General features: G+C 46.6%; 4 protein-coding genes across 9 annotated transcripts; 2 read left to right on the top strand and 2 right to left on the bottom strand.

Annotated features, from left to right (window-relative positions):
• Positions 1–25,705: 25,705 nt before the first annotated feature.
• On the top strand, positions 25,706–79,598 carry SLC6A9 (solute carrier family 6 member 9). Of its 2 annotated transcripts, XM_035124186.2 has the most exons (14): positions 25,706–26,026; positions 36,525–36,670; positions 70,601–70,757; positions 71,572–71,703; positions 72,494–72,749; positions 73,761–73,893; positions 74,637–74,771; positions 74,928–75,031; positions 75,774–76,011; positions 76,801–76,935; positions 77,047–77,146; positions 78,515–78,615; positions 78,969–79,139; positions 79,247–79,598. In XM_035124186.2, the coding sequence occupies exons 2-14, from the start codon at positions 36,641–36,643 to the stop codon at positions 79,463–79,465; spliced, it is 1,911 nt and encodes a 636-aa protein (XP_034980077.2). In that variant the 5' UTR covers positions 25,706–26,026; positions 36,525–36,640; the 3' UTR covers positions 79,466–79,598. The 2 variants fall into 2 exon arrangements, with proteins under 2 accessions (XP_034980077.2, XP_060132944.1); XM_060276961.1 differs by lacking the exon at positions 36,525–36,670.
• Position 79,599: 1 nt separating this feature from the next.
• Positions 79,600–96,027, bottom strand: CCDC24 (coiled-coil domain containing 24). 3 transcript variants are annotated; one of them, XM_035124188.2, is made up of 9 exons: positions 95,946–96,027; positions 94,288–94,475; positions 92,384–92,568; positions 90,539–90,646; positions 85,912–85,998; positions 84,883–84,937; positions 83,051–83,120; positions 82,735–82,855; positions 79,600–82,363 (listed from the first exon to the last, which is right to left on the bottom strand). In XM_035124188.2, the coding sequence occupies exons 2-9, from the start codon at positions 94,441–94,443 to the stop codon at positions 81,994–81,996; spliced, it is 1,152 nt and encodes a 383-aa protein (XP_034980079.2). In that variant the 5' UTR covers positions 94,444–94,475; positions 95,946–96,027; the 3' UTR covers positions 79,600–81,993. The 3 variants fall into 3 exon arrangements, with proteins under 3 accessions (XP_034980079.2, XP_034980080.2, XP_034980078.2); XM_035124189.2 differs by having other exon boundaries at positions 95,920–96,027; XM_035124187.2 differs by having other exon boundaries at positions 95,849–96,027.
• A 334-nt stretch (positions 96,028–96,361) lies between these two features.
• LOC118088950 (von Willebrand factor C domain-containing protein 2-like) lies at positions 96,362–102,247 on the top strand. The gene is made up of 3 exons (XM_035123197.2): positions 96,362–97,179; positions 100,875–101,004; positions 101,567–102,247. Exons 1-3 carry the CDS (start codon positions 96,823–96,825, stop codon positions 101,749–101,751), a joined length of 672 nt encoding a protein of 223 aa, XP_034979088.2. The 5' UTR covers positions 96,362–96,822; the 3' UTR covers positions 101,752–102,247.
• A 422-nt stretch (positions 102,248–102,669) lies between these two features.
• B4GALT2 (beta-1,4-galactosyltransferase 2) lies at positions 102,670–118,724 on the bottom strand. Of its 3 annotated transcripts, XM_035123193.2 has the most exons (7): positions 118,418–118,718; positions 109,267–109,643; positions 107,977–108,212; positions 107,372–107,562; positions 105,534–105,656; positions 105,020–105,124; positions 102,670–104,002 (listed from the first exon to the last, which is right to left on the bottom strand). In XM_035123193.2, exons 2-7 carry the CDS (start codon positions 109,574–109,576, stop codon positions 103,852–103,854), a joined length of 1,116 nt encoding a protein of 371 aa, XP_034979084.1. In that variant the 5' UTR covers positions 109,577–109,643; positions 118,418–118,718; the 3' UTR covers positions 102,670–103,851. The 3 variants fall into 3 exon arrangements, with proteins under 3 accessions (XP_034979084.1, XP_034979087.1, XP_034979086.1); XM_035123196.2 differs by lacking the exon at positions 105,534–105,656 and having other exon boundaries at positions 118,418–118,724; XM_035123195.2 differs by lacking the exon at positions 105,020–105,124 and having other exon boundaries at positions 118,418–118,723.
• Between the last annotated feature and the right edge of the window lie 3,172 nt (positions 118,725–121,896).

Consider the following 121,896-nt stretch of genomic DNA (forward strand, 5'->3'; position numbering starts at 1 on the left):
ATGGTCCTTGAGGTATTGTGGTCCTGAGCTGTTTAAGTTAGGAGCTAAGCTAAAGCAGATGGACCCTTGTCCAGGGAGGCACTGTTCAAGTATCAACAGATACATACAAATACAACAATGTAAATACAAAATACAAATACAAAAAACAATACAATTTATATAAATTCAGAACATTTCAACCATACTAAAAACCAAAGACATGGCTCAATGGGAATTTGAACCCAACTCCCCTTAGTCCTAGTTCCGTGACACTCTAATCACTACACTATGCTGGCCATCTCCTGTAAAAAGGACAAGATTGCATGTAGTATGAAGCTTTACTGCCATCGTGAAGACAATGCCGAGCTAAATGGACAAGTGATCTGACCTGGTAATATGAAAGCTTCTTAAGATTCATGTCCTTTCTGATTAGTACTGCTGGATCAGGCCCACTTTTGCACAGGCAACTGCACTTGTGCTTCTCCTATTACAGAGACAAGGCATGGGAACGTGGAGACTTCAAAACTCAGAATCCCTCCCATCTCAGGGCCTGTTGTGCCAGATGATTAAAGCAGCCTCCATTTTAAAAGAAACCGGGATATTCCTAAAATTAACCTGTCTGTATTTCACAGACAGTTCTTGTATTCGCTTCTCTGTGCGAATGAAAGAGTCCTTGAGGCACCCAACTCTTCTGGCTTCCAGCCAAGTTCCTATGAGGTCTTCCTAAGCAGGCAGGTACTATGAGGGTAACCAAATGCCAAGGACAAGGCTCCTGTGCCATTAATAGATGTAACAACAAAGACTCTTATAGCAGCTTAGAGACTAGCAGATTTGTTGTGGCAAAGGTCTTGTGTACTAAACCCACTTCATCAAATGCATGGTTCCTCAGTAGTGTACACATGGGGTACATGGGGGGGGGTGATTAACAAACTGTGGAACCAAAAGGCTGCAAAATGCAAGGAACACTATAACTGCTGTTGTAAATAATCACACTGCTTATTTGAGTTTTGCATAGAAATATTACACACTACTGTATATTTTTTACATTCCATGGCCGTTTGGCTCCATGGTTTACAAGATTCTCCCCTCACCCCTATATATGTGTGAGTGTGCACACGTAGCATCTGGTGAAGTGGGCTCCTGTAGACAAAAGCTTGTGCTACAATAAATGTGTTAGTCTGAGGCACAATATTCCTGTTTTTCTTCTGACTGTAGCAGGCTAACACAGCTGCCCATCTTGGATTCAATACTAACTTAAGAGAGTGCCCTCAGTGTGCATAGTGCTTTACAGAGTGCAAGGGACCAGGTCCCTGCCCCAAAGACCTTACAGTCTAAAATCGGACACAGGTGAAGCCAACAGAGGAAGGAGAAGGAAAAGGAGGCAGGCGTACTCAGGCAAGCAGTGGTTCCAGTTGCCTGTGTAGTAGGCTGAGTTTCAGGAGGGCCTGGGAGCCTGTGGGTTATGCAAAAGGCTTCACAGCAAAGGTGGATTTTGAAGAGGAATTTGATGGAAGGGAGAGAGGTGGCATCACACAGATAATCTGGGAGGCAGTTCCAAGCATACCAGGCAGCAAGGGAGAGTTGTGTAGACTGGTAATGATTTTCTTATCCCTCCATGACAAGTTGAACATTCCAAACTTCCCCCTTCAGCTACTAAAAACACAGTCATTTTGTCCTCTTTTGCAATCTGTCATCCATTTGTTCTGCAGGGAAAGGTTTGTAGCCTGCGATCTCTGTTGCAGCGTGTGGAGATACCTCCCCCTATTGGAGAGCAGTGATACTTCAAAGATCCAGCCTGATCTGATATACAGGTGTAAGATACATGTATGTATGTATGTATGTATGTATGTATGTATGTATGTATGTATGTATATGTGTGTCTCTGTGTGAGAGAAAGAATTTGCAAGTATTTTATAAGTATTAATGATCACAAGTATATTTTGATTGCCCTTTCTGTTTGCATAATTAGAATAGTAAGACACTGGTTTTGAAGTACTGTATGTACTTAAAGGATGGGAGAGTGGTTTCGAACTGTTGCTTTCAGGACCATACTAGTGTCTTCAAGATAGTTCATGAATCCTGAACTATATAGATTCTTATAGGTTTTGGACAATTATCCCTTAACTGCTCCTTGAAGCAGTGGATTCATCTTTTTTAAAACCATCCTAACTAGATCATTCAAAACCATTCAGTGGATGTTGAATTGAGCAGGTCCTTAAATGTGTGGGTGTAATAATAAAAAGCCATGTCAGCAAGAAGAGAACCGGAGAGTGGATTTGGGTGGTGGAGACAATCCTGTTTACTCTGCATCTTGTGTTCTCCCCCTGCTGCTTTGGGCAGTGGTGTACACACATCATATTAACCACAATCTATATCTACCCTGTATCTATCCTGTCATTTCTTATGAAATTCTGTATTTTGGTGCGCTTTTCCGTGAACCACCTTCAATGCAAACTGAGGAAAGGAACAACCTAGCAGCATTTGAAACTGGCAACGTGTACACAGCCTTATTCCAGGTTGTTTATTCTGATAAAAAAGAACCGCCCAGGAGAGACCCAGGATGATCCAGCGGCAGGTGCTACCCACCGGGCCAAGGACCCCTTGCATGGGTGGAGCACCCCGCCCTATACTTAGCCCTGTGGACTCCATAAATCCTCCAAGGTAATTGGTGCCAGCTGCCAGCCCAGCTCAGATGCCTTCACCCCAGCTGCTGGGGCCCCTTTTGAGGCCCAGTCACATGATAGTGCTGCACTGGTTGGAGGTTATTTTGAGCAGCTGCAGACAGCTCAGCTGTTGAGCTTCCCCACTGCAAGCAGGGCAAGGCAATGGATACAGAGCTCTTGACTGGAAGCTCTTCATATTGTGCCCATCATAATGGGAAGGGGTTGCAAAGGATGGGGAAAGCCATCCAGGAGCAGAGGGGGGTTAGGCTCTGTGCCCTCATCCAGGGGCTCCTTGGAATTGCTATAGAAATCACAGCACTTATCCAGTACTCTAAAGCTAGTATTTTGAAGCTGCAAGGATAACAGTGCCTAGAATAATGAAGGACTGACTACCAAGAAGAAAACAATACAAGGATAAACTGTATGTATCTCAGAGAAAGGAAACTGGCAGCCCAATACAAATATTATGCAATATTTCAGTGAATGCAATTGTTCTGATAACATGGTGATTTCAGCCTCCCCAGATCTTGTATGACATAATCTCTGTAATTCTTACAGCCTTCAGATAGGCCAATATTATTTTCCTCATAACGGTGGTGGGTGACTGAAAGGAACAGGAATTTGCCTAGCAGCAGAATCCTATACATGTTTATTTAGAATCTTAGAACTATAGAGTTGGAAGGGACCCAATGGGTCATCTAGTCCAACCCCCTGCGACAAAGGATCACAACTACAAAAAAACCCAGCCTGTAAAAAAAAACCTCCAATGAAGGAGAACCCATCACCTTCCAAGATAGTCTATTCCACTCTCAAACAGCTCTGTCAGAAAAAAAAATCCCAATGTCTAGTCGGAATCTCCTTTCTTGTAATTTGAATCCATTGGTTCTGATCCTACCCTCTGGAGCAGCAGAAAGCAAGCTTGCTCCATCTTCCATGTGACAGCCCTTTAGACACTTAGAGATAAGCTTCAGCGAGTTCTCACTGAGTTACTCCCGGGTAAGCCAGTATAGAATTGCTGTGTAAGGCTCCCTAGTGATTTTGTGTCTAAAATGGAACCAAGGACACCCCAGTCATACCATCTCCTCGTGTGAATGGTGTGGATGGTGTGTATCATTGCTCTGCTCACGAGTCCCCCATATGAGCAGCAGCACCCCACACACCATATTTTTCGCTCCATAGGATGCACCTGACCATAGGACGCACCTAGTTTTTTAGAAGAGGAAAACAAGAAAAAAAATATTTTGCTTTCTTGAATTGTCCTAGGCATAGCAGCCAACTCCTAGAGGACTAAGTGCCTTTGGCCCCCCCCCCTTAAATATTTGAGGAAGCTTCTTTTGCAAAGGGGGAAAGCTCCATTTTTTAAAGGATCAGCTCAAAGTTGTGCAGCTTTTTTTGCAAATGGGAAAAGCCCCGGTTTTGGGGGGGGGGGTCAGCTCAGAGTTGTGCATCTTTTTTGCAAAGGGGGAAAGCTCCATTTTTAGGATCAGCTCAAAGTTGCTGAGTTTCCTTGCAAAGGGAAAACAATCCTGTTTTTATGGGGTTCAACTCACAGTTCTGCAGCTTCTCTAGGAAAGGGACCCATTTCTACAGTTTCCAGACAGATAATCTAATCAGCCAGTCACATGTCTCCCTCTGCAGACAACAATTGAGGGGCTGGGAGGGGCCAGGAAGGGAGCTAGCTCTCTTATCTCCCTCCCCGATCTCTTGCAATCAGCTGCTGAGCGGGTTCCTTTCAACTGGCTCATTCCCTCTTGTTAGCCTTTAGCTCTTTCTTTAAGAGAGAGAGAGAAAAGCACGATCTGCCTTTAGCCCCTGGGCAATTCGGCTCAGGGACCACGCATTTGCCCCATAAGACGCACAGACATTTCCTCCTTCAACATCCTCAACACCTTTATTGGCATATAGACAGACATTTTCTCTTACTTTTTAGGAGGAAAAAAGTGTGTCTTATGGAACAAAAATACGGTATCTCTTTCCAAATGTATGGTACATTCCTATGTGTGTTCATCTCCTTGCCCAACAAATGGCACCCATCCTTCCTGCCTCCAGAATAACTCCAGTTCACATCACACTTGAAGCTACAGCAGTTACTGCCCGGGACTCATCAAATCAGTCTACAGAAAGGCAAGAGATGGGATGCATTTCTGCTAACACAACTGCGGAACTGAAGGGGGAGGGAAATATGTGATGTGGTTGCTTCTGACCTCCGTTAGACCTGTTAGCCATTTTTCTTTCTGGCAGGTTCCTTATGCCTTTAATATAGGGCTGGAGAACCTGTGTTGGTTCTCTAGGTATTGTTGGATTTCATCCCCAATCTTACCCTACCAGCATGGCTAATGGTGATCTCCAACATCTGATAGGCCACACGTTCCCCAACCCTGTTCTAATGGTAGCTGCAGAACTGCAGGATTCAGCAGGCAAAGCTGCTCTCAATGTTGAATCGCCATAGAGAGGAACAGTTTCACTTGTCCTTACTGGGGCTGGGCATGTTCCTGGTTAAGTGCAAGATCTCTCACATTGTCTTCTTAGCCCTTGTAGGATGACAGATCTTGTCATTCACTTCACCAGAGCACACAATCATCCTGCACATGGTGTTCAATTTTTTCCTTTGTGGTAGTGTAGCTCCCTGCTTATGCTGAACACCAGCAGAACTTGCAACAGTCGGCAGGCTACCTATTCAATCCACATTTAAGAGGTGGTGCTCTACAAACCAGAGAGAATTCTGCTCGCAGTACATGAAAAAAGACAATCCATTTGATGGGAATAGAAAACTGCTACAAGCAAAAGGGGGGAAAGGGTTTCAGTTTTAAGTCTTGCTACATAAACAGAAGGCTAATACATTTTTAACAGACATAAGGCAAGCAGCTTAACAGAGCTTTCCAGGAGGTGCTGCTGCGACTGCTGAGGGAGTAGTAGCTAAGCTAGCTACACTTGCTGATTTTGTGCTTGTTGTATACCTATTAGTAGCTGCAGGACCTTGTAGAAATCTAAAAAGACAGTTCTAGACAAGACAAGGCTATCATGTGTGATACCCCTTCATAACTGTACAATCGGTGAAAAATGGACTGGCTCTGAATTATAGATTCAGGTAGGTAGCTGTGTTGCTCAGTCATAGTCATAATAAATAACAAGATGAAAGATCTTAAAGATTCTTTTAAAGATTGTCTTAAGACAAAAAGACTTGATTTTCTTAAGGGAGTTCTTTTTGGATCATCTTTTAATAATTTTTATCTTTCATCTTGTTATTTATTATGGCTCTGATTATGGCACTCTTAGCATATGGCTGCCTTGCTTGAAAATGAGGGTATGGTGGGTCCTCTTGAATGATGATTCTCAACTGGAAGCTCCCAATGGAGCCTCTCCCTATGCATTGTGCTTATCATCTGCTTTCTGAGCCAATAATTCTATTCACTTTGCCAGCAGAGGGCAGCAAAGAACATCAAGCCACAATTGAGCCTCTACCTGAGACCATGGGGTAAATAGGGTAGGTGTTAAATAGCGAATGGTGCTTACAAAAAAGCTTGTGCAAGTAATACTGGAGTAATTTTGGTTGGGATACAGATTTTGTTCAAACTTCCCATAGCCATGTGCCTTCACCCTGCTGACAAAATACAGCTATGTTTGTCCAGTGATCACATGCATATCTTGACTCTAGCACCAGGATTATACCGATAGGTGCATGTGTATCTCATCAGCTTACAAAACAGAGCCTTGTTCTGTGATGAAATAGTATACCACCAGGGCAGGCTCCTGTGCCTTTATCATAAGCCTGGCAGGAAGAAATACAGCAGGGGGCATCTCCCCTAGGCACAGAGACAGGACAGAGGGAAGAAACTGCATGTGTTAGATTTCTGCACAACATGCAGCAGTTAAAGGTCCAGAGCCCTATCAGAAAAGAGGTAGCAATCTTACTATTCAACATATGGGGAAATGCTTCGCATTTGCTGGGTTAGGAAGGGCTCCAATGACAATGAAATCAGGGAAGTCTGCTTGCCACTGGCTAATCTAGTCCTGGGACGGCCAATGTGGTGTCTTTCAACTCTTATCAGCCTCAGCCAGCAGGATTAGGGATGATGGGAGTGAATCGCCCACAATATCTGAAGGGCACCATGTTGGTTCCCTTTGTCTTCTCCAGGTGCCTATGCTAGCCATATAAACAAACTTCTCAGCTCCTTCTCACAGCTCTTCCTCCAAAGAGTCTCACTGCCTAAGAAGTGCTGCTGCTGTCCCTGTCCCTGATGAAAGGAAAGGGTTTGGGGAGAGGAAATGTACTGAGCACAGCAAAACAGTGTTCATGGGCGTACCCAGGATCAAAACTAGGGGGGGGCAAGGGGAGGGGCCAAGGCACGGAAGGGGAGGGGCCACAAAGTGGGCGGGAACGGCGAACTCGCGCTCTGCCGGGCTGTGCCCCTCCCTAGAAGCAGGGCTGGTGGGCGGAGGCGGAGCCCAGCCCAGCGGAGCGCGAGTTCGGCGTTCCCGCCCACCGCGCCGCGCTCCCTGGTTCCCCGCCGCGCTTGGCCTTGCCTGAGGGTGCGCCGGGGAGCTGGAGGGAGGGTGCGGCGCGGTGCGGCGGGAATGGCGAACTCGCGCTCCGCCGGGCTGTGCTCCGCCTCTGCCCACCAGCCCTGCTTCTAGAGTAGGGCAGCTGCCCTAACTTGCCGCATGGTGGGTACGCCCTTGACAGTGTTACTTCTTTTATTATTGGGAAATATTTGTCTGGTATACTACAAGAGTAGTAGGAGGAAACAAAGCCAATCTGCTGCTCATATATGAGCTTGAGTTGGGATTGATGTTTTCTTTGACTTAGATCTTATTGAGCCTGAGTTACACTGTTCTGGTATCTCCAGTGGGAACAGAGCTTGAATCGCTCAACAAGTCTATGTCCACTGGGGCAATGGGGTTTTCTGCTCCTCTCATGAGGCCATGCTAAGTCATGCTGCCCAGATTCCTACTCCTAGAAATTTTACACCCTAGTCACCTCACCTAAGTGACTAGTTTCATTTGGCTCGAGTCTACTGGCACCTTTGTTAGACCAGGACCCATGACTTTATCTGCATGTAGCCTAAAGAAGTCTACTTGGCTAATTCAGTTTGCAATAGCTAGACCTTGCTTGTCTCCACTTTTTCCCAGTGCTTCATGGCACAATCCTATGCACATCTACTCATAAGTAAACCTCAGTGAGATTAATCAGGCTTACTCCCTGTGTAAGTGTTTATAGGATTTTTGCCTCCATCACCCACTCTGGAGTCTGTACCTCCCTTGTACTTCTTATGATACCAAGGCTGCAATCCTAGCATCTTCACTTACCTGGAACAGGAAGTAAGTCCCACTGAACTGGATGGGACTTAGTCATGTATGGGATTGTGCTGTAAGTCTCCTGGCCATGCTCTTGAGCAGGGATGGGAAGCCCTCCAGAAGATGCTGAGCTACAATCCCCATAATTCTTGATCATTGGCCAGGCTGGCTGGAGCTGATGGGAGTTAAGAGTCCAGCAACATATGGAGGGCTGTGTTTTCCCTATCCCCAGTCTTGGGTAACTTCCTGCTCCCTGACTGATTTATAGATACTTCTGAGCCCCTGGCAGAATTAAGCAATCACTACTGGCATTCCATATTTCTGACGATGGTTAGCAGTCACAGCTGCAAGCAGAGAGAGAAGAGTGCAAAAAAAGTTACAGTAAAAAAAACAACCCTTGACATTTCTATTAAAACCAGTAGTTTAACAATCCACAATGGAGGGCTCCCAACAGAATGAAAGCTGGTAATTTAGTAGGGAAGCCGTAAAACTGTGGGGGGGGGAGCATGACTATGCCCAGTTACGAAGGGGCAGTTCTGTCCTGTTCTGCATGCCTGTACTCCAAATAAGAAAGCCTCAAGTCTCTACATGAGAGACCATTAAAAGGATTGAGTGGTCTGAGACTTTAAAAAGAACTAAAATTACGTAATTTCATTCAAACTGGCTGTTGCATCAGAAGGGATTTTGCTTTTTGTTGTAACTGTTTACTGTGGGCATGCCTGAGAGTTGCATCTTACAAAGCCTCCATTTAGGAACTAGTTCCAAAAGTAGAAATCAGCATATCTGATTTCTGATCAGGTTGGGGTGATGGGCACCAGCCACTATTGTCTCTGCACAAAGCATTTTGATTGGTGAAGCGCTAGAATTCCTGGCTTTGTGTTCACAAATATTAAGGTGGGAGGCAAACCTAGGATCTCACCTGTACAGAAACATTCCCAAAGAGCTAGGGAGGGTGGGATGCTCACACAGCTCTAGGGTGGCTAGGTTTAAAAAAGGAGACTACGGCTCCTTCACCTTTAATTGTGCAGACATTTCAGCAGATGGAAGCTTGCCGTAGAAGTTTCCTTTTGAAGGTGCAGGAACCCTGTCTGCCTTTTCACACAGATCCCATTCTGTTACAATGGAGCATTAACCATTTTCCTGGGTAACAAAAGCCAGAAGTTTCCTTTCTTTTCCTTTTTTTGCAGCGGCCACCGCAAATCAGAAAGCAGTGTGACTGAGATAGGCAGATGATGGAAATGAGCCAAGATGGATAAAGCAGGGGTGCAACTTCGGTGAGAGATCAATTTCAGAGGGACCTAAACAAGCTCAGGGAATGAGTTGTATGCTGACAAATGCAAATCAGTGTCAACTAATACAGAGTAAATGCACATTGGAGAGCATAATAAGAATTACTCATGCGCATCACTGGGTCCTAAATTAATCAAAGCCAATCAGGGGGAAAGACCTGAGCATCTTTGTTTGCAGTTCAGTAATACAGAGATGCAGATGGAAATGAGGGGAGAGAGTGGAAATACTTGCTAAGCCTACAGCAGGCTGCCTCAACCTTGGCCCTCCAGATGTTTTGAGACTACAATTCCCGTCATCCCTGACCACTGGTCCTGCTAACTTGGGATCATGGGAGTTGTAGGCCAAAAACTTCTGGAGGGCAGAGTTTGAGAAAGCCTGGCCTAGAGAGTCAGTGTCAACTGGCCCTGCATTTCAGCAAGGTAAGAGAGGAAACATGGGCGTACCCAGGATCAAAACTAGGGGGGGCAAGGGGAGGGGCCAAGGCATGGCCCTTGAGAGGAAATGGTACCCAGAGAGGCACTACCCCAATGGGGTCAGTATAAGAATCATGACTAGATGTTAACATTTCATAACGTTTTTGTTTGAACCCAAGGAAGATTGGGGTCCCCTGGCATCAACAGCCTGACTGGCGGGAATAGGGTGAGGTAGAATGAGCTTAGGTATTGAAAACATCTTCCCCCCAAATGTCAGCAGCATAAAGGAATGTATTTTCTCCTTTGATGGGAATGTGCTATGGTAGCCTCTTTTGAAGAACTGTGTTCATTGTGATTATCCAACTAACAGCATAGGCTTCGTTGCCAGTGTCCTCACTGGCCATGTTAGCCACCAGTAACAACTACCGGTAGAACAGAGCTGGGAAAAGGAAAAGATGAGCTGGATTTTTTCTTGGTGTCTGCAAGATTATTAATTTCTAGGCACTGGCAATATTTGGAGGGTCTTTCTGCAAAGGCATGGTATCAAAGACATGGTTTCTGCCAATTTTGCAGAAATTGACCACTAAATTTAGGGGCCAAATAGCTTGCAAAACTGCATATGAATCATCTTTTTAAAGGAGACATTTGCTCTAAAATGCTGCTGAATTTTTGTGATGTTTTTTAAAAAAATAAATAAATCTGAAATTGCTGCAATGTGGTGGATAACTAAATTTAAGATTGGGAAAATGGGAAACGGAGAGGACAGAAATGGACAGATCCTTCTCTTCCTTCCACCCACCATGGCAGGAAACAGATACCAAGCAGGGTTACCTTATAACATAAATCAGGTACCATATTAAAATTATTAAAAACAAACATATTAAAAACAAACATTAGCCCAAAAGCAGCCATGGCAGCTTGCAGAGAAAAGCAACACAATTATGCTTTTGCAGCTCCTTCTTGCAGACAACAACCAGCCTGGCCCCTCTTGGAAAGGACGTCTCTGAGCTCCCAGGTCTTCTCATTTTACAGCACGAAAATATCCTGGCAGGCACAAGCATATGTTTTCCAATATCTAACTGAAACACTTTTAATGAGCTCTGAATCATCTGTTATTCTACCCTAAATCTCCAACTGTAACAAACTCTGTGATTTCACGCCAATTAAAAGTGCTTCCATCTCTAGAAGGGCATGCCAATGGCTACTCTTTGGGTTCCGCTATGCATGCCTGTTGGATTGCAAGAACCGGATACAGCTGAGAGGTGCTTGTTTTGCTCTTCAGGTTGTGAATAGCTATGCATGCCTGGATATGTTTCAGTAATTCTTGGACTGGTAACTTCTCCATATCTTCCCATATGATCTTTCTCCTTCAAATGTAAGCTAGGAACAGTATGTTAGGGGAGACTCATTTCGCGTTTCCTTTATTTTCTTATAGATCTTAATTTTATGTTGTCCTCTGTTTTGAACAAACTTTCCCCTTTCAATATTGCCCAATTTTCTCCATTATTTACCCAAATAAACCTCAATCCTCTTTATTTCTCTGCTATTTAGGACCAACCTAGATGATATATGAGAGGTCTTTAACTGGATTTCAGTGTTATTTTTCAGCCGTCCTTGAATTGCCCAATTTACTCTAAGCCCCAGATAGGGTATTAACAACTTTGTGTCCATGTGTGATTTCACTTAAGGCAATGGTATGTGCCACAGTCCTGATCCAATTTGGGGTAAGGCCAGGCTGTTTTTGAAAAAAGGTGTTGAGAGATCTGACCGTGGATTTAGATTGGTCCCTACGGAACATTACAAAAGTGGAAGTTGGAGGCGCGTGTTAAGCAAAATTAGGCTCAGAGCTAGCCTGATAATGGATAAAGTGAGATGTGTGCCTCTGTTGACAGACCACAAGCAACACTCACTGTAGACTGAATCCATGGTAGTTGCTTGCCTATCAAAAGAGGAGTGCATTCTTTGATTTAAATACAATACAGTGTATATACAAGTGCAACTTTTGTAGCAACCCTTTTGTACAGTTTCATTGGTGACAGGACTGTCATGGCACCATACCAACTGCTCCCCAGGTTAGATTGTTTGCCCTGTAATCTGGGAAGGCTAGTGTTGCTAAGGTCTGCTAGAGTGAGTGGATGTAACTGTTCTCCAAATGCCTCTCTAGGAGAAGCAGAGCAGGAAAGGCAGCAGAACATTGAACCTAGTGTGGCTCGCACTCCAAATGCAATGCACATAAAGCGGGGGAAAGGCCACAGTTTCATGAAATGCATCCAGACCTTGCAGCCAACTTAACAGTGGACCAACCAGCAAACTGGTTCTTCTGCATTCAGACCCTAGCTGCTGGCAGCTAGCATGTGCGGATTGGGTTGCACTGAGAAGAGAGAACTGCTCACATGCTCAGCACGTCAGCCACTGAGCTGTGGAGTTGGGTGTGAACTCCCTGCCCAAGCTGTTTAGTGAGCTGGCAGTCAACACACAAAATCACAAGAGAAGCTGGCATGATACAGGCCCAATATGACATTCCAGTTAGAAAATTAGCTCCTCCCAGGGGGGGGGGAGCAATTCTAGTGAGGGCGGGGCAGCTCAGTGAGCACCCAGCAGCCAGGTGTTCCAGTTTGCAGTGGGCCTTCTGGGCACACATAACTGGGGCCACAGCCAGCCACCTCTTCTGTTTACAGCATGGGTGGGGGCAGGGAGGGGCAGCTGCCCCCCATCATTAAAAATCTATAAAAATGCATAGCAAACTGAGGTTCTGTCTCCGCCTAACCGCTAACAAAAATCACGGCCACGCCCATAGTTTACAGTACTCACTTTTCAGACATACACTCCAACATTCCTCATGAAATTTCATAGGCCCCAAGTCATAGGCTGTCTGCTGAAGAACAAGCGAGCACAAGACTGAGTAGGAAAATCAAAGTAACCACAAGCACAGTCTGAGGGTGGAGTCCTTCGCTCCCAATATAGTGAAAACCTTAATGTTAACCCTACAATTTCTCATCACAACTTTGCTCTCCTCTTAGGGCTCAGCAACACTTTTGCTTGACCTGTATTTTGATTATACTGAATACCCATTAATTCCACTGAGTTTGAGAGCTTTCCTCATTGTTCCATGGCTGGTTCCTCGAGAAAATTCTATCTTGCCTGCTGAATTGGATCTTATCAGATGCACAGAAAATCAGAAGAGAGGTTTGGCTTAACTGAGCAGGCCAGGGTGGTATAGTGGTTAGAATGTCAGACTAGGGGGGAGACCAGGGTTTAAATCCCCACTTGGTCATGAAACTTGGGCAAGCCACTGCCTCTCAGCCTAACCTACCTTACAGGGCTGTTGTGGGGATTAAATGAGGAGGGGGAGAACCATGTACACCACCTTGAGCTTCTTGGAGGAAAAGGTGGCATATAATGCAATCAATAAATGCAATGAATAAGATTGGGGCTTCGCAAGGCACAGTTGTGGAACAACGAGAAAAGCTTGCAGACATGGGGGAATTAATTGGTACACAATATGATCAAAATATGGACCAAGCAAAATGTGGATGAGCCTTAAATTCACAAACTGAACATATTTCCCCCCCCCAATAACTATGAGCTTTCCTTCCCCCACCCCCGAGGGTTTCTGTCCATCATAGGGCCACTGGAAACTGGTGTTTCTTTATGGCGTATTCTGCAACATGCCATTGATGCAATAATAGGGCATTAGTCGTGGATTTATACTGGACCATCCACACATCATTCTGCTTTGTTAGGTATTTGGCAATGCTTCCCCAATGTTTATATATTACTGTTGTCTGGAGGGGCACTCTTATATCACAGCACAACAGAAAGGTGGCATACAAATTTAATAAATAAACAGAAGTGGGGTAAAAAATAAACCCAAACATTTCTGGTACAAAAATTTATAGAATTTCAGCAGAAAGCTATGGGACATGCACTGACTGGAAATGAAGCAATTTTCTAATCGTGTGACACATATTTCTTCATCACTAAGTTGTTTGCTTTGTTTCTAGGCTCCCCCAAAATAACCACAGATTTGAATCAGAAAATGGAAGTAGCCACAAGAACAGTCTAAGGGTGGAACCCTGTATTTCCAACCCAATTTTGTGACAACTTAAAATGTAATTCTGTATTTTCCTTTTACTATTCGTAGTCTCTGTGTCTGTGTTGAATGGAAGTGCAAGAAGGATCAATATAGACCAGCTGGGAGGTTTGAGTGGTCGCAAGTTGTGTGGCCATGCTTGTATTTTCACATATATCAATATGACAACATTGAAGAGCTGCAGAATCTGGGAAACAAAGTGAAACAGAATGATGGGCAGAGCCCATTGGTAAAGACTTCCCTTTTTAGCAGTGAGCGTGTTCATGCTTCTAATGTGGTAAGGAGCCATGTAAATGCCCAGTCACTGTGACTTTTCAAAAAGTCTGATCAATACAAACACGAAACAGAATGTTAGCAGAATGCTTCCAATGTTTTAACTCTGCTTTATAGAGTCAACACACAAGCTTGCATTTTTGCTGTGCAGGTTTGTCAGCATTGCAACACGGATCAAAGCGACACATTTCTGGTGTTCTGAAGGGGAAGGGGGAAAGAATCCCTGCCTCTTGTTACATGTATCGTTTCAGGCACACAGCACAAAAAGGTTGCAAAGACGGGTTTGCGTCCTTATTTTGCACGCCTTATTCCGCTTGCCAGCAGACACTGTCCAAGTCTTCTAGATTGTCAGCTTCACATTGCAGCAACCGTGAAAACATCCTGAGAATGCAGCAGGTGCTGGCCACAGGTTTCCAGTTCATTCTGGCAAGTAAACAGTGTGTGAGAGAGTTTAACGGTATCAATACTACCGTAGTTACAAATCCAGGGCCACCAACCTTCTAGGTTCAGGGGCAAATTTGGATTTTTGAATAAGAGTCGTAGGTGACTCGTTGGGTCACTTCTCCATTCTGGTCCCTCCCCCAGATCAGGACCCCTGCCTGAAATATAGCAGAATGAATCTGAACCTTGACAAGCCCATAGAGCTGAAAGAAGAAATGAAAAAGAATGTCCCTATTCCAATTTCAAGGGAGAAAAAGCTAACTACCCTTCAGTGGCATAGTAGTTGCCCTGGGTGCCAAATTCTTAGGGGTGCAAAATTTCAAAAGAAAAAAAAAGAGAAAGTAGAAATAATAAATTTAAAATTGTGCACCCTCCCCCTCACACAGAACATCTCCCAGTGTTTGCTTGGGAGATGGAGGAGCGGATTTGAGCGATGGCCAGTTCCTAGGGCACCGTCTGCATGGGCTTTAGAAAGATACTCGCTCCTAACCAATCCTCTGTCTCGCTCTCTGCCGTGCTCGGCGCTCAAGGGGCACCGTGGCTGCCACTTGGTTAGGCTGCTAAGCTATTGCCCCATTGTTCCATCTTATTGGTGGGCAGTGCTGAAGATACTTACCTTGCCCTGGGTGCTGACAACCCACATGACGCCATTGCCACCCTCACGCCTCATGACAATGTGGGGCAATGAGTGGGAGAATGTAGAATAGAGATAGCCCTACTGCTGCATTATTGAGTTTAAAATTTGAGTGTTTTTGTATTTCATTTGTGAAGAAGGAAGCGGAAAAGAATGCAACGAAACTAACAGTCTGGAAAGGGAGGGAGGGAGATTAACTACTAGCATAGATGGTTGCCTGTGCTTGGGCAGAGTCAGGTGCCAATGCCAGCCCTGTGGGGCTAATCCAGCCTTGTACAAAACTATCAGAACTGCCCTGTGGTCATCAACTGGAAGCCTCCAATTTCCTCAGGTGCACTGAGAGATTTTTGAGTTTACTCATTACAGAAAATGATCTACTGCAGCTCCCTACCTCAGACATTAATCTTTCTGCCCCTTTGTTCCTTCTGAAACCTCTCCTTACAGGTGGCAACAATTGATCCATCCTAAGGACCAAATCTTCTACCTCGTTTCCTAGGCAACCTACAAGCTGCTTCTCTGGTAATATTAGAAGAGACAGCAATGACACTGCAGTAGTGACTGTTTTTCTGGGAAATGTAGTGGCTGAGTTGCATTCATCATCATCTTAGCAGCATAAAAGAAGACACATCCCCAAACAAAACAGAACAGAAATGCATGAACTAATAGACAATGAGGCAAGTAGCATGTGTGAAGGACTATGACTCAGAGGGCATCAATTCTTTCTTTGTTCCATATCCCCACGACATAATGGAGACACAAGTGGGAGTTGGCAGGGCATGCTAGCCTACCGTGTCCTTTCCTTTCAATATGCTGCCCCTCTTCACAAATGGACACATTAACAGTGGGCTTTTTTGTGCTGAATACAGCAACAAATACGTCCTGGTATATGGCAGCCACTATTTCCACACACTACATTTGTCTACAGGCAAGCATCTCCTGCCATGAAAGCACTGGCCCTGCAAAATCTCTTAGTTCTGCCAGCCAGTATGGCCTGTATCCTGAACGCTCCACAGGAGGAAATCCGTCAAGTGGAGCTGGGAGTAATGAAAGCCTCATCAGCAGGAAGTCTGCACCAGCATGGTCACCCTGCAGGCTCTGTGAAAGACAAGATTACATCTGCACCACTCCTTTAGAAATCTTACATAGCTCTGTGGGGTGTTGATCCCTAGCATCCAAATGTGTCTGGGGAGGAAGAGAGAGATGCACATGGAGAGTTTGACCAGGGTAAAACAGATATTTCCTTGTTAGACAAGCATCCAGATTTCTGTATATGTTTTTCCACTAGAGTCTGGAGCTCTGCTGTCCATGTTAGCTGGGAGCATACGGCTCCCTCAACAAGGCAGACTTCAGTAGTGTTCAGTAGAGTTTTTGTTCTATTCTACAGGATCTGAAGGGGAAATCATGCCCTGCTTAGTTGCAAACTTTTCCCCTCCTGCAGCACTCATTGCTATGGCAAGTACATGCACACCCAGTGGCAAACACGCAGCACTCAGGCTCTCTCCTGAGATATAGAGGCGCTTGTCATCCCAGGGAGGATGGGCTTGCAGTCCTTTTGCTGGGAAGGCAGACACATGGCAGTGCTCCTGGGCATTGTGCTTGCAGCAGAGAGTGTGCCATGGCTGTCTCCGCACCGGCTGTCATTTCCAGAGGGTAGCGCTCAGCTCTGTCTGTGCAGCCTCAGCAGCGGCCAGGGCGAGATGTGGCCTGGCCTGGAGATCATTGCTGTGACAGGCCTGCCGATGGAAGACGTATGGGCAATTGGTGTGGGAGAAACCTTGAGCTCTCCAGGTTTGGGCTGTTTGTGCAAGAGAGTGCCAGCCAAGGGGAGACCAGAAATGAGGGGCGGGATCCTGAGAATGCTATAATTAGAGGAGGTAAGACAAGTACTTTTATTGGGTTGAATTGCAAGAGTGTAGAAACCTCACAGTGCCCTTCCTCTGGAGGAACGGGAAGAAGAAAGGCGAAGTTCAGGCCTTCCATATGATCGTTTAGCAAACTGAGCCCTTTAATCTTATCAAGTGAATCAGGTCCTCCTTACCGCAAGATTAGAGAGCAACAAAACAAATGAAATACTTTTTATACAGTGACTTCACACTTCCACCTTACATTTTACTGCTGTTTTAATTCATATTTTATTTAAAGTGTTTTATATTATTAGTAGTATTTATTTATACTTTGCCTCCCTCCCTAACAGGGAAACTGTTTCAAACTGAGTGTCATGACTGCTGCTAGTGGATTTGGAAGTTTTCTTTTTTCCTGAAAGGTGAGATAGGAATGGTTTTTCAAACAAATAAATAAGATACCACCCACTTACAAGGAACACAGTCTAAACCAACAGGCCTGAGATAAAATACGTTCAGAACTACTCGGGGCAAATGGCATTTAGGCTACACTATTATACACACTTACCTGGGAGTAAATCCCATTGGGGAAATCAGAGAAGACATGTATACAGCTGTGAGTTCCTTCCTGCTTTATATGGCAAATGTGTTTCTTCAGTGTAAGAGTGGATAGGAGGGTTCATAGAAACTTGAACAATATTGTGATACCAGCTCAGAAAGATAGAGTTATAAATTGTAAGGCACGGGTGAAACACATCTCATTTCCTGTCTCAGCTACAGGACCCAAGTGGTACGAGTTGTTTTTTGGGCCTCTTTTTAAAGTGAGTAATTTATAGCATATAAGTGTTTGGCTGTAAACGGGAAACCCCCCCCAATTAAAATCTTAGTTTAGTCATGGTGCTCAGCTGCAGCTGTAAAGCACAGGAGCTTCCCATCCTAGTTATAATATATTGATTAGAATTTACATAATGCTTTCCCTGAATGCTCAGTGTCATATTGGTACAAGAGGCAGGCCCTTTTAAGTGGTAGCACCAATCTTTGGACCCACTGGGACCCCTCTCTTTATGCTTTAAGGTATGCAGAAAAACCTCTCTTATTACAAGAACCTTTCGATGTCTGATCACCTGCTACGTTTTGTGGGCTGCTGCTTTTATTTTGTTATGTGATTTTAGCAATGTTATGATTCTACGTATTGTTCTTGTAACTTCTTGGTTGCATTATTTTTACAGTTTTAATGCTTTTTTTAAAATAGAAAATTGGAATATGAATGACACTTAAATAATGCTTAACTCTCTGGCTGGTGCTTATAAAGAGGGGTTGAATGCAAGCAGCTTGCTATATGCAGTACATCCCTTCTCTCTGAACCTTTATTTTAATCTACCCATCGTCCTGTCTGGGTGCCCCAATGCACTTTTCCCATTTCCCCAAAGCGCTCTCTCTCTGCCCTCTTCCCTGCTGCCTGCCCTCTAGACCTTTCTGCCTTTTGTCCTTCAGTGAAACTTACTCTCCTTTCCTGCTGCAGTCTCTGCTTGTCTTGTTTGGTATCTTTGCTATTTTATCCTCATAAGATTACAGCTAGGTTTATTTCCCAGAAATGGCCATTTACCTGGTGGGAGTGGCTTGAAAGAACAATATATGAGAAGACACTTCTTAAGTATTTATGGTGGAGAGACACTGAATTACACACCCTGATAATGAAAAGCTGTTGCTGTTGCTTTTAAAAAAGAAACAATTGTTAATTCCTAGTGTACACAGGACCATAGCTATGGGAGCAGGGCCAGACACTGACAATCTTTTGTAATTTGCCATCCTGTGTTCCAGGCCCCTTCCTTAATCTGGGGGGAAAGTAAGCTTCTAGACCTTTTTATTTGTAGAGATATGCGGGAACATGTTTCAGAGAGTATTCTACCTAATTGCTCAGTATTGCACACTGAGATGTTGCAGCTGTCTCCAAGCTTAGAGAATGCCAAGAGAAATGGTTCTTCTTTCATCATCATCATAAACAGTTTAACCTTAATTTGGGAGTGTGCTGCAAAGAAAACTAAATTAATTTCACCAGTAGCAAAGACATAAAGGTCAGCCTCATTTGTATAGCAAGACCTGTCAAATAATAAGTAAAGCCCAGCCATATCAACATGCATCATCTAGTACTTTATGAGTGATCCACGATCGCTGTTCCTTGAACACCACATTAATATCTTGTCCCTGTCAATCAGCATTTTGAAATGTGGGGATAGTGAGGACAGTGCCTTAAAATAACTCTTTCCCCTGCTAGCACTGCTATTGTTGTTGTTGTTTAGTCATTTAGTCGTGTCCGACTCTTCGTAACCCCATGGACCATAGCACGCCAGGCACTCCTGTCTTGCACTGCCTCCCGCAGTTTGGTCAAACTCATGTTCGTAGCTTCGAGAACACTGTCCAACCATCTTGTCCTCTGTCGTCCCCTTCTCCTAGTGCCCTCAATCTTTCCCAACATCAGGGTCTTTTCCAAGGATTCTTCTCTTCTCATGAGGTGGCCAAAGTATTGGAGCCTCAGCTTCACGATCTGTCCTTCCAGGGAGCACTCAGGGCTGATTTCCTTAAGAATGGATAGGTTTGATCTTCTTGCAGTCCATGGGACTCTCAAGAGTCTCCTCCAGCACCATAATTCCTTCTATTAGTGTCAATGTGTGTGTGTGTGTGTGTGTGTGTGTGTGTGTGTGTGTGTGAATGGTTGAAATAAAAAACAAATTAGTGATAACATGATGCCCTTTTAACAGTACCCTAAACTGTCCTTGACCCCGCTGTCATTCAGGCATTTGTCCAGCTGCCTGTCTGACTGACCGTGTACTGTATGTCCAGTGGTGAATATGATAGCATCTGAAGGAGGGATGTGTGTATACAAATATGTATCCTTTCAAACAGTGCAGCATTCATCACAAGGCATGCAATAGATACCCAAGAAACTTGTCTGCAACCATAAGTGTGAAACAGCCCTCAATCTCCCACAGCAGAATTTAACTGATGGCAATTAACACTCCACTGGTCACCCTGCTAAATCCTATGAAGCTCTATGTACCTGCTCTGCTCACCCGGTCTACTACAAGGATTATTTTTACTGTCTGGCTATATGTATTTTGCCTTATCTTCCTAGCACTGTATTAGGGGGTAAAAGCAACAGTTCTGTGGCACTGTAAATGCTTAGCAACTTTATTTTGGCATATGCTTTTAGTGACAAGGTCCTATTTCATGAGATGTGTGGAAGTTTTAGAACTGGAACATAGAATGTCAGGAAAGAATTTACAGTACAGGTAAACTTACTGAGAATTATATTTTTTGAGAAATTGCAGCTGGACCCTGGAGAATATTTAGTGAAATCCCCTCCTCCAATTCCAGCACTCACAAATAAGGTGAAATGTTTTGCATGCAGTTTTAATATAATTTTAATATTGTTGATGGAAGCAATGGGTGTGGACTGTATTCCTTCCAATCCTTCTCTCTTATCCTATTGTTTCTTCCAACCACATGGACTAACAGTAAGTATTACCTGAGTCAAAAGTTCTTGAAATAGCATTTTCTGCAAAATGTTGTCAGTTTTATTTTTTGGGTCCTTTCCCCCCTAAACTGTTGGAGAATTCATCTTCCTCCTGTATCCAGTGAATCCTCCTTCCATTTTTCCACCTGCAAATAGGGTGGATAATTTTGGAATGCATTTTTTTGCTCTGTGTTAGAAAGTTTCCCCCTAACAGGTAGGGAGAGAGAGAGAGAGAGAGAGAGAGAGAGAGAGAGAGAGAGAGAGAGAGAGAGAGAGAGAGAGACTTCTTGGCTTGGAGCCATCTCAGGCATTTCTGACAAAGGAAATCACTGACTGCACTATTGCATTAGTCTATTGGTGGTTTATTTTGGTTGTGAAAGTATGTCGGGGATATTCTATATAATAGTTCTGTTCCTGCCTTATTTGAGGTGGGGAGGAGCATGGACTCCCAAAAAACCAGTGCAAGGTTTTCTCCCCCACCCCTCCACCTTTCCTTCTCTTAATCTTCTCATCCTGCTCTTCTTGTTTCCAGAGGAAACAGTTCCTGACTTCTCCATCTCCCTTCACAAATGTTGCCCAAACCTTGCAAGCAGCAGTATCATTCAGCTTGAACAAAGTAGTCCGGAGGAGGACCATTCTGAACAATTCTGTTCTACGGAGCAGTACAAATTCAGGTTACGATTGCTGAAATGGATCCCCTGTCTTTCCTCCAACTTGTGTACTCACTGCAGGGAAATTGGGGGAAACTGAATCTCCCTCCCAAAACGTCATGTCCTTTAAAAGAAAGCACACATTTCAGTCAACGAGCTACATTTTCCCCTCCATTAGATAAAATGCTATTCCAGCCCCATCTACCACAATCACTTTTGCATCTGTTTGGAATGTTGTGGATATGCTACGGTTATGCTACTGACATATACACCTATTAGTTGGCCTTCTGGACATCATTGATGCTCATTCATGCATGTCTCCTCCCCTGCAGGAATGCCCTGCTGTCTTGTGAAAAGACTTTCTTCTTCTCACTCTTAAATTTTTAGTTGCAGGTAGGTAGCCGTGTTTGTCTGAGGTAGTCAAAAAAAAAATAAAAAAAATCCTTCCAGCAGCACCTTAAAGACCAACTAAGTTTGTCATTGGTATGCGCTTTTGTGTGCATGCACACCTCTTCAGATACACTGAAACAGAAGTCACCAGACCCTTATATATAGTGAGAGGATGGGGAGGGGTATTACTCAGAAGGGTGGTGGGAATGGGTGATTGGCTGATAGATGTGGTAAACCTGTGGACGACTGTAACAACTGCAATTGGTCTTACAGGAAAAAACAAGGGGTGAGATGGCTAAAAATAGCTTTATCATGTATAATGAGATAATAATCCAAGTCACTCCATGGTTTTAAGTTTGGTAATAAGTTACAAATCAGCAACTTCTATTTCCAGTCTATTTCTGAGGTTTTTTTGTAATAAGACAGCTACTTTGATATCTTGTATATAATGTCCTTGGAGATTGAAGTGTTCTCCTACTGGTTTCTCTGTCTTGTGATTCCTGATGTCAGATTTTAAGGAACTTCATGCATAACCTGAAGCGCTGCAATGTTTGTTCCTATTTCTTTGCCAAATGCTTTTTATTGCCAGTCCTGCTAATATGTACCAAGCACCTGCTTCAACAGTTTCCTGAGATAAAAATCTAATCTTCAGCACTCATACAAACACTCATTATATATCCCATTAGTTGTTCAGGAGCCGGTGGGGCTCCATTATTTGTGCTGCAGTGTGAGGTGTGCAAGCTTTAAGAGCTGGATCCTTCGGGGAGAGATAGAAATCTGCCAACATGTGAGGTAAACACACTTCTTACTGGTTAAATATGATCTACTGCTATCCCAGAGGATAGCAGTAGATCATATTCAAGAAGCAGTGGATTGTAACATTCTGCTAAGAATGCAGGGGAAAGAATTATGAAATAGGCACTGATGTGGGAGCTGATCAGGAATGTGGGCTTGAAGTTGAGCAATGCAAACAGTGGGTACCACTCATGTGTGAAGGCTCCCTACCATGGGCATAGCCAGGATTTTTGTTGGGGGGGGCATAACCTCAGTTTGCTATGTATTTTTATTGAATTTTATTGATTGGGGGGCAGTTGACCCTCCCTGCCCCCCCTGGCTACGTCAATGCTCCCTACCACCATCAGGTCTGGAGGCCAAAGGACCCACACCCCCATACCCACTAAAGCTCTTTCACTTTCTGCAAATATCATAACATCTTCGGGGGGGGGAGAAGTGAGAGATAAAGATCTGCTGTGCAGAAAAAGGTCAATTGGGAAAAGTTCATCACCTCAAATACCTGCTTATGAGGGAGGGGGATTTCTGGTGGTTTCCATGATAAAATGAAATGTATGCTGCTCCCTCTTCCTTAATTTCCTCTTAGATAACGGGTAAAAAGCCTGCTTGTGTGAAAGCCCTACTCTTTTATTTATCTCAGAGATGGGAGATATGTGAATAAGCAGCTGGTACAAGTTTCTGCATGCAGTGTGTGCATGCTTATCCATTGATTCAGAAACCACAAGCTCAGTCATAACTTTTACTTTCATGCTTCTTGCCCAGAAGGGCAGGGTTAAAGGCTTTGACTGCTTAGCAGTCTCATTATCCGGGTCAACAAACACACAGAGTTTTCAAACTTGAACACGTATGTTCTCACATGCACAAACTGACTGCCAGCAGTGCCAGGGCTCCCCCAACCCCCCCGTCAGCCTGACACTCCTCTTTTTTTGCTGCCCGCGGCAGCCATTTTGTGCTGGCACCCACAGCACTTGTATCCAGGGCTGGCCCAAGACATTTTGCCGCTGGAGGTAGAACAGAAAATGGCACCTCTGCCACACCAGGCTCCTCCTCCTCCTCCGCCAGCCTCTGCTGTCATGTCCCACCTCAATTGGAGGCAATTGGAGGAGGCCCAGGTAAGCCCCGGAACACCAAAAGTGGAGAGAAAAGGAGGCCAGAGAGGAGGAGGTGGCAACAGCCCTGCTCTTCCCAGGCTGTGCATGGGAGACAAGCACAGGAGGTGCGCTCCTCAGAGGTTTGGATCTGCTGCCCCTCCTAGCTGCCCCTAGCCTGCTGCCTGATCAAGGCTAATGGGTGGGTCAGTCTTGCTTGTCTCAATATATGAGTGCCGGCACCTCGTTTTTTTAATACCAAAAAGGCACTACTTACTGCCATATCTGGCTGTTGGAACATATCCCTTAGAAAGCACGCTATCTGCCTAAACAGAGATTTGGTATCTTTCAACATTGTGTTATACTTCTGCTGTGCTGACAACTGTGTGATTAAAAAGTGGCAAAAAGGTGGATTTTCCTACTTTCCCAACACACTTACGCTGGGGTTCTAGCTTGTGGGTTCTAGCTGGGGTCCCAAGGCTTGTGAGTAGAGATGTAAAGTAGTAGATACTCTGCATAAGGTGCAAGAGACACATGCAGCATTGAACTCAAAACAGCCAATGGCTAAGCAGGAGTTGGCTACTTTGGAGTCTCCCTCTGAAGTCCATCCCTGGTACAATTGTACAGCGGAACCTTCAAACAGATTCTGCATAATAAAACAGAGGGACAGAAAGTAGTCTTCCTCCTCCCCCAATGTGCTCATGATGTATGGAAGAGATATGCTGACAGTGGTGGGGGAGGGAAGAGGCAGAGGTCAGTAGCAGGCACTCTCTTGGTCAACAGGTTGTCGCGAGGTGGAGCAGCACCAGCGACCTGTCACAGCGAGGATAGCTGGAATCCGTTGCATTATTCACTGGCACTTGTGGCATCTGCATTTGTGGTGAAGGGGGGCGGGAGAAGAAGCGTCACGAAACACTTCCTACTTGTCTTCTGGGTGACACTATCACAGCCAGTTGCACCTTATTCGGCTTAATAAGGTTGCTAGCAGGTGGGCGCCGAAATTCGACCCTGGGAACTTTCTTTGTTTGGTTTGGATCGATAAACAGACTCTTTGGCTCAAAGCTGCGATCCTTGTCCTGGGATGGAGGCAGCTTTGCTCCCTGCCCCAAGACCCCACCCGCAGGCCCAAGGGTGTGCCGGCAGGGGGCGGCAGCGCGTAAAATCCCTCGCTTCCCTGGCGCAGGAAAGAATCGCTGCCACGTAGCAACACGCAAATCTCGAGCAAAATCTGTGGACCAATTTAACCGGGGGGGGAGGGGTGTTTCATACTCTGAGGCTAGGGGGGGGCTGCTCCATCCCTTCTCAAGTGGGCTCTTAACAGCCCCTGGGGCAGTTCGTGCGTAGAAGGGAGCCCCGCGTTTGCTGAGGCGCAGACCAAGGCTGAGAAATGCGATCTCTTTGCTTGCAAGACGCAACAAGCGGAGTGCCCTTGGTCTTGGGCAGGAGAAGAAGATCGAGCACTCTCGGGAGAGCGAGCTCGAGATGATAGGGCAGGGCAGGGAAGACACGATGTTTCTAAGGCACGGCCAGCCGAGGCTGGGGAACCATCGCTGGGATCGTCAGGTAAGATGGGGCCCAAGACTAGACAATGAGGCTTTCCTAGAGAGCAACTTGAAGCCTTAACAGGTTTATTGTCGGCTTCGTCCGATGCATGACTGGAATTAGGACCTGGGACACCTACAGCCGCTGTGCGGGGTCCACCCAAAGCACTTCGGGGGCGCGCGCGCGTGTCTTCTCTGGGATGTGCCTGTCCAAGGTGCTGCTTGGTGCGTGGGAGCTTGTCAGATCTGCGAGCGGGAGCCCTAAGAAGAGGGAGGGGCGCTTGCGCGGATGTCTTCCTAGTTGCGCATCTATGTGCCAATGGCATCGCACATGTTGCCACGAGAAAATGTACGTGCCCCCAGCCGGCTCTCTGCGTCTGTGTGTGTGTCTGAAAGAGAGCGCGCGCGTTGCGCCTGTGCCCCTTCGGAGTACGCGCGTAGCCACGGCCATCTGTTTTGCTCTGCGCGATTCTTTTGTGCGTCCGCGCCCCCTGCGGCCCGTGCGCGCGCGCGCCTGCAAGTCGGAGCATGCCCTCGAGGTATATGTTTTCCCTGTCATGTGGGTGGCGACGGTATTTATTGACACTGCGAGCGCGAGGAAGGGGGCCGCCTCTGGGGTCCCGCGGAGCCGCCTCTCTCCGCCGCAACCAGGGCTCTGCGCAGCCCCCTCCCCAGAGCCCCACGGCGCAGCGAGGCGGAGGCAGGGCGGGAGCGGGTCGGGGAAACAAATCGCCCCAATCAGCGAGCGGGGCGGGATCGGGCGGGGCGGAGCCGGCGAGGGAAGGCGGGACGTGCCTGCCGCTGTTGCTGCTGCTGCTGCCGCCGCCCCCTCGGAATCCTCTCCCAGAACTTTCATTAAAGTCGGCGTCTCCCCCGAGCCCGCGGCAGAAGAGGCACCGTCGGCTGCCACGCGCGGACACGCTGCTCCCTGGACGCGCAGCAGGCGAGCTCGCAGGGTGTGCGGCGGCGGCGGCGGCGGCAGAGGAAGCGAGGCGAGGCCGAAGGAGTACGGTTCGGGCTGATGCAATTTTCTCACTAAGAGGATCCTCCACCTTGACAGCGCGCCTGAAAAGCCCGGGCGAGGCACCGGTGGGAAGCGGCAGGAGGAGACGGGAGCGGCATGGAGAGGGTAAGACGCGGGAAGAGAGAAAGTGATCCCGGGGTTGGGTTTTGAGACACACGCGCTGGTGTGCGCGAGAGAAAAGAGAAATGAAGGGGCGGGGAAAGCGTGGTAGATAGAAAAACGTGGTGCTGCCGAGGAAGCGCAAGCGAAGGTCTGGAGGAAGCGCAGCTTCCAGTGTGTTCCGTCCGCCGCTGTCACACGAGCTGCCTCGAGGCAAGACTCCCGCTTCGCAGCCCCGGAGGTGGGCAGGGCTGTCAAAGGGTGTCCCGGACCCCTGAGCTTTACGGAAACCGCCACGCGGGAAGGGAGCGGGTGTGCTCGGCCTGTCTGAACGCCGCGGGTTTCTGGCCTGGGGGAGGTGAAGTTGCCGGGCGCTCCAGGGGGCGAGGGGATCCGCGCGCTGTAATTTTCCACCCCGGCATGTGCGGGGGCGGGGCGCGGAGCAGCTCCCACGTGGCAGCTGATGTAACCCCCCGTTTTCTTGCCCCCTCCGCTGCTTTTAAAGGGATCGCGCGCCCTCTCTGGCCAGGTGTTTCGGACTTCTCTGGATTTGTTTTCACCCGCGGTGTGTGTGCCAGGGGTAGTGGTAGCGGTGCTTCCTTCAACCGATGATGTGGGGGGCTCAGTATTGTGATATCATATGGAAGGTGGAGAATGTTGTGGTTTTGGTGTTGAAGGAGGGACTTAATAGCATAGTTCGTTGCATCAGCTTGCTTGGGGGTAGTATCAGTGACAGGTTTTTGCCAGCACTTGCCAATGGTGTGGTGTGCCACCACGATATATTTCTCTCTCTCTCTCTCTCTCTCTCTCTCTCTCTCTCTCTCTCTCTCTCTCTCTCTCTCTGCCCCCCCCCCCATACCCCTGTGTCTGAGGGCTGATCATTATGCCGGAAAAGAATTTAGTGTTTTTCACTCAACTTTGGGAGCCTAAACTTGCCCCACAGTATCCTGTGTCCTTTTTCTAGCTTGGCCACATGCCGACTTGTTGAATTACAAATCTGAAAGTTAAAGGTGTTCAGGCAGTCGGAAATCAATTAATGCAACAATGTACCCAATGTACAATGGGACCCAGGTGGCGCTGTGGTTAAACCACTGAGCCTAGGGCTTGCTGATCAGAAGGTCGGCGGTTCGAATCCCTGTGACGGGGTGAGCTTCTATTGCTTGGTCCCAGCTCCTGCCAACCTAGCAGTTCGAAAGCACGTCAAAATGCAAGTAGATAAATAGGAACCGCTACAGCGGGAAGGTAAACGGCGTTTCCATGTGCTGCTCTGGTTTGCCAGAAGCGGCTTTGTCATGCTGGCCACATGACCTGGAAGCTATACGCCGGCTCCCTCGGCCAATAATGCGAGATGAGCGCGCAACCCCAGAGTCGGTCACGACTGGACCTAATGGTCAGGGGTCCCTTTACCTTTACCTTTACCAATGGTATGGTGGGGGGGGGGATCCACACATAATTTACATATTGTTAATTGCAACAGGGAGACGTGGGTGGCGCTGTGGGTTAAACCACAGAGCCGATCAGAAGGTTGGCGGTTTGAATCCCTGTGATGGGGTGAGCTCCCGTTGTTTGGTCCCAGCTCCTGCCAACCTAGCAGTTTGAAAGCATGTCAAAGTGCAAGTAGATAAATAGGTACCTCTCCGGTGGGAAGGTAAACGGTGTTTCCGTGTGCTGCTCTGGTTTCGCCAGAAGCGGCTTAGTCATGCTGGCCACTTGACCCGGAAGCTGTACGCTGTCTCCCTCGGCCTATAAAGTGAGATGAGCGCCGCAACCCCAGAGTCGTCTGCGACTGGACCTAATGGTCAGGGGTCCCTTTACCTTGAATTGCAACAGGTTTGATGGCTGCAGACAACTTTGTTGAATGTGCTGCTAGCTTGCCACAATAAAGTGCGCCCAATTAAAACAAAGAGCCTAAATAGATTCAGTCCTGAGGATGGACTGAAAGGCACAAAGCTCACTTTGCACTCAGAAATGGGGGCTGTTCAGTAACAAAGAGACTGAACAAACTTATAAAATTACTCCTCCTGAATAATCAAAACAGCAAAGACCCTTGTGGCACCTTAAAGAATTACATGTTTATTGTGGGTCTGAGCTCACTTTGTCAAATGCCTGAAGTGAAATATATGTTGACCCTCCCTAAATACAGATGAAAGAAGAAAGCAGGGAATGAATATATAATTATTTTTTGTTGTGATATTATTTTTTGTTTATGCTGCCACAAAACTAGCATGAGTTCTAATTTTTTTAAAAAGAATCTGTATCAATATTTTATTTCCAATTATGAGGAATAATGTTCTGCCAGATCTCATTGCACCCTCCATTTCAGCCCATCAGCAAGACAGTACCAACACTCATGGGCTGGGACGTGCAAGAGGCACTAGATTACATCCCAGATCAATGCTTCATTCTGAGACAATCTCATCCATCCTTGAGGAGATATAAGTGCAGGTTGCCCTGTTCCACATAACCATACTTGTGTTCATGCACGTCAGCATCAAGCTGTTTGCACCACTGAGATGTGGACAGTGCCAGTGTGGTTTGGATGCTCCTCAGTTTCCCAGCATCTGGGTTCAGCAGCTTGAATGGCCAGACACGTAATCCTAGGGCAGTGATGGGCAACCTTTTGAGCTTGGTGTGTCAAAATTCGCCAAAAAACTGAGCATAACTCGGGTAGTGTGTCACTTCGAGAAAAAAACAATAATTTCACAATATTTATAGTTAAAATAATAAATATGTATAAAAAAAGAAAAGGAAAAAAAGGAGAAAGGGGGAAAAATTATTAAAGTTTTTTTTTAAAATATATTAAAAGGGGGGGGGAATAAGGCAAAACCCAGAGGTCTTTCCCAGTGGGACTCTGGGCTCAGGCCTTCCTCCAACGGGTCTGTCGCTGGGGAGGTGGGCTCGGGTTGGGCCTGCGCCTCCTCGTGGCCCTCTTCATCCCACCTCTCCCCTCACTCGGCTATGCTTGCGTGGGGCAACAGGGAGGGGATTTCAGCTTACTTGGGTGTATCTTCTCTCTTCCTGGGATGGGGGCGAGGTGGCGGCAGTGGCAGCAGCAGCAAGGTTGGGGTCGGGGTTCTTCTCCCTCCTCCAAGGGCCCCCTCCTCTCCCTTGAGGCGGGGGTGACGGGGATGGCAACTGAGCGAGCAGACCCCTGTTCTCCTTTGCCTTGTTTTTCCTTATTTTCTCCCTCTTTGTGCGGGGGCGGCAGCAGCAGCAGCAGGGCCGGGGCTTCCTTTTTCCTCCTCCAGCCTCCAGAGTGCCTCGAGGCTGTCCGCCAGCTTTGCAGGGTGGGGGTGGGGTCCGGCAGCTCCCCGGTTGCTGCACTGGTGGCCCCCAGTGTCTGGGCAGTGGTGGTTTCGGTGGCTCAGGAGCCCATCCGGCAGCTCCTGCAGTGCTGGTCACTTTCAGGAGCTCCGCGGCTCCGTGCCGACCGCCATCTTGCCTCGCCGGAAGTCCACAAGGCCCTCAGAGATGCGTCGCCAGCGGCATTCCGCCGCCGGCCGGAAGTGAGGTCTCTGCATGCGACCGCGTGTCACCAAATATGGCTATGCGTGTCAGGGCTGACACGCGTGTCATAGGTTCGCCATCACTGTCCTAGGGCAATCTTCATTATTTTGTCGTGCTAGCCCTGAGTCACGAATCAGTGGCAAGAGTAGAGATCTGATTACTGTTAAAATAACACTTTGGCCTGAGCTAAGGCCAGGATTTTTTCATAGTATCAAGTGTGATATATTCCCGCCAGCTCTCAGAAGTTCCCTCCCACCTAAATCATTGCTGACTCTTCCAAGGCAATTGACTTTCTTGCAGGACTTCTGATCCCCTTAGAGTCGTGACGTACAGCTGCCGAAGGCTATTCAGTGAACCAAGACATGGTTGGCAGGAATGCTTCCTTCACCAGGCCAAAATGCAGTGGGGGGGGGGGAGCTCCTTGTTCGGTCCCGTGTGCAGGGTGGGTCATTCCACTTGAGAGTGTGTGTGTGTGTGTGGACAAAGTGGCTCTGAGAGAAAGTACCATCCCTGAGCACAGCTTCCCTCGTGTCCCCTTTGTGAGATGTCCCTGCTATTTTGCAGGGTTTCTTAATTGCACTTCCGTGCTTTTGGCATGGCAGAGGAGAAAAACTTTTCTGCATCCCAATTCGGTAGCCGCTTGTTGGCAGGACAAGGACTGCTCAAGTATGAAAAGGGAGCCATCATTCCGGTGTCTATCTAGAGTGGGGGCAAGTCGCTCAAGCTTAGGAACGGGGTAGATTCCCTATCACATAATGCCTTCTGTGTCGCTTCATTCCTGTGCCTCTCCATAGAACACACACACACACACCCCTTGTCTGATCCCTGACAGCTTGAGGGTGTATAATTCACGTACTTCCTCCTTATATTTAGGACACTGGAGCAGAAAGGGCCTCTGTTCCAGCTGCTCCTCAGGGTCCCTTTGGTTGCACAACGTCTCCTCTGGCCTCAAGAGTGTCCTTTGTTATGCTGCATTTTCACCTTGGGTCTTTGGCTAGTTCCTTACTGCAAGCATAAGAGTGCGATTATTATGGTGTCCTTCCTTGAAGTGAAATGAACATTTATTTGCAAGTGTGCACTGGGCAGGGTCCTGAGGGCAATTTGTTTGCTAGGCTGGTGGTTTAAGCACCTTTCTGGTTGGGAGAGCCAGGTTGTGAAGCAGCAGAGAAGATTATCACCCAGGCCTCATATTTTATGCTGGGCCTGTTTCCTGGTTATAATGTTGTGGAGACTTCACCTTTTGCCTGAAACAGGGCTGCTGAAAACTCGTGTGTAGCAGCCACATACCCAAGACTGTGCATTCTCTTGCATTTTTTTTAAGAGAGAGCTCTGCACAGAGGTTGCCTCAATTTGTAGTAGCAAACATGTAAATCAGATTTGCACCTTTTGCATATCTCCATTTCCCTGATTTCCGAAGAGATTTGCAGGGCGCTGTCATGCTTCCTCTTGAACTCATAATATCGTGTGCTTATTTCCCTTCTGGTTTTTGGGACTTGAATGTTCAAGCTTATATTTGCCTTCAAAACTGCCAGAAATTTGCTTTCCACCCACCTCTTTATCAACAACAGCTAAAATTCGCAGGATGCTGAATTTTCTGGCTGCTTCTAAACTTATGTCTGTACTTCTTATGTTGTACTTCTTCCTTCCTCCTCAGGAAATAATGATGATGATGATGATGATGATGATGATGCCAACAAATTCAAACATCAAACAAGGGCTAACCCAATACATTTTGCTGCCTAAGTTGAAGAACATGAGAGTCTCAGTGCCACCTCTATCTGAAACTAACCAGATTGGTGACACGTTAGCATCCTCCACTCTGCCTGGAGGTAGTAGTTAAAGTGGTCTGGTGTGGGCTATGTGGCACATGCAGAACTGCTGTCCAACCTTGCTGCTCTCCACATCCTAAATCTGCCACCTGAGGTGAACCCCTCTCTCTGCCTAACAGTATAGATGGCCTTGTGTCCTGCCACTGCTACCTCTCTCTCCTCTTCCTCACTTGGCAGTTGTTCCCTCCCTGTGTTCTTCAGAAGCTCACTACTCGGAAGCCTAGAGATTATAGTGCACCATTCCCCCCCCCCCTTTCCCAGAGCACAAGATCACACCCTTATCATTTGCATTCAGCTGGAGTAATGATCACTCCTTCATTTAATGCTGCCAATCTCTAATACAAAGTGAAACCCCACCTCACTGTAGCCAGCATGTTATAGTTATATGTTTAACGTACATCACATGCTGTGTTTGAATGCATTGTATTTAAAATGCTGTAAAGGGAAGTTTACCTTAGGCAAGAAGTTTCACTCCAGCAAAAGTGTCAGAGAAGGCTGATATTTTTTGAATTGGTTCTTGTTAAAGATTGTCTTGTGTTGGAATACAAACAAATAAACAAGGAAAGTCTCTGCTTTGGATTCATAGACTGTAGTCTTCTTCACATTTCATTTACATTTGGGATGAGACACTATGGTCATAGACACTGTGTGGTTAGGGGAAAAGAGAGGGAGGGAGAGAGATGGGGGGGGGGAATAACGATCTTCCGTTTTATTGCATAGTGTTTGCACAAGGTTTTTGTGTCAGCATCACGTGTGTAGGTCCTTTATTTATATATTTAATTATTTGTATTGGCATTGCGAGAGATTAGCAGCTTCAGAGCTTGGTTGGTTGCAGTCTGGAGTTTGCATCTGTGAGCAGTGGGATGTGTGTGTTGTTGGGTCAGATTAGCCATAGTAGTTTGTATGCTGTTGGGGTGGGATAGGTCGTTGTCTTGTTGTGCTTTATATGTGATAAAGAGGAGCTACACCAGGGTGAAGGTGTCCTCCTTTGCTTGTCCACATGCTAAGTCACTTACTCTCAGCAGCTAGAAATATTGTAACTAGACACTGGAACGACCTATAAGGAGTGAACATAGACCACTGGTACAAAAATGTACGGGAAGCCCCCCTAAAAAAAGACTGATATTTTTTCATTCAATAAGGTAAACTACCTGGTGATTCATCACGGAAGAGCTGCAGAGCTCTCACAACGGGAAGTTGGAGCTTGAGAAGCCAGCTGGCAGTAGCAGCAGTGGTTGCAAAGAAGCTCTCAATGGTGAACAAGCTTAGGATCTCTCTCTGGGTCCAGGGAGAGAAAAGTTTACTGAACTGCATAAAGGACCAGACCCCATTTCTTGTTTCCAATGTATTACTTTTGTTATTTTGCAATGTTTATCTTATTTTAACTAGTATTTAAGGTAGTTCTGCAGTAAAGCTTTGAAACTTATTCTTGTGGTGGAGAGAATTCATTTCTACACAAGTTCCATGGCAGGGATTTTACTGACCAACTCCTAACACAGTGCAGTGTGGTGACTAAATGACTAAGCTTTGAACCAGGAAGTCCCTTGTTAAATATCCCCTCTGCCATGCATTTGATAGGGGATATTGGACGAGACATATCCTTCTCCACTCTGCAGTACAGGGCTAATAATACAGACTACCCTAGACGGCTGTTGTAAGGGCAACTGACAGCTTTGAAAATGATACAATATTAAGTATGAACATAATCATGTCTCCAAAGAATGGCATATTTTTGGGTGCCAGGCAAAAAACATTCCTCTTCTTTCAGGCCTTTGGCTATTTAAAGCCTTTGAAACTGGGGGGGGGGAGGCTATTATTCTGGTCTGTCATTATGTTATATATTTTTGTGTTTTTATATTGTAAACCATCCTGTGATCTTTGGACGAAGGGTGGTATTTAAATTTAATTAATAAAAATAAAATATGAATATATTTCATGTTAAGCGGAAACTAATCCATGGAAAAATAGTTGATGGAAGCAATGGGATGAGAGGCAAGTTTGTGTGCACATACTCATGAAGCTTCTGTTCCAGTTTACTGTTTTTAACTATTCAGGAGCTGCACTTTCAAGTGTCCAGGAACCAAATGTGCCCCGTGGTATTGAGGTTGCCACCTCTGTCCTGGAGATTGGGGGGGGGGGATGTGGCAGTGACCACCTCCTGTTTTCCTGTAGTGAATGTGCCACCTGTTTAGTGGTTGTCTCACAATAACATATCCAGGGCCCAGTTTTGTGTTCACAGTCCTGTTCACAGGAAGTGAAGCACAAATTGTTCAGCTTTATTGCTTACTGAATACAAATAGCATCCATCGAATGTGAAGCAAAAGGATCTAGTCTTGTCCTGAAGCTGAAATGAAGCCCTGACCCCCCCACCCAACCCCATGGCTCACTGCATTTCAACCAAACTAGTCAGTCCGCCATGTTGTTAATAAACACCTCTCTCTTTCGCCCTGCTCTATATTTGCAAAAACCCAAACCACACACATTAGCTTAATTATATTGGTTTTCATAATTTACATTTGATCGCAGATCCTGTGGTCCTGATGTTTTTTTATTTAGTCGTTAGTGTTTCCGAATTTGGATTCTGAATTTTAATTCAATAATTTAGAGAGACTTAATGATAGTCTGTGTCTACTTTCTTGTTGCCGAGTTCTGCTTTCAGTGCCAGTTTACCCTGGTACTCGGAGCCAAGTATATTATGGAAGTGAAGAGAAGACCAGGACTCTGATGTTCATGCTTACATGTGCACATTGCCCTAGCTGGAGCCCAGGTGAGGAGAATGAGGTGATGTTTGCTCCCTGGTGACCAGAAATGTCTGATGCAGCTAGATCAGCCCCCTGGAGGGGAGGGGCACCTGGGGCCCACCATTGTAAGGCACAGGCAGAAGTGGATGCTCAGATAGGTCTGCTAGGAGCTGAGAAGACAGAATTGCCAGGACCCTTTCCTTACAGTAGCCGCATCCTTGCAGTGACGGCTAAGTGTGGTGTAGTGGTTAAGAGCGGTAGACTCCTAATCTGGGGAACCGGGTTCGCGTCTCCGCTCCTCCACATGCAGCTGCTGGGTGACCTTGGGCTAGTCACACTTCTCTGAAGTCTCTCAGCCCCACTCACCCCACAGAGTGTTTGTTGTGGGGGAGGAAGGGAAAGGAGATTGTTAGCCGCTTTGAGACTCCTTCGGGTAGTGATAAAGCGGGATATCAAATCCAAACTCTTCTTCTTCTTCATTCTAAATGCAGTACACTCTAATGTACTTTTTAAGTACCTTAAAAAGAATTTTTAACACTACCCATCGTTGTGCGCATTTTGGGTGGTTGGTATTCAGTCTCCATGGGGTATTTGGCCCCTGGCATTTAACATGAAGCTGGGCCATTTGAGTTGAGGGTCTGAACAAAAGTCAATTCGGGTTTACTTTCTCCAAGTCACCTTATCTGGAATTGCATCATCTCAGAAAAGAGAAAAATGACACGGAATTTGGGTCCCCTTTGTGTGAGACAGTAGAGAAGAGCTTGCACACTTCATTCAGCTCCTTATCTCACTGGCTCAGGCTCAGCCACCAGCCAGGTCCCTCAAAATACCCACCCTGTCCTCTCTCCATCCACCCTGTTCTCTATGTGCTACAGTTTATAGAGGCATCCTTTCATGCTGCCGATATCCTACAAACTATCTTGGGCCACAGACAGACACAAAGACACCATGGCTGTCCCTTTTTCGCTGCCTGGCAGTACCACCTGGTCTCTAGCACAATGGCAGAGCTGACCTGGCACGTGACTAGGTGCACCAGGGTGGAAGGCAATTGCCTCCCATCTGTGTCCTCAGCGGCAGCTGTGCCCCTGTGCGTGTTTGGTGCCCTGAAGACTTCCCCTGCCCTGAGCACTGGCTACGCTCTTTGCAGCCACGTGTGTGATTCTTGCAGCTTCTTCCCACTTCAGAGATGGGAATGGGCTGAAGGAATCAGGAATGACGGGGCAGATATAAGTGCCTGCTAACCCAAACTCTGCATCCCCTCCCAGCCCTGCTCTCATTTTACCATCTTTGGGCATATGCTGAATGTAGACTGGGAAACGGCAACGTAATTTTTCCTGTAAAAAGAGATGGTCCTTGCAAATGCACCAGTCTTGGTCACATGTGTTTGTGTGTGTGTGTTCCCCTCATTGAAGATTTAGAGCAGGAGTAACTACCCCTGGCCCAGAGGCCTGATCCAGCCACCTTCCCAAACCACCTCTCCCCCCCCCCCATTGGCAAAAAAAAGTAGTGCTGGTGGGGATGAAGTAAAGTAGACACGGAACTTGAGTGGTCAGGGAGGGTTTAAGCTTTCTGCTCAGCACCCTGATGGGGATGCAAATATCTCATTCTGTGGTCATCTGATCAATCATTTGATGAGCAGAGATGGGCAATAACCCCCCTCCTTCCACATTGATCAGCTGGAGAGGGGAGTTCTGTCTGTGCGCATGTGCATGTGAGAATGTGAGGTGACTGCAATAACGTTTGGGCATACCCACCATTAGTATGTGGCCCCTGCAGGACTGGCCAGGAGTGAATGCAGCCCTTGAACCTCCTCTCCCCCTCAAAAAAAAGTTTTGTCACCCCTAACTGTGCCCAGAATTGTGTCCAGTTCTGGGCACCACAGTTCAAGAAGGATACTGACAAGCTGGAACGTGTCCAGAAGAGAGCAACGAAAATGGTCAAAGGCCTGGAAACGATGCCTTATGAGGAACGGCTTAGGGAGCTGGGTATGTTTAGCCTGGAGAAGAGAAGGTTAAGGGGTGATATGATAGCCATGTTCAAATATATAAAAGGATGTCATACAGAGGAGGGAGAAAGGTTGTTTTCTGCTGCTCCAGAGAAGTGGACATGGAGCAATGGATTCAAACTACAAGAAAGAAGATTCCACCTAAACATTAGGAAGAACTTCCTGACATTAAGAGCTGTTCGGCAGTGGAATTTGCTGCCAAGGAGTATGGTGGAGTCTCCTTCTTTGGAGGTCTTTAAGCAGAGGCTTGACAGGCATATGCCAAGAATGCTTTGGTGGTGTTTCCTGCTTGGCAGGGGGTTGGACTGGATGGCCCTTGTGGTCTCTTCCAACTCTATGATTCTATGATTCTAATTTAGAGGACAGGAGTTTTCTTTTGTTGTTTCATTTTCTCTAACCAGAGCTCATTTTATTCTCCACAGCTTCCTGTCTCTTTGGTCTAATTTGCGCTTCTGTCTGAGCTCTCTGTGTAGCCTGGGAAGCCTAGCCATCAAGACGGACAGTGGGCAGCTGGGCGCTCACATCACGGCCCCCAACCATGGCAGAAAAATGCAGTGAGGGGTTGCTGGTGAGTTTGCGGGGAATACGTCAGGTTTGAGTTGGCATATTCTGCACCCTTGGAATGCAGGGGGGGAGGAGGATCCATGGGTCTCGGTTGTCTGGGGGGGGGTTGACAGTGAGGAATTGTTACTGTATTTGTTTGTTGCTTTTCTGCACAGATGTGCCCAAAGCGACGCACTACATGAGAATGCAGGAGTACACAGCAAAGCAGCATAGCGTAAACAGCTCAGTACCAATTCATTTAAAATCATAATATAGCAATCCCCACAAAGGAGTCCATTTCATTAATACTGTACTGTTATAACATAGTACATTCATTTCAGAATAGGTGGTACAAAGCACAGTATCAATTTATATTATTTATCAGTTGTTAAAGCACATTAAGCCAGAATTAGATAGAATAAAGCTTTCCAGTGCAGCCAGGTATTCATAAATAATATAGCCAGCAGGCAGTTCCTCAGATGTGTCAGGTGCTGGAAATCACAGCCCTATATTTTACAGCTATCGGTATAAAAAAGTGTTAGATGCAGATGCATCACAACAATCTTAAGCAGAAGGGCAGTGGATATAGAGTCTGGGAATTCCCCAAACTAAGAAAGCACTGAAAAGTCATATAATTGTTTATCTCTTTGATATCTGACGGAAGGGCATTCCACAGGGTGGGCACAACTACCAAGAAGTCCTCATGCATCTGTCCATTTCCTCTCCCCCCAAATAGCCTGGGAAGTGGAAGGCAGGATGTGCCTTCCGCAGGTGTCTTTTACCAGAGCTGGGCTCTTCTCTTCTCTCATAGGTGGAGTGATGCTGCTTCCCTTAAAGCTCCCCCCCCCCCAGTCATCAAACATTACCAGGGAAATATGTAGAGTTCAGCAGGTGGGAAATGTTAGCCCCCATCCACACCGCTGCGTTGTTTGTGTTTCTACATTTACTGAGAGCGAGGCTCCCAGGAGACGCCTGAAATAGCCTGCACCCCAGCCAGGGGGCACCGTGCCAGTTTCAGGCCTGGAACATGTGGGGGAAGGGGAGTTTGGATAGCTGCAACACACATACACCAAAGTCCCTTGTTGCATTCCATCCATAGAGATTGCAGGTCTTCTCTTCTGCAGCATTTCACAGGCACGCTCATGCGTTCCTTTACACATTTCCTCTCATGTGCTGCTTCATATTTTTCCTGCATAAAACATCATTTTGCAAACACAGAGCACTCGAACCCTGGCAATCATGCATACAGCACAGCACTTTATGGTCTGTGACCTGCGCACACTATTTCCTCCCCCAAAATTTTCAATCCACATGTCTGTGTGTGTGTTGGAATTGTTTTTAGATGTTTTAATTGTGCTTTTGCTGCTCTGCTTGCTGACCTGCTTGCTCTTTTTGGAGGAATGTCAGGATACACATGTAATAAATAATAATACATCAACGCATGCACAAACATATATTCTTGCACACAAACACATGTGTAAAGTGGTGGGCCCTTTGGATCATCTCCATTCAACTGAATGTGATTCTGCTGATTATAAACCAAGTCAGGCCAGCCAGCATTAATCAAAATAAAAGGAGATGATAAAGGGGTGAACCACCTGCCCAAGTGCTGTTCAGATTGGCTGGACCTAGACAGCAAAGGGTGTGTGTGCGAAACTACTCAGATTCCCATATTTGCCTGGTTGCGGGACATTTTGGACTCTGCATACTGTGTTAGAAAGCATCCCAGCAGGCCTGCAAATGTGTGCACATGCTTTCACCACTAAGAACGCTGCTCCTCTTTTGCTACATTGCAGTGCTCTTTGTGTGACATGGTATATAATGACTTGCACATCCTTGACATAACTTTTATACTGTTGCTCAATGCTCTGGCTGCTACTTTTGTTTATGGAGTCCTTTGTCAATGTTGTTTTGTGCCCTGGGGTGGGGAGAGGAGGGTGTGCAGCGGGGAGAGTCCAGCGTAGCTTTGGAGTATGACATATATTCCGAGTCAATCTTTAACCAATTCTGCAAGTCAATGTTGTCAAATGGGAAAGAGGATGTTTGCAGAGGCTACTAGGACAAGGGAAGGGGTTGGACTAGTAGGTGATCCTTGGGATCCCTTCCAACTTTATGATGGGAAGGTGAATCAGAAATGCCCCTGCTTTTCACCCCTCCCAGTCACTTGGCGTTGAGGTTTCCTGCTTGCTCTCATGCAGTTCGTGTAGTGTCTCTAGGTCACTGGGGCAGCCACTCGGAGCTTTCTGGCCACAGAGAAGAAGCTAATCCCCTCATTGAGCTGCCTAGACATAATTGAAATAGCGGCATAAACCCATCACCCACTAATCTCCTATCCCTAGACAGTAATAGTATCTCAGAGCCTAAAGCTTCTCTTTGAGGTCCAGGGAAAGAATGGGACAGCTCTCTCAGACACTTCTTTTTAATGGGGCTTGATTTGCTAATGTCCACATTCCCCAAAATACCAAATAAACAAGACCTTGGCACAGGATGTCCCAGTCTGGGAACCACAAGCATTTCCAAGAAGAGACAAACAAGGGGTGGTGGTGTCAATAGCACATAAAAACCCTGTTGGTCACCTCCCTCACCTCTTTGTGTCCTGTTCTCCATCCCCCAGTTTGTCCTTTTGGGTAGTTCTCTTTCATTTGACGAGCACTGGCATACTTGTGGTTGCGTAGGATTTGCCCCCAGAAGAGAATATTTCCTGGCTTTTTCAAGGGTTGTCTGTCATGAAGACATAACTTTCATATCTCACAGCATTCAGCAATTGTCATAATGCCTATTTCTGATAGGTATGGCAAAGCAAGACAATGATGCAGTTGTGGGTGGGAAAATGGTTGTGGGACACTTGCTTCTTTCTGGAGCCAGAGTAGCCAAGTCTTGTTCCCCATCTTTTTGCATGTTTACATGTGTCATGAAATTGGCTCTAGCAATAACTCTTTTTTGGGGCTCTTTGGGACTGAATCTTTGCAAAACGCCACCGATGCAGCTGCCCAGTTCCTTTGCTCTATATTGGCTGTGGATTAACATAAAGGCAGTAGAGACTGGGAAGTGTTGTTGACACACAGTGAGATCCAGAAGTGCTAGTGATAATTAGCCTTGGATGCTCCTTTCCATTCATTTGGCACTCTTTGCCGCCAACATCAGCCAGCAGTGCCTGGGGTTCTGATGTTTGGATGGATCAAATGCCCAGGTATGCCCAGAGGTGCCAACTTTGGTCTATTTACCTCTTACCCAAAGTGACATTGTGTGGATCAGTCTGACGTTGTGGAAAATTACAGTTTTTCAGACTGTTGGGGAGATGGAGCAAGCTGGGCACAAAGCCACAAGTGAGATGATTGCCTGGGCCAGCGATGTCATTCACCTATAGTGCTAGCATCTATTTTGTGGAATTGATCAGTGTTTCAAGAGCCAGGTTTACAGCTATCTGTGGTGCAATGGGGTTTCTCCATCTGGCCTCTGCCCTGTTCAATCAGCTACTAGGAAATCTGTGGGTACATAGTATTTCTGTCAATGGGGCTACAGTGTAATTCCTGCTTCTAAAGCTCTAGGACTAGGTGAAAGAAGGAACCATTCATTTTAAAACAGGGAGGAGGAGGAAGACAGGCCACTGAGGAGTATCTAGGTTAGTTCAGCCATTGAAGAACTATGTGTTCATAGTTCTGTATGTGTATGTGATGCTCCCCAAAACTGATGTGGATGTTCCTCCTCAAATTTCCTTGGTATTGGCACTCTGACTCCAGCCCTTCTGAGTACGTGACTCTTAGTCCTGGACCGGCCTTGTTTTTACTTTCCAGCACTGCTTGCCTCAAACCCAGAGTTATATACAATGGGTAAGAAAAAATGAGGAACAGGACTGCAGCCTCATTTTATTTTATTTCATTTTTTTAATTTTTAAAAAAACCTTAAAAAGCACCCATCGCTTTGTGACTTATAGTTTCCACACTCCCTGGAAAGATTGAACTTTTTCTGATAAGGAAAGTATGGGAAAATGCAAAGAAAATAAATCAGAATGAGTGCTCATTAAATAACCAATGTTGTCTGATCGCCCTACAAACATCAGGATGAATGTTCAGTGAGCAGGCTGTGTGGAAGCACCCAGCAATTACAGAAAAGAAGCAGAGATGGTAAGACAGGGAACAGTTATGTGTCAGGTGTTAACTCTACCTCTCAGTGCTGTGCTGTGCTGAAGAATTTTGTTTCGGTTCTTTATGATCAAGGGGGTTAGGGGTGGGAATCCTGATACTGTATGGCATTCCTACCTCAAAGGGGTTGCTGCAGGCTGGGAAATGCTTTCAGGTGCCTCAGGGAAAGGCAGTACTGTATCAACATTTTGGGAGTCCAATGCCAGCAGGACATTTTTAGATCACTTGGATCCTGCTCCCCCTCCACAGGTCCTGCAAATGGGGCCATCATAGTATAGCTTGCAAACACCAGGATGTGGGCAGGACTTGGACCTGAGAAAAACAGCTCTGTCCTGCTGCTTCCTGAGTCCGGATGGACAAGACCTGGGCTTCAGCCAGCTACAGCCATCCCTCCAGGCTGCCTGCAGTGGGATTGGGGCCCAGATAGTAAAGGGGGATGGCTAGTTACTAGGGTGGTGGAATCTGCAATGGTGTGTAATGGACTGCAGTACCTTTAATTCGGCTGGGAACCCTGATTCCTAGGGAGCTGTCAGGAGGCACAGGGAATCCTGGAGAGGGTACTAAGCAGAGGGGGAGAGAGGGTGCCGAGCTCTTGAGGCAGCTGCCTTTTTCACTGGAATGGGGATCCATTCACAAATCCCCTTTGCTGCCCTGACACTGCCTGATGGGTGTGTGTGTGTGTGTGTGTGTGTGTGTGTGTTTTCTCCCATTGAGGGGGTGGCATTTCCCAACCCCCCAGCAGAAGTCAGTGCCAGACACTCTCTCACTTGCTCGTTTTTAGGGACATTATGTTTTGTCCTTGGATTTGCCATTGCCTTTGTTTGCACAGCAACCCCTGCCAGCGCCTCCTGACTCTTGGGCAGATTCCCTGGCTGCCCGGGGGCTTGCAGCATCTGCTGGGGGATTTTTAGGCAGACGGGGCGGGTAAAGAGGGCAGGGGCATCCGTGGCATATACTGCAGCGATGACCCGGGCGGTTGTCTTCCACTTAGCTGCAGGGTTCAAGCCTAATGAGGAAATTTTACTTCTGGGTTTCAAGAGATTTAAGCCTGGCACATGCCTGCCGGCCTCTGGCCAAACCACCCCCGCTGTGGGTGCTGAGCCTTTACTAGGCTGCGGAAGCTCCTCTGGCTGGAATAATAAGGGGGGGAGCAGAAGGAGGGGGGTTGGTGAGGATTTTCTGCCTGAGCAGCCCTGGAGAATTGAGGCCGGGCTGTCAGCGGGGCCTGAGAAAGTCGCCTGAGGATGTATGTGTTTGGCACAGGCCTCTTTCCGCCCCCTCCTTACCCACTTCCTTGCCCCATGTTCTCCCCACACACCCATGACAGAGACGATAGCTGCCACCTGTGAATGAGGCAGCTAGATAGGACCCGGTCCCATCCTTTTGAAATGCACCTACCGTATCCTGAGGTGTTATATGTACCTGGCATGCCAGCCCTGTTGCTGATATTCACAGTGTAATCGAGGATAGATGATGCTCAACTGCATCAAGTTGTCTGTCTGCTCAGGCAAAGGCTTCTGTCACTCCAACCCCTCCAGCATGACCTGACTCACATATTGAAGCCTTACACCACTATTTTCAATGGGCTTCTAAGGGGTGCTCTGCTTGATAGAATATTTGTGGGATCACTTTTTCTCTCTCTCTCTCTTTCCCCTGATCTGCATCAACTGAGTGGAAATTTAGAGAGAGTTTATTGAAGCAAATTATCTGTGATGTGCCATAAGATTGCCCAGTCTCCCTAGTTACCTCTTATCTATCTGTACTGTTGGTCAGTGTCCCACCAATGTATCTTCATCACACTGGCATTCCTGCAAATACGCTTGGCTGTTGTCATGCCATAGAACAAAGAATAAACATTTAACATGGAACACAATAGCTAAAATCCCAAGAATCCTAGCTTGCTTAAGAACGTAACCTAAGCACACTTACTGGAAAATAAGCTCCACTGAACATAATTGGATTTACTTTTGTGTAAGCATGCATACGATTGCACTGTTGTTGTTTTTTTAAAATGGTGTTCAGGGAAGATGACCACTATATTTGAATTGCTAATAATAAAGAGTCTATGGTTTGAAATATACAGGGATTTCCACACATCTTGACTCTTAAATATTAGAAACTTTGTTAGAACTTCTTTTTTCCTTTCTTACTGGCAGCTTTTCCTCTGATAGATACCTGCTGCCATGCTGGTGGTGTCACTTTTCAGTAATGGCTTTTCAGCTTGCATGATTGCAGAGAAAAAAATTGAAAACACATGGTCCATATTTTAAAAAGCACAGAATACAGAACATACAGATGAGAACATTAGTGCTTAAGGATTCCAAAGGTCAAAACAATAATAAGCCTAACTTATCATACTACTTAGATACCGTACACCCCACACCAAACGCCTGCATATATTCTCTCTTCCTCTTGACTTTTGTCTGAATCCCAACACTTCTTTACCATAAATAATTTAAGATAAAAATCCAAGTTTTGCAAAAAACCGTAGAAAATATTTTTTAGCCAAGTATGTTAAAGTTTTTTTGTGTCACAGAACACAATTTCAATTTGTAGTCTTTCTTACAGTTCATTTACATTTGGTGAGAGACACTTTTGTCATAGACATCTTCCTTTTGGGGGAAATGGGAGAGGGGATGCCTGCATTTTCTGATGTTGCATGCTCAAGGTGTATTTAAGTGAGAAAGCCAGCATCCTCGGTGCCCCTCCTTCCTTTGACATGCCTTTAATAAGCAAATACATAATTTCCTATCCCTGCAGTTACATTGATTTGGATAATAAATGGACTGCCCTGGAATAGTTTACATTAATGTTGGCATCTCCATCCCCCTGGATAGAATACACACCCCAGCATTGAACATACACATTCTTCTTCTTTGAACTTCAGATTTTGAAGTTGTATGAAAACACTGGTAGCTTGAAGATACTACTTTCGCACTTTTTTTCACATGGGAGACCTGGAACAGAAAAAAGTGAAGCTTTCCTTCCTGATTAAAGCAAAATAATTCTTTGGGATTAAGGGGGGGAAGCACCCTGGGCTTATTGAACAACTTCAAGCTGATCAGGGTTTCTAATGGTCTGATATATGAGTGGAATATGGCTTATTTTGGCATAAGCTTCCACTGGCTGGTTTCTCCCAGAGAATTAAAAACATTAAAAAATAAATAAGGTAATTAGATCTTTTTCTATTGGTTTAGCAAGCCTCCCTTCTAATCATGCGAAAACCTTCATCTGCCTGAGAAGCGTGTTGTATTATTTCCAGTGGTTACATATTTCTTTACCGCACAAAAGTCGGTCTAATAAAAGGTTTCACCTTTGGGCTATGCTCACTTCTAACTCAACTTCAAAGAAGCTTGACTGAATATAGTTGCACATTTGTGCATTATCTAATCTCCATATATACAATTTCAAATCAGCATATTTAATCTTCCTAAGATGCTCCATAATACCATATATTGTCAACAGTATAGGATTGGATCCAGGCTCAATCCTGTTTAGAGTAGACCCATTTAAATCAATGGGACTACTGTAAATCTTCTAAAACTAACTGAATATGCAAACATCCTTCTTTGGATTTTTGCTTTAATAGGGCTATTTCTTAGTGGGAGTTTTCCAATAAAGAACCAAAGGATAAGTACAGTTTACAAAAAAACAGCCATAAGCAACTATAGCCATCCCCTGTTCTATGCCCCCAACATCTGGTAATTGGAAGCTTGCTGCCTCTAAACATGGGGGACTCAATTTTTAGTTATTTTTCTAAAAGGCACTGTATAGCTCCTATTCCAAATGAATTTTTCCAGCTCTTGGATTTTGTTTTGTTTGTTTAAAAAAACACATCTACAGATGTAGCCACAATCATATCTTGTGAAAATGGTTCTGTAAGTTAATTGTACATTAAGGCTGACATCCCATACCTCCCAATGACTAAGCCCCATTGGAACTGCGTAGAACTTACTTCTGAGTAAATATGCATAGGATTGCTCTGTAACTTGTACTTTCTGACAAGCACTGCACAAAGCAAGTCCTTCTAATACACTTTGCCAAAAATTTTGTATCTTGCAATGGCAATGAAATATCACTGAACTGAAATTGATCAAAGGTTTCTAATCTTCTAATCCTGTCTTTGTCCACAAGAGGTTACACAGACAAAAGATTCCATAGCAGCCAAACTTGTTGACCAATTTGTATTTGCTGCTTACCATTGAATTTCTATGTTGCTGTGTTGGGCGTGGGCTGAATGTTTGAGCATCTTCTGGTCTGACTTTCACAGTGGTTCAGGAAGGCTGCGATTCACAGGTTGGGAGTATGTTTGGGTTTTAAGTTTTGATCTTGCAGAGCATTGCTGGCTGCTTTACTAAAGCTACATGAGAAATGGGAAACTCTTCTTATTCTTGAAGGGAAGTGTCCCAAGACTGCTGTTGTGGGAGTTCCCGTACATTCAGAAAAGCTGTTGCATAAGTTTTTTCACTTTTTTCAGTTGGTTTCACATCCACGAAGTGGTAACACCGACTGGATGTGTTGTTAGAGAATTAGATATTTGCATGACCGGGGGGGGGGGGGTGTTACCTCACCTCAGTCGCATTGTTGCTGCTTCTTGGGAGGTAGAGGGTGAGGAATGAGGCGATGATCTTATTTTAAAATAGAAATGGCATGCCCCTCTACTGTCCCTCTCAGTGTTATAGGTGAAATTATGGGCCTACATATACAGAGTGAGGAATGTACCCATACCCCATTTGTCTGTAATGGAATATGTAGTAATCATTTGCAGCTATTGTCTTTGAAGTTATTACTACCGCTCCCCCATTCACACTGTACAACAGAAATGGCAGGACCTTTTACTGTCCCTTTTTAAGAGGATGGGTGAAATTATGGACAGATTTTCAGTTCACAGCATTCACCTGCATTCTGAGTAATTCATTGGAAGCCTGGCCATAACAAAATGTCAACTGAAGTTATATGCCCATCTGTTTACATTGTTTTACTCAGTTGTGTGACCAATTTTTATTTTATTTGTTTTAAGATTCGTACGCATATTTACCTTTTCATGAAACACGTGATGGCTAATGTATTAAAAATATAAAACATATACATTAAAAAATGTGTAAAATTACAGAAACAATTTCTGGGGTGGTGTGGGGGAAGCAAAACAAAATCTCATAATAAGCATGGTGAAGGCTTCCTAGAACAAGAAAAGTATCTAAAAGAATGGAAAATAAAAAGAGGGTGAGTGAAATATCCTAGGGAACAGCAATTCACATTGTGGGTGCCATGGCAGAAAAGGCCTTTTCTTTTGTTTCTACCTGCTGTGCTTCTGAAGATGAGAGGCCATGAGGAACAAGATCTCCCACGGAACATAGAAGCTGGGTAGGTTCTTATGGGAGGAGGCAGTCCTTTAGGTATCTATGAGTGCAGCCCAAATCCCCACCCCTCTGGCAGGGCTGTGCAGAGCCACAGCGGCATCCGCAGCCCAGCTGCTCACAGTGGTAGCAGCACACATATGGATGGGGGGGGCATGGAGGATTGAGTCTGATGCCATCAGGTGGTGGCAGCAAGACCAGCTCAAGATACAGCAGATTCTAGGCCAGTGCAACTCCTATACCTCCCTGCTCTTGGAACACCCAGGTTCTGGGGATTTCAACTGGCCACTGCTGGTGCACACACTGCCAGTGGGCAGTTACTCCAGTGGAAGGCTAAGCTCAGGCATCAGTGCTGAGTTGAAAGGTAGCTCCACTCTATCTAACCCCACCATAGCCATGCCCAAGAGGGGTATTGATTGCTGTGCAAGCTCCAAACCATCAATGGCTTTAAAGGCAATAGTCAGCCCTTTGGATTGTGCCTGGAAGCAAACTAGTACCCAGTGTACTTTGTACAAAAGAGGAGTTGCATGTCCCGAATAAACCAGCACCTGTTAAGTCTAGCTCCTGCATTTTGAAGTACCAGCAGATGTTTCCAGGTAGCTCTGTGTATGCATTACATTTATCCAGTATAGATGCAACTAAGGCTGTGGCCAGATTTATTCCCTTCCTGTTCTCATCTGGAAATCTACTTGTCCGTAGGAGCCTTTGGTCAGGGCCTGTTCTCATCCTTCATATGCTGAGCCTAAGAATAAATATGTGCCTAGGAATTTAAAACACTTCCAAAGCTTGCTCCCACTCTTCCTGGGTTCCCGCAGGGTGTATATATCCTTGTCGTGGACACAACTGAGAAACTGGGAGTAAGAAAATCTGACCTGCTTTAAGGTGATATACCAGGGGGGGTCAGGAGAAGAGATGTGCAAATCCCTTGGTATGAAGTGGGTGGGTGTGCTGTTGTGAATGGATGGAAACCAAAAGGTGCAAGCCGTATATATGTGTACACAGGGGAATTGTTCTAACAATTGAGCTAAGTCTGCAACTGAAAGAATCTTTTGTAGAGAGTTTCAGTGTATATTCATTTAGTCTTTATACATGTTCATCGGCTGATAATACACCTGAGCATACCCCATTGTACCTGTAGTAGTTGGTTACAGGTAGGTAGCCGTGTTGGTCTGGGTCGAAGTAAAATAAAAAAAATTCCTTCAGTAGCACCTTAAAGACCAACTAAGTTTTTATTTTGGTATGAGCTTTCGTGTGCATGCACACTTCAACACCCACCAACACCCCAAAGATGTCCAGAGACAGGTACGTGGCCCTGTAACACCGTTATTGTGATGTAGATTGACACAGTACATGATGTGACTTTAAGGAGATTATTGGGCCACAGAGACTAGCAAAGAACACCATTGTCCTGAGCAGTGATAGGTGACATGGACTTGTACACCATGATTCCTGTGCTGGATTTATCTCCAAGGGAAAGATGAGAAGTGACAGCAAAGGGACTCAAAGATGGAACCCCAAACCTAGTGTGAGGCTCTTCTGTGATAGGGCACAAATACTTGGGTGGTAGTTTTAAATGGAAAGTCGCTCTCTTTCTTGCTTTAAGTTTGTTGTTGTAAATGGTTTAAGGTAGAATAAAGTCTCTGTACATATTTCCAATTTAGAAGAATGACTAAGCTTCTGTTCAGCTCAAGATTTTTTAGCCAGGCTGGGTTTCCTGAGACTGACCCATCCAGGATTTATGTAGCCCTTGCAGAACACAGTTGTTCTAGTTTGAGATGTTTGAGCATGTTCCTTCTGTGTACATCTCCCATTAAAAATAAGCCATTTCCAAGAGCACAGTTTCACCCTGCAGTTTGGTGTCTGATTTCCTGAAATGTAAGACATTTTTATCTGCACAGAAAGCATTTTCATTCTGCCAACTGTATTTTTCCTTCTTTGCATTAGAATGAATGTAACTAACAAGAATCAATGTGTCTCCTTTGCCCTTTGCTTTTATATATGACATAGGATTCCTATCCTGCCTATCCTGTCTAGCTCCACCTTCTGGCTGAATTAGACTCTGTTGCTGGCATGACCCTCAATTTGCCTTTTGCAGCTGTGGTGGCAAGTAGGTTTTGCAGAGTGGGACTTACTGGTTCTAAGCTAGTATTGCATGCCGACTGCCCCCACGCATTGCAGCAAGTGGCAGCTTATCACTGGACCATGCCTTGTCCATGTGTAGCAATGGCAGCCCCCCAGACCCCATCTGGTCTCTCCCCCCCCCCTTCTCCGCACTTCCCTGTCATGTTCTGCTGTCTCATTCACGCCTCATTGGGCTCCTTGGACTTTGATGCTCAGGAAACAGCTGGGGTGCTCGAAGCCATAGTAGGGGAGGTGGTGAGGCTTAGCATTCTATCAAAAGCAGTAAAGACAACAAGAGCATCCCTAAAGAACAAGGCAGGTCAGACTGAGTCCAAAAGGGGAGACTGAGAATCAAGTTCTTGGTGCCCCTATGAGGAGCCCAAGTTGGAAGACATTTGTTGTGCCATCTTAACTTCCCCTCTTTTCCGCTGCTCATTGTTGTCACCAGATGGTCAGCTCAGTGCATGGTGACTTCATAAATGGTTACCATGGAGATGGCTTTGATGACATCAAGAGGAAGGGATAGCAGCAGCAGGATGGGGCATGTGGTTCTTGGAGGAAATGCAACCTGGGATGGCTCTGTGGGACCCCGCATGTCCCTAAAGCAGCTTTGCCAATCTGGTGCCCTCCAGCCGATGGGATTTGTAGTCCAAAACATCTGGAAGGCACCAGGCTGGTGAGGTCTGCACTATTGGATAGGCTTCCCTTTCCACTTGGATAAGTTGTTGCTCTTTTCCCTTTGCATCTCAAGATAGTGGGATAAAGGTTCAGAAAGTTAATCTAAGCATATCTGGTTCATCCACTCAAAGAGCCAGAACTGACCTTAGATGAGGCATTGTTAAAACATGGTGGGGATTAGGATATATTTAGCAGCACTGCACATTCGCAGAGAGGATTGCACCCTGTCTTCCTGCACCCTAATACCACTGTGATACAAAGTCAGAAGGTCTCAGTGAGGAGTGGAACGGTACAAGGCAATTAGTGATAGCTAGTTTTACTCAGTGTCTACTCTGAGCAAAACCCAGACTCACATATAGGAAAGTGTTTTACACCAGGTCAGTCCATCTAGCTCGGTCAACAAGGATTGGCAGAGGTTCTCTAGGGTTTCAGACAGAGATCTTTTTTTGCCTTACCTGGAGAGGCCAGGAATTGAACCTGGGACTGTCAGCATGCAAAGCATGGGCTTTGCCACTATGCTATAGCCCTTCTCTACTGGAAGGAGAACCTGCAGGAAAGAGTATTGCTGAACCCCAGGTTTTTTGCAATGGGCTCTGGCTCTCCTACTCCTTTGCCTCTTTTTTCGGGGGGGGGGGGACACTTTTTAAAAGCAAGTTTGCATATAGGACAGCTGGGCACACTGCAGAGTTCACTACTGGTGAACCCACTACCTTAGTCACCCGCTACCTTAGTTTCCCATAAATATCTATACATTTAAGTTAGCCTATGGAGATTGAATGCAAATTTATGTCATGAACCCATGTCTCCAGCAATACGCCTGCCTAAGGGTTTCCATTTATTTATTTATTTATTTATTTGAATTTGCATACTGCCCTATACCTGTAGGTCTCAGGGCAGTTCACAACACAAAGTTACAATATACAAAGCAAAAAATTCGTAAGAAAAATAAAGCACAAGATACAGGATAAAAATAATCAAAACAATAAACAATTGTGATGTATAGACACTAGTAAACAATATACTCCTCAACAAAAGCCCCTAAACAATGCTCCTGCCCACCCACAAAGACAAACAGAAAAATCCAAATTAACATATAACATTTAAAAACAATTTAAAACAACCCCACCCTCCCAATAAAACAGCTCCCATCCAAGTTAAAACCACATCCCCGTGAAAACAATAACTTTAACACAAGGGGGCTGGCTCACACCCTCGTTCCACCCCTACATTGCTACCACCAAAGGGATAACTCCCCTTTGCTGTTGCCTGCTTTGGTGTTGTGCCCCTTTTAGGGGCAGCCTTGCCGAGAGTGGCCCCACCCCCAGACAGGCAGGCTTCATAGGCCTGCCCCAGCACTGATCTTTTTTCACCTGTGACCTCAAACCTACCGTCTTGTCATAGTTCTCAGTATTCTCTGAGTGGCAGAGCTACCTGGCCAAGAACACAGATGCACACATCCAAGAGCGGCAAGGAGAAAGAGGCACCTTGGCTCTCACAATCAAGCCTTCGACACCAGTCCAGGCCCAGTGCTAGATAGCTGTATCCTAAGCAGACTGTGGTGTTATATACAGGCCCCTGCAGAGGGGCAAGCGGCTCCATACACTTGCCATTGACCTCAGAGGGCTAAGATGGCTGTGGGGCAGGACCTACAGTGTCAAGCCAAGAACTAGACTCAAGCCCGGCTACACACACACAGAGAGAGAGAGCTCTGGCTTCTTCTCAGCTCTGTGACTGGCTGGGCTTTTTGGGATGCCCTACAACAGGTGGGTGCAGGCAGAAGTCCCTATAAGGCCAGGGGTGTGTGCCAAGCCAAGACTTAAATAGCTCAGCAAGGAGTACTGTATGTGAGCACTGTGAATGAGTTGTTATGAAATCTGTTTGGGCCCAGGATGCCTGCCTCTGCAGACTCCAGCAAGACTGGAATCCTGTGCCAGGTATTACTGCCTCCAAGGAGTCGGGCCAGGCTGAAAGCACAGGCTCTGAGCCCGCACTGGGCTTGGGAGGGGCTGCCTGTGGCGGGGGGGGGGGGCAGAAGCGGGTGGAGTCTCCCCCACCGCAGGAGTATGGTAAGAAAAACCTAAGCCCTTCCTGGCTGCCTTTCCCTCTTGGCGCCCGGCTGCTTGCCCAAGCACTGTGGGGTCTGAGCCCATCTCCCCCCCTTCTAGTGCTAGCTAATTGAAAGGGAGGGGCAGCCAACAGCTGGATGCTGCTAATGAGGCCTCATTAGGCCAGGTCAGGCTGAGCTGGCTCTTTCACCACACTGAGTGCCTGCTGGGCAAATGGGGAAGGGCTGTGCCACTATTGGATGCAAAGCGGAGCAAGAGGCCCCACATGCACCTTCAGACCTGCATCCCAGAGTTCTCTCCATTTCCAAATGGAATTGGGAAGTCCGGGGGGGGGGTTATTTGCATGTCAGAGTTGGGGATGTTGGGGAGGAGCTGTAGCTCAGTGGTAGAAAATTTGCTTTGCATGCAGAAGGTCACAGGTTCAATCCCTGGGGAAGGCAGGAGGGGGGATCTAGGTGGACCCCATGGTCTGACTTGATAATAGAATTGTAGAGTTGCAAAGGACCCTAAGGATCAACGCAAGTTGATAAATAGGTACTGCTGCAGCAGTAAGGTAAATGGTGTTTCCATGCGCTCTGGCTTGTGTCACTGTGTTTCATTGCTCCAGAAGCAGTTTAGTCATGCTGGCCACATGACCTGGAAAACCAACGCCGGCTCCCTCGGCCTGAAAGCAAGATGAGCCATAGTCACCTTTGACTGGACTTAACCGTCCAAGGGTCCTGTAGTCAAGCCCCCTGCAATGCAGGAATATGCAGCTGTCCCAAACAGGGATCAAACCTGCAACCTTGGCAGTATCAGCACCATGCTCTAACAACTGAGCTATCCAGATGATGTACGGCAGCTTTCCATGTTGCTGTGCATGCAAGACTCAGATAAGCCAGATCCCTGCCCTGGAGCTGTTTGCTGCATCTCTAGCTGAAGATGCTTATAGCCCTGAGACTGCTGGCTCTGCAGACAAGTGGATATAATGAGAAGCGTTATATGGGAACCATTTGCATAGAAAAGGTACCCAGTTCAGTCCCCAGCATCTCCAGGTAGAGATGGAAAAGTGTTCTGGCTGAAACCTTAAAGAGTTGCTGCTAGTTGAGTGTAGACACTATGCAGGCCATAGATAGACCAATGGCCTGGCTTTGGTATATGTCAGCTTCCTAGGTCCTGGTTCAGTGGGATCTGAATACTGAATGCTGGGAAGGAATGAGCCACAATTGGAAGATGAAGTGCATCTGTGCCTCTCAAGAGCAATTCCACATAGGACCCTTGGAAAGCAAATGGAAATGGGCTCATTTTGCTTGGTTTAGTCATGCTGGCCAAATATATCCTGACACTGCCTTGCACCCTCCAGCTTCTTTTGTTTGTAGCCTGAAAGCATGTGGAATTTGCTGGGATTCCACACTCTTTTTTCGTTCCCTCTGAGTCTTTACCTCATTCATGTTTGTTCATCATTTACCAAATACACTTTCTGCAGCAGGGCAAATAGCCTAAGGGTGATTTAGATCAGGGGAAATGCTTTGAGCGAGAGGGGTTGCATGCTGCCTCTCACAGCAGTTCTGCCCTAATCCAAACTTAAATGAAAACCAAAGCACTGGTAGATCTGACCGCAGATCTCCCAGATAACATGATGAGCTTTCCCTGTGTAGGTTATCACTTGTTGGGAGGAGCCACCTTTTGTCCACGAGAGTGGAGACTAGGCTGCATGCAGGCCATACATTTAAAGCACATTAAAAGTAACTCATTGAGGGTGCTGGGAATCACAGCTCTGTGAATGGATAAACTATGGTTCCCAGGATTTGGTGGTGGTGGGGTGTAGTGATGTGTTTTAAATGTGTGGTGTGTATGCAGCCTTAATAGCAGAGGAAATGGGTAGTCCTAGGTCCTTCTGGGAGTGTGGGTTCCTCTGTGTGTGTGAGAGAGAGGGGGAGAGATTGCAGCAGTAGAGGAGAGCCATGTGGCTGGGTATGGAATGTTGGCGGGTGCTGGGCAGCGCGGTGCTGGGCACTGGGCAGGCGGGGGCAGCATGGTGCTGGGAGAACTGAGCTGAGAGTAATGCCAAGTTCATGAGGGAGAGGCAAGCACATTATCGCCCCAGTAGCAGCGGGGCTGGATGTGAAGGAGGCAGCAAACAGCCACAGCTCTAGCAACGCCCCAGGATACCGGGAATGAGCAGCCAAGGGGTTCCCTGCCCCCAAGAGCAGGTCAGTGGGGAATCTTCCCTAAAGCCCTAAAGTGAGGGGGAGGGGAGGGAGCCATTTTCCAATGGGGGAGGAAGGATTTGGGTGTGTGTGTGTGTGTGTGTGTGTGTGTGTGTGTTCGTTCGTTCGTGTTCCACAAAGAAGTGAGGGGGTCCTGTTGCTGCGGCTGCCACAGCAAGTTAGAAAAGGGGGTAAAGGGGAGAAGTTAATGCCGGAGACTCAATGAAAGCTAGTAACCACCCTCTCTCAAAGCCTCTTTGTGCTGGCTCCCGGGGAGACAGCGCAAAGAGGTGAGGAATTGCCAGGCTCAATGTGGCTCAGGCATCACTGCCAGGCTGTTTCTCATGAGGGTGGGGAGGCATAAAACAGTTTGGGGGCTCCAGGCCATAAACATACAGGAGAGCGGAGGGGGTGGGCTGCTGCTTGGCTGCCGTTCCATCCGCTTTATGAAGCCAGAAAGTCTGCATTAAAGGTTGGTGTGTTGTAGGTGTGAGTGAATAAACTTTCGTGGCTGCACATGTGCATTATCCCCCACCTTTCAGTAAGGTGGCCTTTTTCTTCTTGAGGGCTCTAGCTCTTGCTTTCTTGTAGTGCTCCCTTCCATCATCTTACTGTGTGTGTTGTGCAGTAGCAGGAAATGCTTTCCAGCACTGCTCAGGCCTACACCTTTGGGGTCACCATTGTAACCTCACAGCTTATATACACAATTCAAAGTGTTGGTGCTGACCTTTAAAGCCCTAAACAGCCTCGGTATTGTATACCTGAAGGAGCGTCTCCACCCCCATCGTTCAGCACGGACACTGAGATCCAGCGCCGAGGGCCTTCTGGTGGTTCCCTCACTGCGAGAAGCAAAGCTACAGGGAACCAAGCAAAGGGCCTTTTCGGTAGTGGCGCCTGCCCTGTGCAACGCCCTCCCATCGGAGGTCAAGGAGATAAACAACTACCTGACATTTAGAAAACACCTAAAGGCAGCCCTGTTTAGGGAAGTTTTTAATCTGTGATATTTTAATGTATTTTGATATTTGTTGGAAGCCACCCAGAGGGGCAGGGGAAACCCAGCCAGATGGGCGGGGTATAAATAATAATAATAATAATAATAATAATAATAATAATAATAATAAATAAATACATTTGCCAGCTGGAGGTGTAGGGAGCTGCTGTGTTTCCCCGTGGCCTCTAGAGAGAGCCAGAGAACAGCATTGACTGCATGAGGGGCTGTAAAGGCCGTGTAGCTATTGGTAACTCCACTTCCTGCTCGCTTTAGCACAGGGTTGGGGAACCTCTGGCCCACGGACCAAACTTGGCTCACCAGAGGTTCAAATAGGGCCAGCCACCCCAGCTGCCCCACACCTGATGTCATATATGATGTTAGGTGCGGGGCAGGTAAGATGCAGCTGCCAATGCATAATCAGGAATCTTTAAGTGCACTCCTTGTTGTGAATTATCAAGGGAAAACAGGCTTGCCCACCACCAATTTGTGGATCGGAAGCCTGCTGGATTGGCTGCATGTGGTGCTTTGAAGTCATAGCTTTGAGACTTCAAAGCACCGAATCCCTTGTGCAGTCAGGTGATTGACAGATGGGAAGCCTCACCCACCTGTCAAATTTGGCCTGTGAGGCTAGATCAGATCCTGCTAAGGATCTGGCCCATGGAGCCAAGAGGTTTTCCCTCACTTTTCTTAGTAACACCTGTCCAGAGCTTTTGATGCTCTGTGTGGAGTAAAGGGGAAGCTTCAAACACTGAAGCACTGATTGCTGTGCTGGGACAGTGTCTGTGGTCAGGGGTTTGGACAAGGAATTTATCTGCGCCTTTGAACAGAGGCATTCTTGAAACAGATTGCTGGATCCATGCTCTCAGTAACTTTTTAAAAGTGAAAACAACTAAATGCAAGAAGAAAAGGCGTCAACAAGGCCGACCCTACCATTAGACAGAGTGATGTGACTGTCTCAGTTACCAGGCGCTGGGGTGCAATGACAGCAGCCCCTTGGATATTCCTCCTGGTGAGTTCCCGGACCATACCATTTTGTTGAGGTCAATGCTGCATGTGCCTTGTGACTTGTCCTGCAACCACAGAACTAGTCTGCTGCCCTCAGGTATGGTGGACACTATACCATTCCTAGTATTGAAATAAGATTTAAATGCTAGTCTAATTGGCTTCTGTACATGGAATGGTGAGATGCCATTTTGCCCTTTGCCTCAGGCAGCAAGCAAACAATACATTTATATGCATGGCTTTCAACGCAAAGTATAGTATAGGTTGAATAGTCATATTTTTGGTGATTTGTCAGCAGTAAATTTAAAGGAGAGGAAATTGAACCTTTTAAAGAATGTATTAATACTGATTTGGTTATACTATCATTTTCACACGAGATATCAATACTAGCAAGAAACTTCAAATACTGGAAGCCAGCTGCAATTTGTAAGTACCGCAAACTTGGTTTGCGGTAAGGGGAACACATCATTTTTGCACTTCTAAAAGAAGTCCCACAGCCAGCAAGAATGACTTTAAAAAATGAAAATCACGTTCAGTTCCCATAGTTTTGGATGTACCAAGAAATATACCATGAAACTTTAAATGAAGTATCAGAATGACTACAAGTACAAAAGAAAAATCAACTCATTAATTAAGATTATTGGGGGTGGGACCTGTTACTGGATTTTTCTCATAGGACCTCAGAACAGGTTTCACCTTTTTAGGAATGATATCTAGGAACTGTCTCTAAAAAAACGGAACACCAACTTCACCAAATCTCAACACCTGCAAGCAAATGTATTGCTTGCATCACAACCAGAGCCATTGTGATTAGGATACTCCCTCCTCTCCCCTTCGGCAAAGACTTTTGAGTTTCCATTGCTACTTTTATGTGAATCAGTCTTGACTGCACCCTTCCGAAGGCAAGAGCCTAAACCAGGGATGGGGAACCCAGGAGTGGCTCTGCTACGAAACTAATGAAGTTTAAACTTCAGGGCCCCTAATCCCAGAGGGGCCCCAGAAGCGACTTTCATTCACTTTGCTTTTTAAAAAAATGGGTCTAGTAGACTCAATTTGAGTCACATGGCTCAAATTGATTATTTGTTTTTGTATATATTTCTCAGAGTTTTGAGAGTCAGTAGCAAGGATGTTGTTAAAAAAAAAGATGTTGTAAAGATTGTAAACAACCCAACTGAAGAAGATAACAGTGGTTATCCAGACCTAATTGCTGGTTGCAAAGGGGCTCCCATAACCATTCAAGCTTCAGGGCCCTAAAAATTAAGGTCTGACACTGGGCCCTCCAAATAATTGCTGCACTGCAACTCATCCCTAACCATTGGACACGTTGTCTGGGGTTGATGGGAGTTGTAGTCCATCATATGGACAGCCACAAATTGCCTGTACGTGGGCTAAACCTTGACTAAGTTAATCCCACCCACCCAGAATCCCTGGATGGTCACAGTGCATGTTACCGGGTACCTTCCAACCTGACTTGTGGGGCTCCAATACTGCAGTCGCTTTCCCTGCTGTCACACTGAAAGTGATGGCTACCAAAGCTGGTCTATCCCATTTAAAGGAAGTCTTAGGCCAGATGGATTGTGGTTGCAGCTTGTGGATAGGTTGGAGTGAGGAGAGTTGAGTGCTGCGTCCCCGGCTCACTCCTTTATGCCTCTTTTAAAACCTCAGTTTGCCTATTTATTTTTATCCTGCATTTGATGGGTTGATGCATAGATTTAATCAGGTCATATGTTTTACCCTCAGTTGCTTTCTGTAGCAATTTAAGGTTCAGCCTGGGTGCCAGATGGAGTCCAAACCGTTGTTATAGTCAGTGAAGCAGACAAATAATTTCCGTGATTAAAAAGAAGTTTGCTCATCAGTACATGAAGGGAGGGAGGGACATCACAATTGGTGACTGCTTTTGCAGTGTGGAGCAACATTTACTTTCAAAGGTTTATCCAAAGTGAGATTTCTGATTTGATGAACTTGCTACAGATCATACAGGTGGTTCTGTAGCTGCTTTGGGGGTCATGGGTTGCATAATGAATTCATCCTGCTCCCAGCTCAAAACTATGTTTGAATCACACTGGGCCAAATGCAATTCAATGTCACCTTGTAGAGCTGTGTGTGTATATAGAACTTGTGGTGGCATAACTCTTATTTTTGGATGCACAACCTCAGTTCCTTATTCTTTTCTACCTGTTTTGGCTATTCTTGGCATGCTGGACAGTGCTAATTTTGACACAAGCCTTTGATTTGCTGCCTCTGCCCATTCAACTGGCTCCCTTTAGTTCAACATCCATTAAACCATACAGTATTTTGAATTAAGAGGGTGGTAATATAAGCAAATAATTTATGGAGGAAATATATAGAATAGGTAAGCTTACAGAGAAGCACCAGAGTGACAAGAATCAATCTTGAGGCAAGCTGAAAGCCCCCTCACAGGGAGTGAATTTGAAGAGCAATTTAGGGGAGACAGATTTTCTCCAAAATAAGCTGCCCCTGGACCCTAACTTTAATAGCTCTAGCCCCTGAACTGGCAGGTGGAAAAGTGCCTCCAAGGTGGCACCAAGGATGTACAGGCAAGCAAGTTTGTTTTAGTAATCCATTCTAGGACAATCTTCCCCATTCTGTGGCCCTCTGGATGTTAGTACTGTAGACAATTATGCCCACTCTCCTGACCATGGACCATTCTGGCTGAGGCTTATGGGAGTTATAGTCCCACACATCTGGAGGATAGCAGGCTGAGGAAGGCTGATTGATCTATGTAATCTTTTTTCCAAAGTGCCACCACCCTATAGCAATTCCTGAGAAGGATGAGGCAGAGAAAACATCCCTCCTAGGAAAGCAGCTTGTCTCTTCCATCCCTGCAATTCATTGCTTGGCACCATTTTGGAAGTGCTGCTCCCTGCGCCAAAAGGATTCAGGTTTGGGGGCAAATGAAATGAGAAACACCACACACACACACACACACAGAGAGAGAGAGAGAGAGAGAGAGAGAGTGCTCACACTTGATATGTGTTGGAGAAGGAGAAAATCTATAGAATGATAGTGAATGCAGTCTAAAGGTTGTAGCAAAAGAAGGCAAAGAAAAGAAAAGATCAACCCTGTCCATCAAACACTGAATACTATTTAATTTGATGCTTGGATTCACTATTCTTAATGTTAACTTCTCACTGGCATAATAATCCACTCTTTCAACATCTCCTCCTGATTCAGGCATCTCCCTCCAATTAAAGATACTTTCACATATTGTGTGAATAGCATCTATTATGTTACTTTATTTTATTTTATTACACTTATATCCATCCATCCTTCTATCATGGGATCCAAGGAGGCATGCATGTAGTTCTCAGGCAATCCAGCCACAAACCTGTTTAGCATCAGCCAAGTGGTGACCTCCTATGCCTTCAGAACACACCTAGGTAGCAGCACCTCTGCTGGGTGCCCCGTGTGACTTTTACTAAAAACTGTTTGGGCTTCAAACTGAAGCATAGAACCCTCAATAAGTTAAGAAAGGACATCTCTCCTCTGTACCATTGTATATTGAGTACACCACTGATTCAGTGCAATAAAGGTGCAATATGTGAAGGTGATCATGGGAGCCCTTTGACCAGCAAGGCTGAGGAAATTGGGGAAAGCTTTTCTGGTAATATCTGCTGCTTTCTCTTTTCCTCCTGACTTTCACTAGAATATTTAGAAACACACATGTTGTGCAGCTCCTAGCCTAGGATGAACATTCTGTACCCAATCTCTATTCCAAAATGATCTTCCCTGTTCCCTTTGGTTACTGAGGGCATCATGTTGTGAACAGTTTGAATCCACAATGCTGTAGGCTTCTTGTTGTTGATATAAGCTGAGCAGCTAGTTGTCTTCTTGCCTGCACTGCCCCAGAGTGGGAGGCTTTGTGGGGTAATGAGTGGGGGTCAGGTGAGGCTCCAGTTGACTCAAGCAATGAGTGAGCTGGGATCAAAAGAGGGATTTCCCTTGGCTCCTCGCTAAGCCTTCCTTGCCACCTGGCTTCTAGCCCAGACCTGCTTCTCTTCCTTCACCACCGCAAGGGCAGCATGTCCCTTGGGAACCACTTGCCGGAAGGGGCTGTGCAGCTGACAGGAGCTTCTCTAGCATAAATCCTGATGCCTGATTGAAACCTCCTTCTGGAAGCAGCCCAGTGGCCTTACAAGCTCAGCCATGAGGCCCACCAGTTGAGCCAACAGGTGAATTAGCATAAGAAAGGTAGCTCTTGCCAGGGAGTCCTGATGGATGAGCATGAGGTGGTATAAGAACTTCCTTCCCCTTCTCATGCCTATGAAATCCTGCTGTGTCTCTGGGAGAAACTATGGGTGACTCTCTGTTCTGTGTCATCACTTGGGTCAAATTCAGTATGTATTTGTACCACATTTGCTATGCAACTGAAGGCTCGTCTACACTTCCGCACTTCCGCTTGTCCCGTGCCTGGAAAACATGGGTCTGAGTGGTTTTGCCTGTGTCCCACAACTTCCTGGAAACCTGCTGTTTAGTGCTAAATCGGAGCAAATGTCAATCTGGACAAAAACCCAACTGATGTTTGCTCCAATTCAGCAGTAAAGATTGGGTTTCCTCGAGCGCAAGCAGCAGGGCATGTGGAAGTGTGAATGAGTCCTGACTTGATGGGTGCAGGTAGGAAAATTGTAGTTTGTAGTACTTTCCCCCTTTGTGTTTGTTAGAGCAAGAAGAGAGAGAAGCAGGTTAATGGCATCCAGGGGATTCGGGGTAAATGGCTCCCCTAGTTCTGCCACCTCAAACTATTGCTCAGGATCAGTTCCAACATTGCTCTGGCTGAATAGGAAAACATTTGCAGCATTTGCTTTTGTCCATTGAGGCATTGGTATTACCGCAATAGTCACAAATAGTGAGGAAAGGTATAGTACCACACTCATACGGGGATAGTGGCAGCACCAGGAAGAAACTATATCCAGGAGCACACCAGGGATGAAGAGCCTTCCTGGGGAGGTGAACATTTAAAAATGCATTCCCCCCCCCCTCAAGTAACCACAACATTTCAGTAATGGGAGAGAGGCAAGCTAAATGTCTGGAGAATGGTGACTGTTTGCACCCACTCCTGGTGCACTGCCTATGTGTGGGGCGGAAATCCAGACCTAACAAACAGCATTTAAGGAGTGCTCACAATTCTGCCAGAGGTAGAATTTGGTAGAAACCTGTGCTTCCACAGCAGACCAAAAACTTGGTAGCTTTCAGCATGATTGTCTGGCACTTAAGGTGAACTTGGTGATACATTTTATAGTACCTACATAAAGGCAACTTGCACCAATATAGTGTGATGAAATAGCTGTACCATGTCAGTACAGGAGGCCCCAGTGCATGCATACTGAAACCAAGGACATCACAGAGCTTTAAAGAGAAATTGCAGTGTAAAACCACTGAATTCATCAAGAGGTTCAGTGCTATTATTTGTTGACTGAATTGGAAATTTGGGACAATGTTTATTTGTTTATTACACTCTGCGTGCTACCTAGTTTACAAATGTCAGGGTTTCTGTGTTATCGGCAACAACTGTTTTGTAAATTACCACTGTTAATTACACAATTTATTTACTACCTCCAGCATCAGCATTTGCAATTCTTCAAACCACCTCCCCCTGCCCCCCCAAATAACCATGTGAAGATATACCTGCAACTTTATGCACTTGATGAAATCAATTGTAGTCCACAAACGTTTATGCTGTAATTCTCTTTATTAATTTGTTGTCCTTTAAGATGCCACAAGACCCTTTTGTTATTGTTGCAAATAGGCTAAGACAGATACCACTCTAGAACTGCCAAGTACGGAGTCAGAACAGAAGCTTGGAATCATAAACTGATAAAGTGTGTGTGTGTCTGCCTACCAGCTTGTTTTAGACTTTTCATTTTTCTCCCACATGCATGTCCATATATATACAGTGGTACCTCGCTTTAAGTACACAATTGGTTCTGGAAGTCTGTACTTAACCTAAAGCGTACTTAACCTGAAGCGAACTTTCCCATTGAAAGTAATGGAAAGTGGATTAATCCGTTCCAGACGGGTCCGCAGAGTACTCAACCTGAAGCGTACTTAACCCGAAGTATGAGTGTAATTGGTTCTGGAAGTCTGTACTTAACCTGAAGCGTACTTAACCTGAAGCGAACTTTCCCATTGAAAGTAATGGAAAGTGGATTAATCCGTTCCAGATGGGTCCGCGGAGTACTTAAACTGAAAGTACTCAAACCGAAGCGTACTTAAACCGAGGTATGACTGTATTTCACTGCTAGGTCATCTTAAAAGCCAGCATTTCTCTGAGAGCGGGGATTGCTGTTTTGCTTTGAGATTCCAGCAGTGGTATTTGGGTCGGTGGGGTTTGTGTGTGCTTGTGTGCACATGTGAACTTGCATATGCATGGGTCTAGTAATTTTTCTTCCTCCTAATATTAACAAGGGCCTTTTGATGGTCTGTGATAGGCAGATTTGTGTGCCTGATGCACATTCACAGACAGAACTCTGCTTTTTGAGAATTTGGCCTTGTTCGGATATTGTAATACTGTGCTTTTCATGATTTCTCTCTCGCGCGCGTGTCTTCATGGTTGCAAAGAAAAGCATAGGAAAATATGTGCAAAATCAGGCATGCATGCATACATGCATCCAAGGATCTGTCGAGTGACCACACTCATAGTACCATAGTGCCTTTCGTGTTGATTTGATGGAGGGGACATGGCACACCAACCAGGTGGACCATGCAATATCATTTAGAAGACAATGGTTCAATTCAAATGTAAAAATCTGGGCCCAAGAAATCATCATTTGTTGGAACAAGAATCAGTCATGTGTCTGAATGCTTCCGCTTTTATTCTTCTCTTCATTCTTCCCCACCCCCCACTCATGGACTTTAATTCAGTACTACTTAAATTATTAAATTGGTGGCATCCGAAGCATGATGTCCAAACTAAGAAACTGTGGTTTGAATGATCCCTACAAACCAGGATAGCAGCCCATGGTTTGTTATCCTACTTGACAGGGATCACTCAAATGATCATTTCCTAGTTCATATATTGTTGGAAACTCATTCAGGAAACAAGGAAATGTTGAATTAAGGAAGAGAAAAGGGAATAGGCAGGAGTCTGTGTTCTCATAGCTTATTCTTTTTGTTGGACCAGGGTTGTTTTGTTGTTGTTGCTATTTTTTAATTTATTATTCACTTTCTTATGTCTGATCCAAGCCAGCAAATGGAATCCTCCTCCACAAGTATAGAAAGGTGTGTGGAGCTTTCCCCCTAGAAGCTGGTATAGCTGTTCCTTCCCTTATTGGGTTAACCTCTTGCTGCCCCTAGGAATGCCCCAGCAACTCATTCTTCCCCAGGGTCCCATTCATGGTTCTTCTCCTACCCCCCACCCAGGAGGTTCTTATCCCCTTGGATCTTGAGGATGAATGAGCTGCTGGATGCTTCCTGAGGAGGCTTGGCAGGCCTTGGATGGGAATGTGTGAGCAGGCTGTACTGCTGCATGCCCTGGCAATGTGATGAGAGCCTGTTACAGGGGAGTCCTGCTGGCAAAATGGGGGGGAAACAAAATAATGTTAAAAAACAACCACGGAGAAACAGTGCTCTTCTATACAGTAACTACCAGCCCTTGTTTCTGGAAAGTTCTGTATAAAAGTATTCAAGCAAGTGACTTTACACATATGTATAGAAAGAATGCCAAACAGAATCATGAACTTCACAATTGAAAGCTGCATAACCATATATGCTCCTAGGTAGTATAAAGCTGAGGCAGAATTTAGTATAAAATACATAGAATTTCATTTACTTTCATCTGTTTAGTATATATACTTGCTGAGTAAATACAAGAATTAGAAAGCTGGAAACTTTATTTAAAGCACTGATTTAAATCAGCCCTTGTTCTTGGAGGATATCATTATAAATCTTCCAAAACAGTGAAACATTCTGTCTGTATGGGACAGGTAAAATTGCTGCCACCAATACGTGATTTGGGCAGACCCGCCAAATACCTGTTTTCTTGGCAAGACAGTTTTCCTTTATGAAAAGTCAACTGATTTAATTTCTGACCCACTGTGGGAGCCAATTCACATGTCTTCCTCTAATAAGGGAATGTGTGGCCCATTCCTGCCCTGCTATAGCCACTGCTTGTCTTGGCTGCCCAAAAATGGCAGGGTTGGTAGTTTCTTCCAGTAGCTGACAGAAAGGCAATGGTAACAGAGGATTAGCCTTGGTACTCACTAAGAAGTAGTAGCAGAAGCAATGGAAGACCAATTCCCTGCATTTCCTCCTCAGGGAGGTGAAATGAACTGGTCCAAAGTTTGCAAAGAGTGGCTTGATTCTAACAGGCTAAGAAGCAGCAGTGTATGCTGGGAGTTGCCCAAGTCAATGGGCTACTTCCATGAGTTCCACTCCAGCCTTCTCTTTGAGCTCCTGTTGGGAGTTCTCTGCCCAACAGACCACCACGTGGCCAGAGTGAACTGAGCTCCCATTAATTAAGCAGAACAGAAGCCTCATTAGCGCTTGCTTTGCAATTCAAGTTGGATTAGGCTACTCAGAGTGAGCAGCATGCTTTAAGAAGTCAGCCATGGAGGATCTGACCTGCAGCCAACTATAGTGCTGCCCTTACTCTTGAGATGCTGCTCCTTTGGCTATGGAAAACTCTGTACCAGCTAGGACAGCTGAACTGGTAGGACAAACTATGACCCTTTTCCTTCACAGCCTGATGGTGTAGAGTCATTCTTTAATGTCAAGCTAGTACAATTAGAATATAAAGGATAGAGGCAGTTGTGTTGTGTGATACCCTGGAGCTTCATGCTACAGTACTAGAACATCATAAACTGCCACCCTATTCAGAAACCACTGGGAGGAGGAGAACACTTCAACCACCCAGATCACTGTTACTGACCTTCTTGAGCAAAGGAACTTCAGAGGGAGACTTCCAGCATGAAACTGCTGAACTGTAATTTATGAAAAGTTCAGTTCTCTCACCTGTGCCAGAATCAAGCAACAGTACGTAGCTCATCTTACCACATTGTTAATTAGTTTACTAATTATTAGTGAGAGGATTTGTGTGTTGGCCATACACACCGATTTGTGCACCGATTTGACAAAGCTTTAGTGTAGTCAACGTATTTGTGGTATATTTATTTCCGGGCAGTTGTGAACAGTAGTCAACTTTTGTTCTTGGCTTTACATTTTGGGTTTATTTCATGGATACAAATCAGAACTCCACTTCCAACAGCATTATTGTGGCATGCAGACACAGCTGATATACATGCATGCACTCAGAGAGAGACCCCCCACAGCAACGCTTCATGCATCTGATAAAGTGGACTCTATTCCACAGATCTTTGAGATGCCGCAATATTCTTGCTGTTTCTCCTGCAACAGCCTGACACAGCTACCACACCATTACGACTCTTTATGGGGAAGGCTACCAGGCTGTGTATCTAATTCCTTGCAAAGTGCTGTGTAGACAGGCTGGCAACCCCGTTAACTGCGGCGGCGAACGTGCCACGCGGTCACATGTGGCTGCCGCCTGAACATCTCGTCCCGAGCCCATGCTCAGGGAACATGAATGGCCGCAAGCGCCCGGCAAGGACTCGATCAATGCAGAAGGAATGGGGGGCAGAGCGGGAGGAGAGCTGGGAACGCACTCGTTGCTTGATTTACAGCATCTGGACTCCCTGCTTCCGCGGGTGAGAGAAAGGGAGGGGGTGCTAGCACTTCCTCTCTCTGCCCCAGATTCCCTGCTGTGCCCTGGTGAAAGGCCTATTGGTCTAAGTGGAAAAGCACTGAGGAGCCTCTGCTGTCCATTGTGTCACACGTCTTACAAAGCCAAAGAAAGAAGCTTCCTTCAGGTGGGTACAGACCCAGAACCTTAATAGGAAACTTGGCACTAAAGCCAGGAGTGGATAACCTGGTGTTGCTCCAATATCCTCAGATTGTTTTTGTAGGGACTCTTTGAGATAAAATTACGCATACACCATCATCCAAGTGGGCTGGAGCTGCTAGCCCAGGTCTGATATGGTGAGATACCTGCCCTTTTATCAGAATCCAGCGAGGCAAACATTTAATTCTCCCGACACACTCCACTGCTGACCTGGAAGCTGCTTCTCTTCAACATGGAAATGTTAAAGAGAGATGTCAGCAGATGAAAGGACTGAATCAGAACTTATTAAGAAGTTTTCTTATATCCGTTTGCGCATAAATAGACACAGTGGTTCCTGTCCCAGTACAGTTTGCTAATTAACAATGCTAGGATGGTTGTATTTTTACTAGTTACTGCTGTTGTGAATGCTGCTGCTCTCCCCATCCCCATTTAAGTTCAATTCAATCTTTGCATATACTTTTTGCATTTTATTGCCATTCCACTCCACTGTTTGTTCTTTTTCTTCTTCTTTTTGCTACGCACAGTGTGAGTGTGTGGTGTATATACAGTACCAAATGAGGATAATACTTAGTGACATAATAAATTGGTCCAGTCTTTAAGATGCCACAAGGCACTTTGTTGGTTTTGCTGCAACAGATTAACAGAACTGCCCCTCTGGAAGCTGCATTTATGCAGTAACAGCTTGCCTGTATCTGGAGGGAGAAGGCTGTTTGGTTAAGAGTAGCCACCCATATTAAAGACCCCATGTGGCAGGGCTGGTTTAGCCTTCAGCCAAAAGGCACCAAGGGAAAGTTGCTGGCAATGCTCAGGCCATCAACCTTATCCCTCTGTAAGCAAACCCTGCAAGGTTATTTGCACATACCTAGATGCATATATGCATGTATGTAGCAGTTACACACATACTTTTCTGTAAACAAGCATGCAGAGAAACCTTGGGACAAATATGCATAAATACATGTGTCTTACTGCTAGTCTTGGAACACTCTGGGGCTCTGTTCATATTCTGTTTCTCATTTCAGAATTGGTGGAGGAGAGGCGACATCTGTTAAAGGTCACTTCAAAAGGGCCAGATTCTCTGCCCCTAAAACACAAACATCCCCCATAAGAGCAGCGCTTGGAACTGCTGGGTCAAACGTTGCCATGATACTGGATTGTCTTTTGGCCTGACTCCCTTGTCTTGGGGTACATTCTGTATGTGCAAAGTTTGTTGATTTTCCCTCTTTGCATTTGCCCCTCCAAGACTCCACTTATCATGGGGAAATGGCTTCAAGCCTCTCTTATGTCATGGGGGGATGTGAAGAATACAGAAAAAGTTTGGGATAAGGACATTAGAATGTGGTCTTACTCCCTGCTTGCCACTGGCAAATGTATACCTTTGGCTGTGTACATACCATACTTTTAAAACACCCCCCTAAGGATAATGGGAAGTGTAGTTTGGCCCTCATAGAGCTACACTTCTCAGTACCCTTAACCAACTACAGCTCCCAGGATTCTTTTAGGGTGTGTGTGCTATAAATGTATTGTGTGTGTGGTCTTTTCTTTGGAGACAGGTTGTGTCCAGGGTCTCTCTGTCCCCTGCAGAGCATGGAGATCCTTTGAAGTGATCCCGCAGGTTGCCGCCGAGTCCCCATGATGCCACAATCCCCACTCCGGCTTCCACGGCCAGGGCTCACAGCAGAGGTCACTTCTAGCAGGCGTGGCTCTACCGTACCCTGCCAGTCCCCCCAGTTAGCGCAGCAGATGGCTCCTTGGCAGCTCTGTGCCAGAGCGGCTGCTGGCTCTAATTGAATGACACGGTTAGGTGCACAACTCGCCGGCTGCCAGCCCCCTCCCATCCCAGTGGCAGGAGGCAAAGCTGAAACGACGGCTTCCATTTGCTGAGTGCTCACAGCAATTGTTTGCGATCAGCGGGCAGCCACGTGCGCCTACGTGGAGTGTGCTGCGTGCACCAGGGGGAAAGCAAAGGAGGTGCATCCACAGGAGAGGCTCCTGCGAAATGCTCCTGCTGGCAGCCTGTTCATCTCGGAGCTCCCGAGAAGTAGTGGGGCTCAGGCAGCAACATCCTCCTCAGCAAAGCATCCTGGAACACGGGGCAGGGGCAGGCTGCTGGATCCTCAGCCATGAACAGGATGGCCCACATGGGCCATGTGCTCCTTTCCTAGGACACCCACTTTTTCTTTACAATACCCTCTTTTCTCCCTTCCTGTAGTAAAGCTGACCTATCTCATAAGCACCCTCTTCCTAACACACCAGCAACTGGAGGGGTCATTGGCTGGGTGTGAGGTGCAAACCACAGGAGCCAATGTGAGTTTCTCAGAAGATACTGTAAAAGGAAATGCTTTGGACCCAAATGCAGCATTTGTTTGGGGAGGTTTAAACCCAGGGTTGGGGAAACCTGTGGCTAAACTACAAACCCCAGCATCCCTGGTTGAGGGTGGTGGGAATCGTGGCCCTGCAGTGTCTGGGGGGGGGCACAAGTTTTCCTGCCCCTGGTTTAAACAGCCAAAATGCAAAAGCTGCTAGCACAGGGCTGATCATCCATCCGTATAACCAAGGGATTCTAGGATGCTCCAGCTGCATCACCTTGCTCCCAATCTTTGCTTATTGACAGATCACTCCTTCAACTGGAAAAAAACAGCTCTGTCATGGTTTATTTAATTGCTTATGAATAATAGGTGAAATATATTGGCATTTGGAATGAGATTATACAGAATATAGTAGATTATTAATAATCATACATGTACTCAGACAATAATAGTACTGATATATCTATATAATAATGAATGGTAGTGTAACTGATTATATTTAGTGTACCCTATGTCTTTTCTTATTATGTTTTGATTTTTTTATTTGTACTTCTCTCTCTCCCTTCTCTTTTATCACTTTATTTTCTCTATAACTGAAATTTTCATAATAAGATGTTAATAATTTTACGAGTGGCAGTTGAAAGAGGAGAGTCTTCGCAAATTGCTGTCCCAGCTTACTTCAAATTCTGATTTACCCCTCAAGTATGTAGCCAAGTGAACTAATGATCACTTAAGTCTCATGAAGGAGAACCGAACCCAGAAGCATCTTCGGGTGATGTCCCATCTCTCAGTAGGAGGAGGGGGCAAGGTACAAGCAGTACAGTAGCCGCCAGAGAAATATTGCTCCAGAGCACGGCCAGATGTGCCCCATCCGCTCTAAGGGGAGAGAAGCCAGGCTTTGTTGTTGACGCAGCACATCTCCTGTTCCTTTGATCTGAAGGCTGCCATTGTTATCCTTGGGCAGTACAGGGAACTGTTGGTGCCAGGATGGAGCTAGATGCACAAAAGCTCAATTTTTGTCCTGCGGGAAGCGGCTACGCTTGATGACAGCATCCTGTCCTATTTGGTGCTTGGGTTTCTTCTGTGTGGGGCTGAGTGCTTCCAGCCAGACTTGGAAGTTGTACTGTTCCAGAGGTAGCTCAGACTGTGGCTCTGTCAACGCTGCGGCAATAAGCCTGTGTTCCTTGGGGGATCGAGAAATTGGGGACATGTCTAAGGCTTGGGCTAGCATTGGACTCATTTGGAAGGGGGACTCCAGGATGATGGACCAAGATGGTTTAGTATCATTCATTTTCTCTGACAGACCTTAAAGTATGATTAAGGAGGACTGAGGCTCCCTCTCCTGGCGATGTCCTTTTACTACAGCCAATAACAGCCTTCCTGAGCCTGTCACAGATAAGACACACCGTGGGCACTTCCTTCCAGATGACCTGTTTACTAAGCATTCACCCTGATTTGTTTGCAGGGAGACAAGACAACATTGGCTATTTAATGACCATTGGTTCGGAATTGTTTTTCGGGAGATTAGATGACATTGCGTCAAAGCAAGTGTTTCTCTCCCCCCCCCCCCAGTGCATTCTCCCCACCAGTTTCCAGTCTTACAGGGAAGAAGCTGGCCTGTCACGCAAGTTATAACTGTGCAACCCAAATTTGCTGATGCACATGTTGTTTTTGGTCCCAGGTGGGGGCGGGGGTGGAACGGGCTTACATGTGACCGCTGACATGCGCAATGACACAGAACTCAATCCACATGCAAACGGGGAGTTGCCTGTACTGAAAGGTCAGATATAGTCATTTCCCCGCTTTTATTGTGAGTAGAAAAGGGAGTTAACATCTATAAAAAGGCAATTTAGTGATGCCATGTAAACATCCATAGACTGTACGCTCAGTGCGCATATTCTGAATTAGCTACCAAGAGCCAAAGAGAGGATCCAGTTTTCCTCCTGAGATTGCCAGGAACAAGCACAAGTATATTTCTGTTCCTTCTTCACACAAGACATAGTTAACATTGGGCATTCCCTGTCACAGGATACAGTAATGGTCACTGGCTGATAGGGCTTTGTAAAGGGCGATAAATAATTACAGAATGCAAAGTCTCAACAGCAGTCGGTCACAATGGCTTAAATCAGTGGTTTCTAACCAGTGTGCCGTGGCACCCAGGGGTGCCTTGAATGATGGTCAGGGGTGCTGCGGGCAACACTGGGCCCTGTCCCTCTTTCCTTCCCTCCCTCCTCTGATCCCCTCTCACATCTACCTCCCAAAGGCTTGCATAGCTGTTTGTTGAAGCCCTGACTACAAGTTCCTGGGGCAAATGGTGCCTGGAGGTGTTGGTTGCCAGGAGCTGAGCCAGCCTTGGAGTAAGCAAGCAAGTGGATGAGGGAGCCCAGGGGTGACATAACTGGGCTCCTGAGCCCCACAGGGGTGCCGCAAAAAGAACGTAGTTGGTCAAGGGAGCCATGGACTCAGGAAGGTTGAAAACCTCTGGCTTAAATGAAACCTCCACACGGAGAGTTCATTCATGTAGTAATGACATAAATCATTCAGATAAATCTGTAAATATCACGTGCCAGGGACAAAATAAAAGGTATCTTCATGAAGCCCCCCTCCCGGCTTGTTGGCTTCCCAAAGCAATTGGGCTGGCCACTGATGGAAGCAGTATGCTGGGTTAGGTGGGGCTTGGTGTGGCTTTTCTGGTGCCCTGATGGGCTTAGCTTCCCTGCCAGTGAGTAAAAGGATCTGCTTGCCTTTCCTGTGGCCTCTTGTGCTCCATCAGTAGGCAGGCAGAGGGAGCAGGCACAGAGGCTCCTTTGTGCTGACTCCTCTTATGCCTGCTTTGTATGGGCTGCAGCTGCCAGCTTCCCTACAGCCTGACCCAGGACTATTCATCTGGCCAAGCAGGGGGTAGCAGCCCCCTTAGCATAATCAAACTCTCCACCCCCTGCCTGCTTTCCCTCCAGCTGGGGAAGGGGAGTGACTTTAAACCACCAGCACCGCAAGCATCCAGAGTTGCAGAAGTGTGTGTGTGTGTGTGTCCATCCATCCATCCATATGACCTGTTTTGTTACCTGCCTGTTGCCCTTTCTAAAGCCCCTCTTTTTGTGGGAAGACCTTACAGGACTGACAATAGGAGAGACCCAGAAGGAAGGAACAGGATAACTTACCTATGCCCACCCTCTTGCCATTCCCACCCACCCCCTATCTGCAATAACTGACTGTCCTCTTCTGGCAGAATGGTGCTGTGCCTGGCGAGACGTCTAAGCGAGACGAGAACCTCAAGCGTGGCAACTGGGGCAACCAGATCGAGTTTGTTCTCACGAGTGTTGGCTACGCTGTTGGGCTTGGCAACGTATGGCGCTTCCCTTACCTCTGCTATCGCAATGGGGGAGGTGAGTATTGGCTGGGGAAGGGTGTAGGCAGCACATGGGAGATACGACCCACTCTGCATTGCATTTGCTGACAGTCCTGACCCTGGCGCTCTCTGGGGCTAGAGTGTGTGCAGTGTTGCAATTAGCAGGGTAGGAGTGATTCCCTGCCCTCAGCCTAAACCCAGTGCACTGGCATAGTACTGGTGTGTGTGTTTGTGTGTGGTGAGAATAGCAGTGCTGTGTCCTGTTAGTTCCGGGATGCAACTTTGTCCTCACAGATGAAGGTGTATCCTAGGAGCTTCATACACAACTATCTGGTGAGTATAGGGCTCCTCCTGCAGGAGAGGACTGGTATTCCGTGCCACACTCTGGGCAGCTTTCTCCCCACCCAGAATATGACACTTGGGGCAAATCTCTGCATTTCTTAAGGGTTTTGAAGCTCCTTTTCCACTGGCTTGAAGCACAGGAAGTTGCCTTGTGCTAAGTCAGACTATTCGTCAATCTAGCCCAGTGTGCCAGGTAGATAAGGTATTTCCTCGGTGTGACATTGTGGTTCAGAGCGTCAGACTAGAACATGAGGAAACCAGGGCTCAAATCCCTACTTGACCATGAAGCTCCCTGAGTGACCTTAGGCCAATCACTGCCTCTGAGCCTAACCTACCTCCCACGGGGGGGGGGGGGGGGTTAAACGAGGAAAAAGTGGGATGTAAGTACAACAGTTGAATATTACATCCCATCTTGAGATGCTGGAGATGGACCTTTTTGCCTACAAAGCATGTGTTCTTTCCCTGACCTATGGCTCCTCTCCAGTGCTCATTTCCTCTTCTGTCTCCAGGTGCTTTCATGTTCCCCTACTTCATCATGTTGGTGTTCTGCGGGATCCCCCTCTTCTTCATGGAGCTCTCGTTCGGACAGTTTGCTAGCCAGGGTTGCCTTGGTGTCTGGAGGATTAGCCCCATGTTCAAAGGTGAGTGGCAGCACATTCAGTGCATACATTCTGTCCGGTTATTGTGCTACAAACACATTTGCAGTCTGCATCCTCTGCTCCCCATGTGTGGGGAGAGACTCGTGCGCACATTTCCCCCTGAAAGGCAGGCTCCTGCACAACAGCTTTACTTTGTTGGTAAAAGGCCTGATTGAAGGGCAGCTGGCAACCAAATCCGTACGATATTTGCATTTCAACTGGAGTTGCTAGGAGCAAAATCAATTTAAAGACAAACAGATGATCAGTATTTTGGGGCAGTGGACCGTCAGCATCTCTGGGCAGGATTAGTTCAAAAGCAAAATTCAGAACATGTAATACTGCACATGTAATATCACTTCCTTTTCATCCTGCTTAGTCTCACCTGTTGTAAGTGCATGAGACCATGCAGGGTGTGGTGCAGCATCTGTGCAGCCAGTGTGCTCCCTCCACCTGCATCCCACGTGCCTTGTTGCAGTTGTGCCTTTGCTGTTAGTGATCCAGGGAGGACAGGCAGCAGCATAGTGTGTGAAAGGGGTGGGCAGGCATGCAGGCCTGAGTGCTGACTAGGCAGAAAGCTGAGATCTTGGTACGTTAAATAATAAATAAACATATTGCAAAACCAGGCACAAATTGTGCTGCAGTTTGTCTGCCTGTGCCTTATATCCACAGCCTCAGTGTATGCGTGTCCATACTTGCACAGGCCATATACTTTATTTGGCTACAAACTCCAATTCCTAGATGCCTTAGAGCTCTCCCCCTTGCAACTTGTGCTCACGCTTTGCTTTCCCTCCAGGTGTTGGCTATGGTATGATGGTTGTGTCCAGCTACATTGGAATCTACTACAACGTTGTGATCTGCATCGCCTTCTATTATTTCTTCTCATCAATGACACGGGTGCTACCCTGGACGTACTGCGGCAACTACTGGAACACACCTGATTGCGCTGGTGTGTTGGACGTTACCAATGGCTCAGCTGGGTCATCACTCAACTTCACACAACTCTTTAACCAGACAGTCAAGCGTACGAGCCCCAGTGAGGAATACTGGAGGTGATGATGATGGAGGGGGGCAAATGGGTGTGGGGTGAAGAGGGAAGCAGCTTGTCAGTCGTGAGCTGAGGGCCTGCCTCACAAGAGGACAAGCTGACCACCATGGACACATCTTAGTTCAAATATGGCAGATGGAGATCGTGGCGTTATTTTTACCTTCCCTAAGTTGTTAAGGATGTTTACTAAATCCTCCCGGCCTGGGATCACTGGGTGTTTCCAAGGGAGGTTGCATATTGGAGAGATGTTGCCCCAAATAGGGACCAAGCACAGACGTTTTGAATGCAGCTGTCCTGAAAGTTTCATGGGTCATCAGAATGAATGTGGGGAAATCTCTTATTTGTCATAAATGATGGGAGAGTGTCTAAGGATTTGCAGCCAGAGGCAAGCACATCTGGATAATTAGAAGGCAGGCTCTTTATTGCTGTGCCAAGGGATGGAGATCGTAGGTGGGGATATGAGCCTGCAGCATTTTCACTTTAAAAGTTCAAAACCATCCTGTGTATTTTCCCTCTTGAATTACAAGATTGGAACAGAATATATGTTGAGGATTATTTTTATATTCATCTTCTGATTGACCTCAGCTCCAGTCGGGCCCTGAAATGTTTCTTATATTGTGAGGAGGGTTATAAATGGACTGTTCCCATAGGAATCGGAGAGATGCTTGTGATATTTTTTTCTTTTTATAAGTCTCATGATGCAAGTGGTCTAGAAATAACCAAAACCTTGAGGCTAGTACTAAATTGTGTGCGTTCACTCGCTTTCTTTCTTGCTTGCTTACTTCTGCACAAGTTCCTATCTCCCATTTTCAACTGTTTGATCAAAGCAGCTAATGTCATAAGGCCATTACGCCAGCATGTAACATAATAGGCTGTCACTCCTGGCAATGTCAGCGGCCCTAATGTCAGGGGTTGGACCTTTGGGAGGGGGCAGGTTGGGCAAGTGCAGATAGGTTGGGGTGTGTTTTCTGGAGCACATATGAACTCTGGTTTGTGCTGCTGTCTTCTACCCCAGGCGGTATGTGCTGAAGCTGTCGGATGACATTGGGAACCTGGGCGAGGTACGGCTCCCTCTTCTGGGTTGTCTGGGCGTCTCTTGGGTCGTCGTCTTCCTCTGCCTCATCAGGGGTGTCAAGTCCTCAGGAAAAGCAAGTAGTGTTCTTTCTCTTCTAACTTCTCCATGGAAACCCAAAGCACAATGAGCTCTCTAGGCCTCCAACATGGCCTACCCAATGCCTGCGAACATTCTACCCCTCCTCTCTTATCCAGGCCTAACTAGTAGCTTGTGAGAAATGTTTACTTCAGAACTGCCCTTCTAGATCCTTAGGAAGAGGCTGAGATGTGTGCCCAGTGCTTAGACATTGACTAAGCAGGGGACAGAGATTCATGATATAGGCAGAAAAATCATGCTGCCTAACAGACTGTTGGTACTAAAGCAGTGTTTCTCAGACTTGGGTCTCCAGCTGCTGTTGGCCTACAACTCCCACCATCCCTAGCTAGCAGGACCAGTGGTCTGAGATGATGGGAACTGTAGTCCAACAACAGCTGGAGATGCAAGTTTGAGAAACGTTGTACTAAAGAAATATTCAACAATAGCAGTAGCAACAGTGGCAAGTTTTCCTTAAGAGCAGGACAGGGAGTGAAGGTTAAGTTGCAAGCCTGTTGTGACTGACACAGTGATGAAACTAAGGTTTCAGGGGAAGAAGACATCTTTGTCCAGTTGCTGGAAACCATAGGCAGATAAGAGTGCTCTTGTGCACGGGTCCTACATGAGGGTTTCCCACAAGCATCTGAGTGGCCACAGTGACAACAGAATGCTGGACAGGATGTCATTGGCCTGGTCCAGCTGACTCTTCTAATATTCTTATCCAACTTTCCTTTTGACTCCCAGGTTGTGTATTTCACGGCAACCTTCCCGTACGTGGTGCTGACAATCTTATTTGTGCGGGGGATAACCCTTGAAGGAGCCGTTACCGGGATCATGTACTATCTGACACCACAGTGGGACAAAATTCTTGATGCAAAGGTACTTGTGTGGAATGCCGGATAGGCCCTCGGGACATGATCTCTGGGATTTCATGATCACACCACCTCTTTCCCTCCCCTCCTTACCATAGGAGTTTGGGGGCTTATGTAAATTGGGCAAGCTGTGCTGGTAACGCCCTTTCCTTGTCTTTGGTAGGTATGGGGAGATGCGGCTTCCCAGATCTTCTATTCATTGGGCTGTGCCTGGGGTGGACTTATCACCATGGCATCATATAACAAGTTCCACAACAACTGCTACAGGTAAGATTCATTCTATAAGCAATCCAGAAAGGATGTTGAAACGATTTGTTAGCGTGGCATAGTTCTTGTCTTTGGAAGGTGTCTATAGGGAGGTGCAGAACCACAGTGGATCTACGGCTACTACCACTTCCATTTTGAGGTGCTCAATTTTAGATGCTGCCCATTTTCAAGTTGTTCCATGAAACCATGTTCCATGAAACCATGAAGTCTAGGGACCTGATTTCTTCACCAGAGCCTTAACAAAACATATAGGTCAAGGTGGCTAACCTGTGGTCCTCCAGAAGTTGTTGACCACCAGCTCCCATCAGCCCCAGCCAGCATGGCCAATGGTCAGGGATGATGTACTCCAAGAGCCACAGATTAGCTAGCCCTAATATAGGGCACGTGTTCAGAATTAAACACAGACTAGTTACCTCTTACATATTTCAGCCACACTTTGTTAAGGGAAATAAGAGGTGATTAAAATTTAAATTTTGTGTCTTACGCTTTTTTGTTCCTCCAAAAATCAGAGCTGCTTACTTGGGGCTCTACAGAGGGTCTCTGGTGATATTGAGAGTTAGAAGCGCTTAGCTTTAGAGAATGTGAAGTACATTAGATACCATTTGCTCGACCTTTTCCTCATTCATTCAGTGATTTTTTTTCATGGCTGAAATAATCTCTCCTCCTCTCCACCACCAAGGCTCATTCTTTGACCCTTTCCCTGGTGTCTCATAATGTGGCATGTCCTCCCACTTCCCAACAGGGACAGCATCATCATCAGCATCACCAACTGCGCCACAAGTGTCTATGCAGGCTTCGTCATCTTCTCCATCCTTGGCTTCATGGCCAATCATCTAGGTGTGGATGTTTCCAAGGTGGCTGATCATGGTCCTGGCTTGGCCTTCGTGGCATATCCAGAGGCACTAACACTACTTCCTGTCTCACCCCTTTGGGCTGTTCTCTTCTTCTTCATGCTCATCCTGCTGGGGCTGGGAACACAGGTAATCCTGGAAATCGACCCATCAGATATTGTGGGGTGGGAGAGAGAGTAAAGGCACCTATGTAGAACAGACACACTTGCAATTGGGGCACTTGAGTGCTTTAGTAATGGAGGGCTGGGTATGTGAGAGTGGGCACTGGTGCCTGAGGCATTGCAGAACTGGGTGATGGAGGGTTTGACAGAAATCACCCAGGACACTGCATCAGAAATGAATTCTCCTTTTTCCAGACTGGGTAGAGCAAGGACAAGCTGAGTCACATGCTTAGGGACTAGGGATAGGTAGCCAAGCTGGTTGCATCCAGATGTTTTGGACTACAAATTTCCCATCAGCCCCAGCTGATATCACCAATGGTCAACGATGGTAAGAATTGTAATCTAACAACATCTGAAAGGCATCTCTTTGGCTATCCCTACTGCAGAAAGAAAAGTTACATTTAAAAAAAACCTATTATTATTATTATCATCATCATCGTGTATTTATTTATATCACAGCTTTTACCCTGACAGGGACTCAATGTGGCTTACAGATAAAATAAGAACAGATAAGAATGGTGTTATATAAAATGTTATTTGTGCCCACGTTAACCCAAAGAGCAAAGAAAGCATCTTTGATCACAGGCTGTGGGCCACATCTCAAACAGTCCAGATCCTCACCCTGAAAGTGTATTAGAACTGGTTCAGGTGGAGGAGGAAGGCAGCAGGCCGTATTGCTAAAGGGGGTGGATGGAGAGGTTGGAGCCATCTCAACATTCCTCACATCCTGTTTCTCCTTGGTCAATTGTCTCCTTAGTTCTGCCTCCTGGAGACTCTGGTCACAGCCATTGTGGATGAAATAGGAAATGAGTGGATCATCCGTCGGAAAACCTTTGTGACTCTAGGTGTGGCTGTAGTGGGCTTTCTTCTAGGGGTTCCACTCACTACACAGGTATGGGGCACAGGGAGAGGGGGCATTCTTAGTCAGGGAAATCAGCCCTTACGGAGCTGAAGGCAATAGGTCTTGCCCATACTGACAGCTTTCCTTCCCTCCATTCTCCAGGCTGGCATTTACTGGCTGTTGTTAATGGACAACTATGCAGCAAGCTTTTCACTTGTCGTTATTTCGTGCATCATGTGTGTGTCTATCATGTACATCTATGGTAAGTATCCTTAGAGCTGCCTGGGTGCTTCTTCTGGGGTAGCCAGTCAAGATATGGGCCGTTTGCACTTCATCCTTTTTAGAAGCTATGTCAGGAATAAGCTGGGCAGCGATTGGCATTCCCAATCAGAATTTGGCAGGGTATTCCACAGTCCAACAAAAACTTTCACTGCTAGTCAAGACTACCAAGACATCTTCCTTCTGTCTGCAATGTGACTGACAGATAGGAACCCTAGAATTGTTAGGGAAATTGAATAAATTATATTCAACAAGAAAAAAGGACTGTGGTACCCCTGGGAGGGAAATCAGCAAACTCTTTGCTCATTCTTGGCTTGTGAAACCTTCACCATAGATTAGTTTCTCCAGACTAACGATGAAGGCAATATTTTCCCTAGTCCCCAAATCCATATAGGAGTAACGTCACTCAGGCAGGGCGATATGGATTCTGTTGAAGATAACATGTCCAACAAGGCTTGTACCAATGGTCAGTTTGGTGAGGCACTTGCTGAGGTCCAAGATGCTGGGCTGATCTACCATTCACTGGTGAGAGAAATGCTTGTTGCTAGGCAAATAAACTCTGCAAGAGCAGACCTAGTGTCAGCATCTGGAGTCTTGGACAACTGCTGAGGCCTCAGTATTATTTCTTGGCCCACCAATGCTGATGGCTGCTCTGGATCCTCTAGTCTATGCCTTTCAGCTGGGACTGTAGGCAGCAGTATATCATCATCACCACCACTCCCATCACCACAATTTATTGATCACCTTCTTAAACCACTGGTCTTAAGGCAATGTACACTTAAAATAATTAAAAGCAATTAAAAACACAATGACAATAAATACAATTAAAACCCTAAGGAGTGGACACTCTTGTAAACAATTATTTTTCCAGCTGGGAAAGTCTTTGCATTTCCCACAGTGCCCTAGAGCTACATCAGGCACCCAGGCACATTGTGGGAAATTACAAGGGTGTCTCCTAGCTGTCTGTGGAAATTGGCCCACTAGAGGGCCCAGTTCCCACCCCACCAAAGAAACACAACCCTGGAACTGGCTGTGTGCAAGGAGGGTTCAGCTCCGTTGTCTCATCCAGGTCCTTTCCCATGAAGTAGTTGGAACCTCTGGGGCAAACTCTGACTATCTGGTGCTCTGCTTCCTCTGTCAAAGCAGGGAAAGTCTGTGGAATCATGATGTGGGGTGGGGAGAGAGACCCATCACGCTGGGAGAGAGTGCACAATCTACAATGTGGAGTCCCACAGACACCCTACTACACACAACAGGGCCCATGGAAACCTGCAGCAGGCCCTAGTGCCCAGTTACAACGTCCCTGGTTCACACCACCCCTCTGACCACCCTTTGCCTCTTCTCCACACAGGGCACCGAAACTACTTCAAGGACATTGAGATGATGCTGGGCTTCCCACCACCCATGTTCTTCCAAATCTGCTGGAGATTCATCTCTCCTGTTATTATATTTGTGAGTGTGTGATGAGAACACTCCCAGTGAGAGGGAGCTAGAATGGGAGGGAGAGGACTGTGAACAGCCACTCGCATATGAGTTGGGGGAGGGGGGAGATGTTAGGTAGCGCACCAGTACAGGAGAGAACAGTGCCAAGGAAGAAGACAAGGGAAATACCAATGAGGAAGAACCACATCTGCAAAGACAAGAGGGGGTCCCAAAGATGCAGTGAGTGTAACATTGGGCATAAGCGTAACCAGTATGAAGGAGGACAGGAAGGTGTGGAATTAGGGCAGTTGCCTGATGCCACCCCCACCCCTTGCTCCCCTTGGGCTTTGTATCACTCAGTCTTCTTTCCCCTCTCTCCTCAGTTCATCCTCGTGTTCACAGTGATCCAGTACCGACCGATCTCCTACAATACCTATGTGTACCCCACCTGGGCCATCTCCATCGGTTTCCTTATGGCGCTTTCATCAGTCATCTGCATCCCTATCTATGCCGTCTTCTGCGTGATGCGCTCAGAAGGGGACTCGCTGATGCAGGTGAGGCTGTCTGTGAGCAGGCTAACCAAGTGCCCCCTGCCTTGGATCCCAATGGCCAAGGGCTTTGAAACCACTAACCTGCTCCCTTGCCTCCTGTCTCCCTGCAGCGTTTGAAAAACGCTACCCGTCCCAGCCGCGAGTGGGGCCCAGCCCTTATGGAGCACCGGACAGGCCGCTATGCGCCAGTACTCAGCTCTTCCACAGAGTCCCAGCTGGAGGTGCAGCTGCTGAACCCCGAGAAGCCCAAGAGTGACGAGGCTGGAGTGGCTGTTGCCATCACCGTGGGAACCAATGGCTCTACCCACAGCCAGGACTCCAAGATCTGAACATGAGCCTGGGAGGCAGGGCAGGGAGCCCTCCTTGCACCTCCCCTCTCCCACCTGCCCTGGTTCTCCAAACCCTACTCTGCTCAGATATACGACAGTGCCCCCCACTGGGTGGGGGAGCCCTGGCTCCCTGGCTCCCGGGCTGCGCCGGACTCTGGGGGAGGGGCTGTGAGTTCCAACCCCACCCACCTCATTAGTGCCCCCGTGCCATCTTGTAACCCTCATGTTTACAGTCACGTTCAGATGGCCCCAATTCGCAACCAGGACCAGGGTCAGGGGTGGGGAGGGTGTGCACTGGCCGAACCGTTGGGGGTGCCTTGGGAAAGGGCACCAGGAGGAGGGTCGGTTGGAGCCTCGCTGGCTCAACAACCCCTTTGGGGGTGGATTCTGGCAGCTGCACCTGGGCCCATGGGGGTCTGGTGTCTATTGGGGGTGGTATGCCCCATACTGCCCTGGATCAGGGCCCTGGGGACTGGCCCCACAGATAAGCAAATGGGGGGTTGGGGTGGGGGGAGGGCAAGAGGGTTGGTTGTAATTGTAAATGTTAATCCTGACATTCTAGGCATCGCTTGGCCATAGGCTAGGCAGCCTTCAGCTAGGCTGTTGCCCCTGCGAGGGCTCTTCCAGAGATGCACTTAAGACTGCACCTCCCCCCCCCAACCACTGCACATACCTTCCCAGCTTCCCCACCTAGGAAAGGAAAGCTAGCTTCCCCAGCACTTACCAATTTGCACTTCTCGCCATGGCCTCCCATGATACGGTAAGAAATGTTCCTGCTAAAAGCTATGTATTGAATTTGGCAGGTTAATGATTGAGGTGGGGGAGTAGGGGGCAGGAGAGCTCTCCTTAATTGCGTTGCAAGGGCATGGGAGGAGCACAGCTCCATGAACAAAAATATGCACTTGTCTCCCTCCTGATCTTAATATTGAGCCTTATTTGCACACCATCCAGAATCGCACACCTGCAGCGTGAAACGTAAGCAAACAGCATCTCTCATAAATAGAAAAAGGGACAGCTGAGAGGCTGGATGCACTGTATTACCATGATAGACATCTTGAGCAGCGCCACAGACTCTGGGCAGCCCATGCAGCCCAGTGGACAGATTTTGCCCAGGTGTGCATTCTTTGTCTAGACAGCATCTTCTGGAAGCTCCCCCAAGCCCATTATTCTGAAGCACTTTTCTACACTCTTCCCCGAAGAGGAATAAATTAATTTCAATGGAGTCTCCACAAAGGCAAGAGACCATTGGGACCTAGCCCTGCCCCATCCCACAGGGAAAGGGACAGAGCCAACCATGGTGCTAAGAGCAGATGATGTGCCAAGTCCTGCCCACACCATTGCAAGTGGGACACACACACAAAGAAAAAGCACAAGCTTCCCTAAAAGCTATCCAGGCCAGGCCTGGGTTCCACGCGGCCCACTTCTCCACTAGTGGTGGGGGCAGAAGCTGTTAGCTTCATGGTGAAGCTTTGGAGAAGTTGGCCATAGGCACCAGCCCCATCTCCAGCTGCAAGGCTTTTCTCCCTAACACAAAGCAGGGCCTGTGCTGCCTCAGATGGGTAGAAGGTACTAATGGTTCCGTCTTCCAGCCTCACCATCCTGTGTTTCCATTTCAGTGTTGCTGCCTGCACTTTACCCCCTAGAAACGTCTGGGTGGAGGAGACAGGAAACCCCAGCAGCCACAATCCTGTCTTGTACCCTGATGCCAATTCACTTAACCAATGCCAAACAGTGCATGTCGGGGGGCACCCCTCAGCTCCCAGCCGTGCACGATTGCTGCGGTGTAACCATGGTGCCAACAGCAAGGGCACACCTGGCTCCTACCCACGTGGTACCTGCTCCAGCCGGTGGCATGGGCATAGCAGCCAGCATTCAAGTGCCAAACGTCTGCATCGTGAGCAGTTAAGAGGGAGAGGGGGGGACAGATGGCTCCATGCCATGATGGTACTTTTGCCCTAAGCCTCCAGCCCCCAGACCTTCCCTCCTCTGTGCCGAGGCTGCACTATTTAATGCATGGTTCCGTGTCTGTCCTTTCCTCCTGTGTCAAAGGCGACAGCTAGCATTGCCGCCTCATCGTTCATAGCAATAATTGTGACGCGTCTCCCATACTGTGACTCTTCCAGTTGTAGATTTTTAAAGTCTGATAGATTTTAATGAAATTTATATTCCTGAACCTTGGGTGATACAGTTCTTTGGTGTGTGTGTGGAGGAATGGGAAAGGTGTAGGTTGGGTTCACAAGGCCCACTGCCCTGGCTTGTGGACAAGGATGAGAAGAAACATCTCACTGGCATGGGTCCCACTTGCAAGTAGATTATCTGCATTCATAGGTTGGGGGAGGTTGTGTGTATGCATTTCTTTGCCTTTTCACTTTCCCTGGAATCCCATTGACCCTGTTCACAAGGATGAGCAAAAGGCAACAGCAGCAACTCTTGAGGCACAGGATGCTGCAGGGTTGGGTCCTCTTAAGACTCTGCAGCATGGGAGCGGGAAATGAGGTACTTAAGGGAAGGGGGCAGCTCTCTGTTCCCTAGCTGGGTCCTTTGCATCGCAGCAGCCGAGTGCGAGGGCAGAAGCGGGGCACTGGGCATGGCTTTGAAGGAGGCATGGGGTGGAAGACATGGTCCAACCCTGCTACTGCCAGCCCACAGGCTGAAGCAATCCTGTGCCCTTTCAGAAGCACTGGCACCACAGGTCTAGGCAGCAGAACATCATTGTCCTTCCTGGCTTGGTTGGGTTCCTCACCATCTCGCTGCGGCCATCCATCAGACCATCGTGCTGAGTGGCTCCTCCGGGGTAGTGCCTGATGGCATAAAGGAGAAGTCTGGTCTCTGCGAGTTGGTGAAGAAGCAGGACTGATCTCTCCAAAGCTTGGTCCTTTTGCCGATCCTCTTAAGCCACTGTGAAAGCAAAGGAAGGGGTTACCAAGAAGCAGGAGGTGTTGCCCAAGCACCTTTCCGTGTAAAGCCTTAGTCATTACAGCAGAACTAATGGGTCCCACACAGAACAAACTCCAGAATTTTTACTTAAAATATGACAGGTATTCTAGAGACCATACAGCACAGCGAGCCAGCATGATGCCCCCTCTAGATGTTAGACTCCCAACAGCCCCACTTAGAGGGCACCACGTTGGTGACGCCTGCCATAGAATAATAAACCAACCCTGAACTATGCTTGCACCTCTCTGCTGCAGGCACCAGTTTGACAGCTACCCCTCAGTTATAATATCATGCAGCTCGTGGTATCATAGCTTTGGTGCTTGCAGGCTTACCTGAATTGCGGCTGGGAGCTGCTACTCCCAAGAAGTTTCGACATCAGGGAAGGGCTGGTGCCTGTCTTAGGCTGGCTTAGCTGCAGATCCCGTTCCATGGCACGCTTCTCCTCCTGTAATTCTGTGGAGAGAAGAGACCCTATTTCATGGGGGTTGGGGGAAGCAACAATCATGAAGAGCATTGGGGCTGGTACTCACAAAGAGACCATGCCCCATTGGCAACACCTGCCTAAAGATGATGGCTATAGGCACCATGATGCTGCATCCCTTCCCCAATTCCCAGCCTGGCCTTATCTGAGACTCGGGTTCTACATACCAGCCATGGTGGGCTCATGTGTTGCCTCCAGCAGCTCTGTAGCATGCTGATGCGCCTCCTCCAGTTGGCACTGTGGAACATGAAAAATGCTATAGGAAACACAACACAGAAGAAAGAAGCTGCTCCTTTAACTATACCACTTCTCTTAAAGATGTACATGTCTCTGCTTAAAGGTTTTCCTCACGTTGGAAAGTCTTTCTGTATTAAATACCTTACTTTTCCTCCCAGCCTTCTAGTTGCCCCAGTCACTGCAGAAAGCTAATGGATAGGCACCAGCGTATCCAGTCCCTTCAGCTGATGATGCTAGTTTCTTATTCTTCTGGAAAATAGCAATTGTCACATTGCTGACTTAGAAACTTAGTGGGCTGGCTTAATAGGCTCTCATTTGTTAGAAGTTTTTAAGCAGAGGCTAAATGGCCACTTCTCAGGGGTGCTCTTCTAGCAGTGGATAGCCTACATTGCCGGAGGCTGGAGTAGATGATCATTGGGACTAGATGATCATTCCAAGTGCAGATCTACAATTCTTTTGACCCTGATTCCACAGTCACAAGTCACTGTGATTTCATAACTTGGCAGCTCTCTGCACTATGGGTGTACTGCTGCAAAGGTGTGTTTTATAATAATAATAATAATAATAATAATAATAATAATAATAATAATAATAATACTACACTGGTGACAGCAAGTACTCTTGCAGCAGTCCTGCAACCCAATGTGATGGTGTTTTCACATCCAAATCATAATAACAGTTTTCCTGCCACTCACATCTTTCCTCAGCCCCTCCCTGTCCCCCAGATTTGGGAAGGATACAAAAAAACTAGCTATTTGGGCAGTTGTAGAACTTGGTATGGAAGAAGAAGAAGAAGAAGAAGAAGAAGAAGAAGAAGAAGAAGAAGAAGAAGAAGAAGAAGAAGAAGAAGAAGAAGAAGAAGAAGAAGAAGAAGAAGAAGAAGAAGAAGAAGAAGAAGAAGAAGAAGAAGAAGAAGAAGAAGAAGAAGAAGAAGAAGAAGAAGAAGAAGAGGGAGGGGAGGGGGAAGAGTTTGGATTTGATATCCTCGCTTTATTACTACCCTAAGGAGTCTCAAAGCGGCAAACATTCTCCTTTCCCTTCCTCCCCCACAACAAACACTCTGTGAGGTGAGTGGGGCTGAGAGACTACAGAGAAGTGTGACTAGCCCATGTTCACCCAGCAGCTGCATGTGGAGGAGCGGAGACATGAACCCGGTTCCCCAGATTACAAATCCACCAGTCTTAACCACTACACCACACTGGAAGCCAAACACCCTTGTCCTCTCTTGATGGACTCAAGAGTTCTGACCCAAGGCCTGCCCACACTCTGTTCTAACCCAGGCTGCCATAGCCATGGGAACAGCTTTGTAGATACAGCTCCTATGTATGTGGGCAGGAGGAAAGACATGGGAGTGGTAATACTAGAACTTGGGTCCATCCAGTGAAGATGGTTGCAGCATTCAGGACAAACAAAAGTAGCTATGGAATTTGCCCCCATGAGATCTAGGGATGGGTGCCAACTTAGATGACTTGCCGTGGGGATGTCCAGCATGCAAGTTTCCTATAAGGATCTGTGAGAACAGGGTGCTAGACTAGATGGGGCTTTGGTCAGATCCCACAGAGCCTTGCCTCTGTTCTTACACAATAGTCTAGAAGGGCTGAGGAAATGTTGTCGCAGACGCTCCACCCAAGCTGCAACACAAACCAGTCTCACAGACCTATTGGCCAAAACTTGAAGCAGATGCTTGGAAGCGCATGGGAGAAACACTGCTTATGAGGAACTCTAGAAACCCTCCTTGAGATGAGAAGGGTTCAGCCCTTACCTGTAAATAAGGGATGTATCTTTCCAGATCACAGCACTCATTCTCTAGCAAGGTTCTAGAAAAAATAGTACAGCCAGTGAGACCCAAAGGAGGTGACACATTTGGGACAGAAAGCAATTGCCAGCATTGCAGACTTGGTGTCTCCACATCTTCCTCACTTTTTGTTTATGTTCCCAATGTGGGGACTGGCAATTCAAATGAAAGTTAGATGTGAGGATAGCCACCATCTGCTTGCAGTGGCAGCTCATGTTGCTACCGTAGGGATGAGAAGAGAAAACCACGCTACTTTGAAGCAGTTCATAACTAGGCACAAGTATCTCTAATGCCAACAGTGTTTCTAAACCTTGTTTTGTACTCTGCTGCTCTCCTTGTTCAGAGTTCCCCAAGTTCCTGGCTGGTGAACACTGTCTGGGGTGGACTTTAGCAAGCTCCCTTCAATAACTATACATACTGCCTGGAATATGCAGGATGCCCAGTGGCACAAGATGGAAGAATCTTTACAAAGCCCTTTGTGTGTTCCCCACTGGATACTGCACTGGGAGCCAAGACTATGTATGGCTTAGACACCACACCCCTGTGTTGCTTATTGACCTTCTCTTGAGGTTCTCACCTTTTTATGCTATGCCTTTCCCACCAAGATCTGCCACAACTGTTGTTTGATCTGCTTCCTTGCAATTACACAGAGCAAAATGTGCCATAGAAATTATATCTGCACCCAGAGGAAGTTTGGAAAGGGATTCTTGCCCCTCCTTGTCTTCATGATTGTGGTATAGGCAAGACTGGGAGACAGCTGATGGGGAGGGTTAGAAGGTAGAATACAAGCTGCTTGGATCCATCTGCACACATTTTCACACAATGCCACCCCCAGCTTCCCTTCAGTCTCTGCAGTGAGTTTACTGTTCTCAGCCACAAGGTCTTCTATTATATCTGCCTTCCAGACACTTGCAATGGATACCTGTAACCCTCTTGTGCCTTCTTCCCTCTTACAACATTTGTGCAATTAAGAAACCTAATAGAGCAAAAACTTACCGAAGTTGAGAGGCTACCTCACTGATATGGGCAATATTCAGTTTATTACAGAAGGATTCCAGATTAGCGGTTCTGGAAAATAATGGCCTAAGGAAACAGAAATTGGGTGAGACTTGCATTTTCCTGTGACCAGACGGGCTTGATGCCTGCAACTGGGCATTCCTGCACTAAACAAAGCTTGAATGGGACACTGGCACAAGGATCAGGTAACAGAATTTGGTTGGGGATGTCAGTCATGTTCTTTCCAGGACCCCTAGTCTCTTTCAATAAGTTGTACTCCCATCCTCTCTGTATGGCTGTCACAGGACACAGATTCATCAAACTGAACTAGCATGCTTCTTAGAACTCAGACACAGAACATTAAAATCACACACCACACCCCAGTAGAAGCAACCCTCATAGCAGGAGAGGAAGCACAAACTACCCAATCATGGTCCTTCACCCCATCCTAACCACCAACGAACTACCTAGAGAGTCTCTTGAAAACTCTCCAAAACTACTTGTGGACCACATTACAACCCCCCTCCTACATAAAGCCTACTGAGGGCATCCCTTAAAAAACAAACTTCCTCAAAAATTGGTAAATTAGAACAAGACATTTCAACCTTGTCATCACACTACAAACAAACAGGAGAAAAAAAAATTCTGGAACAAAAAATCATAGAACAAAAAAGAAGGGAAATTGACTCTCTAGAAATCAATAAAACAATGATAAACATCCTATACTCTAAATGCTTTTACGAATATGGAGGGAAGAACTCCAGACTATTAGCAAACAGATGCAGGAAAAAAAATCACTCAAAACAAGTATACACTGTATATACACTATAAAAAACGGTAGCATTAACATCCTCCACCAAAGAAATAACCTCAGAATTTTAAACCAACCTATACATCTCCCGCAACCCACCTGAACAGGAAATCAGAAGATTCCTAACAGGGCTGACCATACCAACCTTAACTGCAAAGGAACAAAAATTCATGGAGGAACACCATCAAAAACACCCCCACAACAGCACACCCATTTCTCCAAAACAAACTAAAGAAAATCCCCACAACACTGACGCAATCAAAGAACAATGGGAGCATGACATAAGCTATGAAATTAACACCACCCAATGGACTAGAATGTGGTCTATACCTCCCTTTAAGTCCATATCAGCCAAAAGAAGGGAACTCACTCAGAAACTCACCTACAGGTGGCACTTAACACCACAGAAACAAGAGCTGATATGCCCAGGAACCTCACCAAGGTGTTTGAGAGGCTGCACCTCCGCAGGCACATACCTCCACACATGGTGGAAATGCCCTATAATCCAACCCTTCTGGACAGCAGTCCTACAAGAGATATACAAAATAACTAAACAGGTATTAGAACTCACCCTAGAACTGGCCCTACTGAACATCTTCCAAGATCTTAATGACCACTCACAGTATAGAGATCTTACAACCCACCTACTCTCAGCAGCCAGAAGCCTCATAGCCAGACACTGGAGAGACCTGTCAGGAGTTAACATGAACCAATGGTATCAAATTGTATGGGAAACGGCCTTGCTAGAAAAGCTAACCAATAAACTGAAACTGACAAAGGAAAAATAGAAGAAAACACCTTCACCCCAGTATGGTCCCCCTTTATCACAGCCCAAGAAGACAATGACAAGAATCCACCGACAGCATACGAATCAACCTGGCTTACCTGACCCAACAAGCCCTCCCCTCCTCACAAATGCAAACAAACCCCGCTGCAGCCAACCACAGACAACCAACCACACCCTGCTCCCCAATACATCTCACTACCAAGGAAATGTAATAACGAATAGAAAGAGAACCTACCCAGTTGACACTGACACAGAACCCCACAGGTACACTATACAAAAGAATATAAGCCTCACCAGACCACCCTTCCTCTCCCCCCTCTTCTTCCCCAACCTTATACTGTACTCAACACTAATGTCTCACAGCAAATGTAACTGATTTGTAAGAAAGACTTGAAAAAAGAGACAAGGCATGTACTTTTGCAAACCAAGAAAATCTTTAACAAAAATAAATTTAAAAGTAATAACTCAGACACAGCCCTGGAATTACGAGCCACAAGAACAGCATAACCAGCTTTCACACAGACACCTAAACTTGGAGTTGCTATCTTCATTTTGCCACAGATTTTGAGCAAGCATACCTCATGGATATGTACATACTAGCTGAATAAGCAAATAGACTTGAGACTGCTATTAAGTCTCTGGGATCTTAATCTATGGGACACCCAAATGCATAAACATTTTATCTAAAGCTATTATGGGGGTTTAAGCCTAAACTCTTGAATCCTCAAGATAAGTATATTCTTAAACAAAAGGAAATGTGCATTTAGGAAAACAAAAGCAAGCATAAAATCAGGCATATAAGAAAAACAACACATGCTAACAGATTACTGCCCTAGTTTTAGGTGTGATAGGGTTGGTCAAGAGCAGGCCTTCTCAACCTTGGGCCCTCCAGATGTTTTAAGACTACAATGTCCATCATCCCTGACCACTGGTCCTGCTAGCTAGGGATCATGGGAGTTGTAGGCCAAAAACATCTGGAGAGCCAAGGTTGAGGAAACCTGGTCAAGAGGATACTGCTGTGAAAAAGGTCAATTCTATGTTGTGGATCATTAGGAAATAGAAGTGCTGATATCATAAAGCCATTATACAAATTGATTGTGAGACCACACTTGGAGTACCATGTACAGTTCAGGCTGCCTCACCTCAAAAAGGATATTGCAGAGCTGGAAAAGGTTCAGAAAAGAGCTACCAAAATGGTCAAAGGGGTGGAGCAACTCCCCTATGAGGAAAGGTTAGTTAAGATAAAAGGCAAATAAAGGGATATGCAGTGGAACCTCGGTTTATGAACACCTCGGTTTACGAATTTTCCGTTTACGAATGCCACGGACCCATCTAGAACGGATTAATTCACTTTCCATTACTTTCAATGGGAAAGTTCGCTTTAGTTTATGAACAGACTTCTGGAACCAATTACACCCATGCTTCGGGTTAAGTACACTTCAGGTTAAGTACGGACTTCCAGAACCAATTACACTCATACTTCGGGTTAAGTACGCTTCAGGTTGAGTACTCCGCGGACCCATCTGGAACGGATTAATCCGCTTTCCATTACTTTCAATGGGAAAGTTCGCTTCAGTTTATGAACGCTTCAGTTTATGAACGCTTCAGTTTATGAACAGACTACTGGAACCAATTGTGTTCATAAACCGAGGTACCACTGTATGACAATAGTGTAAGATTATGCATGGTATGAAGGAAGAGGATAGGGAGAAAAAAATGCCCCTCTCAAAATACTAGAACCCAGGGCCATCCAATGAAAGAATGATGGAAGATTCAGCACAGACAAAAGAAAGTACTTCTTCACACAGCACACAGCTGAACTATAGAATTCACTCCCACAAAATGTAGTGATGGCCACCAACTAACATGGCTCTAAAATATTAATACAAATCAGAAGTGCCAGCTTGGCCCCGCAACCGTGGGTGCCCAGGGTTGTGGGTACCATGTAGTGTGCATGGCCCTGGCACCAGAATTTGTGGGTGCCTGGCCACTTCATGAGGAATTTTGTGGGTGCTCGGGCACCCAGGGCCCCAGGGAGTTGGTACCTATGATACAAATTCATGGAAGATAAGGTTATCAGTGGCTACTTGCTGTGATGGCTATGTTCTGCATCCACTGACAGAGGCAATATGCCTCTGAATACCTGTTGCTGGTAATCACAAGTGAGGAGACTGCTGTTGCAGTAGGTCCAGCTTATAGGCTTTCCATAGGCACCTGGCTGGCCATGTGAGAGCAGGATGCAGGAACAGATGGTCCTTTGGAGTGATCCAGCATAGCTCTGTTGATGTTGTTTTATGGTTAGCACAAGTTATTAGTCTATCTTTAGTAGACTGCTCTAAGTTTCTTCAAATAGATATAAAGGAAAACATACTAGGGGTGGGAATCACCTAACCATCTCTGTCAGTGGAAGCCCTGCACAAAGATTTCTGCTTGCTCAATGGGTCTCCCCACCATAGCTACCAAGTTTTCCCTTTTCTCGCGAGGAAGCCTATTTAGCATAAGGGAATTTCCCTTTAAAAAAGGGAGAACTTGGCAGCTATGCTCCCCACCCCATTGATATTGCTCCATCTTAGCGGGCTGGGTCTGTAATTTCACAGCATCTCTGACTTAACTTTAAGGTGCCATCCAAAATGGAGACTTATAATTTAAGTGGGCACACCACTGCTAATTCTACACATGCATAATATGCATATCTATATAAATAATACAAGCACATTTCTAGATTAATACCACAATGGGACTGAAACTAGCACGGAGGCCAATTCATTGCAAGTCCCCGCTCCTGGTACTTGTATGAGGATCAAATGGGATAATAGTGATCAGCCCCAAACTGCCCACAGATGCAAAAAGAACCAATTGCTGCTAGGTTTCTAAGTATATGGCACTCTGTGATGTTAGGCTTCCTACAGGCAAAACCAGTCCTGGATTCTGAGAACTCCTGTGGTGATACAGTTCCTGGTGTTCTGGGTAAGAACAAGTCACAGCCCAGAAGCTCATTGTGTGGAGGCTGCAGCTTCCTTCAGTCTTACCTGACTAGGGCACTGCTCCCAGATGAAGACTGACTATTGCCAGAATTTCCCTTCAGTGCAAAGGTGACCACATGGGGGCTGTATTTAGCAATGGCACAATCTTGGTTCCTGTGAAGCAGAAAAAAGTACAGCCATAAGGCAATTGTTAATCCCCAGTCTTTGGGCTGACAAGGACAAGAGAAGACCAGTTTGTGGCAGTGCTAGGTCACAAAACCACCCAGTAGCTGGAATGAATAGAAGCCTAAAAGGAAAAAAAAAGCTGGACTAAAGAGCCCAGCAAGGTCCAACTTTCCATACCAAATAGTCCCACAAAAGTACTTTGACACAGAACCAATAGAACAAATACTGTATTGTGTGGTGGGGAGACTGAGGCAAAAATTTGATGCCCCCCCAGTCCTTGCTCTGCCTTCCCAAAGCCAGCTAAGTGAGATAACAGGCTTTGGGAGGGTCCTAGAGCACTCCAGGGAAGCACTAATGAGGCTTTGGGCAGGAGACAGGAGACAGGAAGACCCTGTCAGAGCCTTTACACCTCCTTCGCTAAGCCTAGTGCCTTGCTTATCTGGCTTTGGGAAGGCAATATGAGGGCTGGGGAGGGTGTCAAATGTTGCCCAGGGCCAACAAAACAGGCCTCGGGGGCTACATTAGACCACACAGTTCCAGGCAGTACACAGGGAGCCATGGCCTGTGCTCATGTCAATGTGGGGAAATTCAACACAAGGGGAGCTATTTAAAAGTAAGTAAACAAATGCAGAATTTTAGGTTGTGACTGAGAGATAGTACAGTAGAAAGGTTTGAAGGGTGTGAAGGGATTCTCCGATATGGCAACATGGTACAAACAACTCCAGCATGAGGAGTTTGAGAGCTCATCCCTTACTAGCCAGCCTGTTCTATTCCATGCCTTCATTGGTTACACAGGGCTAAGGCAGGGAGCAAATCCTCAGGCAAGGGTTCCAGCAGGTGCTGATCCCAGTGCTCACTCGGATGAATGCTCACTTTGAACTTGGAGGTGGGACATAATCCCAGCCTCAGGCTATGGACTGAACACACCATAAAAAACAAACGCACTAGCAGGACTGGCATTCTTGACAGAGGCACTCAGGAATGTGATTCCTGCATGATGTAAAGGGAGTTAAGTGGGAATGACAAAGGCTATATGGCTGAGCCCCAAAGAATGGTAATGTAAGGCTGGAATTAATTCTACAGATAAAAAAGACAAGAGAGACACACAAACTGACAAGCTGCACTTGAATGGGGAGCGCAAGTTACAGATGGAGGTGTATGGTGCAAACATATGTTTGGCACAAGTTATTTTCGCTGGACATCGGCCATCTGAGTGGCAGTCATGTTGAAACTATACTGGAACTGCCAATTAAATTGCATTGGAACTGATATTTCCTACGTAGTAAGCATTTCTGAAACAGTCACCCTTAGAAGGCAAAGGGAGAAAGAATACTGCGTCAATAGTGTAAACATATAGTTTAGTCACTAGGTGGCACTGGACTTATGTATATCTGAGTGGAATCAGAGGTTTCCCCCCCATCCTGTTGCTGTTGAAGTAAGTTATTCTCTAGCCTCCTAACTGATTTGTCTCATGAAACTAAGCCTTTCATAACAAATAATGGCTTCCTCAATCTGGACTATCAAAAGATGATATAAAACTCACCCATTCCAAACACATAAATACCACCAGCCACAACAGTTGGAAACTAATGGGCTCATTCTTATATCAAATAGGCTTCAGGTCTTAAGATATTCTGCTTGCTTGTCTTCTATCCCTACTACTTGCTCCCCCTCAACTCAGCCCTTAATTCTCTCAAGTCCCTTTTCTTCTGATCTCTCCAGTACCTGCCTTCCTGCAATGCCTTCTGCTGTAGACCAATTAGAAGAAGGCGGATCTCCTCCCTCACCAGCTCCTTGAGGTTGGGGGGAGCTGCCAGCAAGGCCCAGCTGTCAGCTGCTTGCAGTGGGCTTTGTTCCACTCCAAGGGGGGCTGACTGCAACTCCTGATGGAATTCCAACAGTGTTTGCACCTGTAAATAGGGAAGGGGTTGGACTGCATTAGGAACAGTGCATAGCCACATGCAGAAATTCACACATGTGCACATTGACACAAACTGTAATAACTTTCTCAAAGTAATCTTGCCCCCAGCCTCCACCTCCCCAAATGATGAAGCACTGACACAACCTAAAAATACAAGTTGCACATCTGGAAATCAAGCCAGGTGCCTGCCTGCAAGAAAAGAAAACCAATACCTAGCCATGGGTTAACTACTCACCTGATGGTAGACAATTACATTTCATAAAGGCCACAGTCAGGGAACTGAAAACTTTTCAGAAGTATGTCATGCATCAAGGGAATAAAAGATGCCTAACATTGCATCTGCCCTAAGACTGGGAATAGACTATAAGGCTATTAGTTTATGTGAAGAGTATTTTAGGGTTAAGAGTGAAGCTTTTAGGATTTTTTTTTTTATAAAAAAAACCCTTTCGCAGAAAGTGGGCAAAGTTGCCTGCAGAAGATAAGAACAGCAGGCAGGACACTGTCATTCCAATGTAGTTGGCAAGAGGGCACTGCATTGTTGCCGTCTGTACACTCCATAAAAGGTGCAAAGCTGCAGACAGCCCACCCACAATCATTCCCTCCCTCCCCCCATGAGGAAAGTCAAGGTCATGCCGCAAAAATATCTGCAGGATATTTGTAAGGCAAGCGAGTGCCAGAACTCCCTTTCTGGCCCCACACATCCACAAGCGGAACGTTATGGTACAGCTGCTTCCCTGGGCGGCCTCTCAGATATCCAGTTAGGGAAGGGAGCAGAGACACATACAAGAACACAGCAGGGAGACAGGCAGTACCTGGGTCACATTTATCAGGCTTGTGATGAAGAGGTAATAGACAGCCAGGTGAGAGACCCCATAAAGGCTGGGAAGGGGTCACTAGTCACGAAGTTGGGGTGTGTGGGGGCTGGATCTCAAGCAAAGCTCTAACATGAAGAAGTGATAGAGAGAAAAAGGTGCCATCTGGTCAGGGTGTGCTATGCTTGCTCTTCTGGTTTCAGGAGGAGGTAAGGCAATTACCATGTGAAAAGCCTTTGGGATGTTTACTGTTCTACTCAGCTGCAGTCAGGACCATGCTGAATAAAGAAAGGGCATGAATGGCTGGAGGAGAACAAAGGGCCTGGAATAGCATGGATTAGGGGCTCTGGCCAAGCATTAGGAACCAGCTGAGCTGGGAGCTGGCAAATGGGGACCGTGTCAAACAGGGAGGGGGTGGTTGCAACATTTAATTTTTTATCCTTGACTTGCCTTCTCAGATATGCTTTCCTTTCACTGAAATTAAACAGCATTTAAATCAGGTGTAAGTGGCAAACCAGAGGCTTTCTCCATAAAAGATCATTGTACACATGAATGCCACTCTATATGAAAATGCATGTGTGCCAAAACTAGTGGCCAGTGCTCAGTGGAAGGGGGCTTAATCCAATTTATAAGCCCTCCCTTAGTTCCACTCAATTTTAGCTCTGTCCACTCCACTCAATCTATAGTCATAAAAGGTGGGCCCTTTCATCAGTCAAACCCCCTTACAAAATTAGTGCTGCCTTTTTAGGTGATGAGACTTAGATTTGATGCTTTATTCAGATATTCCTTTGTCACCAGCCACTTCTAAATTGTGTAGTAAGAGGGGTGGTTTGTTTGTTTGTTCTGCTCTTTTGTGAATCATTTTGAATAGGAGATCCAGTATTTCGGTACTTAACCTCAGCATGAAGTTCCAAGCTCCGTTCCACAAGGCCATGACCCAAGATAGCTTTCGCCTCAAGCCTCTCACTGGGTGCTAATTGTTCCTCTACCATTCTCCAGAGTGATGGTACTGACTGGAAGGGTTCCCCAGATGCACCAGGCAAGGGTGACATGGGTGCTTTATCCGATTCCACGATAAATGAAGCTTTAAAGGAAAAAAAGGTTGTGCCAATGAGACAGTGAGTAGAAGCTCCACATCACAACTACTCGGTGCCACATGCAGTGGTGCACCTAGGTAATTTTAGACACTGAACTTAATGGGCTGCTGCCCTCCCAAGATTCACAAATATTATTGAAAAGCATTGAAAGTATTCAATTCTGAGGTTCTGCCCCCCCCCAACAGAAGCCTGGTCCCCCGCAATGTCCTATTTATGAGCTATTTTCACCCATGATTTCCCAAGAAAAGCTCAACAACTTTGTCCCTCCCCAACTAAAATCCTGGCCACATCCATGGTTTTACACTCCTCTCCCATTAGACAGCCACACATATTACATTTGTCAGTTGTCAGTCGTAAGGTAAGCCATTCCCATGTTTTACAACTGCTCCTACATTCCTGATACACAATAAATAAATGGTTGTGAAATACTCTGAGCATGAACAGTTTCACATTCTAAACTCACTTAAGTCATAGCACTAGCATTACAGGAATACAATGGAATTTGCTTCTGCTGCCCTGATGTTAAACACATATTTGGGGGGAGAAAGCACCAAGGATGAAAGTAAAAGTAAAAAATTGGACTATATGGAGAAGAACTGTAGAAGTTTAAAGACACTTGCAGGACTGAAATAAATCCTACAAATTGACTTTAAGTAGAAGGAATAAAGGAACTGTGAGATAGGAATGGATAAGAAAACCGATTGGGGGGAAGGAGGGAAGTCAAAGCTTGGCAGAGCAAAGAAAATTGTAATAATTGATAAGATGCTAAGAAGAAAATTGTTTGTGTTTATTATGTTTATTATGTGTTGTTGTGTTTGTGGTTGTATGTTTTGTTTTTGTTTAAATGTGTTTAATTGGAAATTTTAATAGTCTTTAAAAAAATAAAAAATAAAGAAAGTAAAAGTAAAAAATAAAATATAGTGCCATGTACATGCCTGTCTAACCACCCTCTGACTAAAACTGTTGTAGAAAATAAGGATGTGGCTGTGAGTACCATCAGCCCCAATAGACCACAACATGCCCATCATGCCAGCCCAGGTGTTGCCACAGGTCGTTTGTTCCTGACTCCATCACCTGACACTCTCTAGATGGCCATTTGAGGCACCTCATTTTTGTGGGGCTCTGTACTTTCCCCGCGTTGCACTACTGTCTACAAATCATGTTACTTGCACTCACCTTTCTCCCACGTTGGCCACCAGAGAATAACTGCATATAATTTTTCCTGCTCCCCATATACCAAACTCATACCTTCACATTAACCCCCAGAGCCACATTAATTCCCGTTAATCGTTATAGCCTCAAATGTAACCTATTGCCCATTATCCCCCCCCCGGTAGTTGCTCCCCAGTGCTTAACTCACCTACGTCTCGGCCCACCGAGCCCACTTCCGCCCCAGGCCTTTTACTCTCCCCACACTTCCTACGGACTCACGGATATAACTCTGCGGTAGCCCTCACCTGCGACACCGGGCGGAGGGGCGGAGGGCCAGGCGTCTTGCCCTATCCGATTCCCCTCCCCCCTCTGCCCCCTCCAGCTCTCTGGAATATAAACTCGCCGTCTCCATGGAAACGCCCCGCCGCGTTCCTCTGAAGCCTCGCCTCTTAAAGGAGCCGTGCCCAGGAGGCAGTCAGGATGTCGGTCGAGCGTGGAGACGGGGATTCCGTGGGAAGGAAGCGTGTGCATTGAAGCTATTGGCGCGCCCGCGCATGCATCCAAGCAATCAGAGGTAAAGAGCAGTCACGCGTCCGCCAGTTTTGATTCGGGAGTGGTCCCAGTGGCTTTACGCTTTGGCAACAGTACAGTATTGAGAAACTTCTTTCTTTGCCCATTGATGTTCCTAGGAATAGGGGGGGGGAGGGAGAGAGAGAGAGAGATCCAGCGCCGCGCGTGTTTTGGGAGGCCACGGAGACTGGGAACTGTGGAGACGCAGCATTGGCTCCCCGGATGAGTGTTCGAGGGGTTTGGAGTGGAGCGAGCCGGGCACGAACGAAGAGGAGAGCACAGTGGACTTAGGCTTTTCCTGAGGTGCAGATAGAGGGCAAGGTCCCTCCCACCGCCCCGGTCCCGCCCGCTCCGTTGGGGAGGGGGTGCTGTGCCCCTGGGCGGGCTCGGGTTGCAAGAAGGGGCGGGCCAGGCCGGGCGGCGGCTGCACAAAGGCCGAGGCACGCCAGGGCGGTTATTAGCCGCAGCTTCAGCAGGCAACCTCCCGGCGGGACCCCGCGGGCGGCGTTGGGGCGGACTGGATGCCCACTCTCCCCGCCAGCTCTCCTCCGCTTCGCTCCCCTACTGCTGCTGCTGCTGCTGCTACTCTGCTCCTCCCTCTCGCCAACTCCCATGCCCATCACCTGTCCCTCGAGTTCAGCGATGCCCTTTCCGTTGGCACAGCTGAGCTTAGCGCCGCTGCTGCTGCTGCTGACTCTGGTGCCCATCCCAGGACTGGCAGGGCCAGTGACCACGTGCGATGCCAACGGGAGCCTGTACTACGTTGGGGAGTGGTATTTCCTGGACAGTGACCACTGCACCCAGTGCGAGTGCACAGCGGAGGGGCCCGCCTGCGCCCGCACGGACTGCACCTCTCTGCCACCTGCCTGCATTCACGTCAGCCACTACCCCAGCGACTGCTGCCCACGCTGCGAAAGGGTTGGCTGCGAGCACCGTGGACAAGTGTATGAGCTGGGGCAGCATTTCCAGGTAAGGCATACACGGGAGAATTAGGCAAAGGGGTGAGATGGGGGTGGCATGAGAAGGAATCTAGAGCGAGGTGGGCAGGGTTGGGTGGGTGATGGATGGGCAAATGAGGATATTCAAAAGCAGGAGAAAAGGCGAATGCTCCTGAAAAAGGCACTGTCTAAGAATCGCAAGCGGTCACTTCTGTTTCTTAAATCTTGTTCTTAAAGGGAGGCCTAGGCAGGAGAGTAAGGGACTGGAAGCAGGAATTCTGGGTGTCTCTTTATAGTTTGTTCATTACTGGCTGAAGGCAGCAAAATAAAATACAAACAAAACTGATAAATTGCATTTTTCCAAAGTGGGTGAGAAGCACCAAATCAAAAGTGCTCTATGAAGCTGGAGGTACTCTTAAGATGTTCCCATAAAACCAAAGCTCTTTGATAATTCAGAAGGCAATTTTATTGGCTCTAGTACCTAGCTGAGCATCCTTTGACAGGGGTGGCCGACTCCAAAGAGACTGCAATCTACTCACAGAGTTAAAAACTCGCAGTGATCTACCCCCTTTTGGGGGGTTCAGGTCAAAGTTGTTGAGATTTTCTGAGGCGGGAGGAAAGCCCTCTTTTGGGGGGGTTAAGGGCTAAAATGTTGAGCATTTTTTAGGGGAGCCAAAGTTGTTGAGCTTCTTTGGGGGGAGCCAGTGATCTACCACAGACGTCCAGTGATCTACCGGTAGATCACGATCTACCTGTTGGACGTGCCTGGACTAATTGAATTTCATTTTCATCCATTTCTTAGGCCTGACATTGACCAGTTCAGCACCTTGCTTCTGGCTATTGTCTGTCGCTGCCAAAAATGTGTGTAGTTTATTTTAGGACCTGAGTCACAGACCAAACAATCTCTAGCATGGCTGACTCGGACAATTGAGGGTGGGTGGAGAAAGGATTATTTTTGGCACTAGGCCTGCACTAGCCGAAGAGAGTCAAATTCTGGTCCCGAGGCTGCAGGTGGAAGATCAAAGCCCTCCATTCCTGGGCTCCATGGCTCTTTGGATAGCATGAATTGAGCGTTTGCAAAAATAAGTGCATTGATGAAGAAGCTACATATAGTCAAAGAATGGGCAGTGGGGTTCTTCCTAGGTGAATTGTCTATTACCTAAACACCAAATTTATCGTGTGTCTGTTCGATGCCTGGTCTCTCTTGGCCTGTCCCATTTACCCAAACACAAAATTCTATTGAAAGGCACACAGAAAGTAAATGCTTTCTGCAAAGCCATATTGAGCCATAGTCCCACCCCCCCCAAAAAAACCTACTTTAATATGGCCAACCAAAATATCATAAAATAGCAAAATAAAAAAATTCCTTCAGTAGCACCTTAAAGACCAACTAAGTTTTTATTTTGGTATGAGCTTTCGTGTGCATGCACACTTCTTCAGATACAGTGAAATGGAAGTTTCCAGGCACTTATGTAGAGAAGGGGTGGGGAGGGGTGGGGATGGGGAGGGGGGATCACTCAGAAGGGTGGTGGAAATGGGTGATTGACTGACTGATAGCTGTTGATGACCGCAAACGACTGCAAATGGTTTTGCATGAAAAAGCAAGGGTTGAGATGGCTGAAGATCGCTTATCATGTATAATGAGATAAGAACCCGATATCTCTGTTCAAACCAGGTCCCTCCATGGTTTTGAGCTTGGTGATAAGTTGCAATTCAGCAACTTCTCTTTCCAGTCTATTTCTGAAATTCTTTTGTAGTAAGACAGCTACTTTGAGATCTTGTATAGAATGTCCTGGGAGATTGAAGTGTTCTCCTACTGGTTTTTCTGTCTTCTGGTTCCTGATGTCAGATTTATGTCCATTTATCCTTTGGCGTAGGGTTTGGCCTGTTTGTCCAATATAGAGAGCTGAAGGGCACTGTTGGCATTTGATGGCATACACAATGTTAGAGGATGAGCAATTAAATAGTCCTGAGATGGTATGTTGGATGTTGTTGGGGCCAGTAATGGTGTTGTCTGGGTGTATGTGGCAGCAAAGTTGGCATCTGGGTTTATTGCAGGCTCTGGTACCAGTGTCCATGTTAAGTCTGGTGGTTGTATTATTGTGGGTGAGGAGTTGTTTAAGATTGGGTGGCTGTCTGTAGGCGCCTAACATTCAGCTGGCGCCTAACTTGCCCTAAAATACTTTGCTCAGCCAAAGCTTCTCAGTTCTTTACTAGGGGTGGCCAGATTTTGCTCTAGGTCCAGAACATCTGGGTTGTGGATACAGTAATATAGGGCTGCTTCCCAGCACCTCCTGGAACTAGGTTATCTTGTATTTGCTTATAAGCAAGACAAGTGCTGTAGATCAAGATAGAGAGAAGTTCTGTAATTAGGAAGGGTAAACACTTTCCTTTGTACTGTAGGTTTGTAGTAAAATTTGTAATAAGAACAAGATATCAACTTGCCAGTGAAGTTGTGCAATCTCCTTCCCTGGAGTTATAAAAGATGATCATGGACAATTATATCATTAAGATATGATTTTTGGGGTTAAATGTTGATGTCATCTTCCAGCTTTGTTATTAAAGTATTGTGACAAGTGACCTAGAGCAAGTGACCAATGTTTTTATTTGTGGAGCCCAGTCTTTATCATCCCACCCTGAAAGTGTGAAATCAGACAACCAACCTATTAGTTCAGGAGGGAGGGAATTTGACAGAAGAAGGTAGAATCTTGGAACTTTCCCCTTAGGGCAGAGAACAAAGGCATGTGGCTTGGCTAGAATTAGCCTCATGTTTTGCAAGTGAGAAGGCAAATAAGAGGTGAGGTGCTGAAATTGACTTCAGTATCCTTTGCTGGATATTTTAAGGAGGAGCTTGATTGGGTAACGGGTTCCAAAACACATTCAAGGGCCTTTTTAGCATATTGGGATCCCTGATGGTCCTGTGCTACTGGGGACAATCTCACACACACTCAGTTTTCTCTATTCAACATTTTCTTATGACCAGTCAGTTTCCCCAGTGGCCAGCCGCATGATTATTTGAGAGTAATCTTCAGTTGGCCAGAGCTGACAAGATATACAAAGCCAAGGGAGATTGGGACAGAAGCTTTTTCCTCCCTCGTTATCTACCATTCTTGGTTGATAGTGCCATCTGATGGTATAATCCCAGTACTGCCATGGCTATGCATTCAGTTTGGAATGCTTCTTCACACATTACAAAAAAAAGAAGACAGTGGGCCTTATATTTCTTTTGCGATCACCCCCCCCCCCCCGATACTTAAAGCACAGAGACAGGTAAGCAAAGATGCAGCCAGGAGCCTAATCCAATTAAGTATCTGAGGCATGAGTTTCTGAGGCATGTGCACATGCATATCTCTTTTAGCAAGTTACAGACAGAAGACATGACTGGATTTTGCAGTTCCAGAATGAATTAGCCAATTCTGCAACATGGTGGGGTGGGGTGGGTGGTTAACCTATTTCTCTCACCCTAATTTAATTAGGAGGGAAAGGGGGAGGGAAACAGGGGAAAGAGGGTAGCAGAGGAGATGCCCTACCCACTTTGACTCTGGACCAGCACACCACTGGCATGGAATTCTCAACACATTCCCAAGGGAATGCAATTCTCAGAAAAGAATAAGCTTCTGCACCACTGATGCAAAATAGTTCTGGAGCTGCAACATCATCCTAACCGTGTGCTCTGTGCTGCTGTAAAGCTGCCTTGCTCTATTGACCAATATTTGTCTCTCACAGCCCTCAGAGTGTGAGCAGTGTACCTGTGACCTAGATGGCATCGCCCGTTGCCTAGTGGCAGACTGCGCCCCTCCGCCCTGCGTCAATCCCGTCTACGAGAAGGGCCACTGCTGCCCCACCTGTGAGGATGGTGAGAAAGACACACCTTCACAGCAAGGGACAAATGTTCCACTTTAAGCTCTCCAGAAGGGGGAGAGAACTTTGTCTGTCTCGCTGTTCAGGGCCCCTGTCCTAATGGAGCTGGGAAGTGAGAGGAATTGGGCCAAGCTGACCAGGCACAAGCTTGCTTAACTGAACAGGAAGCCTCCTACTTAGAAATGATGGGGGGCACTTGGTAGCCCCCACCTCATCTTGAAGGATCTGGCAGGTGTTTGGCCCTAGTGTTAGAAGAGGGGCTCCCCAGAAAATGAAAAGTGTCCTCCTGGTACAAAAGCAGCCTCTAGCACAGAACCTGTGGACGAACAGGCACCAGGTGAGCTCCCAGTAGAGGATAGGGATGTAATGCTGGAGTAATAATAATAATAATTTTATTATTTACACTCTGGCCATCTGGCTGGGTTGCCCCAGCTACTAGGGACTCCCCCACCTATCACGTGTACTCTTAAACTGCTTGCCATTTCTGCTTCTAAGATTCATGATGAGACTTCTGCAAACAATGGCAGACTCTAATACATGGACATGTCTCTCCACAGGGCCCAACTGCTATGTGGATGGGAGCCAGCGACACGTAATTCCTGCTGGGGAGAGCATATGGGTGGGGCCCTGCACCCGTTGCCGCTGTCATGACGGCCAGGACGCCGGTTACTGGGAAGGAAACCGCTTAGCTAAATGTGAGCGGCTACGGGGATGCCGGGCTACAGGTGCACATCACACCTGAGCTGCTCCAAACACCAAACAATTCCTGGGCCAGCCATTCTTCAGCACCTGCAAGGCTTCTGCTTATGCAGACAAGCCCTAGTGTGCCCTTACACCCAGCCCTGGCCCAACTCCTTTAACCATACACATAAGCAATTGCCAGTTGCAGCCCCCTTTCCAGATCTACCCCCTTTCCCTTGACAATGTCTAGAGTTATTACGCAGGGGAGTAGCTCATATGAGAAAGCCTGTTTTATTTAGGATGGGTGGGCAACCTGTGGCCATTCAGATATAGTTGGACTCCCAGCTCCCATCAGCTATAGCCAGCATGGCTAAGGGTCAGGAATAATTTAGCCACATCTAGAGAGCCAGAGGTTCCCCATATGATTTAGGGAATCACCCCTCAACCACCTCCACATTCCCACTCCAGCTTCAACTAAACGTAGCATCTTTTGCTACAGAAAAACTTTGCTACAGTTTTTCTGTGTGTGAGAGCATCAATAAAAGAACCTTGTAGAATAGTTCTCTCTTGTCTTCTGGGCTGAGTAACTACGCCCAGAGTTTCCTGGGCCAGAACACCCAGTCCCTGCTTTAAACAAACATGTTGGGGAAGCACAATGAGGTGCCATTCGTTTGGAAACGAATTTAATTCTTCATTTTGTACCTTGCCAAGATGAGCACAAGGAGGGAAGGGTGCAGATTGCATAAACCTGCAGCGTTGCCCCTATCCACAGACCCCCACCTGAATCCTATAGGCAAGGAGTCTCCCAAGTTTTGAAACTTTATTGAATACAAAAGTCTGATCATAGTGACCAGTGCTGCATTCACCATAGGCTTGAAAAGGGATCAAAACATTCAAATGTACAAAAGTCACCAACACCTGGGCTTCGCAACACGCTGATGCCTAGCTTCAAGCCTGGCCCAGCTGCCACCCCAAAGTGTACCAGTGCAGGAGATTCTACCTGCCAGGCACCATAACCAGAGATGAGGGACACCAGCAGCTTCCTAGCTCCAGGAATTAGGCACACGGCCACCATGTGTCATGAGCAGACGGACCCAGGGGCCTGGCCTCAGGTGGTGGCAGGGCATGATGAGTGGTCAACGGCAGGTTGCCTGGCAGATGGCGGGAAGGTTTATTGGTGAGTGGGGGTTGGTATGGGGTAAGTGGGTTGGAGGTGAGAGGTAGGGGACAGGCAGCAAGAAGCCAACTTCACCTTCCTCTGTTCTGTAGCCATGGCCATAGGCCCATCGGTGCCTGTAAAAAAAGAGAAGCCAGCCCACACCAGAGAGTAGGCTGAACCATGCCATTTTGATTCCACCCTTGCTGCCCAACCAACATTCCCCATTCACAGACAGAAGAGCAAACACTGCTAGGAAGAGTGACCTGTTGTCCCTTGACAGACAGGCTACCTGTCACACTAACCCAGGAAGCACTCAAGTATTCTAATGAGGGTTTTGTATAAAACGCCCCTGTGTTACTGGAGCCAGAAGTGACACCCAGGGCCCAGCAGGGGGACAGCACCAAGCCATGAATGGAGGTGGGCAGTGGCCAGGCCCATTAGAGCTTCTCCTTTGGAAGAGCTTCTCCTCAGCTGGGCACGAGTGAACCACCTGGACACCTTGCGAGCTGGCATTTGTCGCAATGCCAGGCCATCCCCTGGAAGGAAGGCTCAAACGGCACTCTTGCACACGGAGAGGAAAGGTAAACAACTACCTGTACTGTACTTCCGGGATCCTTAAGGGATGCCGCTCTGTGAAAAGTTCTGGGAGAGGATAGGGAGGTTCAAGAACCTGCACAAGGTTTCTCTGCTCTCAGTGCCTTCCAACCAGGAGTGGGGCTTGGCTGTGCCCAGGACCCCTAAGTGCTGCACCAGGCACCATGACACACACACACTTCCTCCCCAACCTGTGAAGGGCACTGTGGGGAACTGACTAGTGATCAGGAGATGGGCTTCAGCCAAAGGCTGGGGAAAGGCGAAGATGTATTCTTGGCCTTTCCCGCATCCCCACAAAGGAGGCAGACAGCTCCTCCAAGCCAGGACACAGTCCTCTGAGCCAGTCAGGGCTGGGATCCGCACAGCTCCTCATGCATGGGGCCATGGGCAGAGCCAGGCAGCAAAGAGTCAGCCCCGAGGGGGGCGTGGTGGTGGGCGGCCAATCTCCACGGTTACATTGGTGTACATGGGACGACGAACCACCTCCACCAGGCGGTACTGTAGCGAGCCAATGCCGTCGCGTTTCATGGTCACCTTGGTATTCTGGATTTTGGTGAACCTGCCGGGAGAACCAGAGAGAAACTCATCTTACACATGTAAGTAGGCAGTTAGATTAACTCAAGTTAAACCTACAAGCCATTCCTTGATGAATGGAATAGAGAGTCTAATGACAGCTCAGGCCACTTGGAAGGATTTTGGGTAGAGCCTTACGTTACATTATCCACGCACAATAAAGCAATTTCTTATGTCACATTTCCAGCATACAAAGCACTGCGTGGGACTTCCAAAAGGAAATTGTGTCTTCTGAACACATGAACGGACAGTCACTGTACACAGCCCTTCCAGGCTGAAAGTTCCAAGTAACAGAGTGAGCTTAGCTGTAAAACAACAGTCCCTATCAAATGATATAGCAAGGTTGCAAGGTGTGATGGCATCATAGGATCCTGGAAGGCCATGGATGGTGACTGCATTTAGTTCTCATGATAGGTGATTATCACTACTACCACACAACCTTCTCAAGTCGAATGTCAGGGTCTCATGAAAGAAGTTTAGTATTTTGCTCTGAAACCATGCCAGCTGTGGCTTTTCTCTGGTTCCAGACAATAAATGTTAGGGCACAGGACAGGAGTCCCTTTCTTTTTCGTTGCCTAGCACTAGCAGAACATAGATTTAACCAATCACACCTGGTGCATGGTTGGGATTCTGATTCATGTCTGTGTCTCTTAGAAATAAGAGGCAGAGAGTGGAATTAAAATGGGGGATGGGGTCAGAAAGAGAGGAATGCACACACAGTAATAGAAAACACTCAGGGGGAAGGCTAAGGACTTGTAGGCTACCTTGGTTTGTCTCATGGAAATCCTACGGGGACGCAAACAAATGTGGCCCTTCTCTCCTCATACTGAGTAGTATGCTATAAAAGGGAAGAGGCATCTGGAAGATTATTTTCCATTGAAAATCAGGCTTGAAAGCCATTATGTGCCCTGGAAAACGGTGCAGAAATTTTGTGGGAGCTTTCTATCTCCTTATGTAGCTTGCAAATGGACTAGGTAGGGAGCTAGCAAGCACATTGTCTCACCGCTGGGGATTGGGCTCGTTGTGTCGGTCACGCTCGTGCTTGATCATGCGGTAGCGCCCAATGCGGGCATCAGGACGTGACACTTTCATGCCATTAAGCGAGATCCTGTGCAAAGAAACAGCGCAGCTCAAAGATCAGCAGACAGGTTGGGGGCAAACTCTAAATAAAGCAGGAGTTAGTCCTCACCCTCCAGTCCTCAGCAACCCCAACCCCTTCTGGCTTTCAGAGTATTGGCTCCCCAGGCCTTCTATTTGGCCCTGCCTGTTATGTGCTATGGGATACCTACCTGCCTGTGTCCTCCTCTCTCAGATTTGGGAGCATTGTTATAGAAAAGGCAGGTGTTGCATACTGCCACCTGCCATTTGCACAGCTACCCCACCCCAGAAGAGAATGCTGTTCCCTGCCACTCAGCACATTCCCAGGAGACGCCACATGGAAAAACAGACTACATGCCTACTACAACAAACTTGCAGAGAACAAGTTCTGGCTAGGCTTGGCCCAGCCTCTCACGCACCGGTTAAAGATGTCGTCATCTTCCCCACCCCAGCCCCAGTACTCGTTAGGGAAGCCATTGATCTTCAGAAACTGTGTCTTGCTCAGGCCAGAGACACCTCCGAAGTAGCCAGAGTATGGCAGCCTGCAGAGGACAAGCAGGAGAGATGGGAATCAGTCAAGCCACGAATGAGTTCAGGAGCACAGAACCTGGGTGGTCCAAGCTACACCTGACACAGTCTAAATCCCAGTTTCCAAATCAGCCATGTGATGTCACCCATTGCTCCCACTGCATCAGGTCTCTCCTAAATCCTTCCCATTTCCCTTCTCCTTAGCTGGAATGCAGGATTCCATTTTATACACACTGTACCTCCTCCGTCTCCTTTTGCCTAGTTTGGCAGGTAAGGATATAGGCAACACAGAACATTCACGTGGGGATCCTCTCTGCTTGTTTACATCACCTTCATATAGGTTTTGCAAGCGCCCATTCCATAATGTGGTATCACAAGGACTTCCCTGGAGTATTTCATCTAGTCATATAAGATGCAGCAAAGTTTAAATTAGGGGTGTGCACCAAACAGAAGATTCAGTTTGGACCTTGAGTCAGTACTTCAGAAAACAACATGCCTCAGTCCCAAGTGCTTCAGTGTCTGAGTTGGGAAAAACAAGGTTTCATTTCCCCTCATTCACTATTAGGTTGTTGTTGTTTTTAAGCTATACCGTTCCCCCTTTTTACAGTGGATAAAATTTTGAGGCACATTAGCCACTCCACAGTGGATTCAGCCAGCCAAATAGTTCCAGGGTGGGGCTTTTTTCTGTCAGGTACCTTTGAAATTCGATGGTTATTTTTTAAAGGAAACTTTCCCCCCTCCCCCACTATTGGATGAAAGTTGCAGACATCAGAGCCTCCAAGGAAGATGAGTCCTGTCAAATTTCTGAATGATAGCTTCATTGGTTTTCCCACAAGGACAGCCTTCACAGTTTGGGGATGGATAAAAAGGTGTCCACTTAAACTTCCCATGTCTTTGGAGGGCAATTGTTCGGAAAGCAGACATGAAAGAGGTTTTCCTAGGTATGAAACTTGCCAATGGCAGACAAATTGGTTCAATTTTTGTGAACTAGGTACCTTTAAAGTTAATCTTGGGGGTCAGGGGACAAAACTAAAAGGGATTCCCTTTCCTCCCCACAAAGCACTGGGTTGAAGACTCCAGGTGAACTCATTCCCTCTGTTTACAAGCTTGACTTGTCGGTCACAACAGAATCCTCACCCCACTTACCCTGGCATTTGTTCTACTTCAGCCATTCCACCACCCTTGTGTTTTCCTTATACACGAAGGTTAGCTACATTCGTTTTGCTTTCAGCAGACAATTGTCAGAGTTGTCACAGCGCCATGAGGCACTTTGGGAAATCCCCACTTTGTCTCTAGATCCCTGAAAAGCTTCCACTTTTTCTCAGACAATCCCAGAATCCCTGTAAAGCACCCTGCTTTGGCTTGGGATTCATCCAAAGCTGTTGTATACCCCCATTTTTAAGTACAAAAACTGCAAATGATGAAGAAACGTGACATGGTGGTCTTAAGAATGGGGGAGGTTCCTGTACAGCAATCTAGATAAGAAACACATTTCACAGCTTGCAGGTCCCCACAAGGTCCAAGCCACACAGAATGAGAGCACACACTGCAGGAGGGATATTTCTCCCCATACGGTCTCCAACAAGGCAGTTTCAATTATGCTACATTGGCAAGGTAAGTTATGTGTGCAATAAAGTCATACATTCCTCCTTCCATTTTGCCTCTGACACTCTGAACAATTTCAAGGGGCCACTGGCATCTCAAAAAAGATCAAAGTGCACAAACTCACCGGAAGCCAAACTTATCCATGGCAACAGCAAAGTGCCGGGGTTGGTCATAACAGCGATAGAGATTCCGGTCATCCATGGGCACCAGGTCAACGTCGCTGAAGATGAAGCAGTCATAGCTCTCATCATCTCGAAGGGCTTCTAGGAAGCCCACATTCAACAGCTTAGCTCGGTTAAAGGTGTCTTCACCATACTGTATGGAAAGATAATGAAGGAACGGGGTCACATCAACTGTCACGACCCTCTTACTGTTACCTGATGCAGCTGGCCGACCTCTCTCTTGTTACATTTCATTGTGAATAACATTCTATTTCCCCTCCCCCCATTTTTTCCAGAACTGTCTATTTCCCTTTATAGATCCTGCAAAGTCCCACTACCTGTATTTCAGGTTTATTGTCATGTCAGAGAGCAGGCCTGATTTTTTAAATCAAGAAGCAAGTGAGAAGCATCTACGTCACATTCCACACCATAGGTGCAAAGTTCATGGTGCACTTATTTTGAAGTAATGCACAGTACCACCTGAAGGGGATGCCCATGAGACCATTCAGTCCAGAATGCACAATGACCCAACTGCACCACTGCCCCCACATTATCATTCTCTACGCACCTGGTTAATTATATAGATGCCATAAGACACCTTCTGGCGCCGTAGAATTGGGTGCAGGTAGTGCAGCCAGTACTTGAGGTGGTGCTCCCGGTGCCGGAACGGAATGAGGATGGCCACCTTCTGGCGAGGCACACAGTCTGGGGGAGAGTACTTGCCGCCCTCCCGCACATCTGGGTTTTCCCGTTGCACCCTCTCCATGCTCATGGGAGTGCTGAACTCGATAAGGAGCCGGCCCACTGCAGGAGAAAGGACTCCATTATCTATGCATCAGCCACAGCCTCATGACTTACACAAACAGCTCATGTCCCTTTCATTAGCTAAGTTGGCAGGGCACTGCCCAGAAAAAAATCAGCAAAGAAACCTAAAAACTGAAACATGTATCAACCACAGAGACAGCAAACAGTCAAAGCAGAGTTAACTTGAATATCCAGCTAAGTGATTCAGAGTTAACAGGAAAGGTTGTTGCTTGTTTCAGATTGCATTGTTTAATAAAAGTTTTAGCCCCAGTTAAATATCAATACCAAAGCTTGTACTTCAATTCTTTATTCACCTGTCAGGAATAAGGGTATTAAGTTATCTATGCCTTAAATGTTTTGCCCCAAAGGGTCAGGAGATAGTCTACTTTGGTCTTCACTAACCAGGTGCTCTCCAGATGTTTTTGCGCTACAGGTTTCATCAGCTGCAGCTATATTGTAGTCCAATACATCTGGAGGGCATCAGGTGAGTGAAAGCTGGTCTACTTCGTGCATTAATTAGAAGAGATCAGCATAAGAAGGAGCTAACCCTTGTAGCCCCTACTAAGCCATGTCTGTGCAGGATCTAAGCCCTTTCCCCAATTACTTGTAGCCACCTGCAGAAAGGCACTAGCTAGGTACAGTGGAACTGGGAAAGAGACAAGGAGTTGCCATGGCTAAAAGGAAATAAAAAGTCCGCTACCTGATCACTGTAAATATACTAAGAACACTATTCAGTTTGCCAGCTTTCAACAAATACTGTCCACATATTCCCAACTGTTTTTCCACTGCAGGATTGGCTCCAATGTTAGAGGCCATTGGAGCCCATGATTTGCAATACCATGCCTGTTCTGCAGATTCCTAGATCTTCTAGTTCCTATTATCAGGAGCCAAAGGCCAGTTTAGAACACTGTTGCATTGACAGGCAGCAGAGACAGGGAAACAGCAGGTGGCAAGCAGTGCACAAATAAACCCAATAACTGCAATACAGTTTCACCACTAACGGGCCTTTTGTAGGACACGGCATGAGGCAGACAGAGCTCATCTGTAAACTTACCTAGGCCAGGAGGCATCTCTGGGCAAGGTGGTAAGGGCTTCTCGGTGACAGTGCTGTTGATACTGACAGACTTCGTACTCGGGGCCAGGAGCTCAGGGCCCAGAGGCCCGGTGGTCCCATTAGGCCGAGAGACATTGGCATAGGGCAGAGTGCGGGAGGAGTTGCGCATATTGAAGCGGCTGAAAAAGTCCAGGCGCTGGGCGTAGACATCGAAGTAGAGGATCATGATGATGAGGAAGTGCAGTAAACATAAGAGCAGCACAGCTTTGCAGATCCTCTCCAGGGTCACTCCCACCAGCAATCTGCTCATCTTCTGGGCACAGGCCAGCCAGCATCAGGGGGGCACAGTGTAGGGGGCTCTGGCCCAGGCACCAAGCCTGTTTGGGAAAGATGGAGGGGTCAGAAATACACCTTCCCTACCAGCAGCACCCACCAATCACTCTCATAAGAGTACAGTGTGTTAAAGGCAAGCAAGTACTACCCTTTCTGTCTTCCCCACTAATTTTGGGCATGTTTCATGGGGAAAGGGTGGCCATCCTATCACTACCATCACCCACAACCTGCAGAATGACTATGCATGCTTGCACTATGGCACTGCTTCCAGTCTAAGTAGATGAGCTTTTTCAGTCTTATAAATCTTCTGACATTCTATCTCCCCCTATAAAGAAATGTTGGCAAATGGGCAAGAAGCAACCCAGCCAAAGAAACATAAACAAAAGAGATGAAGGGCTGGCACTCAGCAAGGGGTTATTAAGAAGGAAGGAGAGGGCTTCCCACTTGCCAGCACTGATATGCTCCTGCCTTAACATCAGAAATGAAAGAAGGGCAGGTGTCCCTTGAGCTTTGGGGAGGGCAGGCATAGGAATCAAGAGGTGAATGATCCAAGTTAGGCACTGCATCCCTTTCCAGGGATCAGGGCCTGTCTTATCTCTCCAACAGCAACTGGATACCAGCTCTGGAAACAAGACCTTTACCACACCAGACCAGCACACACACCCCACCTCCTTTTTTGTATTCAATTATCCTTTGCTCCCTCAAAGATCTACAGCCTGCACACACAGACATGACAGGTAACACAGATCAATCACCCCTCATCACACCTCTTATCAGATAAAGGCACCAGTTCCACAGCATTTGGAAGGGAATAATTCTCAAAAGGAGCTTTATTTAAAAGGGGCTGTTCCACTTTTACTTTGAAATCCTGCTGTCCCATGCTGGAGTCCCTTTTTATTGCGGAGGGCATTTTAAAAAAAGGCAAGCTGGATCTAAGGCACAATTGCACACATGTGGAGAGTATCTGATCTTACCCTTATCAGCAGGATCCCCCCTCATCTATGACAATGGATTTGTAGGATAATAGCAGAAAGCAGGCAGAAAGAACAGAAAGCAGAGCAGGGCTGTATTCCTAGCTCCACTTATCTGGAAATAAGCCCCACTGTGTTTAATAGGACTTACTTCTGAATAGGAATGGTTAGGATGGCACTCTTAGGATTCCCAAGGAGTCTGAAGTCTAACTAGAGAAGTAAATTTTCTGGAAATATTGAAGCCATGATGAAAAAATCCAGGGTTTTTTTCACCACTACCTCAAAACAGACATTTCTGGGGACACTGAAACATTCGCAATACTCTTTAAATGCACTATGCAGATTGATGGGTGTTAGGGGAGGAGAAGTACCTCTGGTGGGGGACTCATAATGCTCTTTCTGGAAAAGTTTGTCCACCTTTGGACAGCCAAAGCACTCAACTCTCATCTGTGGATCATATAGGCTGTCAGAATGTGACAGTGGCACACTCTGGGAAATGGCTTCAACTGGCCAGCTAAACCAGGTAAGGGTGGCCAATGGACCTCAAATCCTTGGTAAGTTAAGGACTTCCACTGTATGCAAAGTCAGGCTCTGACAGGTTCAGCAGAAGAGACGAATAGTGGGCCGAATGGTCAAGAAGGGTGTAAGGAACCTAGCCTCTCTTTGGTTCTGCCAGTTTATGAGGAGCAGGTAAAACACTATACACAGAGAATAACTCATCAACATAATAGCAAAACAAATAATATTATTGTCTCCTCCAGTCCTCCACAGTGTCAAGCAGACAGAAAGCACTCAATACCATAAAGAGAACTGGGAGGGAAAGACCAAGACTCAATGGATACTTCATGGAATTTAATCAGTCTCATTTTCACAGCTATTGCCATCAGTTTCTGCTTCTTAATATCTGTCATCATATTTATCATAGACTTCTAAAACCTCTACTTTCTCCACTCACACCCACAGTCCTTTGAGGCCCAGGCAAGAGGACAGAAACAAACCCAACAACTATGCCAAGAAGAGGAAGCCCACAAGCAAAGCAACTGAATCCTTCTCATGTCAATTGCAGTGCCTCACAGAGGTAGCAATGCAACTTGCTTTTGCATTTGAGAATTGTACTTTCAGTGTGCAACTCATGACTTGCTTATTCTAAGTGTACAGTAATAATATTTTATGGATCTTGTACTGTACATAGTCTTACATAAAAGTCTTCCTATTATGTAGTTTTTAAAAATCATTTTGGGGAGTAACACTCTATCCACCATTCCAAAAGAAAAGGTTTCATAAGCCTATTTTTTCAATTTTTTTCAATTTGGGGGGGGCAGGGGAAGGCTTTTTGGGTGGAACTGGGTATCCCCCAAATATTTTGTTCCCTCCCCCCCCCCAAAGACCTTCACAATCCCTGTCAGGGAAAAGTGCAGGGTATAAATATATCATCATCATCTCAAGTTACTGTATGTGAAATATCATCTTAAAAATAATAATAAACCTGCTCCTTTAATTCATTTTAGCTGTTTGAAATGTTAGGAAGTACTGAACATGGGACTGTGTGTAACTAGGTTTTGTTAGAACAGGGGTGGAGAACTTTTGGCCCTCCTGATGTTGCTGAAATACAACTCCCATAATCTCTGTCCACTGTCCATTTCTGCGCTGGGGCTGATGGGTAGTTCAGAAACATCTGGAGGGCCAGGGGTTCTGCGTCCCTGTGTTAGAAGAAGAATAAAGTCTCTATAACAATAGATATATTTATGGACTTCCGGTCTACCGCCAGCCGCCATCATGACATCACAATAAGAAAGAATTTGTTTACCTCTTTGAGGCTGAGAACTGTTAACTTTGAAGAGAGAGCAAATATAAGGCTGTGTACAAGAAGTTTGATAATGCTCTTTTCAGAAATGGACACAATATTTTAAAAATAAGAACAAGAATTAAAAATGAGAGTTGATAACCAGATCAGACGTAAACTTTGTTTCTGAGGTTTGGCAATATGAACAGCGCCACTTCCTGCATTGTAATCTCTGCAGCTCCCATGGAATTTGATATAAACAGGATGTCAGTAGACACAACATCATCTGGCTCTTTAGACTTTGTGGATTATCAAAAACTCCTGGAACTGATTTTGGACGTGAGAGATGAATTGCAGCAGAACAATATAGAGATTCGTAAAATAAGACAGAACTGTGTGGAAAGTGGTTTGGTCTCAGTAGAGAATGAACCGAAGCAAGATGAACAAGCATCATCCGAGGGCATTGTAAATGACTATGCAGAAGAGGAGGAAGATCCATCAGTCCTGGACAATATAACTGAACTTAAAAAAGAGGAGGAAGAAGTACAGAATATTGTTCCCCCAGTGGGAGAGGGGGAACAAGACTTATGTTTGATTCAAGGAGTTCTCAAAGAAGAACCAGCATGGAATAATGTTCTCCCAGTGAGAGAGGGAGGGCAGGATCCATGCTGGGGCCTGAGCTTAACTGGGGGGGGGATTGAGATAGGGCTGAAAAGTGGAAACATAGCTGAATGGTATTGTGCTACAGTTAGAAAATTGGGGGGGCAGCAGGGGACAAAGAAGGGAGAGTGGTGGACAGGTGGCGAAAGAGTGGGAATAGGCTGAGGAGTAACAATGGGTTATTTTCTGATTGATTAAGATGGTCCGAAACTGGAATGTTTTATGGAACTGGTTGATACATCTGGGAGATCTGGAGTCCAGGGGAAGGGGGGTAGAATTAGATAAATGTGGTTAAAGGTTATTATGATAGAAGAAATAATATTTGAATGTATGAAAAAATTTTGGGGTATAAATTGTGAGGCTAAAGGAAGAATTAGAGATGGATGGGAAATAAAGTTAGATTTGGATTAATTAATGAATTATAGGTTGAGGATAGTCAATGTCTTTTTTCTTTCTTTGAGTAGATTAGAATTGGTTGGGAAATAATGGAAAGATTGTGTCAGAACGATTTAAGGTGAAAAAGGAAAATTGCTTAATTTAGATTAAATAGATGGACCCAGTGTGGGGGGAATCGAGGAAGTCCACAATGTCAAGTTAATGTAATGAATTGATTTTTTTTTTGATTATGTTTTATTTTTGCTTTTCTGTTTCTGTTTTTGTGTTAAAATGTTTGAAAATTAATAAATATTATTTGAAACAACAACAATAGATTTATTTATTTGGAGTCTCATCTTATGCCAAAGTAAAACATTTCACTGCACTCACTGCCATTGATGGAAGGAAATAGGAGTTTTCAAGTAACTACTTCAGGCACCACGACAAAGCATCTGGCTCTCAGCTTAATACAGAGGAAAGTTATAATAAGCTGTTTCATTCAGGCAAATGCTGGGCTAATCACAAAGCATTTAGCACGTCAGACAGTTGCATATTCAGTACATTCACCCACATACCTTAATCCCATAAAATCTCTTTCATCCTTTGTGACTGAAACAGCAGACTTTCTATGCCTTACTACTGTATTATAGAGTTCTACGACCCTCACAAAAAGGGAAGAAGCCAATAGCTCCCGCCTTACATGGGGGAGGCATTGAATAACAGTATCATAGAATTGTAAAGTTGGAAGGGACCACGAGGATCATCTATTCTAGTCCAGCCACCTGCAATGCAGGAATCTTTCACCCAACATGGGGCTCAAACCCTTGACCCTGACCCTGAGGTTATGAGTCTCATGCTCTTTGAATTGAGCTGTCAGAAATTTTTTTGGTGGTGGGAGTAGTCACTCTTTCCAAAATATGTATGCACAAGAAAACACTTCTGTATTCATTTTACAACAATCAGTTGATCATCACTACTTCCCTTCTGCCTCCAAATTCACAACGACTGTGTCCAACGCTCCTGTTCCACTGGTACAAAAGACCTTGTGCTAATGGAATGGAACCTCCTCTCCCATTTAGCTCCACATGCACCCTCAAAATCACCTCTGGAGGATTGGGTAACCCCCTGGAGAAGATTTTGGGGGCACACCAGGGGTAGGAGAAGAAACAGAAGTGCCACTGTGCCTGCAGGACCCTGTTGATGCTGCTTTGCATGCAACCCTAACGGACAGGAATTTTCATTTCATCCAGGTCTAGGTCACACAAACAACAGATTAAATTGTAAAACTCTTCCTAAAGATTTATCATCTGACCTGAAGGTTCGGAGTGAGGTTGAATGCTTTCCCATGGGGGAAAATGCACCCACAAAGTAATGTACTGTAAATGTCAGGGAAAGCCTGGACTTCTCCCAAACATCCACATTTCTATGTGCAGGGGGTTTTTATATCAGCTGTGAACTAGGGGTTGAAAAGAGTTGAACTAAAAACAACAGCGTTCACCCTGGCACACAAATCACAGCTTTTCGCAACTTCTGAAATACACGCTGGGACATTATTAGGGGGTAGAACAGAAGTCTTGAGTCCTGGATCTTTTGCACTAGGCCCTAGATCTCTTGCCCCCCTCTTTCTTTCTTCTTTGCAAAACCATTTTGCTTGCAGGGTGGCTTTCCCTTTGAAAGGGAGCCTAAATTTACACCTACACATGAACGGAAATTAACATATGCAAATATATACCAAAGGCATGTGCCCTGAGTATTTTAAGGTCCTAGTAATGCCCCTAAGGCATTACTAGGAGAAGGGGACGACAGAGGACGAGATGGTTGGACAGTGTTCTCGAAGCTACGAACATGAGTTTGACCAAACTGCGGGAGGCAGTGGAAGACAGGAGTGCCTGGCGTGCTATGGTCCATGGGGTCACGAAGAGTCGGACACGACTAAACAACTAAACAACAACAACAACAACAATGCCCCTAAGTACGGTATGTTTATTGTGAATGCAGAAGAGTGGGAAAAGGATTTATAAGGCACTGATTTTAACCTTGCATGTCCCAAACATCCTACTTTTGCTACTTGCTCCAGGACACAATGAGGAAAGTGCAATGAGAGGAACAATATAAACATCTGAGCTGAAGCAACAATTCCCATTCCAGAGATTCACACATCTCATCTGCCACTACGGTACACCCAACAAAGCATACACTAGGGAGAGCTCAAGAGTAGAAGACAACATAGCCAGGGGCATTCTGATGGTGCAGGGGATGAATGAAGCCCCGTACAAATTTGCAACTTCCTTGCCAAACCAACTGACACCAGCACCACTGCTGTATATGGGTTGTTCTCCAAGCAGAAGCGGACTGCAGAGCACATCACACTGCTCTCAGGGCCATGTAGCTTCCTAACAGTTCACAATGGGCTGGGTGCACTTGCTCTACTCAACCACATTGCAGAGCTGGAATCTCGAAAATAGCCATTTCTCAGAATGTGTGCCAGGATGGCATCCCAGTGCTTTGCTGAGTCTGCTGGAGGAATAACGTCACCAGAGTTTGCTCTATTCGTGGTGAAGATAACAAGGCCTTGCTCAAGTGGAAGGGTGTGGGGAACCTCAGAGGCAGTTTTATGGTAGATGTGCAAAATACAGTTTGGCCACACTAGGCACTGGCACCGCAGGGGACGCCACAACAGTGATGTAGAACGGATCACGAGAGGTGGTGGGCACCAAAGGTTAGCATCACACAGTGTGCCACTGAAATTTGGGGATCCAAAGTCTGCCACTGGGAACCTGGAGATTAAGAAAACCAGTCCAGACACATCCTTGTTCACAATAAGATGGCTCCTCATAAGGAAAAAAATATCTCAAAACAATATGTGGATACACATTGGCATCCTAGAACCACCATGTTTTACCTGTTAACCAGGTGTCTCTTGTCCTAAAGCAGCCCTTGTCAACCTAGCACCCTCCAAACTATAACTCCCAAACAGCCCTAGATGGCACATGTAGCTGGGCCTGGTGGAAGTTGTGGTGAGTCCATAATGTAATTCCTTCAAAATTATGGCTTTGCTGCACTCTGCCTAGTGGAGTGGGTCCCAAAGGAATATAATTATCTCCTCCCAGGAGCTTTGCTGATCCCCGAGTTCATCCTCAGATACTTCATTGGCCAACCTACATCCACTGCATTCAAGAAAACCCCTGGCCTCCTCTCACACAAGAGGATGAGAAACAGAGGCAGAAGTCAGAAACTGCTTAAGTGGCAACTTGGCCCATGTGTCAGAGACAGCTCATCTCAGGGGCAAGAAAGACTATTTTGAAACTAGTACACATTGCAGGAGCCCATTAGCCACCATCTTATTCCTAGGATATTATCTACAGCAGCCTCTTAAATGAGATGACATCCCAGGTCTGCCTGTGTTTTCCCTCACAGGAGTCTCTCCATTCCTTTCTCCTCAATTAAGTATGTAGCTGGATATCCCATTGTACAAACAGAGTGCAGGCAAGCTGTGCAAAATACAAGTTAGCAAAGCTGGAGAGATGGGCTTTTGCAATGTTAACAATCCACTAATGGAGCCAGACTGCAGCTGGGCTGCTCCTTGGCTGTGAATAATTTATCTGGAAATTCAGTCTTGTCTTCTGCCTGATGATCACCAGAGAGCAGACACCAATGTTTATACAATTTGTGGACATTAAAATATCCAGGTTTTAACTGGAGTCAGAAAACATAGCCTCAGGTCAATAATGTTCCTTGCTGACCTGACTTGGCATAAGCATCCCTAACAGTTACCTGTTTTGGAAAGTTACCTACCTATCTATCTGTGAAAACAGGAAAGTAAAACATTTGTAAATGGTGCCTGCAGGAAGGCGCAGGCAACACAGAGCCCCCTGCTTCCCAGGCACACACATTTCTATGCTATATATAGTGTTAGCTCCTGGTCCCATATGGGTTCCCAAGGGGTAACAAAACCAGTTGGCTGAAGAGAAGCCCATGGGGAAGCTATGGGGAAGGTAAATGGATGCCAACCAACGGTTGCTGTTGTGTGTGTGCTTATTCCTCTCTTCTTTTTTCGCAAAACTGATCCAAAAGACAGCAACAAGGCCATTCTGTTCCACATAGAGCACACAGCCTGGTAAACATATACAAGCTCCATTATTTCCCCCCTGGGCTGCCTTGGCTGTGAGGCCCCTCGTTCCTAAAAGCAGCTGCCCCTTCCCTTTTACTAAGAGAAAGGCTACATTGTTTCTCCACGGATCCCCCTGCCTGGAACAGGAAATCCCCCGTCTTGTCAGGAACCTAAAACGGGTAGAAGAACCTCAAAAGTGATCCGGCCCAGAGGCGGAGGGGCTGAGAACAAGCTTGTGCAGCAGGTGCCAGAGCGCCCCCCTCCCCAATTCCCAGGCGGCTCAGACACAGCCCCAGCCTTTCTCTGCTCGAAGAAGCGCCTTGGGGATTGTGCAGGAGCCATCTTGGGGGAGGGGGAGCGAGGCTGGCTGGGGGAGGGGCTCAAGTGCCAGCATCCTAGAGATACGCGCAGACAGACAACCAGAGGCACACCTTTACTCTCGCCCACGTACCTGCTTGTAAACAGACATCCATGCGCAACTGTTATCTAGAGACACGCATCTACGCTGCACACCCCCGAGAACTGGTACACGCGAGAGCATCCATCCGCGCCTCTCGACACACCTATGCCCAAGCCCATCGGCCCACACAATGCCCAGTTTGCCCAGGGGTGGGTGATCAGACGAAACATGGCAGAGGTGCTGGAGGAAGTAGCCCGCCTGGGGATGCGCCCCTGAACCCCGGGGGTGGGAGCAGGTGATGGAGGCGCCGAGAGTAGCCGTGTGAGGAGGACCACGAAGACAACAGACCTGCTGGAAACACAGTCAGCCCCTTCTCCGACAACAAAAGGAAGCTGCCGGCCGTAAAGGCAGGGTCTCTCTCTTCGCCCACCCGCCCGTGATGGGTGCAGCCCCACTCGGCTCCCCGCGCCCGAACAGCGGACTCCCTCCCCGGCTCGGCCCCGCTCGCTCCAGCTCACCTCCTGCTCGTTCCCGGCCGCGCCGTGCGCTCGTGGTGCCGCTGTCTCTCGGCGCCCGGGCCGGGCGGCTCAGGGGACGGCGCGGCGGCTCCCCCGGCTCCAGCCCAGCCCGGCCCGGCCTCAGAGAGGGCGGCTGCCCGGCCAGCTGCAACAGCGGCTCCTGCGCCCCATCCCGGGCAGCACAGCGGAGCCCAGGCAGGACGACTAGCGGGCGCCCACACCGGGGAGCGGATCAGGCCTGCTTGGGCGCGCCGGCAGCTCCGCCTCCTGCGCGCTCAGCGCCGCCCCTGCCAGCTCCGGCCAGCCATTCCTAGTCAGCCCGTTCTCCGAGCCGCCGTCTCCGCCGCCGCCGCCCTCGTCAGCCCCGTTTAGTGCAACAGGACAGGGGGCTGCTCTCCAATATGTCACGTGGGCTGGGATATTAGGGGACGCGGAGAGAGCGTCTTCGGGATTGGTGGAGATCACAGGTTCCTCGCCGGTTCTCAGTCCCGACCAGAGGAGAAGATCCTAAGGGGTGGGGTGGGGAGTACCCATTCGTCACACACGCACTCCAGCCAAGGCATGAATCTCATCACCCAAGGGTGATGATACTCACCTGAGGACTGAACCAGCGATGTATTGACCTCCTCTGCCGATCTGTGATGTATTTCGTACTTGTTTTGTGAATCTCATGTTATTGTTGATTTTATGCTGTTCGTCGCCATGATATTTTCCCATAATGTCAACTGTACGCACCATATTGCAAATAAAATAAATAGAATCGCATATATTAAACGTTGTGGGCTCAGCTCCATGGGACACTCACGTTTTCAGTCGTGGGCTCTGAGGCATGTGAAGATGCAACAAGAGAACGGGTTTGACTGCATACAGAATGCATCTCCCTCCCTTCTAAATACCCCCTCCTTTTCCTCACTTTTGAACGGAGCAGCAGGGCTCCCCGGTAGATGCAAGGTCCAGACACGCAGAAATGTAGGCCCCTCACTTACAAAGGTGCACTGAACATGAGGAGTCGGGTTGCCACATCTAAAAAAGAAGGGGCATTTAGTTGGTATTCCAAAATTAATGATGTTTTGTGTGGTTGTGAGTTTTTGACATGCAAGATAGGGTGGGGGCCCATCTGTTCCTTCCACAGAGCTCGCCACCCTGACCCATTTTCTGTGGCACTGTGGTTCATCGTGGGCCATTTACTAGTCCTGCCCGCCATGTTTTAAGCTAGAATATGGTGTTACTTAGGGTAATCAAAACCAGCAGGGAGCCTGAGCCCAACTGGTGAAATGCAACAAACAAGGAAGTTTGGGCCTCCTTCCAATCTGCAGCTCTCTAGAATTAAAAAAATATGTATCTCAGTTTTAAGATTCCTTTCAAGTCTAGGGTACTGCAAAAGCAATGGGGAAGGTCATTCCATTACCTGTTGCTTCTCCACACTTCTCTAAATTTGGCATAAAAATGGTCAGGTGGCAAGTTGCTAAGCACATCTGCTGAGGCCCCGTGATGGTGCTAACTGAATGTTTCCATTAAATGTGGCTTCACAGGACCCGCCTCTCAGCAGGGTTATATAGCCAGAAATGTAAAATGTGTCTGTCACCATGTTGGTGCTTGGTTAGGCAACTTGGAAACGAAGTGGAGAGGCAAGGAAAATTTATGGTGCTGAAGGCATGATAGGGCGGTGCCAATGCTAGAAGCGGCACACAGAAGTCACACTTCTAGGCATGCTGGAGTAGAACAGAACCTAGCAAGAGGCAGTTGCCTCTCCCTGAAGCAACCTCTGTATGCATTAATAAGAACTTTGGGCTATCACATGGATAAGGGGGTGCATAATCAGACCCACAGTTTGGTAGGGTATAGATGTGCCTAACACCAGGAATTTGGGCTCTTCATTTCTAGCACTACATCAGTAATCAAAATATGCAAAATAAATAAAAATAAAGCATACATAAAATATAACTCATCGGCTGTAGCAAGGTATTAACTTGCTTAGGGTTTCCCAAAATGTCCATGTGTTTAGGAGACTGTTATTCAACGCTGTCCGCTAGTGCACTGTCGCCTTCCTACCTGGCACGGACCATTCAAATGTTCTCTGCCTTGGTCTGTCTGTCTGCCGCCACCCCCTCACACACACCAGTTCAGTTCAATTTGTGACTCCTTCCTCCCAAAGTGTCTCTTTCCAGCTGTGCTATAGAATGCTTTTGGGATACAAATGGAGATACATTTCCAGGTAACTGTGAAATGAACAGAGCTTTCTTCATAAAGGACATTCTAGGAGAGGAGCTCATTAAATGAGAATGTGGTTTGGAAGAGATACTACATGTTAACAGTGGTGAGAGGCCCAGGAAATCTGAACGATGAACTTGTCATAATTACATATATTTATTACCAATGCATCTTTTTATATCATTTCAGTATCCTTTTTTTAATAAATAGGATTGAACTTTAACTTGGGTAAACTATGGCAGGGCTAATGGAACATCACCCTCCCTGAACATTTTTGAGCTGAGACAAGCAAAAAAATGCCACTTGTTTGTATTTTAAGCTTCAGAATGGCTGTTCTTGCAACTACACAGGTAGGCCTTGGGAAGAATTCACAACAGACAGCACTGTCTATCTTAGCAGCGGCAGTCCAAGGTTCTTATTTTTCTCCACTTGGTATCTTTTCAGCTGGAAATGCTAATTATTGAATTTGGGACATTCTGCATGCAAAACACGTTTTCCTCCAGGGAACTATAACCTCTGCCAATAGGACCATGCTGCTGTTGCCAAGACAGTGCCATTAAAACTAGCCTCCAAAATCTCCATACCCCAATACCCTCAAGAATCATCAGGAAGTATTGTCTGTTCCTCACTAGAATTTGGAGCACCCTGTAAGTTCTGAACAAAGGGCTTCTTTTGTTTTTCTCCCCTCTGAGCTGCCCAGCCCCGCCCAGCCTTCCCCTCCAACTATCATGTAACGTAACCTGATGAGCTCAGTGCTTCCAGGCACTCTGCAAGCCATGCCAACATTCTTGCCCAAGCACATCTGAGCCCCTTCAGTCCCAGTGCAATATTGCAGGGCTCATGTGTTTATTATTCTGTGTGAGAGCTGTCAAGCTCCCCAGCTCTTCTTTACAGCTTTGCATGCCAGCCTAGTGCCTCGATCTGGTAATCTTTACCTTCCTACCACACCCAGCAACTTGCATGCTCATTAAGTGGGAGCCAGGATACAAATATCCTGAAAGACTCTCCCCCACAAGACCCACCCACGATGCTACAAGGATCCCTGCCAGCTCATTAGTCTGATGAGCCAGCTTGGCTCCTTATGCCAGGCACTCTACAAACATCTAAAGTGAGTGGATTTTCTGCATCTTACAGCAGATTTGCAGGGATGTGGCAGAATCACGCAGGGAGCCAACACTAAGCCAGCAAAAGCACCGTGATTGTACTTAAGCCTCCTAGAGAGGAAAAATGGAGGACTTCACTTTCACTCCTTGTGTAGGCTCAGGCCC

This window comes from Zootoca vivipara, chromosome 7 (assembly GCF_963506605.1).
Source record: "Zootoca vivipara chromosome 7, rZooViv1.1, whole genome shotgun sequence".
NCBI lineage: Eukaryota > Metazoa > Chordata > Lepidosauria > Squamata > Lacertidae > Zootoca > Zootoca vivipara.

What these genes read in the sequence shown, in the direction of transcription:
- B4GALT2 (XM_035123193.2), bottom strand. Translation starts at nt 109,576, where the DNA reads ATGAGCAGATTGCTGGTGGGAGTGACCCTGGAGAGGATCTGCAAAGCT. An exon ending in GCATCTATATAATTAACCAG is followed by an intron (nt 107,563 to 107,976) that starts GTGCGTAGAGAA and finishes CTTTCCATACAG; the next exon opens with TATGGTGAAGACACCTTTAA. An exon ending in ATGGATAAGTTTGGCTTCCG is followed by an intron (nt 105,657 to 107,371) that starts GTGAGTTTGTGC and finishes TGTCCTCTGCAG; the next exon opens with GCTGCCATACTCTGGCTACT.
- LOC118088950 (XM_035123197.2), top strand. Translation starts at nt 96,823, where the DNA reads ATGCCCATCACCTGTCCCTCGAGTTCAGCGATGCCCTTTCCGTTGGCA. An exon ending in AGCTGGGGCAGCATTTCCAG is followed by an intron (nt 97,180 to 100,874) that starts GTAAGGCATACA and finishes TGTCTCTCACAG; the next exon opens with CCCTCAGAGTGTGAGCAGTG. An exon ending in CTGCCCCACCTGTGAGGATG is followed by an intron (nt 101,005 to 101,566) that starts GTGAGAAAGACA and finishes GTCTCTCCACAG; the next exon opens with GGCCCAACTGCTATGTGGAT.
- SLC6A9 (XM_035124186.2), top strand. Translation starts at nt 36,641, where the DNA reads ATGGCAGAAAAATGCAGTGAGGGGTTGCTG. An exon ending in CTGCTATCGCAATGGGGGAG is followed by an intron (nt 70,758 to 71,571) that starts GTGAGTATTGGC and finishes TTCTGTCTCCAG; the next exon opens with GTGCTTTCATGTTCCCCTAC. An exon ending in ACAAAATTCTTGATGCAAAG is followed by an intron (nt 74,772 to 74,927) that starts GTACTTGTGTGG and finishes TGTCTTTGGTAG; the next exon opens with GTATGGGGAGATGCGGCTTC.
- CCDC24 (XM_035124188.2), bottom strand. Translation starts at nt 94,443, where the DNA reads ATGTCACCCTTGCCTGGTGCATCTGGGGAACCCTTCCAGTCAGTACCA. An exon ending in GGGAGCAGTGCCCTAGTCAG is followed by an intron (nt 85,999 to 90,538) that starts GTAAGACTGAAG and finishes CTGTTTCCTTAG; the next exon opens with GCCATTATTTTCCAGAACCG. An exon ending in GAGGTAGCCTCTCAACTTCG is followed by an intron (nt 84,938 to 85,911) that starts GTAAGTTTTTGC and finishes TATTTTTTCTAG; the next exon opens with AACCTTGCTAGAGAATGAGT.